Genomic DNA, 144,179 nt, shown 5'->3' with positions numbered 1-144,179 from the left:
GGTCATATTTTATAACACCTTTTTCTTCTTCTTCTATAAAAGGATGCTTTCGATTTGCTCACCAAATCTATTCATTCCAAAAAAATAATTCCATCTCTTATAGTGCATCTTTCATTCATTCCCTAAACTCTCCAGCACTCCATCCTCCCTCCAGCGTCCTCAAACGTATTTTTGACTCGAATGTCTCAAGAAACTCATTTTGCAATAAATGTTCGTTTCCCATTAATCGTACATTTTTCAAAATCCCATCACCCCAAAATCCCATTTCCCATCACCCCTCCCCTCTAAATCTACCCCCTTGCCCCTCCCCTCCAAATAATCCCCATCACCCATCTCTTTCAAATCTTCCCCTTGCCCCTCCCCTTCAAATCTTCCCAATCAGCAGGACCAGCAGGACCCAGGGGAGTCTGTCGACCCAGCCGCCGTCGCGGAGGCTGGCCCGGAGCGCGGCCTTCATTGAGCGATGAAAGCGCTCGCACAGGCCATTGGCCTGGGGGTGGTAGGCCGTGGTGCGGTGTAGTTTCACCCCGAGCCCTTGCGCCACCGCGGCCCAGAGCTCCGAGGTGAACTGGGGGCTGCGGTCGGACGACATGTCCGATTTTTTTATCCTTGTGAAAATAAAATAATCAAGCTTTAATATTTGTTTATTAACGATATGAATTAATGTCGTAATAACATTCAGTTAGAAACCTGGTGTTGGGCTAGCGGCTAGGGTGCCAGCTTAGGATCCTAGGATCCTGGGTTCGTAATCCCGGTCGATCGCTGAATTAACGCCAGGGGGGTTGACTCAGCCTGTCATCCTTCCGAGGTCGGCTAATTGAGTACCAGTTCACTGGTAATTCCCTGTTTGTCGTAAAAAGGCGACAAAAAGGGTTGGCGGCAGGAAGGGCATCCGGCCGTAAAACATTGCTTCAAAAAAGGGGACCAACAAAAAAAAAAACCAACAACCACGGTGCCCGAAAAAGGCCAACCCCCGCTTTGTGGGGAAAAATGGCCTCTAAAGGTGGTTTTTTGGGGGGGTTTTTTTTACATTCAGTGCAATTAGTTAAGGACTTATATTTGTAGTGACTGCAACCATTTAAGTTTTCAGAACTCTCATAAGATCACACTAAGTCGGCAATTCTCTGTATTCATTTATGTCTGAACTTTATACGAGGGGCAGTCAATAAATAACCTGAAAATATTTTTCACAACTTGTTTATTGCATGTACGTGTGTAACAACTGTTATTTTTCAACATAATCTCCATTTTCGTTCAATGCATTTTTTCCAGTGCTTTACTAAGGCCTGGATTCCTCCAGAAAAATATTTGGGCTGCTTGTGTAGCCATTCTTGCACCGCCTCTTGGACCTCTTCGTCGGATCGGAAAGTGGTTGGTTCCACCAAGCGCCTCTTTAAGTGGCCCAAAGATGTGGTAATCCGAAGGGGCGAGGTCTGGCGAGTAGGGTTGATCAGGAAGACACTCAAAATGCAGGTCCTTGATGTTTGCAGCTGTAGCGTGGGCAGTATGGGGCCGAGCATTGTCATGCTGCAGCAAAACACCAGTAGTGAGAAGTCCACGACGTTTTGATCCGATTGCTGGTTTCAGATGATTTTTAAGGAGGTCGCAGTATGATGTACTGGTGACTGCGGTCCCTCTGGGCATGTAATGCTCTACAAGTGGACCTCATCTATCCCAGAAGAGCTCAGGCATCACTTTTCCAGCGGACGGCTGTGTGCGGAATTTTTTGGGCTTCGGTGAAGTTGAATGGCGCCACTCTTTGCTTTAGTGCGGGAGCCCAGAAACATTTGTTTCACATCTCGAGTACAAAAGGTTTGAGGCCTGGAATATATGCATCTATGATAGGAGACCCCAAAAAGGCAATTCTTAAGTTCTGCAATTCTGCACAGCAACCAGGGGGCGCCACCAAAGACCCCTAAATGTGACTCTTAATTCACAATTTGAGTACATCTTTCAAACTTGTCTTAAAATGTTCTCTATAGGAGTGGAAATCAGAATTCCCAATTCTTAAGTTTTCAATTTGTGTATTAGGTCGCTTAAGAACGACCTAATTCATGCTAATTAACACTAATTAGCATTTTTAATTCACAATTTGAGTACATCCATGAAACATATGGCAATGTATTCCTTAGGTCATCCTAAATCAAGATCAGTCATTCTTAAGTATCCATTTCATGTATTAACCCACTTAAGAACGCAAAATGTACTCATTGACCCCGTCCCTGGCAAGGTGAGTGTTAATTCACAATTTGAGTACATCTTTCAAATTGGTCCCAAACTGTTCAGTAGATCATCGTGAATCAAGAACAGCAATTCTTATGTGTCCATTTCATGCATCAACCCACTTAAGAATGCAGTCAGTATTGTAACGGAATTTGGGTTGTCACTGGCTGCTATCCCCCCTCCACTCCCTGGCTGGCCCTCCCTTATATGCAAGGGAGGGGCTGGAGTGCTGACCTGAGGGCAGGCCCCAAGTAGACACCCACACCAGTGCTGAGCATGCACACACCTGTCTGGCTGGCCGGATCGAGGGTGTTCAGTTTTGGTTAAGGAAGGAGTTTTGGCCTCCCAGCCAATGGGGAGGCTTCTTCCCTAACTTGAGCCAATTACACCCTAAACAGGAAGTGCCTCTCTACAGAAATGACTGTCCTGCAGTGAATAACTGGGACCAATATATAACATTGTTTGGGGAATAATAACCAGTGACTTAAAGGGAAATATTAACACATTATCAATCCAGGTTTGTGACACTATCTTGAGGGACGAACTTTCTGGGACACCCTGTAGAGGGAGTCGTCGGTTTATCATAGGACCTAATCATGGGGAATCTCCTGCTCTTTCCCTCCATAGATTCTCTGAATCGGCTGCAGAATGTCTGATGTTGCCTACAATGCCTAAATCACTGCTTAGGTAAGTCAACAAATAGGGTTAGGGTTTGGGGTTAGGTGGCAAAACCCCGGCAGAGGTTGTAGAAGGTGACGACTCCTTGGATGGACATAAATGTGGGGGCATTGCTATGGTGAACATCACTGGCGGCTTTAACAGGTGGCATTTGGGATGAGATGGCGGTAAAGCCAGCACAAAGAAGGCCCAACGATATCAGCAAAGCGCTAACGTCCAGGTCATTCAAACGGGAACTTCCTGATTTTCTTGCAAGAGAATGGCAGGATCAAGCATACGCTCATATACTTGGGACCTGTGATGTCTTCCTAGATGTTCCGTCAGGCCAGTGCTTCCATTTCCACGTAAGCGAAGGAGAGGTCAAGCGAGATACCGTAGACATGCTCAGTAACAACCATGAAGAAGCGGATACCAAGATCTGCATGCATGCAAAGGCAGCAGACACCTCGAATGGAAATGTAGTAATACGCGCCTCAGACACGGACATAGCTGTTATTCTGCTCTATCATTGTGAGAAATTCAGCAGCCACATCTGGATGGATGTCGGTACTACATCCAAGCGTAATCGGAGGCTCATTGACCTAACAGCGATATCCAAGTCACTGGGACCACAACTGTGCAGTTCCCTCCCTGCCTTCACCGGCTCGGATTACACCGCAGCATTTGTAAGAAAGGGCAAGGTTCAGCCCTTTAATAAGCTGGAAAAGATGCCCGATGTACAGCAAGCTTTCAAAGCTTTGTCAACAGATGGACTGCCAAGCGAGAAATGCAAGGACACACTCTTGAAATTCACTGCTATAATGTATGGAGCCAAAGAGAAGTCGAAGGAAACGTTAAACGCCTACAGGTTCAAGACCTTTGAAAGAATTTACACGCCCAAGTTAAGAGGAAAGAACCCACTTGAAAAGCTGAAGGGAGCTGATGCCAGTAGTATTCCTCCATGCGAAAGAGAGGTTGCTGCCCACATAAAGCGTGTATCGCTTGTTTCAAGAATGTGGGCCAATGCTGACCAGCCAATCATCCAGCAACACCCATCAGAGGATGACGGATGGGAACTAGTGGGAGATCAATATAAACCCATCTGGTTTGAGGGAGACCAACTTCCGGAGTCGCTCGTTCCAGATGATGAAGAATTAGCTGATGCTGACGATGATGAGGTCCTAGCGCAGTCATCTTCTGATGAAGAGGACGTTGAAGGAGATGGTGATGATGGTGATGTGTAGGTTTACAATCGACCAAACCTGTTCATACGATTATATTCAGTACGGTACATATCCAAAGCATCCTGACAGGGAATTTGTAATGTTTTTGAAATTTTAAGCAAAATAATGTTAGGAATGTTGGATAAAACAACATATATACAATCATGTTGATGTTTGAGATAAATTCAATAATTTTTCGTTGATATAGTTAGTTGAGTTTTTACATACATTAAAATTTGTTTTTAGTTCAGGGTAATTAGCTTAAACATGTTAAATAGTTTATAAGCGATAGTCAGAGATAAAACAGCAATATCGCTAATAGAGTAAAAGTTAGACATTAGGTATTAATTTTTATAAAATTAACATTAAAAATTGTTTTTTGTTCCGAGATTTGAGATTTAATTGTTGATGGGCGGTAGAACCAGGACGCCAATTTACTACATGACTTACTATGATCTGATTTTGAAGCATAATTCATGCATACTAAGTACATTTTTGTGTAGTTTATAAAAAAATAAAACATTGTGTTTGTATACAATCTATGTTTCTCCTTTTTGTCAGTGTGCATTCTTAAGTGGGTTAATACATGAAATGGATACTTAAGAATGACTGATCTTGATTTAGGATGACCTAAGGAATACATTGCCATATGTTTCATGGATGTACTCAAATTGTGAATTAAAAATGCTAATTAGCGTTAATTAGCATTAATTAGGTCGTTCTTAAGCGACCTAATACACAAATTGAAAACTTAAGAATTGGGAATTCTGATTTCCACTCCTATAGAGAACATTTTAAGACAAGTTTGAAAGATGTACTCAAATTGTGAATTAAGAGTCACATTTAGGGGTCTTTGGTGGCGCCCCCTGGTTGCTGTGCAGAATTGCAGAACTTAAGAATTGCCTTTTTGGGGTCTCCTATCATAGATGCATATATTCCAGGCCTCAAACCTTTTGTACTCGAGATGTGAAACAAATGTTTCTGGGCTCCCGCACTACTTGCCCTCTTCGTTTCTGGAGGAAAGTAGTGGACCCAGATTTAATCCCCAGTCACCGCGCTGTAAGAAAGCGTTGCCTTCTGTTTCGTAACGTCGCAGAAGTTCTTCCAATGCGTCCCCTTGCCGTACTTTCAGTTCGGGTGTGAGTTGTCTCGGCACCCACCTTGCAGACACTTTGTGGAACCCCAGCACGTTGTGAATGATATGGTTTGCTGAACCATGGCGAATGTTCAATTCGGAGACTGATATGAAATCATCGAAAGAAGTTTCGAAAGAAGCCCAGCAGGACCCAGGGGAGTCTGTCGACCCAGCCGCCGTCGCGGAGGCTGGCCCGGAGCGCGGCCTTCATTGAGCGATGAAAGCGCTCGCACAGGCCATTGGCCTGGGGGTGGTAGGCCGTGGTGCGGTGTAGTTTCACCCCGAGCCCTTGCGCCACCGTGGCCCAGAGCTCCGAGGTGAACTGGGGGCTGCGGTCGGACGACATGTCCGAGGGGGCACAAAACCGGGCAACCCAAGTGGCGATGAAGGCTTGCGCCACATCAGCCGCAGACGTCGCCGCCAATGGGACGGCCTCCGGCCACCGTGTGGTGCGGTCCACCATGGTGAGGAGGTGGGTGAACCCCCGCGAGGGGGGCAGAGGTCCCACCAAGTCGACGTGCACGTGGTCGAACCGACGCTCGGGCACCGCAAACGGGGCCAACGGGGCCTGGGTGTGGCGGTGGACCTTTGCGCGCTGGCACGCGAGGCACGTCCTGGCCCAGTCGCAGACGTCCTTCAGGAGGCCATGCCAGACGAACATCACCGCGACGAGCTTCTGGGATGCCTTCATGTCCGGGTGGGACAGGCCGTGGATGGCGTCGAAAACTGGGCGCCACCAGCCAGCGGGCACGATGGGGCGAGGCCGGCCGAGGGAGACGTCGCGTAGGAGGGCCGCGCCCGCGGCGTCGAATGGCACCTCGGTGATGGGGAGGCCCGTGACGGCGGTCCGCAAGGCCTGGATGCCAGGGTCGGCGGTCTGGTCCTCCGCCATCCGGGTATAGTCGACCCCGAGGTGGACCGCGTGCACGACGGACCGGGAAAGGCAATCCGCCACCGGGTTGTCTTTACCCGCCACGTGACGGATGTCCGTCGTGTACTCTGACACGGCAGAGAGGTGACGCTGCTGCCGTGCCGACCATGGCTCGGCGACCTTGGCCATCACGAACACAAGGGGCTTGTGGTCGACGAAAGCCGTGAACAGGCGGCCCTCCAGCAGATAGCGGAAGTGTCGGACCGCCAGGTGGAGCCCGAGCAGCTCGCGGTCGAAGGTGCTATAGCGGCGTTCGTGCGGGCGAAGCTGCCGGCTAAAAAACGCCAGCGGTTGCCAAGCACCACGCACCCATTGCTCGTGCACCGCGCCCACCGCGTAGTCCGACGCGTCGGTGGTGAGGGCGATCGGTGCATCGGGCGCCGGGTGCGCCAGCATGGTGGCGTCGGCCAGGGCCAGCTTTGCGCCCGCAAACGCCGCGGCCATCGGCTCTGACCAGGCGATGTCACCTTTGCCCGGCTTGCCCTGGAGGGCCTCGTGCAAGCGGCGGAGGAGCTGGGCGACGTGGGGCACGAAGCGGTGGTAAAAATTTACCATGCCCAGGAACTCCTGGAGCCCCTTGATCGTGCGGGGCCGCGGGAAATCCCTGACCGCCTCCACCTTGGCCGGTAAAGGGACGGCCCCGTGCCTGGTGATGCGGTGCCCCAAGAAGTCGATGGTGGCGACGCCGAAACGGCACTTGGCGGGGTTGATGATTAGGCCATGCTGGCCCAGGCGTTCGAAAAGTGTGCGGAGGTGGAGCAGGTGTTCCTCCCGGGACGCGCTCACGACTAGGATGTCGTCCAGGTAGACAAAGAGGAAAGGTAAGTCGCGCAAGACGCTGTCCATAAGCCGTTGGAACGCCTGGGCCGCATTCTTCAACCCGAAAGGCATTCTCAGGAACTCGAAGAGGCCGAAAGGGGTGATGAGGGCCGTCTTCGGGACATCGTCCGGTTGGACGGGGACCTGGTGGTAGCCCCGGATGAGGTCCACCTTGGAAAACACGGTCGTGTTTGCCAACCGGGCGGAAAAGTCCTGGATATGCGGGACCGGGTAGCGGTCAGGGGTGGTGGCATCATTGAGCCGGTGGTAGTCCCCGCACGGCCGCCATCCTCCGCCGGGCTTCGGCACAATGTGCAGAGGAGAAGCCCAAGCGCTGTTGGAGCGCCGCACGATCCCCAGCCGCTCCAGCGTGGCGAACTCCGCTTTCGCCATGGCGAGCTTCGTGGGTTCGAGTCGGCGTGCCCGGGCATAGACCGGCGGCCCGACCGTGGGTATATGGTGCTCCACCCCGTGTTTAACGGCCACCGCTGAGAAGGTGGGTCGCGTGAGGGCCGGGAAACTGGCTAGGAGGCGGGTAAAGTCGTCCGCTGCCGGAAGCGTGCAAACTAAACTCGCCGGGACGGAACCTTCCAGCAAGCCGCTTGGTGAGCCGCTCAGTGAGCCGCTCAGCGAACATGCGAGCGAGCTTAAGGTTTCGGCCTGGACGAGCCGTCTGCGCTTCACGTCGACCAACAGCCCATTCGCACATAGGAAGTCCGCGCCCAACCGGGCCATTGGCACGCTGGCGGTCACAAACGACCATTGAAAGCGCTGCCCTCCGAACCGCAGTGAGAGGCAACGCTTCCCGAATGTGCGGATGGGTGTACCGTTGGCGGCAAGCAAAGCGGGGCCCCGGCCCGCGGTTTGCTTGTCGGACGCGGAGGTGGGGAGGATGCTTACCTGCGCTCCTGTGTCGCAAAGGAAACGGCACCCGGACAAGGTGTCCGTGATGAAAAGGAGGCTGCCGGAATGGCCGACGCTCATGGCCGCAAGTGAGCGCCGGTCGTTTCCCGACCCGTCAAAAGAGCACGGCGGGCGACACGTTTTAGCCTGGCGGCCGAACCTGGCATGGTAGCAGTGTGAAGAATCAGCTCTTCGTTTGCAAAAGAAGTCCACAAATAGCCTGAAAAATGACGCAGTTTATTAAAAACCAACTTATACAGATCCGGAGGAGGCCAAGACATCTATAGCAAGAGCCAGTCTCATGCCACGTCAAGCCTTCCTGAAAACACATTGATTCCCAGTCCATTTATATAGGGACACGTTTTATCAGGAAATCTCCGAGGGAACAAACAACACTGGGAGAGGTTCCTCCCACCGTTATCATTCGGGGGAGTCAGCCCGTCCTTATCATTTGGACCAAATGTTTCTCTGGGCTCCGAGAAAACAGAAATGTAACTCACAATGAGGAGAGTGTATGCTTAGCCAAACAAACCCATATATTTTATGGGTTTGTGTACATGAGTAATCCAAAGCATGTTTATACAGAGTCATGCGTTGCTGAGATTAAAACAAAATATATATGGTTAACGATCATGTCATTCTACTAGCATTACGCAAAAACAAGCGCATGTGGGCGTGGTTTTATGACCAGCCTCGAAAAAGGCACACGTATACAATTTGTTCAGCATGACCTCATTTTAAGCCTTTCCTCATCCAAAACTAAAACGAAGCAAAAACCCTTTATTTACTTTATGAAAATAGCATTTTTAGACAACATTTAAATCATAACACATTAGCACCCAACGTCTATAACTGAACTTTAGGCAATAACAAATCTACTACTTGACATTCCTTCCTCTTGTCTCGTCGAGACAAAGTATCTTAAGAGACAACGTGCCACATCGGGCTTTATTGAAAAATAATTGCGTAATGCGGGTATTAAAAAAAATAATTGTATAATGCGGGTATCTCCCAAGGGCATATCGTGCGCCCAAAGCGCCTCGCCCGTGCATTTGGCGAACGTGTCGTGTGGTGCGTGCTCGGAGCCTGAGGGCTCAAAACATGAAAGTTCATTAACGTTTCGGATCCACAACGAAGACGTCTGGTCCAGATGAGGTTCTGCTCCGCCAGAGGGTGCATCACTTCCCCTGCGGAACTGGCTCCCCCCACCCTTTGCAGACGCAGTCCTTGCAGATCTTCGAAGTTAATCAACGGTCATGCCCATGAGGTCCCTCACGTGTTGCTGTTCTGGGGAATACAAAATGTCGTCAGTATCTTGTGTCTCAATTTCCTGGTCAGGGTACAGAGCGTAAAAATCCGAATCACTTGAAGCATTTGAACTTAAAACATTTGGAGAAAAGAGAGGAACTTCCTTTATGTCAAAGTCTCCCATGAGCGCCTGGTCGGCTTGCGGGTCTAGGATATCCACGTCGGGTCCCTCGACCGCCAGACCCAGTGTCGCAATCAGATCCATAGTTGGGTCAGAAGGGGGCGTGCAGCTGTCAGCTTGTAATACATAAGCAGCGTTAGCCAGTACACGCAAGGGGTTTATAGCACAAGTATCACAGTCATCACATACACCGTTACAGGCAGCAGCCAGTTCCCACATGGGATCCACACAAGTATCACAGTCATTACATACACCGTTACAGGCAGCAGCCAGTTCCCACATGGGATCCACACAAGTATCACAGTTGCCACAAAATTCAATGCAATTTTCTGGAGCGCCGGTCGCAACTGCCTTGTTGAAGGACCCGTTCAGGTCGACGGCCTCTGTGGTCAGAGCCATAGTTGTTGTCGGCGGCTTCTTCACTTTCCATCCTGTAAAATACTTTCTCATACAGAGGAGGACTAGAGATTTCATTAGTGCCCCCCAAATTACTACCCCGATTATCACAGCCATTGCGGTCAATAACCACTTCACTATGGTGCCCGTCCATCCCTGGAACCAGTCAGTGGGCCAGCTAAATGTATAAGAATTTTCGCGCGCGATCCGATCGATCGTCAGGGCGTGGCTAGTTTCCCTTAGTCTCACTTCTGCATCACCATTGTACGCATGTGAATCACCGTATCCAATAGTATGTCATGAGCCGTAGCGGTGTCGTTTGCCACCTTTTCTAGGGCCAAAGCCAATTTGTCTATCCGGAAACTATCCATGACTGTGCCCGCTCCTGGGAAGAAGAAACCAAACACCTTTTCCCATAGACTCCCGTGTAGTTTAGTGGTTCCATCTTCGTTCATGACTGACCTCTTATAACGCCTGTCCAAGGACTTTGGGTCTAGCTCATCCAGTATCTCAACGTCAGGAAGGACTGAACCCAGATAACATGTGCCCCCCCAATTATTTGGTAAATAGGGGTAAGCCTTGTCGCCGCATATAAACATTGTCCCATGGGGTGGGACCAGGTGGGTGGATAAGCACTGGAGTCCCTTTACCACCCCATTAATCCTACTAACCCCCCTAGAGAATGTTATAGCCGTTATGTTGTGGTTGCGTTTATCTTGCAGTACTATTCGTAATGTAATCCCCGAGCTCCCTTGTCCCAGCTTCCCGGGGAGAGTGTAGGCGCATTCTGATTCTCCCATACGCAAGTGGCCGGAACCCTGGAGGCAGACCCTCCCTTTCTGTGGTTTGACCCAGACGGGGGCAGGCCTCTCGGCCACATGGGCAATCATTGACGGGCGATAATTAAATTGTCGATTGCAACTCTTGCCGTTGTCAACCCCTTCTCTTTCCAGCGTGGTGACTAAACATGGGGAATCGATAGGTTGTGAGCAGAGGTCATTGAGGGACAGAGGTAGCACTATCATGTGTATTCCTGTGGTGCCTGCTTGGGGAAAGTGCATGCACGACCAGCAGTGTGTCCTATTTTGAATTGTTGCCACCTCCCTGGCCACTTTCCAATATGTGTTTTCACCCTTCTTTTTGGGGCCTTATCCTGGGGTTGCGGCGTGAGTATGTATTCGTTGCATCGTATGTAGTTCTTTTCGCCACCGGCCGCGCCAGGGGTCCAGACGCTGCACCGGACCTGCATGGTCATGTCTTTCCCTAGGCGCGTGCGTGTTTGTAGCTTAAAATCAGGGGTTCCCCATTGGTATCCTGGTTGGGCCAAGGTCTTAATGCTAGCTTGCCCGTTTTCCCGGAACTCTCGTTGCTTTTGTAGTACCATGCCAACGCGTCCAGGCCCTGCCGACAGTGCTAGCCAATTTATGTTCACCCAATTTGTGTGCAGGGCTTTCTGTTCGAAACATGGTAGTGATACTCTTTGTCCCCATGTTACGGTGAGGTGTCGGGTTTCGTTTTCGCATCTATTGGAATCGGAGTTTCCCCTAGCTGCTGTCGCTATCAATAGTATTGTACCTATGATTAGGCCCATCCTTACTGTGTTCTGGGGGTGTGGTGTCTGGTGCTTGTATGGCCAACTTACAGTGCGTGGCGTGGATCCACGAAGTCTTGCCCTCGCAAAAGACTGCCGTTGGTGTAGTCAGCAACACCTGGACTGGTCCCTTCCACCTTGGTTCCAAGGCGTTCTTGCAGGTGAAGTGCTCCACGAACACCTGGTCTTTTTCCTCTGGTGGAACACCTGGTCCACAAGTCTCCTGGGAGCGCCTGGTCTACAGGTCTCCAATTTCCTAATCCACTTTTTTCAAGTGGATCCAATTTTATCCAATATTCAATTTTTTTAAATTCAATCCCATTTAATCCAGTCCAATTCAAATTAAATTCAATCCTTCTCTCAGCATCCCATTACCTGTTTCCAACATCAATAAAAATAAAATTATAAAATTAATAAAAAATCAATCATCTCAACTCTCAAATCGAATCAAAAAATAAAAATAAACGAAAATTACTTCAGCGAGAGTTTCAACTAGAATTACCACAAACCAACCACCATTAACCTCCATTAACACAAACAAACCACCATTAACCTCCATTAACCTCCCCCTATTATTTATTTATTTTCACGAATAAACAAATAATAGAAATAACCTGGTCTACTTCCAATTTCAATTCTGGTCAGTTCTGGTGTCTGGTCACACACAATGTTTTCCTCACCCACTGTGATTCGCTCACAATAGATTCTCACTGTTATGTCTGAAATTAAGCTACCCTACTGGGTATTCGTGAAGGGGGTCCATCTTTCCCAACCCCTTCCTTCACACCAGCCACTTCACGTTGTCCACCATACTCACTGAATTGTCATCAATTCTGAAATTCGTCTCATGAAAACCCATTCAAGAGTCCGGTGTGACAGACAGACAAACACATAGACACGCCGAAGACCCCAGGGTACCCATCAAACTAGCTTGTCCCCAGATCAACAACACAGCGAAACATGTGATTTTACTAAAATAATCACTTACTCATAACTAGCTGGATAACTAGCATAACTAGCTCAACACCTGGAACTCATAACTAATACTCATACCACTAATTACTCATAATAACTCATAATTACTTCTGTAATTACTCATGCCAATACTTACTCAAAATAATGTAATATCCCAATCTTCACCCCTTATGCAAATCGAAGCACCCCGGACAACCCACAACCAATATCAACCACTGTAGCCGCCTTCCCCTCCAGGCAGCCACACACAGCCACATACATCTCCATCCACGTCACACAAGACAACAGCCAACCAGTGTGTCCACCACACAGAAACCTTTGGCAAAGCAACAACCGAACTCCCAGACAACCAACAACAAAACCCAATCCATCTCCATGGCTCATCAAGCAGTTCCAACTTAATCCAGCTTCACATACCGATTTCCCCAAAACTCGTGAAACTTCACCCCCGTTCTGGAAAAACCCTGGACTAAACCCTGACACCCTAAATAACTTCAGACCCATCTCCAATCTACCCTTTCTGTCAAAAGTTTTGGAACGTGCTGTGGCCACTCAACTCAAACATCACCACTCTGCCAATAACCTGTATGAAACATCCCAATCCGGATTCTGCTCCAGCCACAGTACTGAAACTGTTCTCCTCAAAATCACCAGCGACCTTTTCTCTCCTCTGATGCCGGCAACCTCAACATTTTCATCCTCCTCACCTCAACGCCTCCTTTGACATCATCAATCACACCATCCTCCTCACCCTGTTTAGACCAGCTTGTGCCTATTAAACCCAAATCAGTTCACTCCCAAGCTTCACATGGACCACCTACTACTCTCAAATTATCCACTCTGGCTCCGGAATCCCAAAAGCACTCTTCTCTACAATAAACAAACTAAATAAACAAATAAATAAACGTGAACAAACTCCTCAGCGCCCTGGATACCGCCACCTGTCATTCAGAGTAGACAACAGCATCTCCTTTCTGGCTTTCAGCATCTCCTTTCTCCTTTCTGGCATCCAAATGAAATTCTGGCTTCAAATCAACTTCCTCGAACTTAACTATGATAAATCTAAATTAATCTTCGTTTGCCCACAACCACTCATAACTTTGCCCATAACTTTTGCCCCCAACATCGATGGTCGTTTGAACACAAATTGAACAAAATTAATCGAACAAAACACTTCCATTAACTCGACATTCTTTTCACAGCACAAAGTTCACTTGAACATCTTTTTCCTGGATACTCCCTCTTATCCAACTTTCAATAAACTGGAAAATGCTTCGCCATGGAATAGTCCACCACTCATGTAAATAATCATAAGAGTTCTGCGAAACATCTCCATCTTTAAAACTTAGCCAACCAAATTTAAACCACATGTTTTCCCCCCAAAAAACAAGTCACATTCTTTGTATATTGCCAACATTGTTCATCGTTTAAGTATCATCCAGAACTAAATTTTTTATAAACCATCAACTTGTAGATGCATTTATTTATATCCCATTAACCCAAGAACTCTCAATTGCTTGGTTATATTTTAGTAATGTCATATATCCATATTTCTTTTCCAAATTGTTCCTGATATACACATTAATCCCATCTGTCTTTGTTTCCAGATCAACTCAAATCAGGAAATCAACACAAATCCTTATTACCTCCAATCAATTCAAAATTAAATCAACAATTCAAAACCAGATCGGATCAGCGATCAGAAATCACTTTTCCAATCAACACATTCCAAGCAACAATTCATTCAAAGACCAAGCTTAAAAACACAACTCTCATCTTACTGTGACAAATAAGCAACCAACCTACTTCACACTAAACAAATAACTTTTCATCACCCCTTTCTTCTCCACCGCCTCTTACACTTAAACAGATCATAATTACTCACTCATACACTGTTGCCCATCACCCAGTTGCCCCAGACCCAAACACAGGTTTGAAATCCCAGTAGGTTGTTCTTCAATCCCAACCATCATGTGATCCCAACATCTCTCCATTTATTTCGTTCCTCATGGGGTTGGTGTTTTATGGCCTTTACCTCTTACCCAATCACACTGCACATTATTCCCCGTCCTTGATGGATAATTTTACATCCAGATGGGCACAGCATCCCATTTTTGGCGACCCAGCCCTAAAACAAGCCCCTGGACTCCTTGCAGGCTGGACCAAAACCCCCGGACCTGCCTCCATTTAACGTGACTCAAATCCATCTCAAATCCCCACAGCTCGATCGAACACGTCACTGTACTCGACCCGGTTAAATTAAATTCCAAGCGTACTGTACCTGACTGACGCTTCCACAACAACAAAAAACTCGATATTCTCTGTCCACTAATTATGTACATGATTTTGGTTTTACCCACAATATAATGTCCCGATATTCTCCAGATTTAAGTCCTATATATCCTGTCGTTAAAGCAACACCCTGTAGACTGACTCCGCCTGTCGTTCTTCCAAGGTTAGTGAATTACCTCTGACCTTTCCCTTGCATATCTCGAACAAAGGTCAACTAAACTTTAAAAGGTCAAACTTCGAATTGGGGTAACCAGCGTTTTATTTTTCCGCAAATAATACAAGTCCGGCGTCATTCCCTGCAAGAACCACATCCAGACAGACAAATGACCCTTATTGAGGCTCTACATCGCAAAATGCTAGCTCCTACGAATCCAACAACCGTCACAATCCGTCCAGGGACTTCCGTACGTGCTCTACAATGCAGCACCTCTCTACCTGGTGCACCTTTCGCACATCCTTCCTCGTTCGCACAACGCTTCATCAACACACCTCCTCGCGCCCACACCTTGGCACAAGCCACACCACATACCGACAGTTGAAACCTCAACCGTCCTCCTTCCTCGGATCAGCGTTCTGTTGAAAACGTGACATTTCTGCTCAAATTATTGAATTTCCAAATACTCTCCCTGCAGCGCCCGTGAGGCAGCTTGTCCCACATTATCTGCCTCCAGACCCATATGCGTTTTAATAACTTAACCTTATCAGCATCGTTCGCCAGCATACCCTTTGTCCGGCGCATCGATCATCCCAAATGCTTCGATGCATCTTCCAGCCGCCACTCCGCACTGTACCTTACTGTATGAACAAGACTTCCTGTTGGAACTTGGCTCCGGAAATTAATTACTCTGTCTTGAAATCGTTTATTTTAGCCATCTTAAATAAATCCATCCATCTATCCATCTTATAAATCCATCTTAAATAAAAATCCATCTTATAAGTAACGTATTCGTCCTGTGACATTGCCTGGCATATATGTCGCAGCCGGCCACTATTCCGACATGGCTCATGACTCATGTCTAATTCTGACAAGAAGATGAAGGATGAAGGACATGACATGAAGAAGAAGATTCTGACAAGATACTGACATGTGAACGTCCGACATCCAGCAAAGTCGAAATGACCCACAATGCATTTGGGCACACATCCTCCTCTGAGAGTGGGCGAGTTATCGCCGGCACTCTGAGCAGATAATTAAACGAACATTGCCAGGATTCTCGGATAGACGTTTAATTTCACAACACACATGACAAAAATCCGATTTAAATTCAGAGATCGCCGATCGACCTGGCACAACCATCTCAACGCGACGACGCCACGCCGCCCCCCGTCCTGGCGCGCACCCTCGTGCCTCCACACGAATCCCAACACTCCCTGCACGCCGCTCTATTCGCGTTCGCGGCGGGGTTTACCTCGCGTTGGGACATGCAGTCGGCTGTCATAACAAAGTGCTGTCATAACAAATCTACGACCTGACATGTAGTGAGCTGTCAGAACATTGAGCTGTCAGAACTCATCCCTAGCTCGTGAACATCGCAAAAAAACAGGATCTCCGACGCTCCACCTCTCTGACCCAAAATGCACTATATGACACCAATTCCAAAGGTGAGCTGCCTCAGCGATACATCCCACACATACAATCCACAATATCTGCCATTGAATGAACTCTTCAATTCAAGTAAAACACACATATTGATTCGAATTCTGCAACCATCTCCAAGAAACCGCTTCATATCAACAGTAGATCGACAAGGGCACTCCGGGTGCTTTCCTGACCCGATTTATATCAATTCGCTTCCCAAACAACTCCCAAACAGATGAAAATCCGGACTCAGTTCAGGACCTCGCCTGTTCTCTCGGATAGACGTTAAAATGGACATTCCCGGCCTGAATTTCCCCCAAGTCGAGCAGATCGCTTACAAAGTTTCACACCGAAACCCTCTGCTTTGCACATGACACACAGACAAACACATTGGCCAGACACACACGTCAATTAACATCCCAATATACATTCATTCCTCATTCATATACGAGTGAGTCTCCCATTCTTCGCGCGAAACTCAGATCGACTCAAATCATGCCTTCCTCCAGCCACTCCCAAACAATCTTTGCTCATTCATGTTACGTCTCTCATTCAAGGAAAAGGATTGTTGGGGCTGGTTGGACGGGGGGTGGGTTGAGGTGAAAAAAAAAAAAAAGGGAAGGCAGGGCGGGGTGTTGGGGTGTTGCCTAGAGCCCTGGGACTGAGCTCAGGTCTTGGGGGGGTGGGGGTTCTTGGTCTGGTATCTGGTCCAGCGGCATCACTCGCTGATTTACTTGTTTAACTACCTCCTTAATTGTTTTGTCCTGAACTTTGCTTCCTGAACTTGCTTCCTTTGGCTCTGAAGCTTCAAATTCCTACAATGCAGCTCCTGCTTCAATTTTCAATATTTTAAAACCTAACCTGTCCTTCTCACCCTGTGGCCACCTGGCCCATTTCCTGTGAGCTTATTTATTTTCTCTTGTCCACCAGATCCTGGCCTACTTTATCTGGACCTCTTGTCTAGAACTTAGTCTAGAGCTTCCTGGCTTGACCTCGTAGTTGTCACTACCTTCTTGTCAAACCTACCTGGTACCTACGCATTTCACCCTTCCTGGCCATGTCCCTTTGGCCGTCTATGTTCCTATGGCTTTCTATCTAAGTTTAGCCACAGCCCTTCGTTCCCTGGCATGCAATGGCATACCCCATCTTGTCTCTGGGCTGTTCCTTCCTGGAAAAATCTTGGCCACCTGGTTTCAACCTATATGGCTGTCCGACCTCATTTTCCCCTCCTGGTGCTAACTGTAACTTTAAGCTTACTGTTAAGTCCTTACTGGTTTATCCTTACTTGTTTATCCTGGCTTTAACAAAGCTACGTCATTCTGAGGCCTAAATGAGCCTTTACTTACAATTTCTGTTCGAGTGCAGACAGCGGGGAAGACAAGGAGACTGAACCCGCGCGAGGGAGGAAGGTACGAATTTGGAATAATAGCCCTCTGATATAAAACAACTCCCACCTTTAATCAAATCAGCGTGCCGGCGCCGGCCTCAGGTCAGCCTTCCTCCTGTCCCTCGGGCTCCGTTTCCCGTCCTCCGCGTCTGTTGACACCCCACTCCTGGTACCATCTGTGAAGAATCAGCTCTTCGTTTGCAAAAGAAGTCCACAAATAGCCTGAAAAATGACGCAGTTTATTAAAAACCAACTTATACAGATCCGGAGGAGGCCAAGACATCTATAGCAAGAGCCAGTCTCATGCCACGTCAAGCCTTCCTGAAAACACATTGATTCCCAGTCCATTTATATAGGGACACGTTTTATCAGGAAATCTCCGAGGGAACAAACAACACTGGGAGAGGTTCCTCCCACCGTTATCATTCGGGGGAGTCAGCCCGTCCTTATCATTTGGACCAAATGTTTCTCTGGGCTCCGAGAAAACAGAAATGTAACTCACAATGAGGAGAGTGTATGCTTAGCCAAACAAACCCATATATTTTATGGGTTTGTGTACATGAGTAATCCAAAGCATGTTTATACAGAGTCATGCGTTGCTGAGATTAAAACAAAATATATATGGTTAACGATCATGTCATTCTACTAGCATTACGCAAAAACAAGCGCATGTGGGCGTGGTTTTATGACCAGCCTCGAAAAAGGCACACGTATACAATTTGTTCAGCATGACCTCATTTTAAGCCTTTCCTCATCCAAAACTAAAACGAAGCAAAAACCCTTTATTTACTTTATGAAAATAGCATTTTTAGACAACATTTAAATCATAACACATTAGCACCCAACGTCTATAACTGAACTTTAGGCAATAACAAATCTACTACTTGACAGCAGCACCAGGTTTGCGGCGGTAACGGCCGCGGCGGCCATGCCGGCGGCGGTGGTGGTGGCGGCGGCGGTAGTGGACGGGGCGTAGCAGCGGCCACGAGGGAAACCGGGGGCGCTGGAGCCTCCGCACCGGGATCCACTACGGCAGCACCGTACACCGACCGCGTGTCGCAGGCCGCGAAATACTTGTCGGCCGACAAAGGAACCCCAGGGCGCGGGGTTCCTTTATTTTGGAACCGGCCAGCGTGAGGCGTACCTGTGCAGGTAGCTGGCGTAGGAAAAGTGCCCGGAATAAGAAATCCAGGGGCTGGTCTCCAAGCAGGGACAGCATGGCATCCATCCGGACGGATGGTCGTGTGTCGCCGAGGGCGGGAAGGTCCAGGAGGCGGTCGGCCCGTTCGATCTCCGTGAGCCCGAACGTGGCGATGAGGAGACGTTTGAGCGCCTCGTACTTGTTGTCGCCCGGCGGGCACCAAAGGATGGACACGACTCGGGCGGCAGTGCCGGGCCCGAGGGCGGCGACCACGTGGTAGTACCGGGTCTCGTCCGCCGTTCTGCCTCGGAGTTGGAATTGAGCTACGGCTTGCAAAAACCAAACGTCGGCTTGCGCTTCCCAAAACTCCGGGAGTTTGACTGCGACGGCGTTGGTAGCCATGGCGCGTTCGGTGGTCAGCAACGGCTGAACCAATCGGGGTCACCAGTGTGGTGCTGTGCACACACGACTTGATTGCCAGAGAGGTCGGCCACAACGCGTTGGTATAACAAAGTCTTTATTCAAAGCTCGTACTTCAGCATTGGGCGGGCTCGTGCTTAGAGCCCGCATATATGTCCCGAGGCCACGCCTAGTCCCCGGGCGTGGCCGATCGGTCGAAAGGCGGGGCATGTGTTTTCGTTCCCCGCCTGGACGCTCGCGCCACCCACTGGTGCGCGGAATTATTGCCCCTTGTGCCCGCCACAGTGTATAATCAGCATAGGCCTGCAGGCCTAAAGCGTTAGGCCCACCAGAAAATCAAGATGGCGGCCATATCATGTCTTCTTGGTGCTTTGGTGGGTGGAATCAAGCGACCGATGTGGGTGTGGTTCAGCAACTGTCCGACCAATGGGAGCACATTTCAAAAATCGACCCCCAACAAGAACAACAACAATAACCATGCGGAGCTCTTGTAGAAAACATGATTTACTTTGTTTGGTCTTTTTTGATTACAGAAATATATGTCAGACATTAATGCCACACCCTGTATCAGGGTTTCGTTAAGTTGGAGAAACTTTATTATCCAGAGGTAAAAAGCCTATACAAATGTATATATCGCCGGAGCCAACGTAACACTTCGATAAATGGAGGTTTTTATTAAGGGAGAGCTCGTTAGGTGGAGGTTTTACTGTGCATATATACAGTTGAAATGTCTGTCAGCCGTGTAAAAGATGCAATAACTGCTTTGAAGTACACGGATGATCCAAACTTCATTAGAAAGGTCTTGGATAGGAGTGTGACATGGGCATATTATCGAGGTTTTATATTCCATGCAGTTTGAGCTTGTGGTAAAATATAATCTGTAGATTGTTTTAGTAATAGTTGCTTCGTAGCAGGAGGCTTATTTCCAAAGCTGCTACAAACTTTTTGTAATTGAAGGAATCTGCATTTAAACAGATGTTCTCCTCGTACAGCCAGACAGCTTAAACCTACACGCTAACCAACAATGAAATAAATCAAAACCGATTTGTGTTGACCTGCTGTCATTTGAATCTGTGCCTCATTCAGGAGTCTGGGAATTGAGGTTGAAATCCAGCGACTGAAGTTGATTCGTCTATTTTCTACTAATGTTGTTGTAAATTTATGCAAAATCGAACGATGCCCTGAATATCATCGGATTTATGTGCAACCTCCACTATGAGCTTTAGATTTATGCAAATAAATAAACAAGAAGACATCATGCGGAGCACGATACTTGCAAAATCCGCCCCCACCCCCAAGAAAAAAAAAATCCATTGATACAGCAAATTGCCCGTTTCATCAATATTAAAATTGACAATCTTGATCAAAGACAAAAAGACAAAAGACAATCAAATGACAATCTTACTCCCTCCTCCGGTATGATAGACCTGAGCCTCGGCCTGGTGGTGGGGTGGCTATCTTTGTCAAAAACTCTCTTCCTCACTCTCCTTGCACTGCTCTCTTTCCTCCTCACCCGCAGGAGTACCTCTGGTTACGGCTTCCTCTCCGCTCCCACCTTTTGTTCATATGTGTTCTGTACCGTCCCCCAAACAGTGATGACTCCATCTACATTTCAATGTCTGACAACATGGACCAACTTCTATCCACTCATCCCAACTCTCTCTTCCTCATATGTGGTGACTTCAACTGTCATCATGCCACCTGGTTGGGTGTGGGTTCCTCTCTCACCAGTCATGGCACCTCAGCAAAGGACTTCTGTGACTCACTGGGATTGACACAATCTGTCAATTTCTCAACCCGGATCTCAGCCAATGGAGTATCTTCTCTTCTAGACTTGGTTATGACAAACTTCCCTGCTAATGTCTGCTGCTCTTCTTCTGCTCCAATCGGTTCTTCTGATCATGTGCTTGTCAAAGTGGACATCTCTCTGGCCATTCTCAGAGAGCCTCCTCAGCGTCGACGAGTCTGGCATTTCACTCAGGCCGACTGGGACGGTCTTCAAGCAGCCATCAATCGTCTGGATTGGTCTCCCATCTCCACTGCCTCTGACATCAATTCTTCCTGGGAATTCTTCCAAAGCAAACTGATCTCTCTCATGCACAGATTTATCCCATCTCGCCTTCAATTGTCTTACCCTTCCTCCCGTCCATGGTACACTGAATCTTGTGGTGAGGCAGTTGCCCTGAAACAACTTGCCTTTCCCTCTTGGAAGGCTAATCCAACTGAAGGAAATCTCAGTTCCTTCCACCAAGCTCGGAACAAGTGTGTGTCTACCCTCAGGAGTGCCAGGAAGCACTATCTCTCCTCACTCAAGAATGAACTCTCAAACCTGTCTCCTTCCTCCAAATCCTGGTGGCGTCTGGTCAAATCCGTTTCTGGTGTTTGTTCCAGCCTCCATCCCCTCCCTTACCTCAAATGGCCACACAGTTGACATCGCACGTGACAAAGCCGAATGCCTCAACTCTGTGTTCGCCTCAAAATCCTTAGTCCCAACCCCATCTCTCTCTGTTCCCACCTTTCCCAGTCGAACCCAACTGCTCCTGGACTCTGTGTCCTTCTCTCCTGACAAGGTGGAGGAGTTTTTGTCAAACCTCGACTCTGATTCTGCAACTGGACCAGACGGCATCAGCCCACGGGTCCTAAAATCCTGCTCTGCCGCTCTATCTCACCCTCTCTCTGTTCTTTTCACCCTATCTTTTGCTCAAGGTCATCTGCCAGCATCCTGAAAATCAGCTAACATTACCGCTTTACACAAAAAAGGTGCAAAAACAGATCCTTGCAACTACAGACCAATCAGCCTGCTCCCAATTATCAGCAAAGTCATGGAATCCATCATTGCTTCGGATATGAAATCTTTCCTCTTCTCCAATGGCTTGATCTCTGATCATCAATTTGGTTTCAGACCAGGTCACTCTACTCTGGACATGCTGCTTCTGCTGTCTCAACAATGGATGGAGGTCCTCAATGCCAAACAGGAAATCAGAGCTGTCTCCCTTGACATATCACGGGCCTTTGATACGGTCTGGCACCCAGCTCTGCTCACCAAACTCTCCTCCTATGGTATCCATGGAAATCTCCATGCATGGCTTGCGGACTTCCTCTCTGGTCGTAGTCAACGTGTGGCCCTGAATGGATTTCTCTCATCTCCCCTTCCTGTTCAGGCTGGAGTTCCCCAAGGAAGTGTGCTGGGCCCTGTGCTTTTTCTGGTCTTTATCAACGATCTCTCTGACTCTCTGGAAAATCCTCTCTATCTCTTTGCTGATGACTCCACTCTCTGCCGCTCAATTCCTCTTCCCTCAGATCGGCAGTCTGCAGCCTCCTCACTCTCTGAAGACCTGGACAAAATCACAGACTGGTCAAACAAGTGGAACATGTCTTTCAATCCTGACAAATCTCACTCTCTTACTATGTCTCTCCGAAAAGATCGACTGGACAACCCTCCCATCTACTTTTTCAACAATCCTCTCCAAGAAGTTCTGTCACTCAAGCTTTTGGGTCTCACTATCTGCCATGATCTTTCTTGGGAAAACCACATTTCCAAGCTGGCCTCCAAAGCCAGTCGCCGACTGGGCATCCTCCGTCGTGCGAAGTCCTTCCTCGGCACACCTGAGCTCCTCACCACATACAAGGCTTTCATCCGCAGCTCAATGGAATACTGTTCTCCCCTATGGGCTGGTGCTCCTGCCTCACACCTGGCTCGGCTTCACGCTGTTGAATCCAAAGCTTTCAAAATCATTGGAATCTCCCGCGATGAAGCTATCTCTGAGGGCCTTTCACTCACTCACCGCAGGCAGGTAGGTGGCCTTTCTGTCTTCTACCGACTCCTCTCCGGCCTTGCTCCCCCAGCTCTCTCTGTGCTCTGTCCCCCAAATATTCCTACAGGTCGCACAAGATCTGCCAGCAACCCTCTGATGGTTAAACTGCCGAAATCTCGGCTCTCTGCTCACCTTCACTCTTTCATTCCTCTTTTCTCCCGCCTGTGGAACAAAGTCCCACACTCCCTTCAATCCCTCTCCTCCCTCCAGGTCTTTAAAACAGCTGTTCACCACCATCTCTTATCTTCCCCCATCCATAACCTTGATCTTTTCTACCCCCACTAATTCACCCCAGATCCACCTTGTTTGAAATTCCAACTTCTTTCCTGGAAATCCTGGCAGTGTCCATATGTTTATACCTCTCCCACCCCCCCCCCTTCACATGCCTCCCCCCCTTCACATGCCTCCCCCCCCAAAGCCCTCTCCCTCCCACAGATCTCTCGATGTCTCCATGTCTCTCGGTCCCTGCTCTCAAATGTTGTGTTTGTGTCCTTCCCCCTCTCTCCCCATCTTGTCTACCGCTCCCGATGTTATTTGTTTTATGTGTCTGTTTGTCTTTCTGTGTGATTAATGTTCGCTCTTTCACGAGCCCCGATCTTGTATACAAAAAAAAAGAAAAAAAAAAGCTCGGGTCAAGAGGAAGAAAAGTGACGATTTTTCAGATGAAAAATTATGATTTTGGAAGGTTGACCTTGAGTTGACCTTTGACCTTAAAAATAGTTTGTTTCCCTATTTAGTGACTCAATGTGCAAATGCTGTTCAATTTTCAAGTCAATCAAATGAAAATTGGTGATTTTAGAAATTTGGCCTATGTTGACCTTTTGGTCTATGTTGACCTATGTTGGCCTATGCTAACCTCAAAAATACTTGGTGGTTGAATTCAGTGACCAGATATGCAAGTTCTCTTCAAATTTCAAGTCAATCGGATGAAAATTGAGGATTTTAGAAATTTGGCCGATGTTGACATTTTGGCCTACGTTGACCTCAAATATACTTGGTGGGTTAATTCAGTGACCAGATGTGCAAGTCCTCTTCAAATTTCAAGTCAATCGGATGAAAATTGAGGATTTTAGAAAGTTTGGCCTATGTTGACCTTTTGGCCTATGATGACCTCAAATATACTTGGTGGTTGAATTCAGTGACCAGATATGCAAGTCCTCTTCAAATTTCAAGTCAATCGGATGAAAATTGAGGATTTTAGAAATTTGGCAAAGTTGGTGACCTTTGGCCTATGTTGACCTTTTGACCTTTTGACCCCAAAAACAATAGGCTTCTCAATTGGGATGACCTATACAACTTGGTGAAGTTTCGTGACGATCGGTTTCGAATTGTGACCTGTAGGCCGGTGACAAACAGACAGACAGAACCACAAACGCAACCGACCAATATACTTGAAAAATCTTCGATTCTGCAAGTAATAATGACGTTTAAAAGGATCATTCATTTCAATATGAACACTTTATTCAACATTTAAAAATAACCAAATCTGATGTAAACAACCTCCATGGAAGAATGCCAAAAATTAGGATGAACTAGTCCGACAAAACAATTTTTAAAATGACATATGATAGCATTAAACATGAATAATCCAATTCTTTGATCGGCAATTCTCTGATGAATAAATGCATTTTCTTTATATAAAAGATCGAGGCTCATGGAGGGGTGAGGTCACAAAGGGTAAAATGGCAATAAACTGGGTCAGTGGAACCACGGTTGGATACAACAAAATGCAAGTGTGATATTACACTGCAATATTAAATACATAATAAAGAATGATAAACTAATCATGTCTAATACACAAATTAATGCAAAATGAAAGTTTTCAAAAACCGACAAAATCTATATTGAGCATATTTACAAGAAATGTAAACGTTCACAGGGCCATTGCATGGTTACTCTTCAAAAAGCTAACCAACATTTTATTTGCTATTTAACTCTCTTAAGCCAGCCAATCACTGAGGCAACTTCGCCATGTGAATCTCAGAAGATTTTTTTGTGCCAACTCACCAAACAGATGTTCATCGCAAAATGAGCATATAACTGGCCTGACTCGCATGCACTTGTGTCAGGTAAGTTAAAAACACCTTGACATCTTTGGTTATCATGACAAAGAGATAGATGTTAAGTCAACATTTCGGAAAATCGAGAGTAGAGCAAGTTCTACTCGGCAACAATTTTGAGAGTTTGAAGAAACACGTTTTCAAGGATTAATTGAATCCCACGTATGCTGCATTATGAGATAAACCTGAGGTGACTCTTGGGTGATGCACCAACGGAACAGGTGATTTCTCCCTTGGATTCACCTAAGCACATTGTTCACTTTAAAACCTGTGTCAAGTTAATTCCGAATGATCTTCTAAAAACATTTTTGTCCATTTTATCTTGCTTTCTATAGAATACAAATAACATGCACGTGCACACTCTGGAGAAAAGAAAATTCATACCAATTCAAGAATGCAGGACTTTGAAAAGAACCCTTCAGTGTGGAGAAATGAAGATGTCATTTTCACAAAACTGCCGATCCACAGTTTTGGACAAACATTCCAGGAAGCACTCGAGCGATACTGGTGATTCCTTGAGAAAAGAAAAAAAAAACAATTGTAAGAAATCACTTTCTTTCTCCCCACCGCGAACCCACTACCCCTCACCTATAGTATGTGATAAAGTGATGCAGTAGGTAGAAAATTTTATCTCCCACAGCTTTTCCCCACTACATTTAATCAGAGGTGTGTGGTGTGTGGTGTCTGATTGTGCATTCTTACTGCAATCAAATAGGTGAACAAACTTGAGTGAAGTGTGTCCTTGCGGTACTGTGCAGTGTATTAATGCATGTGCCACGAATAGAAGAAATGTATCCAAATAAAAACCTACCTGCACATACAGTGCATGAGCCAGGAATGGAATCTTTCTGAGAGTTCGACCACTTAATCCTTGGCTTTTGCTGCAGGTTTCACATGGAAATGGGGTAAGAATGGGAATGGGAATGGGGAAGGGAAGAAGGAAATTTATACTTTGTGTCATTAATAAATTCACAAGATTTACAATATTAAAACAGAAGCATTGTAAGAAAAGTTTTCTTAACACACACTCCTTTTAAAACTTGTAGGTAGTAGGTTGTAGACAGCAACCACCCAGGGTAGTACTACCGTTCAGACTTAAGAGCATTAAAGTGGTGCCAGAACCATCTTACACTCTCCGTGTCAGGATTGCTGGTCTTACTTTCTGTCTCACTCAAATTACAGCTACCGGGCTAGCTTCAATCTCTTTTTCTTACAAACAAACATCATGCACTTTTCATCACACAATTTTTTGCTCTTTTATTTAAGGCCTGGCCTCGATGAGGACTATAAAATAAAGTCCGTAACTGGAGCCTTCAACATAAAAAAAAATACTCAACCCAAAGAATATGCAGACGTTTTGCTCCGTATACTGTAGTAAACGTAAATGCAGTGGTTCAGTGAGGGCAATCAAACTTTTGGACAAAAGTACTTTCCATTTTGGAAAGGTTGGAGAGGGGTAGTAGAGGAGATAATAAAACTTTCAACCATTTTTAGCTCACCTGGACTTTAGTCCAGTGGTATTATACAATTGAGCAGTGTCCATAGGTCAGTGAGTGAGTGAGTCCATTCACACTTCAGTCATTATTGCTTGAACAAAACACAGGATTTTGATGAGACTTTGCCACAAGCTTCATATCTGATGCCGAAAGAAGGTGTATTGACCGCATCAAAAACTGCGCTCATTAAGGGGATCTCCAGGGGGTGGGGGCTTGACTTCCCCCTTCCCAATATAGGTATTTGCTCTCTTCTCCAAAATTACACACACAATTTCAACGAAACTTGATCACAACCTTCATCGCCCGTGATGTACCATAGTTTGTTCACGGCATTAAAACTATCAGGGTCTGAGGGGGTCCCAGTGACTGTTGTTCCTGATCCAGATGAGCTTCAGGATCCGTGGTTCTATTTTGTATTATGGTTTGAATTAGGAACTTGTGGACAAAGGTGTGATTAACCACTATTGTAGGCCTTGTGGTTCCGGTAACAGTACAACTAGTTGGGAGAAGCGATACAAAATTGTCAAGATAATAGGTTGTTACAACTGCCTAATGAATCAACAGCCACAATGTTAGGTAATGGCTCTCTTGGGTTACAATTTGGCATTACGTGATATTAATGTGAATGGCTCAGGTATGCAGACTTGTTAGATTAGCAGATTTTCTTGCAGACAATGACTACTAAATGGATTTCGATAAGAATTTCATGAGGATTGGAATGGAAGAGCTTCCACAAGAGGAAGTGGGTGTTAATGACGTGAAGCTGCATGTGTTGGAGATTCCCAGCTGTCACAGTACTGCCTAGCTCCAAGTTGACCAAGAGGGAACAATGAGCAAAAGGCACATTAGTGCATTAGTGCACAAACCTAATGGTCTTGTGGAATCATAAAAGCCAAAGGTGGTGGGATCACACCTAAGTGAGTGTGCAAATTTGGGAGACAACAGAACGATTGCTCAATGTGAGTATAAAGCCATAAACCTAGAGGTTGGAGAGGTTGTAAAGATAGTTGTGCGAAGAGGGAATAGATGTGAGTGAAAATAGCACTTTGCCTTTTCCACGAGTGGTACGTATGCATGGTCCAAGACTAGTTCATTGTATTTGAATTAGCCCCTACCAAGGCAGTGTGTTTTTATTGAGTCAAAAACATGAGCACTACAGTACAGGAACAGGGAAGCTGCTCCAGGGAATCAAGGCTGAGTGAGGTGCAAGGGTGTGGTGATTGGCAAGAACAGATTGTTAAAATAAGTAATCAGCTATTTTCTTTATGCAATTACAACATTGAATTTTAAATGTTAGGCTATATGGAGAGGACTCCAGAGCGGTTATCTTTGACCCATGAGCTGAGGTAAGAATGTCTTTGCTTCCAAGTATCCCCTTCTTAGGTCACCATGTACACACAAGCATCATCTCCAACACAAGCATCAATAACGATTGAGAAACTGGATCAAGTAGAGATTGCATGCCTTGTTAACAGCATGTTTCTGAAGTGACAATTTCAAACAAGCCAAAAGCTTCCCTGAGAAACTGCTTTCGGCACTGATGAAATAGGGATGACGAAACACTTCATCGGGGCAGCAAAGCTTGAAGGAAGGGCAGTGTTATGCATGAGTTTTAGTCATGCAACAATGCAACAACAACAGGCATTTTAAGGCCATTTTCCCTGCGAGAGCGGGGGTTAGCCTTGCGGGCTTCATGACAATGTTCTCCATTTTGCCCTATTTTCTGCATCTCCCCTTGTTAACCCCCTTGCCCGCATTTCTTCTTTCACCACCTTTAGCCAAGTCTTTCTCGGTCTTCCCCGTCCTCTACTTCCTTCTACCGGTGTGTACTGTCATGTCATGCAACAATGACCAACATTAATGCTTTCTGTATTGCCAAAAGTGTAAACCATTCATTTTTGTGTCCTTTCTTGGAGGTGTGGCTGTTTGTTATTGGTGACATAAAAAGGTTAAGGTGTTGGAAAGCAGTGTGAGCTGTGAAGGTGGGGTATGTCCAACAACCCGACCCGCCAATGGGTATTTGTTTTGTGCTGGTGCTTCCCAGGCTTCGTATACTTTTGAACTGGATCATCACTCCCTGACACTCTGCAACTCTCGAAAATCTTCTGAGGGAAGGTTCTCCCAACCTAGGGATGCACTAATGGTAGTTTGGTGGCTGCCCTTGAGGCACATTTCAACAATGCTGTCACGGCCAATTGGGACGGGGCAGGGCATATCGAAGTTGCATTCACACCCACACCAAATCGGTCATTGGCAAGAGGTGGGAGTAGAGCCAGATCGTCACAAATAGGGCATGCATCTGAGAGATCAGCATTTCGACCAAAGAGCGAAGTTGTTACTCACCCTGGCGTTGAAGTCACCAAGTCTAATCTTTGACTGTAATGGCATAGCTACTAAAGCGGTATCCAAGTCGGAATATAAGGTTTCTTTCACTTCATATTCTAAATCCAAGGATATTTAGCCACTTATGGTAGCCACCATAGAAACCATTTCACTGTTTATGGGACCAGGAACCACATGCCACACCAGCTACTGCCGAATGGATCTTGACCAACAAAATGCCTGCCCATGGTTTATCAACAAATCTGGAGTGGTAGCCAGGACAATAACAAAAGAAGCCCAAACACTCCTCCCTTTAATGCATCCACTCTTGTAGTTTTGATACTTTTTATACAGTCGTGGCCAAAAATATTGGCACCCTTAGACCTTTTTCAAATAATGCACTATTTCTTCCAGAAAATTAATGAAATTAAAAAATCTTTTAGTAGCCACATATGTATTTCTTTGGTTTGCAGTGGAACAAAACAAAAAAAGCTGAACAAATTACAATATCTTAGTTCATTCCGCACAGAAATCCTAAAATGGCCCGGACAATATTATTGGCACCTTTTAGAAGTTGTTAGAAATAATTAGATTTCAAGAAGGTGATTCTCCTTTACTTTGGAATTGAACTCACCTGTGGTGAGTTGCAAGTGCCTGCAATATAAAAATCACTCATTCAACCAGTTTGAATCAAGAAAAGGAGTCATTCTGCTGTTTTGTGTCATTGTGTGTACCACAATGAGCATGGTGAAAAGAAAGAAAACCAGATAATTGTCTGAGGAGGTCAGACAAGATTGTAGCCAAGCATGGACAATCTCAAGGCTACAAGTCCATCTCCAGAGACCTTGATGTTCCTGTGTCCACCATACGCAATGTTATCAAGAAGTTTAAGGCCTATGGCATTGCAGCCAAACTCCCTGGACGTGGCCACAAGAGAAAACTTGAGTGAAGATTGCAGCGAAGGATTGTTCGAATAGTGGAGAAAGCACCTCGATCAACTACCAAACAGATTCAAGCTGACCTTCAGACACAAAGTACGACAGTGAAAGGGGGTTATATGGTAGGAGACCCAAGAGGACCCCACTACCGAGAGAGAGACATAAAGCCTGACTGGAGTTTTCCAAAACACACCTGAACAAGCCAAAATTCTTCTGGGAGAATGTCCTGTGGACAGATGAGACCAAATTAGAGCTTTTTGTTAAAGCACATCATCTCTATGTTTACAGAAAACAAAATGAAGCCTTCAAAGAAAATGAAGATTCTGAAGATTCTGAAGAGGAATGAAGATTCTGAAGCCTGATTCTGCAACTGGACCAGATGGCATCAGCCCACGGGTCCTAAAATCCTGCTCTGCCGCTCTTTCACACCCTCTCTCTGTTCTCTTCGCCTTCTCTTTTGCTCAAGGTCATCTGCCATCAGCCAACATGACTGTTTTACACAAAAAGGTGCAAAAACAGATCCTTGCAACTACAGACCAATCAGCCTGCTCCCAATTATCAGCCTCAACTGGTTCAGAGCTGGGTTACTGACTCACATTCACAATTTCCTCTATTGATTTATGAAGCATACACCCACATCTCTCCCCAAAAGGTGCATCACACCATCACCCTCTCTTCTTTCCCAACCCGCCACCCTCTCCCATTTTCATGTTGGGACCAACATAAGCCCGCAGGCTTACGTCATGTGAGCGAGGGATCGCCAACTAGCCCCACCTTCTTTATCTCCATGCCTATCACTCTTACATACATGTCTAATTTCCTGGAGTGAATTCCCTTTGTAGTTTCATAATAAGTTGACTGTCTAAGGAGATTGTGTATGAAAGGGTAAGACTTTATTTTGTGACACTGCATTACTTGTGTATATGTGTATGTGCTTATTTGTTAACATGACCATTAGTTTCCAACCTGCCCGATTGTCTCTTTCTCTATTGGTTAGACATTTGTGTGTAAATTGTGGATGGGAGTTTTGCCCCGCAGTTTCACTCCGGTCTTAGACAAGCCGACGTCCCACTTAGTTCAGCTCAGCCGTTCTGGATTTATAGGTGTAGGTCATCAAGAGCACGGTTCCCTATTTGGGGGGATTAATTTGCCAGGAAGGCAACGCGGGATTTGGACGCGAGGACACTACCTAAATTAATCCATCTCAGACGGCATCTGTGGTTGCCTAGCAACCCGTCGTGACACGCAATTATCCACGGCTTGTCGGCTTCAGGGTCAAAGATAAGGAAGCGGGTTCAAGAAGTCACTCTTGACCCAGCAGGCAAAACCGTTATAATATATACATCTCAAAAATATTTTGTTAAAATACACGCCGTTGAATGGAGATATCCAAGACCATGCTATCGATGCGGTGAATTTCTATTACATCAATGTTTCTGAGGAAAAAGTTGTGGTTAGGCCTACTATGGAAATTTTTGTCAGGAAATTTTTGAAAGCTTATTTTATAACAACATTGTATATGAAATTCAAATATCAAAAAAACTAATGTCTCTCAATGTTTAGCCTAAATCTACATGTAGATAAATGCTCACAGTAGAAAATACATTTTAAAAAGTACTCGAGTCAAAACTCAATTATTCTACCCATCAATATTGTTCCCTGTTATACAGCCTGACAAATGAAGGGTCATGAGCTCAAACCCAATCAAGTAATTGTCAGGTACAACCTATTATCGACATGCAAGATGGCAGTGATGGTACAATGAGCCCACAGATGCTTTCAGTCGAGACAGCTGTGCCAAAAGAAGCAAAAAGATCAAAGGCTCACCTGGCAATGTCTCTCAACTGCAGGCTCAGATCCGAAACTTTGCTTTTCACAAAGTTCATTCGCCCCAGTTGACGCAAATTTAGGAGCTGCTGCCGGGGATGGATTATATGGCACTGTGTGTGGTAGTAGAGTAGGAGAGCATGACAATTCCATTATAAAATATCCTGCATTAGTAAATAAATGCATGAACAAAAGTTTACTTTGCCAAATAGACAAGATGGTAATTCCAGTTTTTGTACCTAAAAATTACTTTTGTAAAATACTCAAAGCAAGTAACATTTCCCTGAAAGCAACACATTTTGCAATTGTAAAATTACATTACTCTGCATCAGCTTAGGACCCAATGGCATCAGTGCGCATGTTCTCAAATTCTGTTCTGCTAATCTTGCTCCTCTTCAGCCTGTCCGACTCCTTTGGCCACCCTTCTATTGGTTTCAAAGTCAGGTAACATCATTCCTTTGAGTCAGATAACATAGTTACGTTTGTAGGGGGTGGGTAGATATTACTTAAGTACAGTTAGAAATTTATAGGTTATTATGGTCTGTGTTCGGGTAGTTAGCAATCTCAATGTAACAAGAAGGGAAATGTTAGCTGAAGGATTATCCTGGCTAAATGTGCACAGCATCTTGAGTCCAGGCTTGGTCTTCAGATGCATAAGTAACCTCTGTGTTGCACTGGAACTCCGTCTTCATTTTTGCAGGTTGCTCCACATTTTGCTACAAAGAACCATTAGTGTAGGTCGTTGTGTTATTTAGTGAACGGTTCATATAGAATCTGGAAACTTGTGATTTTTTACTTTCTATGATCACACTGAACACAAAACAACCTGTTTCCAATTTTTTAATTTATGTCCAGTGGCAAAATTCAAGATGGCCGCCAGCATATACCGAAAAAGCAATAAATCGTTATATTTGAACCAACGTATTCAATATATGCACAATGATAAGCTTATTATGGACATGCTTTTGATTACAATATACTTGTATCTACATATGGTTGTATGAAATAGACTGTCTTCAATGTTTTCATTCATATCCATTGACAACATCCAAGATGGCGTCCACAAAATTTCGAAAAAATACGATATTTTTATATCTGAACCATTTATTTATGTACATGTATAATGATAAGCTAAGGACATTTTTGTGATTACAATATATTCTTTTCTACCAAGTATGTTACTTCTTTAAGAAGTTTTCAATGTTTTCATTAATGTCGTAGAATAAGTCCAAGATGGTGGCCACCATATACAGAAAAATCAAACCATTTATCAACATACTTGTGTTATGGAAATTTACCTAGGCATGTTATGTATCTAACAATCATGGGGAAAACAAAATGGTGTTCATACACATATCAAATTGGATGCTCAATTATACATGTATCCGGATGCTAGTTATCTGCCATGTTATTCGTCATCACTGTCACTGTCATCATCATCATCACTCTCTGTCTCCTCATTTGCAACATTAGTGCATGATCCAGGTGATACATGTGTGCGATGTAGTCGGGAATGTTCTGTGCATAGTCATGCCTGTTATATGCGAAAAAGTAGATGCACATCTTTTCCAATGAGGCAAGGTACAAGAGCCAGTTATGGTCGCGGGTACCTCGCATGAAGTGGAGTAGGTTGTTGACCTGTCTCATATACATACGAGCCCACTTGTACATCGGGTACTTCTCGTTCTCGTGGTCGAATGCTTCTAGCGTTTCCACCAGCTTCAGATCGGATGCCAAGTTCACCAATTCACGATGAGCTTGAGCTATATCCAGACCATTTTGACATGCTGTTCTCACATCTTCTATTGCAGACGTCAGTTTGTTGAGTAGCACTGGATGTTGCTCGCAGAATGCCTCGATCCACAAATCAAATAGAACTTGCAGAGTGATCTGGTGAGCATCCAAGGCTCTGTTGTGGTGCTTTCCATTCAGTATCTGTACTACAGTTACGCTACTGTACAGGCCGGCTTCAATCCATGCTTCATCTAGACCGCTGCTCTCAAGAGTCGCTCCAAGACACCGTAAGGCACAGAGAACTACATGGAAAGGACCGGGACTTGGGATTATGTTGGCTTGGAACTGTAGATCCAGGAAGCTCAGTTTTCTAACTCTTTTATACAAGTCCATATCTAGCCACACAAGTATTGGCTCATTGTCCTGATTGTCTCAGGCCATCAGTTTGTTGAGATTAGAGAGCTGAGTCAGGGCTGTGGTAAGGGTCGTCCACTCATGGGCTGGTGCATTTATGAGGGGCAGTGCATGCACTTTGTCCAGTTTGATAGATTCAGTGTTGGATGCTGACGTACGCAGAAGTGAATTATATGCTGTCCAGACAGGGACAGGTTGGTGTCGCACATGAATCACTTCACCATCTCGAGAGCTAGAGCTGTCGTGTGGTTCAGCTAGCTCAATAACTGAATTGGCATGATTGCGATGGTAATGGCGTACCAACAGCCATGATAGGTCATCAAATGCAGGTCCTCTGAGCTGTTCCTCATTCATCCCCAGTTTGAAGTTCGGATAAGAAGGACTCGTGGAAGGTTTAGGAGTACCTGTTATGTTGCTCGGAATCAGTGGGACGACAGTCATGGGGACATCCTTCAACGATCTTGCCGATTTGTTGTGTGTGGGGGTTGCATACTCTGTGACCACCTCCACGGTTTCATCCATGCTGGGTTCCCGTTGATACACAGCCATTGCCGTTGCATGGAAAGAATTCCTGCCATCAGAGGTATCAACCTTGGCATCAACGTTGTCAATTGAGAATCGCAATCTTCGTTTTTTGTGAAGCCCTGGTGGTAAATAGTTTCCATCGTTCTTCTCCATGTTCATCTGTACCCCTTCCGAAATTTGAGCGACATACTGCTTTACGCGTCGGTATGGAACTCCCAAACCGGCTTGTGAAACTAGATTTGACAGTTTCTGGCTTCGCCATTTGTGGTCACAATACAGTGAGATGCCGAGTGTGATAGGAGTTTCACTTGTCGATCGAAACGCAGCCACTGGTGATTTTGGGTCATACAGGAGTTGCCGATTAGATTTGTGGGCTTGTACTATTTGCTGAGAGACGATTGACGCAGATCTATTAAACTCTTGTGCACGAGCTTCAGTTTTAACTGTAGTTGTACCTTTCATGATCCAAAGCACCATGCTGTGGAGCTCCTGTGGCACTACGCAATGCTCACTATTTTCGAGTGTTCCGGTGAAAACCCACGGGTCTTTCTTTGTTTCCTGGATCAATTTACGTAGGACTCTGCTTGCTTCAAATAACTTCTTCATGTCATCGTATGTGTTGTTCTTGACAGCTTCATCAACTGCAGCATTTTGTGCAGCTTTGGAATGTATCAGTGTAGGCTTCTTCGGTAATGGTGTGAACTGAACGAGATTAACATTTTCCTCGATATTTTGTCGTAGCCACCTCCGCTCGGACTTGGCGTTAGAAAACTTTGAGACATACTGGATGTTGTATTGTTCCATCTTCAATAAGTATAGCTTTTCTGTTTCGTCCATTGGAATAAATTCTCCCTCGTTGATGCGATCTTGTATTTCGGCAAAGAATTCAATTTCAGCAGTGATGTGGTGTACTGTCGGCCCACTGGCATCTGTGTTGCAGCGGTCAGCTGTCTTAGGGCATGATCCACTGTCTGCAGCATTTCCCTGCTTTAGAAACTGCCACTGTTCGGTGATGCACTTCTTGTGGTAGACAATATCACGTGACAGCGCATCATTGTCAGATAGGACAGTGGCATAGTTAACCTTCCATTCTTGGTTGTTGGAGTGGTGTACTATGTCCTTTATCTGCTTTCCAATATTTGCTGATTGACATTTGTGCAAGGGACCTTGTATTTTACCTTGACAGAAGAAACATTCTGTTTTGTCATATGCAGTTAACTGTGATCGGGTGTACTTTTTTGACACTGGCTCTTCGTCCGTAGCACTAAGTGTTGATGAAGCAGTTGGTCTCCCCACGGTTCGGCTACTAAGGAGAGTAACATCGGATGTTGCACACGCTCGGTTGTAGCGCTTTTCATCACGTATTATATGTTCTTTATTTGTGCTCATAGCATAGCACGTTCTGTGCCACACAACATGTTTGTCACATAAATCTTGTGCTGTCAATTGTCCAATTTTTTCGTTGAGTGCAATAAAGTCAGTGTTTCCAAACTGCGCTCTCAAACGAACCGCTGTTAGAAATTTGTCATACGTTGATTGCTTTTGGGACTGTGGGGGTTCCTTTAATTGTTCTTCTTTTGAAGTTTGACATTTGATGCACGGCTTGAAATTTAGTTCGGTACATGCCCTTTTCTCCAGAGGTTCCGCTTCGGATGCCATTATTTACCTGCAAGTAGAAAAGAAAATACATGTTTAGAAATGGACACTTCATAACCTGGTCAACTCTGATTTCATGGCAGATTGCACCCATGCATCCATTCCTGTGGTTACATTATTATGGCTCATGCCATGCAGTCTTCCATAGAACGATCAGGACAGATTAATTTTGCTGAAAAACAAATATACATAATCATTATTATAACCCAAATATTTGTGTACCGTTCATTGGGTATTTATATGGGTGTGCCATGCCATATGGCGCCAATTATACCTCATATTGGATGATTATTCACTTTATGCTTTGTGTTATTGATGATATAAGTACTTCAATGAATTCAGTGACCAAAAAAACCTATAAAACGATATACTGGACAACTATATCCATTACAAATGTCCAAAATAGTTGGCGATTAAGCGATTATCGTGTTAAATGGCCGCCATCTTGGATTTAGTGCGTATCCATGCTGGAAAAAATTGGAAACAGGTGGTTTTGAGTCCTATGTGATCTAAAGAAGTCAATAAGTACCAGTTTCAAGATTCTATATGAAAGTTTCACTCCCCTGTTAATTGCAACATAACCGCATACACTACACATACCACCCATTGTGCTGTACAACGGTCACAATAGTAGTTAACTGGTACCTGTAAATGGGCAGAGCAGAGAGTATATTCAAACTCTTTTGTTCATTACCAATGCCCCTGATTTGCACTGTTGTTGACTGTCAGAGTTGTGCTGTTCGGGATAAGAAGCATTTGATTTTTACATTTCCCATTATCATTCGGCAACAGTGATTGAGGGCACAAGAACTGAATGAGAAACAGAGGCAATTCTGGTTTGCCATTATCACCCCTGAATAATTGGTGGGGAAAAAAGATTGTATTAGTGTTTGCAGAGATCACTTCTAAGGGTATATGTTTCATAGTTTACAGCATCACCTGTTCAAAGCAAGACAAATGTGCAATATAGCAACCAAATAACGAGGTCGGGAAGTTTAAATATCTTTGTCAAATATTGTTGAAAGTTTACACTAATAATTCAATCGTTCATGTCACTCAATGTAATCCCCAAAATGATGCCATTCTCTTCTCTTACTGCTACTTTTATGTTTTATGGCTCAAATGAATAACACCTTATTGTGCAGTTGTTGTTGTGTTGTTGTTGTTGTGCAGTCGATCAAAAGAGGAGATTAGCCAAACTCTTTCATTACTGGCTGACCAGGTCCAACATCCGTTTGGAGCTGGTTTGGGCAGGAATTTCGAATATGGCCATGGTGCTGGCAATGCCCCACATTTTTACAAAATACACAGTGGGATGCTAGCACCAGTCCATGAGCTAATGATAGCAGACAGGAAACCTAGCTTACCATCTATCAAAGGGACAGCATGTTGCCTGCGATTCTGCAAAGCACTAATTTTATAGTTTATAGTCAGGCCAAGAATCAAACTTGGAGGAGACAGCTCACGGTGTGCCACCTCTACACCAACCCATCAGTATCCAAAATGACCACTCAACTGTTAGGAACTACTAACCCATGTGCCACACAAGCACTTGCTGTGAAGGTCATGACCACCAAGAAGCACCTTCCATGCATCCAACCTGCTATTAACATTTATTATGCAGTTTCTAAATTGTAGCCTTGAAAGAAGAAAAAGTCAAAAGTGCAACTTCCAACTCATTTTCAGTCTATGAAATATACTACATGCAGTGTCAGCTTCTGCATGAAGGCAACTTTTAGGCTTCAGAAGTCTCTGTGGCAATGTCAGCCTCCAGTACAACACCACCCCAACCACCATTTTTGGAAGGGTGACACCGACACAAGACCATCCTAGATGCAGCGCTAATCACAATCTGCTGATAATAAAGTGATTATAAAATAAAAATAATTACATGACAGTAAACTTTTAGTAAAACAGCATATGGCAGGCTAATTACTTTCATCAAAGTAATTTAAGACAAGAAATAGGCACAATATAGAAGCAACTACGACTTTGTTCTTGCTAAATCAAATCAACATGACGACAACACAGTTTACGAGGTCTAACTTACTCATACATTCACAGCATAAGCGGCTTCTCTCTGAAGAACAGAGATGTTAAAGACACTGTGATGAGGGGCACATAAGCTATGCTTTACGTCTCAAAATCCAATAATCCAGTACACAATGATGTATCACATTCAACCACAGAGAAATCTGTTGTAAGCATCCAGTCGATTTCAAATATAAACCACTTCATTGTTTATGGCACCAGCAACCACTTGCCAAATGCATATTGACGAACAGAATGTGTCAACCAGTGGTCAATAAAACAGATCTGGAGTGGGAGCCAGGAAAATAACAAAAGAACCCTAAACCCCCTCCTTTTAATGCATCCAATCTTGTAGTTTCAATACTATTTACAAATGTTGAAAAGACAAGGTTTCAGATCCAAAATGGTCACAATATCCAGTGTCAAATGATGGACACAGCCTTTGCTCCCCTCGCTCTTCTTAATAGTCAGGATCTTCCTTTGTCAATCATGGCAATCTTTTCATGGTAGTGGCCTGAAAAGGTATTCACCCCTACCAATAATGCCACATTTAGATGAATTACAAATTATATAGAAACAATTTTTCCAAATGAACTTTTTGTTATTCACAACTGAAGAGATCAAACTTCACATTGTTATACTTGAAGGAGGTTGCATGTAAGGAATCCCTGGAAAATACATTTACAAATCAAAATTCACTGGTTTCAAAAGTATTCAGCCCCTTAGGTCAGTATTTGATGGGTGGAAGCACCTTTTACAGCAATGACTGCTACGAGTCTTTTTGGGTAGGTCTCTACCAGCTTTGTACAGTGAGACGGTGAAATCTTTGGCCATTCTTCATGTGAAAATTGCTCTAGTTTTGCCAAGTTTGATGGGGACTGTCGATGGACTGCAATCTTCAAGTCTCACCATAAATGTTCAATTGGGATCAAGTGAGGACTTTGAGTGTCAGGAGGAATGTGACCAAAAACCATCTGGCCACTCTGCCATAAAGCCCAGATCGGTGGAGTGTTGCAGTGATGGTTGTCCTTCTGGAAGTTTCTCTCTTCTCCACACAGGATCTCTGGAGCTCAGCCAGAGTGACCATCGGGTTCTTGGTCACCTCTCTTACCAAGGCCCTTCTCCCCCGATTGCTCAGTTTGGCCGGGCGGCCAGCTCGAGGAAGAGTCCTGGTTGTTCCAAACTTCTTGCATTTAAGAATTATGGAGGCCACTGTGCTCTTGGGAACCTTCAATGCAGCAGAATTTTTTTTTGTTGGCTTCCCCAGATCTGTGCCTCGACACAATCCTGTCTCTGAGCTCTGCAGGCAGTTCCTTCGACATCATGGCTTGGTTTTTGCTCTGATATGCATCGTCAGCTGTGAGACCTTATATAGACAGGTGTGTGCCTTTCCAAATCATGTCCAATCAATTGAATTTACCACAGGTGGACTCCAATCAAGGTGTAGAAACATCTCAAAGATGATCAAGAGAAATGGGAGGCACCTGAGCAAAATTTCAAGTGTCATAGCAAAGGGTATGAATACTTATGTCAATGTGATATTTCAGTTTTTTCTTTTTAATAAATCTGCAAAACTTTCTAAAATCCTGTTTTCTCTTTGTCATTATGGGGTATTGAGTGCAGATTGATGAGGGAAAAAATGAATTTAAACGATTTCAGCATAAGGCTGCAACATAACAAAATGTGAAAAAAGTGAAGGGGTCTGAATACTTTCTGAATGCACTAAGTCAGTCGCATCAGTAGGGCTTGGATAAATGATTAATTTATAAGTATTTTTCAAATTAATATTTTTTGTGATATTATATTTCTGTCATTCAGCCTGTGCCTTTGTGTAATAATTTGATAAATCAATATCCAACTCTTGGGATACTCCAAAGATAGAACCATCTTTTCCAACAAAAGACATTTACATTAGATTAAAAATGACATCATAAAAATACTGGGTTGTTGAGTTGAAATAATACATATAAACATAATTGACCACAACATTTTCAACTCTTGGACTTGAAATGTTTGATAAACACCATTCTGTAAGAATTTCATTACTGCAACCATAATGATAAAAATAAAATTTGCCTTGACTATTATGAATATAACCCCAATGAGAACAGTTCTGATTATTATCTTCTAAATTCACAATAACATTCTTTGTATTTTTAGACAACTTTGTTTATTCATCTCTCATACAAATAACCACATAATGAGTTTTTAGTTTTTTACAATATTTGGCAAGTTCCATATTTAGCCCATCCCCTGCACAGCAGGAGAAAGGGTTTTGTAATCACTTCTGTGTGTGTGTCTGTCTGTGTTTCTGTCTATCTATGAGTCTGTTTGTGTGTCTGTCTGGGCCGTAACTTTTTTACCATTTGAGCTATTGTCTTTTTGAATTTTCACCAAAGCTCTATTCTGATAATACGATTATCATAATATGATAAGGCAAATTAATAATGGTGTCAAAAGGTTAAAGGTCAGCGTCACATAAAATCATCAATTTTCATCCAATTGACCTGAATTTTAAATTTTCCATTTGAGTTTGGTCATCAAATTTTCAACAAAGCTTTATTATGAGAATATGGACAAGGCAATTTAATAATTTAGTCAAAAAGTCAAAAGGTCAAAGGTCAGCGTCACATAAAATCGTCAATTTTTATCCGATCGACCTGAAATTTTAAGAATTTGCATATTGGGTCACTGAATTGGTTCACCAATCAAAAGCTAGAGCTGATTGTTTTTTTTTTTAGATCAAAAGTTCAAAGTTCAAGGTTGTGTAAAACTGCCAATTTTCACCCACGAATGAGAGGTCCACTCAAAGGCATACTCTTCTGCGAGTTGTCCTCGATCCATATGCCGAGAGCCTTCTCCATCCTTTCTATGTGGACATCCCGGACATGGGTGACCACCTTCGTACATGATGCAGTGCTCGCTGCAACACTTTCACGAATCGCCTTCTCGTTCTTCCGTATGTAGCGAACGGTGGATTCGTTGACAGCATAATGCCTGCCCAAAGAGGCTGCACTCTCTCTCCTCTCAAAAGCTGGTCAAGCAGCTCCAATTTGTTGCTCAGGGTCATAACTTTTTTCTGCCTCTCGGTAGTCAATGCATCTCCGGCACTGGTCTTGCGCTTGGGAGCCATGATTGAACAATGAGCATAGTGAAGCAAAAACGCAGGTCAAAGCAATGGGACGAGAAGAATGATTGAGATGCAGGACACAGTTGGTATATGTACGAATGCAGGCATTGTGGGTATCTGTGGGACGGGTGAGTAGTCTGCACATTGTTTGTGGGGGATGTTATCGGATGATACCATATTGAGCATTCGCCAATTAATACAATAATAGATTTAATGAAGCGTTTTCATTCAATAACTCGTGGGGATGACTTGATTACGCAGCTGGTGGGACATCCCCCGAAGTGTTTTCATCGTGTAACATCTCGGATGATGCTGTACCGCTAATTACAATAATAGATTTAATGAAGCGTTTTCATTCTATAACTCGTGGGGTTGACTTGTTTACGCAGCTGGTGGAATATCCCACGAAGCTCTCGCTTATAGTGCGGCTAAAATTTGCGGCTGCGAAAGCTATGAAAACGCAAAGCACACGGCCGTGAATGTCGACGCAGGTCATGTGGTAGATACGACGTAGTGTTTTCATACCGTGCAGTAACTCACGGGGGATGACGTGTTACGCAGCTGGTGGGACATCCTGCGAAGCTTGCTTATAATGCGGCTAAAATATGCGGCGGTGAAAGCCATGAAAATGCGAAGCACATGGCCGCGAATGTAGAAGCAGGTCATGCTTGAGGCACATAGAAAATGTTTTTTTTCCCGTATGTCCAGCTGCTTTGTGCGTGGCTGGTGAAAGTTGGGTGTTCCAACTGTGTCAAGCTTGCAATTCGTGAAAAAAAAAAAAATTGTGCCCACGAAAGACCGCAAATTCACGGGATACATGGTGAAAACCACAAATTTGTAGGGCACATGGCCGCGAATAGAGAAGCAGGTCGGAATTTATCACCCACGAATATGCGGAACCCGCGAATAGCGGAACCGCAAGTAGCGGGGTCCGACTGTAGATGAAAGCTACCACATTTAATGATAAAAAATATTATGGCTAACTTTCAAACCTCACCCTCTGAGGATTTGTGGGCTGTTCCAAATCAACTTCTCCTTCAGCCCCTGGCAAGTCATGGAAATACAACAACGATCCCTCCCCATCACCATACAATGAGTGATCCACCACTGGCGTTGATTGGCTCAGTTGTCGGCACAGTATTGTGAAAGTTGACTAGTTCTTCAGCAAGTAGACAAGATATTTGCAATGTTGTTCGTTGCCTTTACGTTTATTTGGAGTACGTTTAAGTTGCAGTGGCTTTATATCTACGAAATTCCAATTATTCCATGGGAATCGTTCAGGATTTTAGTGCTTCCAAGACACAGTTTTCTTTCCATTTCCATAAGTGTCTAGCACAACAAAGTGATGGGTACACACCCTCGAGTTGGCGGTAGACCGCCAGTCATCGGGCCATCACACTCTCCTTATACACTGCAGCCATTGGCTGGTATTAGCAGGAAATGGTGGGAATGCGATGACTCTCGTCCACAGATATTTCTCATCTTTCCTATACTTCCGTGAGTCCCATTTGCAAACAGGGGCACACCAATTATGGTGAACCATTTTGGAATTGCCGTCAGTTTGACGATTTTGTTTGAATTCTGCCAACTGTGTTTAAAAATATTATTTGATTTCACCCTAGCAACGGCAGGCTCAAAGTGCCACAATTCGCGGGAGTGAGTGAAGTGAGTCAATGAAAGTGAATGCATCGTTTGCATTCCCGAGACATTTTGAAAGTGTCATATTCCCTCGAGTGGATGGAAAATGAGAACACCCTCCTCCAAAATCTAAGTTCGCACAAAATGAGTGCAATCTGCATGTGGCACATTTATAATGTGAATGTTGCTACTGCTGGTTTACAACTTTTATGATAATTGCTGGAAAGCAGATAACTCCAAGGAGGAAAATTAGAGATATGGGACAAATCATTCACATGTTCAAGAGAGAGCAACAAAAAAAAATTAAATTACGTTTCTCTTAAATCCATGAATCATTGTACAACCCCATATATTATTAAGCTTCATGCACGCATCAAGCGGTAATTTCTCCCCCTCTATGCCAAAATGTACAACTTCTTAATGAGCCTTGGAAATGGGAGGAAAAAGAAAACAAACTTTCAAAGCCTTGTTTTCCAAGCAATGCCAATAAAAGGAACGTCCATTGATATTCAAAACTGCATTACAATGTAGTTTTGTAATTTAAAGAGAAATCTCTCTAATTTATCCTGAATAATTGCAATTCAATCTCCATTATAAATTGATCCCCTTACCTTCCCTACATTTATCATGTGCAAAATACCTTCATGAGCTCCTCCAAGCCTGATAAATATATCTTGAAGATAGCAGCAGCAGATGGTGGGCCAATGTACTGCTTGATATCAGCACGGTCAACAAATGCCATGTCAATCTTTCCTGTTAGATTGGATGTCGTCAGGATGATGACATTAGGATACCTATAAGAAAAAGGAATATTAATCTGCATGACACACTTTATTCATGATCTTTTTCCCAATTGGCATACATTTGTTACAATGCAGCATTAACAATAACATTTTCAAATAATCTATAACTATAAAAATAGGGACTTTCTAACCTTTGGTGATCACAAATGAAACAATAAAGAGCAATCAGAGATTGCAGACCCTCGCCAGGATTTGTTTTGTATGGTGTATTTTGTGTGGCAAATACTCAGAAGGACGAAATGAAACGTTGTTGATTACAAATGAAAGGTCTAAATGGTCTAGTTGTAAAGGTGTAAAGGTCAAATGTCTGAAAAGTTGTAAAGCTCAAATGGTCTGAAGGTCTAAATATCTGAAAAGGTCTTTCGAGTATAGAAGCATCATAGGAGTCTGGAATGATCTTAAGGGTCTGGTAGGGTATTAGAGGTTTAAGGGGATCTGAAAGGGTCTTAGGGGATCTGAAAGGGTCTTAGGGGATCTGGCAGGGTCTTAGGGGATCTGACAGGGTCTAACAGGGTCTAACAGGGTCTGGCAGGGTCTTAGGGGCCTAAAGGTTCGTAAGGATCTAAAGGTTCGTATGGGTCTAAAGGTAATAACCCTTTGAGTACAGGATATTTTTTTTGATAAAAATACCCCCGGTGCGGGATTCATTTGGCATTACGGGAATGCAACCACGTACTGACGATCTATTTATAGGTATAGTCAATGACATGTAGTAACGTCAACCGGACACAAAACTTTTTCGCGGGTTGCGGCACTGCACGTCATCCGTACTCAAAGAGTTAAGGAGTGTTATGGGTCTAAACTGTATACAGGTATTTCAGGGTGTAACAGGTCTTAAGGGTCTAAAGGTCTTCAGGATCCTAAAGGATCTTTAGGGTCTTAAAGGGTGTTGGTGTTCTCAGGGTCTTAGGGATCTCAAAGGGTCCTGGGCATCTCAAAGGGTCCTGGGCATCTCAAAGGGTCCTGGGCATCTCAAAGGGTCCTGGGCATCTCAAAGGGTCCTGGGCATCTCAAAGGGTCCTGGGCATCTCAAAGGGTCCTGGGCATCTCAAAGGGACCTGGGCATCTCAAAGGGTCCTGGGCATCTCAAAGGGTCCTGGGCATCTCAAAGGGTCCTGGGCATCTCAAAGGGTCCTGGGCATCTCAAAGGGGCCTGGGCATCTCAAAGGGGGCTGGGCATCTCAAAGGGTCCTGGGCATCTCAAAGGGTCCTGGGCATCTCAAAGGGTCCTGGGCATCTCAAAGGGTCCTGGGCATCTCAAAGGGTCCTGGGCATCTCAAAGGGTCCTGGGCATCTCAAAGGGTCCTGGGCATCTCAAAGGGTCCTGGGCATCTCAAAGGGTCCTGGGCATCTCAAAGGGTCCTGGGCATCTCAAAGGGTCCTGGGCATCTCAAAGGGTCCTGGGCATCTCAAAGGGTACTGGGCATCTCAAAGGGTACTGGGCATCTCAAAGGGTACTGGGCATCTCAAAGGGTACTGGGCATCTCAAAGGGTACTGGGCATCTCAAAGGGTACTGGGCATCTCAAAGGGTACTGGGCATCTCAAAGGATCCTGGGGATCTCAAATGGTCCTGGGGATCTCAAAGGGTCCTGGGAAACGCAAAGGGTCTTGGGGTTCTCAATGGGTCTTGGGGTTCTCAAAGAGCAAACCCTGGGGGGAGGCGGGGGGGTTTATCAAAGGGTCTGGGGGGGGGGGGGTTCGAAAAATTTGTCTGGGGGGCGGGGGGTGGGGGGGTAGGTTATCAAAGAGTCTGGGGGTTCTCGAGGGATTTTATGGTGTTAGGGTTGTAAAGTGTCTAAACTTAAGTGTCTTTGGTTTCTAAAGGATCTAATGTAATTAATACGCATAGTCACGTTCTGTGCAGACAAACAGACAGACCCAAATGCAGTATCATCTCCTCTGGCAAGAGTAACTAGCACAGCACTCAATAGAGCACATACCTCCACAAGGCTGAACAGTTTATGCTTTCTATCTCACCGATAGGCCGGATATGCATCTGTACCTGAACCACAATCTAATCGGTTTGTTCTTGTAACCTACAGAACTCGTCCACCAAGTTCCGCCCGAATCCGTCCACAACGTTTTGTGATATCGTGCTACATATATTTTTGACCCCGTCTCTCAATTATAAAGAATCACTTAAAATATCTATCTATAATTCCAGTAATCTCTGTGTGTATGTTTGTTTGTATGTTTGTATGTTTGTATGTTTGTATGTTTGTCTGTGACCGCTGTTTCTCGACAACTACCGGTCCGATATACTTGAAACTTGCCAGGTATATTGCTGGGGACCCGAGGATGTGCCTTTTCAAGGTTTTAAATTAATCGCAGAAGTAGTTACCGAGCTATGTCCAAAAAACGATTCAACCAATCAGAGAGCAGCGAGCTATCACGTGTGCCGAACGTGGCGAACAGACTCTGCCTCGGATGGCACATTTGAGAGCGTATTCATTTATTTCCCGTCGGCAAACTATGTTGGCGCTATGTTGGCGTTAAACTATGTTTTAAAACTAATTAAAACTAATTTGCGATTCTTTCGCTTTGCGATGCGATTTGCGATTGCGTTAAACTCGCTCGGGCGTTAAACTATGTTTTAAAACTAATTAAAACTAATTTGCGATTCTTTCGCTTTCCTGCGCCTTTGTGCACGCGATGGCGATTTCTTTACCAAACTCCGCAAGCCGTTCGCTTTGGACCAAACCATTTCATGTAAATAGAGGGGGGGGGGGGGGATTGTCACCGCACTCGCAAGCCGTTCGCTTTGGACCAAACCATTTCATGTAAATAGAGGGGGGGGGGATTGTCACCGTACTCGCAAGCCGTTCGCTTTGGACCAAACCATTTCATGTAAATAGAGGGGGGGGGATATAATTTTAGATATAGATATAGTACGGGCATGCCCTAGTATATATAGTGTCAGCATCCGGATCTTCACCAAAATTCAATCAATTACTCCTCGTCATACACCCAACCTGTCCACCAAGTTTTGACCGAATCTGTCCATAAGCTTTTGAGATATCCTGCCCACAGGCAAACAGACAGACATGAAAACATAACCTGCGTCCACCATCGGTGGCAGAGGTAATAAGGATAATGAATACAATGGCAGGGATAGGGACGTGGTGAAGACATGAAAAGGTGACCATAAAAATAGCAAAGTTAGCAAAAAGCTAGATATTAATCAATGATTCAACCACATTTAATGAAATCCAGGGTGAGTAGAGAATAAGTAAATAAAAACAGGACAAGTACAGCTACATTCAAAATACACTGCCCCTATGTCAAATAAATAAATAACATTCTCCAGTGTGTAACATTGACAGGGCGCCTTAGGCGCCCGACGATGCCGCCGTGCAGCACATGGAGACGGAATTGGGAGGGAGTGGTGTACAATAATTATTGATTGTGTCATTAAAAATAAATAAATAGTAATCGTAAAATAATTAATATCTTAATAAATTGGCTAATAGCATACCAAAACCGCCACCGTTTCATCTGAATCGGTAACGTTATTTAAATTTATTTAATAATTAACTGTAAAATTTAAAAATTAATCGATTTATTGATTAATCAATAAATCAGAAATACCCTGTATAGCCAAATCACTTGGTCACTGTCGTATCCAAATATCAGCTTCTTAGCTCAAAAGGTGCCTAAGATATTGCCCAGATGAGAAAGAAAAGAAAGAATAAGTACAGTACTTCCTTCATAAATCGATAATAATTAAGTAATTAACCAATTGCATAATTAATCAAAAAATAAATATATCGTTTTTGCCAAAGCACTTGTTCACTATTGTGCCCAAATATCAGCTTCCTAGCTCAAAGGATAGCTGAGATATTGCCCCAAACAAACAAACAAGGAAGAAAGAAAACAAACAAACAAACTAGAACGCTACTCAGTAGGGCGCATACTCCCGCCGTGGGTCAAGTTGGAATAGTACGATTTCACAAAAGTTTGAGGGAGTAGTTCAGTGACAACACAAGACAAGACAACACAAGACAGACACTGCACAGATATATATTTAGAATATATAGAAGATAATGTTAAAAAAAACAAGGCAATTTCACTTACATTTTCAGATTCAGCATTCAATTCTATATAAGTGAGTGTACTTTGAGGCATGTGTGACTTCAAATAAAATTGGAAGCCAGGAAAAACGTTCGTTTCATTCCTGAGGGATACAACATGTAAAACTGGCCCAAACGTCAAAACAAAACTCGCTCATTTTAAGTCGTACAAGCTAATGCGACCACTCATTCTTCTGGGAAGAATCCCGTGCACATGCTGGTCACACTTACAAGTCACCTAAGTCTTTATAAGTTCATCAAATACTGACACCGCGATTGACATTCGCTGAGGTAAATGTTGATATCTTCTGAGGTAATTTTTAAAAAAAGAAAAAATAAAGTTTTAAAGCATGCATTATACGTATCAAACGATACATTTTATGAAACGGGGAAACTGAATACACACTTTGGTGGTTTTAAAATGACAGAATATGTCTTTATTAGAAGAAGAAAAAAAAAGAACCTTGAAGACGACACTGCTAACAAAATACACCGCTCTAACGCATAACCACGAGTTTAAACTACATTTACAACAAATATGAAAACTATTTTCATATCACAATGTTAAATATAGAATATATAGAAGATAATGTTAAAAAAAAATGAGCCCTATCTTCCAATGGTAAAAAATCCTACAAAAAATTCCTGGATCCGGAATAATATCCTGAGCTTCACGAAAAACTAATCAATTCTTCCTTATCCCAAGGGCAATCATCCCACCAACTTTCATCCAAATCCGTTCAGAACTTTTCCAGATATCTTGTTCACAAACACACAAACACACACGATCGAATGCATTACTCCCTGGTGGGAGTAACAAAGAGTGAAAACTGAGTACTCCCTTTCGGCACGTGTCATCGCTGGGCCCCCTTCAGCGCCCGGTGATTATGAAATGCTGCGCCTGGAGATGGAAAAGGAAAGGAGCTGTGTACAACAAGTAGAGCTACATTCAAAGTACACCGCCAACATGCCAAATAAATAAATAACATATCCTCCAGTAAGCGACATTGCCGAGGCGCCTTCGGCGATGCCGCTTTGCAGCACAGTGAGATGGAATTGGGAGGGAGTGGTGTACAATAACTGACTGTTTAATTGGTTAATTGTGTAATTAAAATAAAAAAAGAATAATAGTAAGATAATAAAATAAAATAATTTCTTAATCAATTGGCTAATCGGATACCCAAACCACCACTTTTTCATCCGAATCTGTAACTTTTTGAAAACAACATGCATTTTAAGGCCAATTTCCCTGCTAGAGCGGGGGTTAGCCTTACGGTCCCCATGACAATCTTCTCCATTTTGCCTTATTTTCTGCATCTCTCCTTGTTAACCGTAAAGTTTGTAAAAGGGTAAAAGTACTCGTAAAAGTCTCGTAAAAAGGCGACAAAAAGGGTTGGCGGCAGGAAGGGCATCCGGCCGTAAAACATTGCTTCAAAAAGGGGACAAAAAAACAACAACAACCACGGTCCCCGAAAAAGGCCAACCCCCGCTTGCGGGGAAAAATGGCCTCTAAAGGTTTTTTTTTTGTTTTTTTCTCCTTGTTAACCCCCTTGCCCGCATTTCTTCTTCCACCAGCTTTAGCCAAGTCTTTCTCGGTCTTCCCCATCCTCTACTTCCTTCTACATTCATTTCCATCACTCTTCTCAACCAGTCACTTTCATCCTTCCTCAACACATGACCAAACCATCTCAACCTGTTTCTCTTCACAGCATCCATCACAGGCTCTATTCCCATCATCTTTCGCAATTCATAATTTGTCTTCCTCTCTCTCAGCGATACTCCACACATCCACCGAACCATTCGCATTTCCACCTTTTCCAGCCTTCGTGGCTGCTCTACGTTCATTACCCATGTCTCGCTCCCATAAATCATAACACTTCTCACACATGCAGCATACACCTTTCCCTTCAGCTTCAACGACACTCCCCTCCTCATCAGCACGCCACACAGTTCCCGAAACATCTTCCATGCACATCTCACTCGAGCAACCATTGCCGAGTCTGATCCACCTTCTCCATTCAGCATGTCTCCGAGGTAGCAAAATGTTTTCACACCTTCCAGCTTCACTCTGTCTCCAAGATCCAACTCAACATTTCCTCCATCTGCAGCTCCCCCTGTGCACACCTTACATTTGAATGTAGCTGCCACACTGGTTAATGACCCTCTCAGACCACTACATTTTTAATGAACCCACTCAGCGCACATTGTTCATTGAATGGAGTTCACTCCGACACCCTTCTTGCACACAGCACATGGCCACTTCCCAGTTCTTTCCACGTCACCACATCCTTTACCACTTGCCATCACCTTCGTCTTTCCGATATTCACCTTCAGACCTTTTGTCTCCATACATTCCTTCCACTTGTTCATCTTCTCCTTCAGTCCATACATACTTTCCGCAATCAACACCAGATCATCTGCATACAACAACTCCCACGGTAAACCCTCCTTTACATTCTGAGCCAGCCCCTCCATCACAGCTACAAATAGTAGTGGACTTAGTACCGACCCCTGATGCACTCCCACCTTCACCTCAAATTCACCACTGTTCCCGTCCTTCTCCATGTACTTCTCCTGCAACTGCCTCACAATAAAGAGCACGTCTGTCGTTCCTCTTCCTGGCATAAATCCAAACTGCATTTCGTCGATCTTCACCTTCTTCCTTATCCTCCTCTCCAACACCCTTTCAAATACCTTCATTCCATGCTCCAATAACTTTATCGCTCAGTACGAGTCACACTCCAGAGGGTCACCTTTCCCCTTGTATAGAGGGACGAGGGTACTCGGTTCCCAATCCACTGGAATGCGGCCTTCTTTCACCACCAGCTTACAGATCTGTCATTCTCTTCACACCCCCAACTTCCTGCTGCCTTCAACATATCTCCCACAACTCCCATCAGCCTTCCCGCTTTTCTACTCTTCATTGCTTTTATCGCTTCCTCAACTTCCTTCTCAGTTATCTTCTCTGCCGGTCCTAAAACTGGGTTACTCTCTATGTTGCCATCCCATACATTCTCTGTATTCAACAGCATTTCCATATATCTCTTCCATCTTCCTTTAATTCCATCTCGGTCCACAACTATTTGTCTCACTTCATCCTTCAAGCAACTCACCCCCATCACATCACACCTCTCTTTCGCTATCTCCTTTGCAATCCTGAATACCGCTCTCTGACCCTCTACCGAATCCAAGCGTTCTCCGAACCTTTTCCTACATGCCTCCTGCGCCTTTGCTACCTCTTTCTTTGCAGCCTTCTTGGCTGCCTTATAACTTTCATGCTCTGCTTTTTCTGCTCCCATGCCCTTCGCCTTCTGCCACTCCTTGAACTTCTTCTCGTCAATCCTCTATCCAACTTCATCATCCCACCACCATGTTTCCGAGTGCCTCGGTGGTCCTTTTGTCCATCCACATACCTCACCAACGGCTCCCAACAGACTATCTTTCATTGACATCCAACCACTTTCAAGCTCAACCACATATCCTCTACCCTACTCAGCCTCTCTTTTAATGCCTCCCTTACTGTCACTTCTTTCAACCTCCACACCTTCATTCTCGGTTGGTACTTCACCCGCCGAGGTCTCCTCGCACCTTTCACGCTTATGTCGCAGACAACCAAGTTGTGCTGTGAAACAGCCTCCTCCCCCGGGATCAGGATCACCTTTGTGTGCCGGAGGTGCTCCCTATCTCGCCTACGCACCATCAGGTAGTCAACAGTTGTCGTCGACCCACCTGACATGTATGTAACGAGCTTATTATCCCCTTTCTGGAACGGAGTATTACAAATCAACAAATCAGCTCCATCAGCAAACTCCAAAATCCTTTCACCTTCTCCATTTCTCACACCATATCCGTAACCCCCATGAACTCCCTCAAAACCGTCCATACTCCTTCCCACATGTCCATTTCGGTCTCCTCCTACCACACAACTTCCTCATCTTTCACGTTTTCCATCAGCTTCTCTATCGCACACCAGAACTTGCCCTTCTCTTCATCGCTCCGACCAACCTGCGGAGCATATCCCGAGATGACGTTCACCAAGAGCTTTCCAATCATCATTTTCACCATCATCAACCTATCACTCACTCTCGTCATACTCACCACACTGTCCACAAACTCCTCAGAAAACAGGACACCAACACCATTCACGCCCTTTGGGCACCCTTGCCACACAAACTTGTATTTCTGTCCCTGCCTACCCTTCACCATTCTCACACCACTTCCCTTCCATCTCGTCTCTTGCACACAACATATGTTCACTCTTCTTCTGACCAATACATCCACCACTTCTCCTGATCTCCCTGTCAATGTCCCTCCATTCCATGTCCCAAACCTCAGAAACCGATCTCCACTTCGGGCTGTACCATGCCCATTTGTAGTTGTAATTGTCATGGTTCTCTTTTTGAGGCAATGTTTTTATGGCCGGATGCCCTTCCTGACGCCAACCCTCTTAGTCGCCTCTTATGACACGCAGGGATACGGTGTACCTATTCTAAACCAGGGTACACACCGGGACACCATTAATCAATCTTTTTGAAAAGTAGGTAATTAATCAAAAAATTAAATAATCAATTATTTAAATGATTTATCAATAAATCAAAAATACCCTTTATAGACAAATCACTTGGTCGCTGTTGTTTCCAAATATCAGCCTCCTAGCTCAAAAGGTGCCTGAAATATTGCCCAGACTAGAAAGAAAATAAATACTTGATTGATTTATTGTGTAATTAAAATAAGTAAATAATAATCATAAAATAATTAATTACTTAATAAATTGGCTAATAGCAAAGCTGAGCACCAAGCCGGTAATCCGTTAATTAACGAAGTTAACTTTTTCGTTAACGATTTAACTTTTAAGTTAACTTTGAAAATCATTATCGGACGAAGTAACTTCCATTACATTAAACTTCCGTTAACTCAAGTCCGCTAACCCAAAAATTTCATGGTCTTCCCGGCTTGTGAGAGGGATCGGCTTGTGGGAGGGATCTAAGCACGGGCAGCGTCTCCGATCCGCGCCGGGACTCCGTTTATTTTTCTGGGTCCCTCGGGACAACCAACAACAACAACCATGTAGTTGCTTCTCAATTGCAGGTGCAGGGACTTCAAACATACATTACAGTTTGATTCGGAACGATCGGCTTGGCGAGCGATATCAATCTGAATGGTAATGAACGCGCCTCTGTACTGTGCTGTGCTATAGTGTGCTGTGCTGTGCTATAGTGTGCTGTGCTGTGCTAGTGTGCTGTAATGTGCTGCTCTGTACTGTGCTGTGCTATAGTGTGGTATGTGGGTCCCGCAATTTTTTTTTAATCGGGCCCCATAACATGTAAGGCCGGCCCATGTTCTAAAGCCCTTAAAAAGACCCAAAAAGGGCTTATTTTATAGTTTTGGCACTTTTTTAGGTGGTTTTAGAGCAAAAAACTGGTTTTGTTTTTTTGGTATAGTAAAAATTAACGTTAACGGTTTATCGATAACTTTCGTTACATTTTAAAGGAATTAACTGATTAACGGTTAACTTTTTGATTAACTGTGCCCACCTTTGGCTAATAGCATACCTGAACCACCACTGTTTCATCTGAATCTGCAACTTCTTAAAATTAAGTAATTAATTAAGAAATTTAATAATTAATTGATTAATTAATTATTAATCAATAAATCAAAAACACCCTTTACAACCAAACCACTTGGTCACTATTGTGTCCAAATATCAGCTTCCTAGTTCAAAAGGTTCCTGAGATATTGCCCAGATGAGAAAGAAAATAAATAATTACTGAATAAATCGATTAATAATTAAGTACAGCAATTAATCAAAAAATAAAATATATAATTTTTGCCAAAGCACTTGTTCACTATTCTGCCCATATTTCAGCTTCATAGCTTAAAGGATAGCTGAGATATCGCCCGGACGGACAAACAAGGAAGAAAGAAAGAAAACAAGAAAGAAAGAAAACAAACAGACGGCGTGAAAATTGAGTACTCCCTTTCGCCGAGCGTCATTGCCGGGCAATGCCTGGGCCCCTTTGAAGCCCTCCAATGACGTCGTGCAGCGTCTGGAGATGGAATAGGGAGCGAGGGGCGGACTAAAATAGGAGCAGATATGACAAAATATTCAGCAGTTAAGGAGATCCCATCTCATGTAACTAGCTCATTATGTTGTTCTCCTCATTTTCCCTTTATAAGGGGGGAGGTGCATCAGTACCAAGCTCCTGTCCTGCCTTGACCACAATACTCAGCCACTCCGCTCTGTCTTCCGCCAACTCTCTCTCCTCTCCAACCAACCCCACCTTTCTGATATCCCTTTTCACACAATCCTCCCATCTCAACCGTGGTCTACCTCTGTTCCTCCTTCCTTGTTCCCTCAACCTATCCACTCTTTGTGCCATTCTCTCTTCCCCCATCCGCAACAAATGTCCAGGCAATCTCAGCCGGCATTTCTCATTTAACCCAGATGATTGCAATTTTAATCAATGCTTATTTTATATTTTTAATCAACACAAGCAATTATAGGGCAGAACAAATGCTGGAAAACCAGCAGGGTCACCATGACTAAGCAGGGCCTAGTCATGGTAACTACATGGGACTGGCGAGTGGCGTAGCAGAGGTTTTTGATTCAACCCATCACAACTGAAGGAAAAAAGTCATTTTTTGTAAAAAAAAAAATTGGTAGCAGATAAACAGAAAGTGGGGGTTGTGGAGTCCAGAATTGGTAAACACAGTTCAACAATAGGAAAAATGCGTTTTATTCACATCAATGAGTAGCCATGAAAGGAAAACGGGGACGAATCATAATTTTAACCAGACTTTGCCATGATTTGCACTCGAATATACTGCCCCCTTTGAAGAGCACTTTTAGCAACTAGGCGGCTTCTGGCTTGCGGAGACGCTCCAACCCCCAGCTAACACCTGCCTCCACTTAACAACCAAGGGGCCATGGCCTCATTACCACCATAGGGAGTCATCTGGCTTTACATATTTTATCAAAGTGGAACCTGCACTCCATGGAAGGTAACAAGAGCACGTCTGATATTAATAAGGAGGTTTCAAAGCTTACAAAACATTTCCTGTGACAATGTTAGTTGCTACATTTCAGTCAAAACTGTGGGGTTGAAGGAACTGCGCTCCAACGCGAGTCGAAAGAATTGACGCGACCAAAGACGGAATTCGTCCGAGTTGCTTTATTGAAACAAAACAGCTCAGGTATTTTCCCAAGCCCGTTTTTCGGGCAACAATATATATACACATTTATGTCGGGAAGTTTGCCCGGCAAAAGCTATACCGGGCATGCCCGGGTATCAAGGGCGAGCCTTGGAAAGGCGAGTCTGGACCTGCCCGGGCGTGTTTGGCTGCGGCCTGGCAAGTCGAGGCTGGGCGTGCCCGGGCGCTCTGGGCGAGCACTGGAAAGGCGATAGCGGGCATGCCCGGACGCTCTGGGCGAGCCCTGGAAAGGCGATAGCGGGCATGCCCGGACGCTCTGGGCGAGCCCTGGAAAGGCGATAGCGGGCATGCCCGGACGCTCTGGGTGAGCCCTGGAAAGGCGATAGCGGGCATGCCCGGACGCTCTGGGCGAGCCCTGGAAAGGTGAGAGCGGGCATGCCCGGGAAAGACGAGACCGGGCGTGCCCGGGAGGTTCGGGCGTGCCCGGGAACAGTGAGTCCGGGCATGCCCGGGAGAGGCGCGTCTGGCCGTGTTCTGGCCGGTGCAAGGCGATTATGTACATCCAGCGGTAACCGCTACACACGCCCCTCCAGAATCGACCTGCACCGGCAGGGTCAATTTAAGGGGGGTCTGGATGACCCGGCCGAAGCGACCCCTGGAGGGTCGTGGGGAGGGGTCTGACGTGGTGGTGGGTGGTCGAGCGGGGGGAACTGTGGACGGGGGGCGGGCTCGCCACGGAGGAAGGGCCAACCGTGGTGGTCGGTCGACGTCCATGTGCGCCGGTTTGAGGCGGTCCACAGAAATCCGGTCCGGCTGGCCGCCGAAGTCGACGATGAAAGACTTGTCGCCCCATCGCAGGACCCGGAAGGGCCCGTCGTACGGCGGCCGGAGTGGCCCCCGGTGCGCGTCATGACGCACAAAGACGTACTCCGCTGTGCGAAGCGCCGGGGGGACGTAGGACTGGGGGCCACCGTGGCGGGACGTCGGCACGGGGGCAAATCGTCGGGCAGCCTCCTGGAGGTCCGAGCGCTGGCGAGCGGCGGACCAGGGACTGGTAGCGTCAGGCACGAATTCGCCCGGGACGCGGAGTGGCTGGCCGTAGACGAGCTCGGCGGCGGACGCCTGGAGGTCTTCCTTGGGGGCCGTGCGAAGGCCCAAAAGGACCCACGGCAGCCGGTCGGCCCAACCGTCGTCCTGAAGGCCGGCCATGAGTGCGGCCTTCATGGAGCGGTGAAACCGCTCGCACAACCCATTGGCTTGGGGGTGGTAGGCCGTGGTGCGGTGCAGCGTGACCCCCAACGAACAGGCGACCGCGCCCCAAAGCTCAGACGTGAACTGTGGGCCACGGTCGGACGAGATGTCCGCTGGTGCGCCGAAGCGCGCGACCCAGGTGGCGATGAATGCCTGCGCCACGTCGGCGGTGGTGGTGGAGGTGAGGGGCACGGCCTCCGGCCACCTGGTGGTCCTGTCCACCATGGTGAGCAGGTGGGTGAACCCCTGCGAGGGGGGCAGGGGACCCACCAGGTCCACGTGGACGTGGTCGAAACGCCGTTCAGGCACGGCGAAAGGTGCCAGCGGGGCCTGGGTGTGGCGGTGGACCTTGGCTCGCTGGCAGGCCGTGCAGGCGTTGGCCCAGTCGCGGATGTTTCGTCGAAGGCCGTGCCAGACGAAACGCGCCGACACCAGCTTCTGAGAAGCTTTCCGGCCCGGGTGAGAAAGGCCGTGGATGGAGGCGAAGATGCGGCGCTGCCAGGAAACGGGCACGATGGGGCGAGGCTGGCCCTGGGAGACGTCGCAGAGCAGGACGGTGCCCGCGAAGGGGATGTCGGCCAGGCGGAGGCCCGTGTCCGCCACGCGGAGTGCCTGCACCGAGGCGTCGGTGGTCTGGTCGGCCGCCATGAGCGTGAAGTCCACGCCGAGGTGGACCGCGTTCACGCTGGCCCGCGAAAGGCAGTCGGCCACGGCGTTGTCTTTGCCGGCGACGTGCTGGATGTCCGTGGTGAACTCCGACACGGCGGAGAGGTGGCGCTGCTGGCGGGCCGACCACGGCTCCGTGACCTTAGCCATTGCGTAGACCAACGGCTTGTGGTCGACGAAAGCCGTGAACGGGCGGCCCTCCAGGAGGTGTCGGAAATGGCGAACGGCCAGGAATAGCCCGAGCAGCTCGCGGTTGAACGTGCTGTAGTTTAACTCGTTCGGCCGGAGTTGCCGGCTGAAAAAAGCGAGTGGCTGCCAAACCCCGTCCACCCATTGCTCATGGACGGCGCCCACCGCGTAGTTGGAGGCGTCCGTAGTGAGGGCGATGGGCGCGTTGAGCACCGGGTGAGCCAGCAGCGTTGCGTCGGCGAGGGCCCGTTTGGCACTGGCGAAGGCCGCGTCCATGGCCGCGGACCAAACAATGTCATGCTTGGCCGGCTTGCCCCGGAGGGCCTCGTAAAGGGGCCGCATGAGCTGAGCAGCGCGGGGCACGAATCGGTGATAAAAATTCACCATGCCGAGGAACTCTTGGAGGGCCTTGATGGAACGGGGACGCGGGAACGTGGTGATGGCCTCGACCTTGGTCGGCAGCGGCACGGCCCCGGTCTTGGTGATGCGGTGGCCCAAAAAGTCAACGGTCGTCGCGCCGAAGTGGCATTTGACCGGGTTGACAATTAAGCCGTGCTCGCTGAGGCGACCGAACAGTGTTCGGAGGTGGAGGAGGTGCTCGGCGCGGGACGTGCTGGCGACGAGGATGTCGTCCAGATAGACGAAAAGAAACGGCAGGTCGCGCAGTACGCCGTCCATCAAGCGCTGGAACGCCTGGGCCGCGTTCTTGAGGCCAAACGGCATCCGCAAAAATTCGAACAGGCCGAACGGCGTGATGACGGCCGTCTTCGGGACGTCGGCCGCCCGGACAGGTACCTGGTGGTAGCCCCGTATCAGGTCAATTTTCGAAAAGATGACCCGTCCCGCCAAACGGGCGGAAAAGTCCTGAATATGCGGGATCGGGTACCTGTCGGGGGTGGTAGCGTCATTGAGACGGCGGTAGTCTCCACACGGGCGCCATCCACCCCCCGGCTTTGGCACGATGTGCAGTGGCGAGGCCCACGCGCTATCGGAGCGCCGCACAATGCCGAGGTGCTCCAACGCGTCGAATTCGGCCTTTGCCACGGCGAGCTTGGCTGGGTCGAGGCGGTGGGCCCTGGCGTAGACCGGCGGGCCCGTAGTGGGTATGTGGTGCTCGATCCCGTGCCGCACCGCGACGGCCGAAAACGTCGGCCGCGTGAGGGCCGGGAATTCCACGAGCAGGCGAGCGAACTCGTTCGTTGCCGGGAGGGCGCATGCCAGTTCGGTCGGCGCGGAGCTGCTCATTGTGCACGCCAGGCAGCTGAAGGTCTCGGCGTGGACAAGGCGACGTCGTTTGACGTTGACCAGCAGCCCGTGGGCGCAGAGGAAGTCGGCGCCCAGCAAAGAAACGGGGACGCTGGCGGTAACAAAAGTCCATTGAAAGCGCTGGCTGCCGAAGCAGAGGGTGACGACGCGTGGGCCGAAAGTGCGTATGGCCGAGCCATTAGCAGCGACCAAAGAGGGGCCGCAAACTGCGTCCAGCCTGTCCTGCTCGGAGGCAGGTATGACGCTCAGTTGGGCGCCGGTGTCGCACAGGAAACGCCGTCCAGACGCTTTGTCCCGAATAAACAGCAAGTTGCCCGAGTGGCCGGCGCTCATGGCTGGGAATGAACGCCGGCCCGGCCGTTTCCCGACCTGCCGAAAGTGCACGGGGGCCGGCACGTCCGAGCCTTGTGTCCGAACCTGGCGTGGTAATAACACCACGCCCGGTCAGGTGGAGGCCCCGGCCGTCGTGTCGGAAGCGGGCGGTGCGGCGTGGCGGCCGCCAGTTGCACCGGCAGTTCGGCCTCCAACCGCGCAGGGCGCTCGGGCGTCGTGGGCGTCGCCTCGGACGGCGGCGGGCTCCAGGTAACCGCGCCGATGTGCTGGCCCGCCAAGGAGATATTATCGGCTTCCCTGGCGAGGGCGCGGGAATCCGTGATCAACGTGCCAGCCAGGGCGAGGCGTACCGGGTTAGGCAGCTGACGGAGGAACAGCTCCCGGAACAGGAATGCCGGAGAGTGCTCGCCGAGCAACAAGAGCATATAGTCCATGCGCTCGGACGGGCGCGTGTCGCCGAGCTCGGGCAGGTCAAGCAGGCGCCGTGCGCGTGCTGCCGGTGAGAGGGCGAAAGCGCCGAGGAGGAGCGTCTTCAGCGCGTCGTATTTGTCAGCAGCCGGCGGGTGCTGGAGGAGGCTCAAGGCGCGGGCCGCGGTGGCGGAACCGAGCGCCGCCACAACATGGTGGAAGCGGGTGTCGTCCGCGGTGATGCCTCGCAGGGCGAACTGGAAGTCCGCCTGGGCGAACCAAACAGCCGCGTGAGCCTCCCAGAAGGTAGGCAGTTTAAGCGTCACTGCCGTATCCATGTCGGTAGGTCACCAATGAAGGAACTGCGTTCCAACGCGAGTCGAAAGAATTGACGCGACCAAAGACGGAATTCGTCCGAGTTGCTTTATTGAAACAAAACAGCTCAGGTATTCTCCCAAGCCCGTTTTTCGGGCAACAATATATATACACATTTATGTCGGGAAGTTTGCCCGGCAAAAGCTATACCGGGCATGCCCGGGTATCAAGGGCGAGCCTTGGAAAGGCGAGTCTGGACCTGCCCGGGCGTGTTTGGCTGCGGCCTGGCAAGTCGAGGCTGGGCGTGCCCGGGCGCTCTGGGCGAGCCCTGGAAAGGCGAGAGCGGGCATGCCCGGGAAAGACGAGACCGGGCGTGCCCGGGAGATTCGGGCGTGCCCGGGAACAGTGAGTCCGGGCATGCCCGGGAGAGGCGCGTCTGGCCGTGTTCTGGCCGGTGCAAGGCGATTATGTACATCCAGCGGTAACCGCTACAGGGTAAAGGAATAAGAACCACCTTTAGAGGCCATTTTTCCCCACAGAGCAGAGGTTGGCCTTTTTTGGGCACCGTGGTCCCCTTTTTGAAACAATGTTTTATGGCCGGATGCCCTTCCTGCCGCCAACCCTGTTAGTCACCTCTTGCGACACACAGGGAATTACCAGTGAACTGGTCCTCAATTTGCCGACCTCGGAAGGATGACAGGCTGAGTCAACCCCCTTGGTGTTAATTCAGCGATCCACCGGGATTCGAACCCAGGATCCTAGGATCCCAAGCCGGCACCCTAACCGCTAAGCCAACACCAGGTAAAGGAATGCAGAATAGAAAATATTTTTTTAACACCCAGAGAAAGTTCATGCTCATTTGCACCACAAACCTCTGGTTCTGTTTTCTACACAAGTCCAGATGGTTTCCTCAGTTACATGAACATTTTTTCAAAAGAAAGAAACACTGGACCTTTTCAAAAGCAAGAAACATCGTTTCTATTTGTTTTTGTCTAACCACTGTCGTTTGTTCCCGATGCTGTTGATTGTACTGGGAATCCCCTCATGGCTTCTTAGCCATATACACTTGGTCCTGTTGATCAATTTCGAGATTGTGTTTGGCTCAGCTAGATCACATGCACGTGAGTCTTACAACTGATGCATTATCTTCTTCTCCTCACACTTTCCCTCCATCATACATATCCCTTTTCTTCTCAAAAAGTCAAACATTACAATGAATTATTATAGATGGAAAACTAGAACGTAGAATTTGATGTGAAAGCGTCAATGGATTTGCCTTCACCCACATTAGTTGTCAACCTACTGTTGTGTTTGAACTCAATTAAAGGTCACATGAAAAACAAAACGTCCCTGAAGAGAGGGAGGGAGAAATGGGGAGAAAAGGGAGAGAGAGGGAGAAAAGGGAGAGAGAGAGGGAGGGAGAGGGAGAGAGAGGGGGAGAGGGAGAGAGAGGGAGAGAGAGGGAGAGAGAGGGAGAGAGAGGGAGAGAGAGGGAGAGAGAGGGAGAGAGAGGGAGGGAGAGGGAGAGAGAGGGAGAGAGAGGGAGAGAGAGGGAGAGAGAGGGAGAGAGAGGGAGAGAGAGGGAGAGAGAGAGGGAGAGAGAGAGAGAGGGAGGGAGAGAGAGGGAGGGAGAGAGAGGGAGAGGGAGGGAGAGGGAGGGAGAGGGAGAGAGAGGGAGAGAGAGGGAGGGAGAGGGAGAGAGAGGGAGAGAGAGGGAGGGAGAGGGAGGGAGAGGGAGGGAGAGGGAGGGAGAGGGAGAGAGAGGGAGAGAGAGGGAGAGAGAGAGAGAGGGGGAGAGAGAGGGAGAGAGAGGGAGAGGGAGAGAGAGGGAGAGAGAGGGAGGGAGAGGGAGAGAGAGGGAGAGAGAGGGAGAGAGAGGGAGGGAGAGGGAGGGAGAGAGAGGGAGAGAGAGAGAGAGGGGGAGAGAGAGGGAGAGAGAGAGGGAGAGAGAGGGAGGGAGAGGGAGAGAGAGGGAGAGAGAGGGAGAGAGAGGGAGGGAGAGGGAGGGAGAGGGAGAGAGAGGGAGGGAGAGGGAGAGAGAGGGAGAGAGAGGGAGAGAGACTTTTTGACTTTTGACGTCCTTTTATTCCAAAAATATAAAGTGCATGGATGTACAGTGTTTAAAATCAACAAAGGCAAAAACAAGAGAAAACGATGAAGCGAGGAAACAATACAGATATATGCGTTGATCAGTTCAACTTTTACGGAAAACAAGTGCAATCTTCTGCAGCACTATTATGAATTGTAGAAATTATGAACAATCATGAGAAAAATAATACCAACTCGTTTTGGCGGACTTCACAGACACTTTTCAAACACCATTTTTCCACAAATCCATCAATTTCGCCCATGCTCTTGGAAAACTCAAACTCATGTTTTAGCCTTGCAGCACACAGTGCGTTGAAAAACGTCATGACCTTGCACTGATGAATGGGCTTACCATTCCGCTTCTCCTTTCTGGACAGGTAAGTGGCAAGCTTTGCTGTTGCTACAAAAAAGCACAACAGTTCATAGTCCTGGTTGTGTTGCCGTCTCTTTTTGAGCCCAAAAATAAAGGATCGAAAAGTAAATCTGAAATTCATTTTGAACGACACAAAGTCTAACCATTCAAATAAAGGAAAAAGTCTTTCACAGCCAATGAAAAAATGAAAAACATCCTCATTTACAGAACAAAAGGGGCAACATGCAGATATTGGGGCAAAATTCCATACATATGTATTACATGGGATGATCCCGTGGGCAAGGCGCCACTGAAGATCACCTGTTCTTTTGTTGATCAGCTTGCTATACATTGATTCCCATACAGGTTCATTGGGGGGCCCGGCAGGGAGTAGCCTCTTCCATCGTGCTACTCCATTTAGCGGAGGAATACCAAGAACTTGAGATAACCACCACCTATACAGGCTCTTGCTGCTCTCAGCATGTAATACACTTGTCCCTGTGCTTACAGGTGGAAGTTCGTTGGGAAAGCAGGCAAAAATCAGTTTCGGAAACGGGGACTCGTTGGGGTGTCCAAAAGTATTCCAAGTCCAAAGTTTCTGTAGCTGATGACGTTTTTGAACAACTTTCCTCAAAATCGTTCCAATTGTCCTCTTGGACCGAATCGCCGTCAAGGTTGAAATTTCCTCCACATTCCTCCACCCGACACCGGAGTTTGGCCGAAGGTGCCATACTTTGTTTATGCCTGCCTCAATAAAGCGTTGGCACAAATGACGACTCTTGAGAACATCAGGGAAGAGAGGATTGAAGAACAGGGGTTCAACCTCAAACATCCCTGGGGAGTAGGTGTCTGCTTTACGGCTCACGGAAAGTCTTTCCCAGGCACTGAGAAGGCTCTGGTAAAATATGGGGAGCGTTGATGTATTCACGTACTTGAGGTGAGTCAGGAATACTTCGAGACCATAGCCGAGTCTACCCGCCTGCTGTAAAATATGGCAAGCCAAGGCATGGTTTGGCAGGTTTTCACCAAATAGGAGGCGTTGAATGGAGCACAGGCGAAAAGCCATGAGACGGGATCTCACGTGAACAAGGCTCTGACCACCTTCCGATGAAGTAAGGCATATTACACTTGGCCGCAGCCAATGATGGCCTCCCCAAAAAAAGTCCACAAGTTTGGCCTGTATCCTGTCCAGCAACACTTCTGGTGGTTGCAGGCAAATAAAGCGATGCCACAACATTGCAGCAACCAAGTTGTTTGCCACTAAGACTCGGCCCTTAAATGAGAGGTGCGGTAGGGCTCTTTTCCACAGGTTCAGCCTCCTGTCTATTTCTCCGGTCACACCTTCCCAATTCCTTTTCTCAAATTGTGTAGAGCCCAGGGACACACCAAGGTAATCAACACCATCTGTTTTCCACTCCAAGTTTCCTGGAAGAGCAGGCAGATGTGTTGAGACAGGTAGGCAGCTATTAAGGTATGGCACCCAAAGAGCTTTGCTTTTCGTCCAATTAACCTTCAGAGATGAAGCCATGAAAAAGGTTCTTAAGGACTTTACAAGAGCAACAATGTCTTGGTGGTTTTTTATAATGACGCAAACATCGTCTGCATAGGCCGATATAGTCATTGGTGGGCTTCCAGGAAAACAGGTCAGGCCAGAGATATTCTTTCTCAGTGTGCAAAGAAATGGCTCCATTGCTAGCGCAAAAAGCAAACCTGAGACTGGGCAACCCTGCCGTACCCCCCTCTGAACCTTTATGGGGGGAACCAGTTCATTGTTCACCTTAATTACACTGGAGATGTCAGTGTACAATAAAGTTATAAAGGCCCTGAAAATTACCCCAAACCCACATGCTTCAAGAACATGGCACAAGAAAACATGGTCAATGCTGTCAAAGGCTTTTTCAAAGTCTAGAAAACATATTCCAAAATCATTTTGGTCATGGCGAGCATACATTAAATCCCGCACGAAAAAAATGTTGTCGTAAATCGAACGACTGGGGATGCAGAATGTCTGATCAGGTAAAACCAGATCACCAATGACTTTTTTTAAGCGATTTGCCATTGTTTTCGAAAACAGTTTATAGTCGGTGGTACACATTATTGAAACCGGTCTCCAATTCTCCATCCGCCGGAGGTCTCCTGACTTTGGGAGAAGACTCACCACTGCTCTCCTTAGGCTTAGTGGCATTACACCTTTTCGCAAGGATTCTTGGATTACAATCAATAGTTCTGGGCCCAAGATGTCCCAAAATTCCATGTAAAGCTCAGCTGGCAGGCCATCAATTCCAGGAGCCTTTCCAGATTCCATTCCAACCAGGGCACGCTGTAATTCATCAAGACTTAAGGGCACATCCAGCTCCAGGCGTTGCGTCTCAGTTAGGGTTGGGAGATGGGAGGTAAAACATTTTATTTTATCCTCATTTATATCTTTTTTAGCAAATAGTTCAGAATAATACTTTCTAATAGTGATTTTTACCCCATCAGAACTTGTAATTTCATTCCCACTGGGGTCCTTAACTGATGAAATAAGCTGGGGAGGCTTCGTTTCAGCTTCTAAGTGGAAGAAGGCTTTGCTAGGACTATCCGATACTTTGATGCTTTTTACTCTCAGTCTAACTAGCAGTCCTGCAGCCTTCTCCTGTAATAGTTCCCGGAGTTGGGTCCTTTTTTCAAGGAGCAATTTATAATTTGCCTCATTTTCCTGCTCTGCCATTTTGTTTTGCAGTTTTAGAATTTCGGTTTCCAACCGTGCCAATGTGATTTGATTTTCATGGGTGATGTGGGAATTAAACTGTTGACAAAACAGTCGTATATGAGTTTTCATATTATCCCACCAAAGGTTAGTGGAAGCAAAGAGGGGCTTTTTTCCAACTATTGCTATCCATAGGATGCGAAAGGCTTCCTTAAACAGGGTACCATCCAAAAGGCTTGTATTGAATTTCCAATAGGCGCTCCTCCGTTTGAATTGTGGGAAAGATAGGCCCACCGTGACCATGTGGTGGTCAGAGAAGATGGAAGGGGTAATAGTTGAGGAGGTTGCAATATTCCTTAATCGTGGGGTGATGTACCAGCGGTCAAGCCTCGCTAAGGATACTTGGCCATTGGAGCATCGACACCATGTAAACTGCCGGTCATTTGGGTGCATCAATCGCCATACATCCAAAAAAACCCCACCTGAAAGGAACTGGGAGAGGTCACCGTGGGACTCAGGATGTGGTTCCGGTGAATTTCTGTCTATTTTGGGCTCTAGCGTACAATTGAAATCTCCCCCCATGCATATGCACTGATTTGGGTCAAACAAATTTAAATGGTTTATCACTTCAGTAAAGAAGGCTTTACGGTCAGTACTCTCGCTTGGTGCATATACATTAAAAATAATAAGCTTCAGGCTATTGATCACCAATTCCAGGGAGGCAAAACGTCCCCGAATCACCTCCTGAAAGAGGCAAGATTCAGGTACAAGTCCTGGTTTTAGCAAAAACCCCACTCCAGCAGATACAGATGACATATTACTGAAGAAACATTTACCTTTGAACATGCTGCTCCAGTCATGTTCAACCTTCTCAATAATATGAGTTTCTTGCAGTAATATTACATCGACTTGTTTCCTTTTGAATAAACTATTCACTTGGATCTGGCGGATGTGACTGGCCCCACCGCCATTTATATTGAGTGTTGCAAGATTAAGCGTCTTCATCACTCATTAGTAAATTTTGCCTGACACTGTGAGTACTCACTCTTTGCCTTTGTTATGATTTTCTTTAGTCGATGAAACTGCGATTTTGTTAGGTTTAGTTCCTCAGATTTTTTTATGACTAGTTTTGCAGCCTGAATAAAGGGAGCCAAATCAGGGAAATGATCCCCAATGATGACATTTCGCTGTCTATATGTTTCATTGAGGAATGAGAGAACAATATGGGGAGGGGTTGGGGGTTGATCTGGCATTACTTGTGATAATGCTGTTACCTCCACCTCCTCTTCCGATTCTGATAAATCAGAAAGTGGTCCAATGGGGTCTGGGTCAATACCGTTTTCTTCTCCTGCTATGCAACCTAGCCTTCCCTTGTCTGGGGGTCCACGCAGTGCTGTGTTTGGGAAACATCAGCACATTGATTACTGATTTCCTCAATTGGCATGAAATTATTATTCCCACATTCCTGTGGATTTATGTTTTCGTCCTTTTCTGCTATATTGGCAGATTTATTGTGGATGTCAGCCTGTTCGGCGACATTCGCTTGGATCAATGATGAGCCATTCACGGTATCATGGCCTGAATTATTTACATCATTAACGTCGTCTGTGTGAGTAATGGAAGCGCGTTGTTTTAGCGGCTGAACCCTGATGCTCTTTTCTGGGTTTTCCTCTTTATTTATTTGGTCCGCGCTTTGCAGAGAGATTCCAGGTGCATCCTGAAGAGTTTTTTCACTAACAGCCTGAAAATCGAGCACGACCTTTTTACCTGCTCCAGATGAGTCACTATCATCCGGAGCCCTTCGTTTACTCGTCCCCACCTTGCTATCAGTGTCCATTTCAACATTTTGCTGAGGAAGAATAAATGCGTTCACGCTTGGAACACTGGATTCACCCTCATTAGGAATTTTAGGCGGTGGCAATGCGATAGCCTCCCCCCCACTGGGAGTATTGATTAGTGGAGCAGCGTTTACCTCCCTCCCCCTGGGCGCATTCATTAGCAGAGCAACCTCCTCCTTACAAACTATGGCAGTGTGACCTGTCTTGCCACACCTGACACACGAGGCTTTGGGACAAGAACGTTTTAAATGTCCATACGCTCCACACTGAAAGCATGTTAACGTGGTGGACGATGCGTATAGCTGGAAAATTGCCTCTTCAAAATTAATTTGGAAAGTGATATTGAGGCCCGTGTCGTCCCCACGGTCTGGAAGGACCATATATACTTGTCTGCGGAAGCTCATTACGTGCTTAACACGTTCATTCCGACACCCAAGAGGGATTGTTGAAATCCTCGATACCATTTTACCGTACCGTGATAGTACGGTCATTAACTTGTCATCTATCTATAATTCCAGTAATCTCTGTATGTGTGTTTGTTTGTTTGTCTGTGACCGCTGTTTCTCGACAACCACGGGTCCGATATACTTGAAACTTGCCAGGTATATTGCTGGGGACCCGAGGATGTGCCTTTTCAAGGTTTTAAATTAATCGCAGAAGTAGTTACCGAGCTATGTCCAAAAAACGATTCAACCAATCAGAGAGCAGCGAGCTATCACGTGTGCCGAACGTGGCGAACAGACTCTGCCTCGGATGGCACATTTGAGAGCGTATTCATTTATTTCCCGTCGGCAAACTATGTTGGCGCTATGTTGGCGTTAAACTATGTTTTAAAACTAATTAAAACTAATTTGCGATTCTTTCGCTTTGCGATGCGATTTGCGATTGCGTTAAACTCGCTCGGGCGTTAAACTATGTTTTAAAACTAATTAAAACTAATTTGCGATTCTTTCGCTTTCCTGCGCCTTTGTGCACGCGATGGCGATTTCTTTACCAAACTCCGCAAGCCGTTCGCTTTGGACCAAACCATTTCATGTAAATAGAGGGGGGGGGGGGGGGATTGTCACCGCACTCGCAAGCCGTTCGCTTTGGACCAAACCATTTCATGTAAATAGAGGGGGGGGGGATTGTCACCGTACTCGCAAGCCGTTCGCTTTGGACCAAACCATTTCATGTAAATAGAGGGGGGGGGATATAATTTTAGATATAGATATAGTACGGGCATGCCCTAGTATATATAGTGTCAGCATCCGGATCTTCACCAAAATTCAATCAATTACTCCTCGTCATACACCCAACCTGTCCACCAAGTTTTGACCGAATCTGTCCATAAGCTTTTGAGATATCCTGCCCACAGGCAAACAGACAGACATGAAAACATAACCTGCGTCCACCATCGGTGGCAGAGGTAATAAGGATAATGAATACAATGGCAGGGATAGGGACGTGGTGAAGACATGAAAAGGTGACCATAAAAATAGCAAAGTTAGCAAAAAGCTAGATATTAATCAATGATTCAACCACATTTAATGAAATCCAGGGTGAGTAGAGAATAAGTAAATAAAAACAGGACAAGTACAGCTACATTCAAAATACACTGCCCCTATGTCAAATAAATAAATAACATTCTCCAGTGTGTAACATTGACAGGGCGCCTTAGGCGCCCGACGATGCCGCCGTGCAGCACATGGAGACGGAATTGGGAGGGAGTGGTGTACAATAATTATTGATTGTGTCATTAAAAATAAATAAATAGTAATCGTAAAATAATTAATATCTTAATAAATTGGCTAATAGCATACCAAAACCGCCACCGTTTCATCTGAATCGGTAACGTTATTTAAATTTATTTAATAATTAACTGTAAAATTTAAAAATTAATCGATTTATTGATTAATCAATAAATCAGAAATACCCTGTATAGCCAAATCACTTGGTCACTGTCGTATCCAAATATCAGCTTCTTAGCTCAAAAGGTGCCTAAGATATTGCCCAGATGAGAAAGAAAAGAAAGAATAAGTACAGTACTTCCTTCATAAATCGATAATAATTAAGTAATTAACCAATTGCATAATTAATCAAAAAATAAATATATCGTTTTTGCCAAAGCACTTGTTCACTATTGTGCCCAAATATCAGCTTCCTAGCTCAAAGGATAGCTGAGATATTGCCCCAAACAAACAAACAAGGAAGAAAGAAAACAAACAAACAAACTAGAACGCTACTCAGTAGGGCGCATACTCCCGCCGTGGGTCAAGTTGGAATAGTACGATTTCACAAAAGTTTGAGGGAGTAGTTCAGTGACAACACAAGACAAGACAACACAAGACAGACACTGCACAGATATATATTTAGAATATATAGAAGATAATGTTAAAAAAAACAAGGCAATTTCACTTACATTTTCAGATTCAGCATTCAATTCTATATAAGTGAGTGTACTTTGAGGCATGTGTGACTTCAAATAAAATTGGAAGCCAGGAAAAACGTTCGTTTCATTCCTGAGGGATACAACATGTAAAACTGGCCCAAACGTCAAAACAAAACTCGCTCATTTTAAGTCGTACAAGCTAATGCGACCACTCATTCTTCTGGGAAGAATCCCGTGCACATGCTGGTCACACTTACAAGTCACCTAAGTCTTTATAAGTTCATCAAATACTGACACCGCGATTGACATTCGCTGAGGTAAATGTTGATATCTTCTGAGGTAATTTTTAAAAAAAGAAAAAATAAAGTTTTAAAGCATGCATTATACGTATCAAACGATACATTTTATGAAACGGGGAAACTGAATACACACTTTGGTGGTTTTAAAATGACAGAATATGTCTTTATTAGAAGAAGAAAAAAAAAGAACCTTGAAGACGACACTGCTAACAAAATACACCGCTCTAACGCATAACCACGAGTTTAAACTACATTTACAACAAATATGAAAACTATTTTCATATCACAATGTTAAATATAGAATATATAGAAGATAATGTTAAAAAAAAATGAGCCCTATCTTCCAATGGTAAAAAATCCTACAAAAAATTCCTGGATCCGGAATAATATCCTGAGCTTCACGAAAAACTAATCAATTCTTCCTTATCCCAAGGGCAATCATCCCACCAACTTTCATCCAAATCCGTTCAGAACTTTTCCAGATATCTTGTTCACAAACACACAAACACACACGATCGAATGCATTACTCCCTGGTGGGAGTAACAAAGAGTGAAAACTGAGTACTCCCTTTCGGCACGTGTCATCGCTGGGCCCCCTTCAGCGCCCGGTGATTATGAAATGCTGCGCCTGGAGATGGAAAAGGAAAGGAGCTGTGTACAACAAGTAGAGCTACATTCAAAGTACACCGCCAACATGCCAAATAAATAAATAACATATCCTCCAGTAAGCGACATTGCCGAGGCGCCTTCGGCGATGCCGCTTTGCAGCACAGTGAGATGGAATTGGGAGGGAGTGGTGTACAATAACTGACTGTTTAATTGGTTAATTGTGTAATTAAAATAAAAAAAGAATAATAGTAAGATAATAAAATAAAATAATTTCTTAATCAATTGGCTAATCGGATACCCAAACCACCACTTTTTCATCCGAATCTGTAACTTTTTGAAAACAACATGCATTTTAAGGCCAATTTCCCTGCTAGAGCGGGGGTTAGCCTTACGGTCCCCATGACAATCTTCTCCATTTTGCCTTATTTTCTGCATCTCTCCTTGTTAACCGTAAAGTTTGTAAAAGGGTAAAAGTACTCGTAAAAGTCTCGTAAAAAGGCGACAAAAAGGGTTGGCGGCAGGAAGGGCATCCGGCCGTAAAACATTGCTTCAAAAAGGGGACAAAAAAACAACAACAACCACGGTCCCCGAAAAAGGCCAACCCCCGCTTGCGGGGAAAAATGGCCTCTAAAGGTTTTTTTTTTGTTTTTTTCTCCTTGTTAACCCCCTTGCCCGCATTTCTTCTTCCACCAGCTTTAGCCAAGTCTTTCTCGGTCTTCCCCATCCTCTACTTCCTTCTACATTCATTTCCATCACTCTTCTCAACCAGTCACTTTCATCCTTCCTCAACACATGACCAAACCATCTCAACCTGTTTCTCTTCACAGCATCCATCACAGGCTCTATTCCCATCATCTTTCGCAATTCATAATTTGTCTTCCTCTCTCTCAGCGATACTCCACACATCCACCGAACCATTCGCATTTCCACCTTTTCCAGCCTTCGTGGCTGCTCTACGTTCATTACCCATGTCTCGCTCCCATAAATCATAACACTTCTCACACATGCAGCATACACCTTTCCCTTCAGCTTCAACGACACTCCCCTCCTCATCAGCACGCCACACAGTTCCCGAAACATCTTCCATGCACATCTCACTCGAGCAACCATTGCCGAGTCTGATCCACCTTCTCCATTCAGCATGTCTCCGAGGTAGCAAAATGTTTTCACACCTTCCAGCTTCACTCTGTCTCCAAGATCCAACTCAACATTTCCTCCATCTGCAGCTCCCCCTGTGCACACCTTACATTTGAATGTAGCTGCCACACTGGTTAATGACCCTCTCAGACCACTACATTTTTAATGAACCCACTCAGCGCACATTGTTCATTGAATGGAGTTCACTCCGACACCCTTCTTGCACACAGCACATGGCCACTTCCCAGTTCTTTCCACGTCACCACATCCTTTACCACTTGCCATCACCTTCGTCTTTCCGATATTCACCTTCAGACCTTTTGTCTCCATACATTCCTTCCACTTGTTCATCTTCTCCTTCAGTCCATACATACTTTCCGCAATCAACACCAGATCATCTGCATACAACAACTCCCACGGTAAACCCTCCTTTACATTCTGAGCCAGCCCCTCCATCACAGCTACAAATAGTAGTGGACTTAGTACCGACCCCTGATGCACTCCCACCTTCACCTCAAATTCACCACTGTTCCCGTCCTTCTCCATGTACTTCTCCTGCAACTGCCTCACAATAAAGAGCACGTCTGTCGTTCCTCTTCCTGGCATAAATCCAAACTGCATTTCGTCGATCTTCACCTTCTTCCTTATCCTCCTCTCCAACACCCTTTCAAATACCTTCATTCCATGCTCCAATAACTTTATCGCTCAGTACGAGTCACACTCCAGAGGGTCACCTTTCCCCTTGTATAGAGGGACGAGGGTACTCGGTTCCCAATCCACTGGAATGCGGCCTTCTTTCACCACCAGCTTACAGATCTGTCATTCTCTTCACACCCCCAACTTCCTGCTGCCTTCAACATATCTCCCACAACTCCCATCAGCCTTCCCGCTTTTCTACTCTTCATTGCTTTTATCGCTTCCTCAACTTCCTTCTCAGTTATCTTCTCTGCCGGTCCTAAAACTGGGTTACTCTCTATGTTGCCATCCCATACATTCTCTGTATTCAACAGCATTTCCATATATCTCTTCCATCTTCCTTTAATTCCATCTCGGTCCACAACTATTTGTCTCACTTCATCCTTCAAGCAACTCACCCCCATCACATCACACCTCTCTTTCGCTATCTCCTTTGCAATCCTGAATACCGCTCTCTGACCCTCTACCGAATCCAAGCGTTCTCCGAACCTTTTCCTACATGCCTCCTGCGCCTTTGCTACCTCTTTCTTTGCAGCCTTCTTGGCTGCCTTATAACTTTCATGCTCTGCTTTTTCTGCTCCCATGCCCTTCGCCTTCTGCCACTCCTTGAACTTCTTCTCGTCAATCCTCTATCCAACTTCATCATCCCACCACCATGTTTCCGAGTGCCTCGGTGGTCCTTTTGTCCATCCACATACCTCACCAACGGCTCCCAACAGACTATCTTTCATTGACATCCAACCACTTTCAAGCTCAACCACATATCCTCTACCCTACTCAGCCTCTCTTTTAATGCCTCCCTTACTGTCACTTCTTTCAACCTCCACACCTTCATTCTCGGTTGGTACTTCACCCGCCGAGGTCTCCTCGCACCTTTCACGCTTATGTCGCAGACAACCAAGTTGTGCTGTGAAACAGCCTCCTCCCCCGGGATCAGGATCACCTTTGTGTGCCGGAGGTGCTCCCTATCTCGCCTACGCACCATCAGGTAGTCAACAGTTGTCGTCGACCCACCTGACATGTATGTAACGAGCTTATTATCCCCTTTCTGGAACGGAGTATTACAAATCAACAAATCAGCTCCATCAGCAAACTCCAAAATCCTTTCACCTTCTCCATTTCTCACACCATATCCGTAACCCCCATGAACTCCCTCAAAACCGTCCATACTCCTTCCCACATGTCCATTTCGGTCTCCTCCTACCACACAACTTCCTCATCTTTCACGTTTTCCATCAGCTTCTCTATCGCACACCAGAACTTGCCCTTCTCTTCATCGCTCCGACCAACCTGCGGAGCATATCCCGAGATGACGTTCACCAAGAGCTTTCCAATCATCATTTTCACCATCATCAACCTATCACTCACTCTCGTCATACTCACCACACTGTCCACAAACTCCTCAGAAAACAGGACACCAACACCATTCACGCCCTTTGGGCACCCTTGCCACACAAACTTGTATTTCTGTCCCTGCCTACCCTTCACCATTCTCACACCACTTCCCTTCCATCTCGTCTCTTGCACACAACATATGTTCACTCTTCTTCTGACCAATACATCCACCACTTCTCCTGATCTCCCTGTCAATGTCCCTCCATTCCATGTCCCAAACCTCAGAAACCGATCTCCACTTCGGGCTGTACCATGCCCATTTGTAGTTGTAATTGTCATGGTTCTCTTTTTGAGGCAATGTTTTTATGGCCGGATGCCCTTCCTGACGCCAACCCTCTTAGTCGCCTCTTATGACACGCAGGGATACGGTGTACCTATTCTAAACCAGGGTACACACCGGGACACCATTAATCAATCTTTTTGAAAAGTAGGTAATTAATCAAAAAATTAAATAATCAATTATTTAAATGATTTATCAATAAATCAAAAATACCCTTTATAGACAAATCACTTGGTCGCTGTTGTTTCCAAATATCAGCCTCCTAGCTCAAAAGGTGCCTGAAATATTGCCCAGACTAGAAAGAAAATAAATACTTGATTGATTTATTGTGTAATTAAAATAAGTAAATAATAATCATAAAATAATTAATTACTTAATAAATTGGCTAATAGCAAAGCTGAGCACCAAGCCGGTAATCCGTTAATTAACGAAGTTAACTTTTTCGTTAACGATTTAACTTTTAAGTTAACTTTGAAAATCATTATCGGACGAAGTAACTTCCATTACATTAAACTTCCGTTAACTCAAGTCCGCTAACCCAAAAATTTCATGGTCTTCCCGGCTTGTGAGAGGGATCGGCTTGTGGGAGGGATCTAAGCACGGGCAGCGTCTCCGATCCGCGCCGGGACTCCGTTTATTTTTCTGGGTCCCTCGGGACAACCAACAACAACAACCATGTAGTTGCTTCTCAATTGCAGGTGCAGGGACTTCAAACATACATTACAGTTTGATTCGGAACGATCGGCTTGGCGAGCGATATCAATCTGAATGGTAATGAACGCGCCTCTGTACTGTGCTGTGCTATAGTGTGCTGTGCTGTGCTATAGTGTGCTGTGCTGTGCTAGTGTGCTGTAATGTGCTGCTCTGTACTGTGCTGTGCTATAGTGTGGTATGTGGGTCCCGCAATTTTTTTTTAATCGGGCCCCATAACATGTAAGGCCGGCCCATGTTCTAAAGCCCTTAAAAAGACCCAAAAAGGGCTTATTTTATAGTTTTGGCACTTTTTTAGGTGGTTTTAGAGCAAAAAACTGGTTTTGTTTTTTTGGTATAGTAAAAATTAACGTTAACGGTTTATCGATAACTTTCGTTACATTTTAAAGGAATTAACTGATTAACGGTTAACTTTTTGATTAACTGTGCCCACCTTTGGCTAATAGCATACCTGAACCACCACTGTTTCATCTGAATCTGCAACTTCTTAAAATTAAGTAATTAATTAAGAAATTTAATAATTAATTGATTAATTAATTATTAATCAATAAATCAAAAACACCCTTTACAACCAAACCACTTGGTCACTATTGTGTCCAAATATCAGCTTCCTAGTTCAAAAGGTTCCTGAGATATTGCCCAGATGAGAAAGAAAATAAATAATTACTGAATAAATCGATTAATAATTAAGTACAGCAATTAATCAAAAAATAAAATATATAATTTTTGCCAAAGCACTTGTTCACTATTCTGCCCATATTTCAGCTTCATAGCTTAAAGGATAGCTGAGATATCGCCCGGACGGACAAACAAGGAAGAAAGAAAGAAAACAAGAAAGAAAGAAAACAAACAGACGGCGTGAAAATTGAGTACTCCCTTTCGCCGAGCGTCATTGCCGGGCAATGCCTGGGCCCCTTTGAAGCCCTCCAATGACGTCGTGCAGCGTCTGGAGATGGAATAGGGAGCGAGGGGCGGACTAAAATAGGAGCAGATATGACAAAATATTCAGCAGTTAAGGAGATCCCATCTCATGTAACTAGCTCATTATGTTGTTCTCCTCATTTTCCCTTTATAAGGGGGGAGGTGCATCAGTACCAAGCTCCTGTCCTGCCTTGACCACAATACTCAGCCACTCCGCTCTGTCTTCCGCCAACTCTCTCTCCTCTCCAACCAACCCCACCTTTCTGATATCCCTTTTCACACAATCCTCCCATCTCAACCGTGGTCTACCTCTGTTCCTCCTTCCTTGTTCCCTCAACCTATCCACTCTTTGTGCCATTCTCTCTTCCCCCATCCGCAACAAATGTCCAGGCAATCTCAGCCGGCATTTCTCATTTAACCCAGATGATTGCAATTTTAATCAATGCTTATTTTATATTTTTAATCAACACAAGCAATTATAGGGCAGAACAAATGCTGGAAAACCAGCAGGGTCACCATGACTAAGCAGGGCCTAGTCATGGTAACTACATGGGACTGGCGAGTGGCGTAGCAGAGGTTTTTGATTCAACCCATCACAACTGAAGGAAAAAAGTCATTTTTTGTAAAAAAAAAAATTGGTAGCAGATAAACAGAAAGTGGGGGTTGTGGAGTCCAGAATTGGTAAACACAGTTCAACAATAGGAAAAATGCGTTTTATTCACATCAATGAGTAGCCATGAAAGGAAAACGGGGACGAATCATAATTTTAACCAGACTTTGCCATGATTTGCACTCGAATATACTGCCCCCTTTGAAGAGCACTTTTAGCAACTAGGCGGCTTCTGGCTTGCGGAGACGCTCCAACCCCCAGCTAACACCTGCCTCCACTTAACAACCAAGGGGCCATGGCCTCATTACCACCATAGGGAGTCATCTGGCTTTACATATTTTATCAAAGTGGAACCTGCACTCCATGGAAGGTAACAAGAGCACGTCTGATATTAATAAGGAGGTTTCAAAGCTTACAAAACATTTCCTGTGACAATGTTAGTTGCTACATTTCAGTCAAAACTGTGGGGTTGAAGGAACTGCGCTCCAACGCGAGTCGAAAGAATTGACGCGACCAAAGACGGAATTCGTCCGAGTTGCTTTATTGAAACAAAACAGCTCAGGTATTTTCCCAAGCCCGTTTTTCGGGCAACAATATATATACACATTTATGTCGGGAAGTTTGCCCGGCAAAAGCTATACCGGGCATGCCCGGGTATCAAGGGCGAGCCTTGGAAAGGCGAGTCTGGACCTGCCCGGGCGTGTTTGGCTGCGGCCTGGCAAGTCGAGGCTGGGCGTGCCCGGGCGCTCTGGGCGAGCACTGGAAAGGCGATAGCGGGCATGCCCGGACGCTCTGGGCGAGCCCTGGAAAGGCGATAGCGGGCATGCCCGGACGCTCTGGGCGAGCCCTGGAAAGGCGATAGCGGGCATGCCCGGACGCTCTGGGTGAGCCCTGGAAAGGCGATAGCGGGCATGCCCGGACGCTCTGGGCGAGCCCTGGAAAGGTGAGAGCGGGCATGCCCGGGAAAGACGAGACCGGGCGTGCCCGGGAGGTTCGGGCGTGCCCGGGAACAGTGAGTCCGGGCATGCCCGGGAGAGGCGCGTCTGGCCGTGTTCTGGCCGGTGCAAGGCGATTATGTACATCCAGCGGTAACCGCTACACACGCCCCTCCAGAATCGACCTGCACCGGCAGGGTCAATTTAAGGGGGGTCTGGATGACCCGGCCGAAGCGACCCCTGGAGGGTCGTGGGGAGGGGTCTGACGTGGTGGTGGGTGGTCGAGCGGGGGGAACTGTGGACGGGGGGCGGGCTCGCCACGGAGGAAGGGCCAACCGTGGTGGTCGGTCGACGTCCATGTGCGCCGGTTTGAGGCGGTCCACAGAAATCCGGTCCGGCTGGCCGCCGAAGTCGACGATGAAAGACTTGTCGCCCCATCGCAGGACCCGGAAGGGCCCGTCGTACGGCGGCCGGAGTGGCCCCCGGTGCGCGTCATGACGCACAAAGACGTACTCCGCTGTGCGAAGCGCCGGGGGGACGTAGGACTGGGGGCCACCGTGGCGGGACGTCGGCACGGGGGCAAATCGTCGGGCAGCCTCCTGGAGGTCCGAGCGCTGGCGAGCGGCGGACCAGGGACTGGTAGCGTCAGGCACGAATTCGCCCGGGACGCGGAGTGGCTGGCCGTAGACGAGCTCGGCGGCGGACGCCTGGAGGTCTTCCTTGGGGGCCGTGCGAAGGCCCAAAAGGACCCACGGCAGCCGGTCGGCCCAACCGTCGTCCTGAAGGCCGGCCATGAGTGCGGCCTTCATGGAGCGGTGAAACCGCTCGCACAACCCATTGGCTTGGGGGTGGTAGGCCGTGGTGCGGTGCAGCGTGACCCCCAACGAACAGGCGACCGCGCCCCAAAGCTCAGACGTGAACTGTGGGCCACGGTCGGACGAGATGTCCGCTGGTGCGCCGAAGCGCGCGACCCAGGTGGCGATGAATGCCTGCGCCACGTCGGCGGTGGTGGTGGAGGTGAGGGGCACGGCCTCCGGCCACCTGGTGGTCCTGTCCACCATGGTGAGCAGGTGGGTGAACCCCTGCGAGGGGGGCAGGGGACCCACCAGGTCCACGTGGACGTGGTCGAAACGCCGTTCAGGCACGGCGAAAGGTGCCAGCGGGGCCTGGGTGTGGCGGTGGACCTTGGCTCGCTGGCAGGCCGTGCAGGCGTTGGCCCAGTCGCGGATGTTTCGTCGAAGGCCGTGCCAGACGAAACGCGCCGACACCAGCTTCTGAGAAGCTTTCCGGCCCGGGTGAGAAAGGCCGTGGATGGAGGCGAAGATGCGGCGCTGCCAGGAAACGGGCACGATGGGGCGAGGCTGGCCCTGGGAGACGTCGCAGAGCAGGACGGTGCCCGCGAAGGGGATGTCGGCCAGGCGGAGGCCCGTGTCCGCCACGCGGAGTGCCTGCACCGAGGCGTCGGTGGTCTGGTCGGCCGCCATGAGCGTGAAGTCCACGCCGAGGTGGACCGCGTTCACGCTGGCCCGCGAAAGGCAGTCGGCCACGGCGTTGTCTTTGCCGGCGACGTGCTGGATGTCCGTGGTGAACTCCGACACGGCGGAGAGGTGGCGCTGCTGGCGGGCCGACCACGGCTCCGTGACCTTAGCCATTGCGTAGACCAACGGCTTGTGGTCGACGAAAGCCGTGAACGGGCGGCCCTCCAGGAGGTGTCGGAAATGGCGAACGGCCAGGAATAGCCCGAGCAGCTCGCGGTTGAACGTGCTGTAGTTTAACTCGTTCGGCCGGAGTTGCCGGCTGAAAAAAGCGAGTGGCTGCCAAACCCCGTCCACCCATTGCTCATGGACGGCGCCCACCGCGTAGTTGGAGGCGTCCGTAGTGAGGGCGATGGGCGCGTTGAGCACCGGGTGAGCCAGCAGCGTTGCGTCGGCGAGGGCCCGTTTGGCACTGGCGAAGGCCGCGTCCATGGCCGCGGACCAAACAATGTCATGCTTGGCCGGCTTGCCCCGGAGGGCCTCGTAAAGGGGCCGCATGAGCTGAGCAGCGCGGGGCACGAATCGGTGATAAAAATTCACCATGCCGAGGAACTCTTGGAGGGCCTTGATGGAACGGGGACGCGGGAACGTGGTGATGGCCTCGACCTTGGTCGGCAGCGGCACGGCCCCGGTCTTGGTGATGCGGTGGCCCAAAAAGTCAACGGTCGTCGCGCCGAAGTGGCATTTGACCGGGTTGACAATTAAGCCGTGCTCGCTGAGGCGACCGAACAGTGTTCGGAGGTGGAGGAGGTGCTCGGCGCGGGACGTGCTGGCGACGAGGATGTCGTCCAGATAGACGAAAAGAAACGGCAGGTCGCGCAGTACGCCGTCCATCAAGCGCTGGAACGCCTGGGCCGCGTTCTTGAGGCCAAACGGCATCCGCAAAAATTCGAACAGGCCGAACGGCGTGATGACGGCCGTCTTCGGGACGTCGGCCGCCCGGACAGGTACCTGGTGGTAGCCCCGTATCAGGTCAATTTTCGAAAAGATGACCCGTCCCGCCAAACGGGCGGAAAAGTCCTGAATATGCGGGATCGGGTACCTGTCGGGGGTGGTAGCGTCATTGAGACGGCGGTAGTCTCCACACGGGCGCCATCCACCCCCCGGCTTTGGCACGATGTGCAGTGGCGAGGCCCACGCGCTATCGGAGCGCCGCACAATGCCGAGGTGCTCCAACGCGTCGAATTCGGCCTTTGCCACGGCGAGCTTGGCTGGGTCGAGGCGGTGGGCCCTGGCGTAGACCGGCGGGCCCGTAGTGGGTATGTGGTGCTCGATCCCGTGCCGCACCGCGACGGCCGAAAACGTCGGCCGCGTGAGGGCCGGGAATTCCACGAGCAGGCGAGCGAACTCGTTCGTTGCCGGGAGGGCGCATGCCAGTTCGGTCGGCGCGGAGCTGCTCATTGTGCACGCCAGGCAGCTGAAGGTCTCGGCGTGGACAAGGCGACGTCGTTTGACGTTGACCAGCAGCCCGTGGGCGCAGAGGAAGTCGGCGCCCAGCAAAGAAACGGGGACGCTGGCGGTAACAAAAGTCCATTGAAAGCGCTGGCTGCCGAAGCAGAGGGTGACGACGCGTGGGCCGAAAGTGCGTATGGCCGAGCCATTAGCAGCGACCAAAGAGGGGCCGCAAACTGCGTCCAGCCTGTCCTGCTCGGAGGCAGGTATGACGCTCAGTTGGGCGCCGGTGTCGCACAGGAAACGCCGTCCAGACGCTTTGTCCCGAATAAACAGCAAGTTGCCCGAGTGGCCGGCGCTCATGGCTGGGAATGAACGCCGGCCCGGCCGTTTCCCGACCTGCCGAAAGTGCACGGGGGCCGGCACGTCCGAGCCTTGTGTCCGAACCTGGCGTGGTAATAACACCACGCCCGGTCAGGTGGAGGCCCCGGCCGTCGTGTCGGAAGCGGGCGGTGCGGCGTGGCGGCCGCCAGTTGCACCGGCAGTTCGGCCTCCAACCGCGCAGGGCGCTCGGGCGTCGTGGGCGTCGCCTCGGACGGCGGCGGGCTCCAGGTAACCGCGCCGATGTGCTGGCCCGCCAAGGAGATATTATCGGCTTCCCTGGCGAGGGCGCGGGAATCCGTGATCAACGTGCCAGCCAGGGCGAGGCGTACCGGGTTAGGCAGCTGACGGAGGAACAGCTCCCGGAACAGGAATGCCGGAGAGTGCTCGCCGAGCAACAAGAGCATATAGTCCATGCGCTCGGACGGGCGCGTGTCGCCGAGCTCGGGCAGGTCAAGCAGGCGCCGTGCGCGTGCTGCCGGTGAGAGGGCGAAAGCGCCGAGGAGGAGCGTCTTCAGCGCGTCGTATTTGTCAGCAGCCGGCGGGTGCTGGAGGAGGCTCAAGGCGCGGGCCGCGGTGGCGGAACCGAGCGCCGCCACAACATGGTGGAAGCGGGTGTCGTCCGCGGTGATGCCTCGCAGGGCGAACTGGAAGTCCGCCTGGGCGAACCAAACAGCCGCGTGAGCCTCCCAGAAGGTAGGCAGTTTAAGCGTCACTGCCGTATCCATGTCGGTAGGTCACCAATGAAGGAACTGCGTTCCAACGCGAGTCGAAAGAATTGACGCGACCAAAGACGGAATTCGTCCGAGTTGCTTTATTGAAACAAAACAGCTCAGGTATTCTCCCAAGCCCGTTTTTCGGGCAACAATATATATACACATTTATGTCGGGAAGTTTGCCCGGCAAAAGCTATACCGGGCATGCCCGGGTATCAAGGGCGAGCCTTGGAAAGGCGAGTCTGGACCTGCCCGGGCGTGTTTGGCTGCGGCCTGGCAAGTCGAGGCTGGGCGTGCCCGGGCGCTCTGGGCGAGCCCTGGAAAGGCGAGAGCGGGCATGCCCGGGAAAGACGAGACCGGGCGTGCCCGGGAGATTCGGGCGTGCCCGGGAACAGTGAGTCCGGGCATGCCCGGGAGAGGCGCGTCTGGCCGTGTTCTGGCCGGTGCAAGGCGATTATGTACATCCAGCGGTAACCGCTACAGGGTAAAGGAATAAGAACCACCTTTAGAGGCCATTTTTCCCCACAGAGCAGAGGTTGGCCTTTTTTGGGCACCGTGGTCCCCTTTTTGAAACAATGTTTTATGGCCGGATGCCCTTCCTGCCGCCAACCCTGTTAGTCACCTCTTGCGACACACAGGGAATTACCAGTGAACTGGTCCTCAATTTGCCGACCTCGGAAGGATGACAGGCTGAGTCAACCCCCTTGGTGTTAATTCAGCGATCCACCGGGATTCGAACCCAGGATCCTAGGATCCCAAGCCGGCACCCTAACCGCTAAGCCAACACCAGGTAAAGGAATGCAGAATAGAAAATATTTTTTTAACACCCAGAGAAAGTTCATGCTCATTTGCACCACAAACCTCTGGTTCTGTTTTCTACACAAGTCCAGATGGTTTCCTCAGTTACATGAACATTTTTTCAAAAGAAAGAAACACTGGACCTTTTCAAAAGCAAGAAACATCGTTTCTATTTGTTTTTGTCTAACCACTGTCGTTTGTTCCCGATGCTGTTGATTGTACTGGGAATCCCCTCATGGCTTCTTAGCCATATACACTTGGTCCTGTTGATCAATTTCGAGATTGTGTTTGGCTCAGCTAGATCACATGCACGTGAGTCTTACAACTGATGCATTATCTTCTTCTCCTCACACTTTCCCTCCATCATACATATCCCTTTTCTTCTCAAAAAGTCAAACATTACAATGAATTATTATAGATGGAAAACTAGAACGTAGAATTTGATGTGAAAGCGTCAATGGATTTGCCTTCACCCACATTAGTTGTCAACCTACTGTTGTGTTTGAACTCAATTAAAGGTCACATGAAAAACAAAACGTCCCTGAAGAGAGGGAGGGAGAAATGGGGAGAAAAGGGAGAGAGAGGGAGAAAAGGGAGAGAGAGAGGGAGGGAGAGGGAGAGAGAGGGGGAGAGGGAGAGAGAGGGAGAGAGAGGGAGAGAGAGGGAGAGAGAGGGAGAGAGAGGGAGAGAGAGGGAGAGAGAGGGAGAGAGAGGGAGGGAGAGGGAGAGAGAGGGAGAGAGAGGGAGAGAGAGGGAGAGAGAGGGAGAGAGAGGGAGAGAGAGGGAGAGAGAGAGGGAGAGAGAGAGAGAGGGAGGGAGAGAGAGGGAGGGAGAGAGAGGGAGAGGGAGGGAGAGGGAGGGAGAGGGAGAGAGAGGGAGAGAGAGGGAGGGAGAGGGAGAGAGAGGGAGAGAGAGGGAGGGAGAGGGAGGGAGAGGGAGGGAGAGGGAGGGAGAGGGAGAGAGAGGGAGAGAGAGGGAGAGAGAGAGAGAGGGGGAGAGAGAGGGAGAGAGAGGGAGAGGGAGAGAGAGGGAGAGAGAGGGAGGGAGAGGGAGAGAGAGGGAGAGAGAGGGAGAGAGAGGGAGGGAGAGGGAGGGAGAGAGAGGGAGAGAGAGAGAGAGGGGGAGAGAGAGGGAGAGAGAGAGGGAGAGAGAGGGAGGGAGAGGGAGAGAGAGGGAGAGAGAGGGAGAGAGAGGGAGGGAGAGGGAGGGAGAGGGAGAGAGAGGGAGGGAGAGGGAGAGAGAGGGAGAGAGAGGGAGAGAGACTTTTTGACTTTTGACGTCCTTTTATTCCAAAAATATAAAGTGCATGGATGTACAGTGTTTAAAATCAACAAAGGCAAAAACAAGAGAAAACGATGAAGCGAGGAAACAATACAGATATATGCGTTGATCAGTTCAACTTTTACGGAAAACAAGTGCAATCTTCTGCAGCACTATTATGAATTGTAGAAATTATGAACAATCATGAGAAAAATAATACCAACTCGTTTTGGCGGACTTCACAGACACTTTTCAAACACCATTTTTCCACAAATCCATCAATTTCGCCCATGCTCTTGGAAAACTCAAACTCATGTTTTAGCCTTGCAGCACACAGTGCGTTGAAAAACGTCATGACCTTGCACTGATGAATGGGCTTACCATTCCGCTTCTCCTTTCTGGACAGGTAAGTGGCAAGCTTTGCTGTTGCTACAAAAAAGCACAACAGTTCATAGTCCTGGTTGTGTTGCCGTCTCTTTTTGAGCCCAAAAATAAAGGATCGAAAAGTAAATCTGAAATTCATTTTGAACGACACAAAGTCTAACCATTCAAATAAAGGAAAAAGTCTTTCACAGCCAATGAAAAAATGAAAAACATCCTCATTTACAGAACAAAAGGGGCAACATGCAGATATTGGGGCAAAATTCCATACATATGTATTACATGGGATGATCCCGTGGGCAAGGCGCCACTGAAGATCACCTGTTCTTTTGTTGATCAGCTTGCTATACATTGATTCCCATACAGGTTCATTGGGGGGCCCGGCAGGGAGTAGCCTCTTCCATCGTGCTACTCCATTTAGCGGAGGAATACCAAGAACTTGAGATAACCACCACCTATACAGGCTCTTGCTGCTCTCAGCATGTAATACACTTGTCCCTGTGCTTACAGGTGGAAGTTCGTTGGGAAAGCAGGCAAAAATCAGTTTCGGAAACGGGGACTCGTTGGGGTGTCCAAAAGTATTCCAAGTCCAAAGTTTCTGTAGCTGATGACGTTTTTGAACAACTTTCCTCAAAATCGTTCCAATTGTCCTCTTGGACCGAATCGCCGTCAAGGTTGAAATTTCCTCCACATTCCTCCACCCGACACCGGAGTTTGGCCGAAGGTGCCATACTTTGTTTATGCCTGCCTCAATAAAGCGTTGGCACAAATGACGACTCTTGAGAACATCAGGGAAGAGAGGATTGAAGAACAGGGGTTCAACCTCAAACATCCCTGGGGAGTAGGTGTCTGCTTTACGGCTCACGGAAAGTCTTTCCCAGGCACTGAGAAGGCTCTGGTAAAATATGGGGAGCGTTGATGTATTCACGTACTTGAGGTGAGTCAGGAATACTTCGAGACCATAGCCGAGTCTACCCGCCTGCTGTAAAATATGGCAAGCCAAGGCATGGTTTGGCAGGTTTTCACCAAATAGGAGGCGTTGAATGGAGCACAGGCGAAAAGCCATGAGACGGGATCTCACGTGAACAAGGCTCTGACCACCTTCCGATGAAGTAAGGCATATTACACTTGGCCGCAGCCAATGATGGCCTCCCCAAAAAAAGTCCACAAGTTTGGCCTGTATCCTGTCCAGCAACACTTCTGGTGGTTGCAGGCAAATAAAGCGATGCCACAACATTGCAGCAACCAAGTTGTTTGCCACTAAGACTCGGCCCTTAAATGAGAGGTGCGGTAGGGCTCTTTTCCACAGGTTCAGCCTCCTGTCTATTTCTCCGGTCACACCTTCCCAATTCCTTTTCTCAAATTGTGTAGAGCCCAGGGACACACCAAGGTAAACAACACCATCTGTTTTCCACTCCAAGTTTCCTGGAAGAGCAGGCAGATGTGTTGAGACAGGTAGGCAGCTATTAAGGTATGGCACCCAAAGAGCTTTGCTTTTCGTCCAATTAACCTTCAGAGATGAAGCCATGAAAAAGGTTCTTAAGGACTTTACAAGAGCAACAATGTCTTGGTGGTTTTTTATAATGACGCAAACATCGTCTGCATAGGCCGATATAGTCATTGGTGGGCTTCCAGGAAAACAGGTCAGGCCAGAGATATTCTTTCTCAGTGTGCAAAGAAATGGCTCCATTGCTAGCGCAAAAAGCAAACCTGAGACTGGGCAACCCTGCCGTACCCCCCTCTGAACCTTTATGGGGGGAACCAGTTCATTGTTCACCTTAATTACACTGGAGATGTCAGTGTACAATAAAGTTATAAAGGCCCTGAAAATTACCCCAAACCCACATGCTTCAAGAACATGGCACAAGAAAACATGGTCAATGCTGTCAAAGGCTTTTTCAAAGTCTAGAAAACATATTCCAAAATCATTTTGGTCATGGCGAGCATACATTAAATCCCGCACGAAAAAAATGTTGTCGTAAATCGAACGACTGGGGATGCAGAATGTCTGATCAGGTAAAACCAGATCACCAATGACTTTTTTTAAGCGATTTGCCATTGTTTTCGAAAACAGTTTATAGTCGGTGGTACACATTATTGAAACCGGTCTCCAATTCTCCATCCGCCGGAGGTCTCCTGACTTTGGGAGAAGACTCACCACTGCTCTCCTTAGGCTTAGTGGCATTACACCTTTTCGCAAGGATTCTTGGATTACAATCAATAGTTCTGGGCCCAAGATGTCCCAAAATTCCATGTAAAGCTCAGCTGGCAGGCCATCAATTCCAGGAGCCTTTCCAGATTCCATTCCAACCAGGGCACGCTGTAATTCATCAAGACTTAAGGGCACATCCAGCTCCAGGCGTTGCGTCTCAGTTAGGGTTGGGAGATGGGAGGTAAAACATTTTATTTTATCCTCATTTATATCTTTTTTAGCAAATAGTTCAGAATAATACTTTCTAATAGTGATTTTTACCCCATCAGAACTTGTAATTTCATTCCCACTGGGGTCCTTAACTGATGAAATAAGCTGGGGAGGCTTCGTTTCAGCTTCTAAGTGGAAGAAGGCTTTGCTAGGACTATCCGATACTTTGATGCTTTTTACTCTCAGTCTAACTAGCAGTCCTGCAGCCTTCTCCTGTAATAGTTCCCGGAGTTGGGTCCTTTTTTCAAGGAGCAATTTATAATTTGCCTCATTTTCCTGCTCTGCCATTTTGTTTTGCAGTTTTAGAATTTCGGTTTCCAACCGTGCCAATGTGATTTGATTTTCATGGGTGATGTGGGAATTAAACTGTTGACAAAACAGTCGTATATGAGTTTTCATATTATCCCACCAAAGGTTAGTGGAAGCAAAGAGGGGCTTTTTTCCAACTATTGCTATCCATAGGATGCGAAAGGCTTCCTTAAACAGGGTACCATCCAAAAGGCTTGTATTGAATTTCCAATAGGCGCTCCTCCGTTTGAATTGTGGGAAAGATAGGCCCACCGTGACCATGTGGTGGTCAGAGAAGATGGAAGGGGTAATAGTTGAGGAGGTTGCAATATTCCTTAATCGTGGGGTGATGTACCAGCGGTCAAGCCTCGCTAAGGATACTTGGCCATTGGAGCATCGACACCATGTAAACTGCCGGTCATTTGGGTGCATCAATCGCCATACATCCAAAAAAACCCCACCTGAAAGGAACTGGGAGAGGTCACCGTGGGACTCAGGATGTGGTTCCGGTGAATTTCTGTCTATTTTGGGCTCTAGCGTACAATTGAAATCTCCCCCCATGCATATGCACTGATTTGGGTCAAACAAATTTAAATGGTTTATCACTTCAGTAAAGAAGGCTTTACGGTCAGTACTCTCGCTTGGTGCATATACATTAAAAATAATAAGCTTCAGGCTATTGATCACCAATTCCAGGGAGGCAAAACGTCCCCGAATCACCTCCTGAAAGAGGCAAGATTCAGGTACAAGTCCTGGTTTTAGCAAAAACCCCACTCCAGCAGATACAGATGACATATTACTGAAGAAACATTTACCTTTGAACATGCTGCTCCAGTCATGTTCAACCTTCTCAATAATATGAGTTTCTTGCAGTAATATTACATCGACTTGTTTCCTTTTGAATAAACTATTCACTTGGATCTGGCGGATGTGACTGGCCCCACCGCCATTTATATTGAGTGTTGCAAGATTAAGCGTCTTCATCACTCATTAGTAAATTTTGCCTGACACTGTGAGTACTCACTCTTTGCCTTTGTTATGATTTTCTTTAGTCGATGAAACTGCGATTTTGTTAGGTTTAGTTCCTCAGATTTTTTTATGACTAGTTTTGCAGCCTGAATAAAGGGAGCCAAATCAGGGAAATGATCCCCAATGATGACATTTCGCTGTCTATATGTTTCATTGAGGAATGAGAGAACAATATGGGGAGGGGTTGGGGGTTGATCTGGCATTACTTGTGATAATGCTGTTACCTCCACCTCCTCTTCCGATTCTGATAAATCAGAAAGTGGTCCAATGGGGTCTGGGTCAATACCGTTTTCTTCTCCTGCTATGCAACCTAGCCTTCCCTTGTCTGGGGGTCCACGCAGTGCTGTGTTTGGGAAACATCAGCACATTGATTACTGATTTCCTCAATTGGCATGAAATTATTATTCCCACATTCCTGTGGATTTATGTTTTCGTCCTTTTCTGCTATATTGGCAGATTTATTGTGGATGTCAGCCTGTTCGGCGACATTCGCTTGGATCAATGATGAGCCATTCACGGTATCATGGCCTGAATTATTTACATCATTAACGTCGTCTGTGTGAGTAATGGAAGCGCGTTGTTTTAGCGGCTGAACCCTGATGCTCTTTTCTGGGTTTTCCTCTTTATTTATTTGGTCCGCGCTTTGCAGAGAGATTCCAGGTGCATCCTGAAGAGTTTTTTCACTAACAGCCTGAAAATCGAGCACGACCTTTTTACCTGCTCCAGATGAGTCACTATCATCCGGAGCCCTTCGTTTACTCGTCCCCACCTTGCTATCAGTGTCCATTTCAACATTTTGCTGAGGAAGAATAAATGCGTTCACGCTTGGAACACTGGATTCACCCTCATTAGGAATTTTAGGCGGTGGCAATGCGATAGCCTCCCCCCCACTGGGAGTATTGATTAGTGGAGCAGCGTTTACCTCCCTCCCCCTGGGCGCATTCATTAGCAGAGCAACCTCCTCCTTACAAACTATGGCAGTGTGACCTGTCTTGCCACACCTGACACACGAGGCTTTGGGACAAGAACGTTTTAAATGTCCATACGCTCCACACTGAAAGCATGTTAACGTGGTGGACGATGCGTATAGCTGGAAAATTGCCTCTTCAAAATTAATTTGGAAAGTGATATTGAGGCCCGTGTCGTCCCCACGGTCTGGAAGGACCATATATACTTGTCTGCGGAAGCTCATTACGTGCTTAACACGTTCATTCCGACACCCAAGAGGGATTGTTGAAATCCTCGATACCATTTTACCGTACCGTGATAGTACGGTCATTAACTTGTCATCTATCTATAATTCCAGTAATCTCTGTATGTGTGTTTGTTTGTTTGTCTGTGACCGCTGTTTCTCGACAACCACGGGTCCGATATACTTGAAACTTGCCAGGTATATTGCTGGGGACCCGAGGATGTGCCTTTTCAAGGTTTTAAATTAATCGCAGAAGTAGTTACCGAGCTATGTCCAAAAAACGATTCAACCAATCAGAGAGCAGCGAGCTATCACGTGTGCCGAACGTGGCGAACAGACTCTGCCTCGGATGGCACATTTGAGAGCGTATTCATTTATTTCCCGTCGGCAAACTATGTTGGCGCTATGTTGGCGTTAAACTATGTTTTAAAACTAATTAAAACTAATTTGCGATTCTTTCGCTTTGCGATGCGATTTGCGATTGCGTTAAACTCGCTCGGGCGTTAAACTATGTTTTAAAACTAATTAAAACTAATTTGCGATTCTTTCGCTTTCCTGCGCATTTGTGCACGCTATGGCGATTTCTTTACCAAACTCCGCAAGCCGTTAGCTTTGGACCAAACCATTTCATGTAAATAGAGGGGGGGGGGGGGGGGGGATTGTCACCGTACTCGCAAGCACGGAGGTATATAATAAACTGGAGAGCCAATGACGGCTGTCGGCTGAAGCTAGCGGAAGTTGCTTGGCGGCCATATTGGGAAGCCGATTGTGTCTGCGTCCGTGTTTGATCTCACAATCAGCTGATCTCACAATTTCTGATTCATTTTGGATGCTTACCGACTGTAAGGAGTCTTATTTGTGAACGCGCTGTTTCAAAATGCCACAGTGTGTTGCATTTGACTGCACAAATACCTCAGGGAAGGCCTCCACATGCACATTTCACAAGTAAGTGACAAACCGCGATCGCGGGTGTTCTGCTTTTTCAGTTTTTGGCGTGGTCACGGTGGTGGGGCTAGGTAATTAAGTTTCAATGTAGTTTCAATGAAGTTTGAACACTGTGTTTGAATTTGATGATGTTAGACCACGCGCAGGGTGTGCAATACGACACAGATCTCAAATATAACTGTATTGTGTATTCACTAGGGCTATGTGAGTATGTCAGACTGATGTCTGATTGACTCATTCATTGATTCAGATTGAAGTATCGAGATTGACTCGTCAGCTCGTGATCATTGTCAAGTGATTTAATTTGTGATGAGCTTCACTTAATTGTCCAGTCTACTACTGTCAGGGTTTCCATGCCCTCCTGTGTCACTCGTGAGCAGAAAGAGCAAATGGGGGTTACTTGTGGAAGGTACGAAAGTCCGACACATGGCAAACATTAGCAGATGAAGTTGTATTTAACTATACATATGAAACTCAAAATATTATTTTGATATGGAGTCGTTTTGACTCGGATGTTTTGACTGCCCTCTGAGGTTTTGACCCGCAACCACATTTTGTGACCACAATGTATTTTGTTTCAAGGTTTCCAAAGGATAAGGACTTGTGCTCTCGATGGACATCTGCCCTGAGAAGGGAGTCCTTCTACCCCACCCCAGGCACCACAGTTCTGTGCAGTGATCACTTCAATGAGAGTGACTTCGACAGGACTGGTCAAACCGTCCGACTGAAGCCGAAGTCCGTCCCCAGCTGTTTCAACTTCCCAGCACATTTAAAGAAGGTAAACTATGCTATGTTGGTATTCCACCTATGTTATGATAGTAACCCATCACATGCCATGTCTGCTGCTTCATATGCAGCTCCTAAGACATAGTTTTATGGAGAACAACTCAGTTGCTTTTTAAAAGATTTAGAGCTGAGCCGAATCCCATTTTGTACACTTTCTTGGCATTTCCCCCCCCCGAAGCTTTGTTGTAATAATATTTAACAAAATGTTTAGTCTTTGAAACAATGTTACAATACGTTCAACGCAGTCACATCTATTTCTAATTAGAACCCCAATCTAATGAACGAAGCTTCTAAGCATTCGGCTCAGCCCTAAAAACAACTTAATGAGTATTAATGGTTCACCTTTTCTTTTCTTTCCAAATAGGTTACAGCTTTGAGGAAAGCGCCAGTGGCCAGGTCTGTCATCCAAGAAGATACACCAGAACCTCAAGCCACTACTCAAGTTCCTGAACCTGAGGTGGGACCCTCATTTCAGACCACAGATCACTCCTACTCCGTCACAAGTCCACTGGTATTGAAGCACAAGCTCGATGAAGCAGTCCACAAGCTGGACAACTTTCGAAAAAAATTAAAAGTGAGTCAGCAACACAACAGAAGGTTAGCCAGAAAAGTGGAGTCCCTGAATACCATCGTGGAAGACCTGAGGGAGAATGGGATGGTCACCGACAATTGTATTGAAATGCTCAACACAACATTCTCTGGTGTGTCAAAAGCTATTGTGAGCAGAATGCTGAAGAACAAAGGCAGCGGCAAACGCTCGAGAGATGAATACGATCCAGTCATCAAAGCTTTCGCACTCACTCTTCAATTTTATTCTGCTAAAGGATACGACTATGTTCGAGAGACATTCGACTTGGCACTGCCAAGTCCATCCACAATCCGGAAATGGTACAGCGCAATTGATGGTTCACCTGGTTTTAGTGCAGTTGTATTCCAAGCACTAGAGAGCCGGTTTAAAGCAGAGAAGGAGACTGGCAAGAGAACACTGTGTAGCCTGATGTTAGACGAGATGGCCATCATGAAGGCAATTGACTTTTTAGGGGACAAGGTATTGGGGTACGTCGACATCGGAAACGGAGTCCAAGATGACAGTGCTCCCCAGGCCAGCAACGCACTGGTTTTCATGCTGGTTGCACTGAATGACAGTTGGAAAGTGCCTGTAGCATACTTTATGATAAATGGATTGTCGGGGAAGGAACAGGCGAATTTGGTGACACAATGTCTACTAAAATTGCATGATATCGGTGCAGAGGTGGTTTCCTTAACTTGCGATGGACCGTCCGCTCATTTGACAATGTTACGTGAGCTAGGTGCCGACATCACGCCGCAGAATGTGAAACCAACATTTCCCCACCCAGCAAATCCCGAAAAGAAAATTTGTGTTGTACTCGATGCATGTCACATGCTTAAACTTGCAAGAAACTGTCTTGGATCCATGAAAATGATGGAGGATGGCAACAAAAAAGTCATCGCGTGGAAATACATCCAGGCACTCTTTGATCTGCAGAAGAGGGAAGGCTTGCGTCTGGGAAATAAGCTCTCCCGGAAACACATCGAGTGGAAGAGCAATGTCATGAAGGTGGACACAGCTGCTCAGACATTGAGCACTAGTGTGGCAGATGCAATTCGGTTTTGCAGGGACACTTTGCAACTATCAGAATTTCAGGGCAGTGAGGCTACCTGCCAATACATTGAAACATTGGACAAACTGTTTGACATTCTAAATTCTCGCAATCCATTGGCACGAAACTACAAGGCACCACTCATGACATCACGAGAAGGACTTTTCCTGCCATTCCTGGATACTGCCTACAGTTACTTGTCCAACATCAAAAACATGAATGGTCAAGTTATGACCAATACGCGTTTGAAAACCCCCTTCATTGGTTTCATGATCTGCATAGAGAGTGTCAAAATTTTGTATTTCACATATGTCAAACCTGCCTCATCTCCCCTGCGATACCTGCTCACGTACAAAATGAGCCAAGACCACATTGAACTTTTCTTTGGAGCGGTCCGCATTGCATGTGGAAGTGGGAATAACCCAACGGCCCGGCAGTTTGTTGCCGCATATAAGCGCCTCTTGATGCGACATGACATCAAGTCTGCAAGTGGGAACTGTTCTGCACAGGACTCAACCAGAATCCTGAATGCGGCTTCCTTCAAGTGCGTTGCAAAGCAGGCTGTGCCTGACGAGAGTCACGACATGTTGGTGGCCAGACGATACGACCTGGAGTTGAGATCGCCGGCAAAAGAGGACCACGACTATGCGGATATTCCAAATTTTGAGCAACTTTCCATCTTTACAGAGTCATGTGTTGGCTATATTGCCGGCTATGTGGTGAGGATGGTGAGGAAGACTCTGAAGTGTAGCCAATGTCTTTCTGCATTGACCAGTAACAACGAAGAATGGCAAACCACACCAATGTACAGCCTGATTGTTACCAAGAACAGGGGTGGCCTCATAGTTCCCTCGCACAGTGTTGTTCGTGTCTGTGAGGCGACTGAACGCTGTGTCAAGAGGCTCCTGGCTGTAAGCAATGGCAAAATGCCTCGTGAAAGTGGGATAAGAGTGGCAATTTCCACTTCTGTCCTTTCTGAGGTCGGTCGGTCTACATTTGCTTCCTTGGATCGGCACATGTTTGACTGTGAGGCAGACAGCAACCATGTGTTTGCTTTAATACATTCTGTATCACAATCATACAGCAAGATACGTTTCCATCATGTTGTGAGAACACTCGATGATGACATGAAGGAAGAGCGCATCAGGAAAAAATATTGCAAACTGGTCCTGTTTGCTCACCAGTGAGGCAACACCAGAGCAAGCTGAAATATAAGAGCGACCTCATCTCTACATGGTGTGGGTGTGTTTTGTGGGTTAACTGTGAATTGTGTGGGTTAACTACATGACAGCGTTTCATGTCATTTATGTGACTGACTCACTGTTGATGTGTTGCTGACCCATGTCAGTGTAGAATAAACTCTGGTTATCATTATATCTGCGTGGTTTCTAACATCTCGGTAATAGAAACATACACATCTTAGTTACAATATAATGACTGAATTAAGTAACATCATATAACATGACAACAAATCAGATCTTTATATTGAGGAATATTATAGAACAAGCCAAAGAATGGCAAACGACGATGTACCTCAATTTTATAGATTTCTAGAAAGCTTTCGACTCCTTGCCCAGAGAAAGTCTGGGTCATAATGAAGAAATACAGCATACCTGGAAAATTAGTGAACCTTGTAAAAGCCCTTTACCAAGACTTTCAATGTGCGGTCGTCGACCAAGGTGAAACAACAGAATGGTTCAAGGTGAAGACAGGAGTTAAACAGGGGTGTAACATGTCAGGATTCTTATTCCTACTAGTGGGTGATTGGGTCATGAGAAGAACGATAAAGAACACCGAGCGGTAATTTTGGGCACTTTTTTTTCAAACAAGCTCTAAACCATTGGATTCCCCAGGAAAAATGCGTCTAGAACCAACTTCAAACTTAATGAACACCATTTCCTTAAAGAACGGGATTCTGAGCCCGAATATCAGTTCAAATATTAGTATTCTATATTAATTAAATAGTCGGCGGTCCTAAAATTCGCTCCAGCTGCATCATCAGTGCGCCACGCCTTTGCTTTGACAGGCTTACGATCGGCTTCCCAATATGGCCGCCAGACTATTTCCGGTGGCTTCACGGCGGCTAATGCTGCGAGGTGGCCAATTGGCTCTCCATATTATATACCTCCGTGCTCGCAAGCCGTTCGCTTTGGACCAAACCATTTCATGTAAATAGAGGGGGGGGATTGTCACCGTACTCGCAAGCCGTTCGCTTTGGACCAAACCATTTCATGTAAATAGAGGGGGGGGGGGGGGATTGTCACCGTACTCGCAAGCCGTTCGCTTTGGCTTTGCGAATGGACCAAACCATTGCATGTAAATAGAGGGGGGGGATATACTTTTAGATATATATATAGTACGGGCATGCCCTAGTTTGGGATAAATGGAGGTACGTTGGAAATAACCACTCTCGTCGCGGGAGTTAATAGCGGCGATGCCATCATAAAGTGACCGCTTTCCGTGGTTATTCCCGCGCTTACCACGTCATGGACGAGTTCCTCGTCCGAAACGAACACCACCACTTTCTGGTTCATACGCGAAGCTGCACGTATATTTTCATCTCCAACAATGCTCCCCACAGCGAGGATGATGTCCTCGACAGGGACTCCATCCGGAGGCACGCACACAAACGCGTGCTTCCTGGTTAAGCCTTCAAAGTCATCGCGACGAGAGCGTGCATTCGCCATTCCGGCGAAAATACCCCCCCCCCCCCCCTCTCCCCGCTTGTCCGAGCCGGACAAGAGGGTATCAAACCTAAAAAAACGAACTAAAGTAAAAAATAAACGTGCATTATAAGCACAGAAATGGCTTACAACGCGCCGTCAACGGCAGTAGGCCGCGCCCAGAATGGGCCCGCTCTCAATCCTCTCTCTCTCGAAGGAAAAGGTGTAGAACAGATGAGAACAAATGCTAAAGCACACAGGGTGGAAAAGGAGAGGGAGGGGGGGCAGGGGAGGGCAGGAGAGGGGGGAAAACTCACGACGAACTCACCAAAACACAGAGCAGTTGCTCACAGCCGCCATGACGCTACACCCAACGCTCCGACGGCCGATAGGTGGCGACAAAGAGAGAGGGAGAGGGAGAGAGAGAGCGAGAGAGGGAGGGAGAGGGAGAGAGAGAGAGAGAGAGAGAGGGGGAGAAAGGGGGAGAGAGAGGGAGAGAGAGAGAGGGAGAGAGAGGGAGAGAGAGGGAGGGAGAGGGAGAGAGAGGGAGAGAGAGGGAGAGAGAGGGAGAGAGAGGGAGAGAGAGGGAGGGAGAGGGAGAGAGAGGGAGAGAGAGAGGGGGAGAGAGGGGGAGAGAGGGGGAGGGGGAGAGAGGGGGAGAGAGAGGGAGAGAGAGGGAGGGAGAGGGAGAGAGAGGGAGAGAGAGAGGGAGAGAGAGGGAGAGAGAGGGAGGGAGAGGGAGAGAGAGGGAGAGAGAGGGAGAGAGAGGGAGAGAGAGGGAGGGAGAGGGAGGGAGAGAGAGGGAGAGAGAGGGAGAGAGAGGGAGAGAGAGAGAGAGGGAGGGAGAGAGAGAGAGAGGGAGGGAGAGAGAGGGAGAGAGAGGGAGAGAGAGGGAGGGAGAGGGAGAGAGAGGGAGAGAGAGGGAGAGAGAGGGAGAGAGAGGGAGAGAGAGGGAGAGAGAGAGAGAGAGGGAGAGAGAGGGAGAGAGAGGGAGAGAGAGGGAGAGAGAGAGAGAGAGGGAGAGAGAGGGAGGGAGAGGGAGAGAGAGGGAGAGAGAGGGAGAGAGAGGGAGAGGGAGAGGGAGAGAGAGAGGGAGGGAGAGGGAGAGAGAGGGAGAGAGAGGGAGAGAGAGGGAGAGAGAGGGAGAGAGAGAGAGAGGGGGAGAGAGAGGGAGGGAGAGGGAGAGAGAGGGAGAGAGAGGGAGGGAGAGGGAGGGAGAGGGAGAGAGAGGGAGAGAGAGGGAGAGAGAGGGAGAGAGAGGGAGAGAGAGAGAGGGAGAGAGAGGGAGAGAGAGGGAGAGAGAGGGAGAGTGAGAGAGAGGGAGGGAGAGAGAGGGAGGGAGAGAGAGGGAGAGAGAGGGAGAGAGAGGGAGAGAGAGGGAGAGAGAGGGAGAGAGAGAGAGGGAGAGAGAGGGAGAGAGAGAGACTGATGTAGAAGAGAGGAGAGACAACATCAGATGCTAATTCAACTGCAAATTACGAAAAGCCCCATGATTACTTACTCCACTTGAAAATGCAGAAGAATTGGATGTCAGTGTTGGAAGTGTGGAAACAATTTATTCATTCATTCCAACTCGAAATTCAATCAAGTTAAGTGCAAGGTGGATGCAAAGGACCACGCATTGGATCAAAAGGAAACTTGTGTGATTTTTGGGAACAAAGTTCCAAAATTTGGAAAGTTGCTAATCATCCATATACCTGTCACCTGGTGACTTACATATCTTTACACAAAAGAACATCTGGGTGCCATCAAGTTTACGAATGATAAAGATATCAAGCACGTGTGTTTAAATGGCTGCAGAATGATCCCAAAGATATCGATGCAGATTATCTCCAGATTTTACCACATCGATGGGACAAGTGCAGACATGTCACAGGTGAGTTGGGGTTAAGAGAGAAGGGTTCAGCCAAGAAACTTCATTGCAGGAGGCCATTAGGCCCATCAAAGCATGCGCTATTATTACCAACCTATAGTTGCTCGTCCATGCTCTATCCTTTTAAAATGTTTCGCGTCAGGCTTTTAAAAGTAGCACGTACCATTTTGAAAGTCTATGCTGTGACTCGGCCGGGGGTTTGAACCGCCGATCTCCCAGACCCAAAGCAGATGATCTAACCATTATACCACCGAGTCTGGATAGACCTTGAGAAACAGGTGAAATTCCATCAACGTTTTGATTGTATGTACGTTTTGATTTTGGAGAGTAAAAGGTCCAGTCCAGAACTACTCTTGTATAAAGCTGTGCATCTGTGCATCTATGTCAATAAAAATTTCCAACTTTAAAATCAATCTGGACTTTCGCTGTAGGATTTTATTTTGATCACCAACTCGGATTCATAAATTTACTGGAGAATATCAAGGTTTTACAGGTTAAAAGTGTAATTTCAAATACAAAGGCACCTTTCTTCCAATTAATGAAAGTACGTATTGAATAATTTGAACGATGAAAGAAATAAAGTCAACTAAAAGAAATGCTTCCAAGTTCCAATACATTTTTTAAATGACAAGTCAGGCATTCTCAATCCTATTTGAATACATTGGAAACTGAAGGGTTTCAAAAAGTGAAAAATAAACGAGACAATTAGATGTCATGACATCAACCGATATGCCTCCGTCAACACTAAGTCTTTGCTAACTCTAACTTTGACCTAAAATCTAAAGACCATTTGAACTCAATATCTAATCTGTACATATGTATCATGAACATATGTATCATGGTACATGTACTACATGTACCATTGACCTCTCGATGTTAAAATATAATCAGTTCATCTTTGCATCATAATACTGCATATACGTATATCAAGTTTGGTCAAAATCCCATAACTGGTTCACAAGTTAGCACGGCAACAGAATTTTTACCTAACGGGACCTCTGTAATCCCTGTAATCAAATCAGTTTATCTTTAAATCATTATACATACTTGTACCAAGTTTGACTTTGATCCCTTCAGCCGTTCTTAAGTTATTGTAGCAACGAAAACCTATTACGGACACATGGACGGACAGATAGCCGGACAGACAACCAAAAAACATTATGCCTCCGGTGGCTTCATCAGCGGAGGCAAAAAAATCAGCCCAGCTTGATTACTTTGTTGTATATTTTTTACAATACATGATGCGCAAAATAATATGATGTATTCGTATTCTCCCCAAAGGCAGGTCAAGTACTGTCAAAGCAGTTTCTTGGTAGGGGCTAAACTGGGTGGTTTGCTCATGCCTTCCCAGCAGTATTTACAGGAGGGATCTGTAATTTGTTGACGATGCTGATAGATAGCTCACCTATTCTTTACAAAGGAGGTAGTGGGATCTTTAACGTCCACCAACTAATGCCGGCAGACGGGATGCCCGTTAAACATCCATCCAAGGGACGGCACCTTGATGAATCGCCCTTCTTGACTAACACCATGATGACAGTTTGTAAGTGGTTCAGGATTCAAACACAAGAAACACAAGTTCAGCATTCAAGCTTAAAGGCGAGTATGCATACCGACAGACCATCCTGTCAGTCCCTAATATGATGTGTATTGCAGGAATTTTGAAAGATTCACCAGAATCTATTGAAAGATTTTTTTTAAACCACATGTACATACAGTTGTGGCCAAAAATATTGGCACCCTTGCACTTTTTAGCTGCGACGAGCAGCTCTATGAGAGGACCGCGTTGTTGTTCTTGTTGTTGGGGTGCCTTTTTGAATAGCGCATGCGCATACACTCGGACGTGCATTGGTATGAGGTAAGAACATCGCGGACTAAAATCGCGATTTGTTTGAAGAAACCAGAATAAATTTAGCTGAAAGACAAAAAGATGCTTGTGCATGCGTATAATTTAATGACTGGTCGAATTTGGTAGCGCATATTGCAACGGATATCCTCATGATTCTAGACGTCGCAGCTGATGACCACACTGTGGTCATTTTTCTCTTGTTTCAAATAATGCACCATTTCTTCAAATAATGCACTGGAATATTGTTGAAATTAAAAAATCTTTTGGTATCCACATATGTATTTCTTTGGTTTGCAGTGGAACAAAACAAAAAAAGCTGAACAAATTGCTATATCTTAGCTTATTCCACACAGAAATCCTAAAATGGCCTGGACAATATTATTGGCACCTTTTAGAAGTTGTTAGAAATAATTAGATTTCAAGCAGGTGATTCTCCTTTACATTAGAATTGAACTCACCTGTGGTGAGTTGCAGGTGCCTGCAATATAAAAATCACTCATTCAACCAGTTTGAAATTGGCGTCAGGAAGGGCATCCAGCCACAAAAACAATGCCTCAAACAGGGAACCATGACTGTCATGGGACCCGCAAGGCTAACCCCCGCTCTAGCGGAGAAAATGGCCTTAAAACGATCATTCAACCAGTTTGAATAGAGAAAAGGAGTCATTCTGCTTTTTTATGTCACTGTGTGTACCGCAATGAGCATGGAGAAATGAAAGAAAACCAGAGAATTGTCTGAGGAGGTCAGACACAAGATTGTAGCCAAGCATTGACGATCTCAAATCTCAATGATGTTCCTGTGTCCACCGTACGCAATGTTATCAGGAAGTTTAAGGCTCATGGCACTGTAGCCAACCTCCCTGGACATGGCTGCAAAAGAAAACTTGATCAAAGATTGCAGCGAAGGATTGTTCGAATGGTGGAGAAAGCACCTCGATCAACTGCCAAACAGATTCAAGCTGACCTTCAGACACAAGGTACGACAATTTCAACTCGCACCATCCATCGCCAACTCAATATATGGTAGGAGACCCAGGAGGACCCCACTGCTGAGAGAGAGAGACATAAAGCCCGACTGTAGTTTTCAACAAATAGCACCGCAAAGCGGGCGTAACCCCTCAGCCCATGCATGGTGGAAACCAATTTCAAGATGGCTGCCGTGGCGGCCACATTGAAAATCGCAGCGTGCCCATTTTCGAAAGGAACCTTCCTCAACTCAACCCCAACACACACGGCAAAAATGGATTTAATCGGACAAGCCGTTCTGCTCGAAATTGACGGAAACCAATTTCAAGATGGCTGCCGTGGCGGCCATATTGAAAATCGCAGCGTGCCCATGAACCTTCCTCTACTCAACCCCAACAAACACTGCAAAAATGGACTTAATTGGACAAGCCGTTATGCTCGAAATTGACGGAAACCAATTTCAAAATGGCTGCCCTGGCGGCCATATTGAAAATCGCAGCGCGCCCATTTTTGAAAGGCACCTTCCTCTACTCAACCCCAACACACACTGCAAACATGGATTTAATCGGACAAGCCGTTCTACTCGAAAATGACTGAAACCAATTTCAAGATGGCTACCGTGGCGGCCATATTGAAAATCGCAGAGTGCCCATTTTCGAAAGGAACTTTCCTCTAACCAACCCCAACACACACTGCAAAAATGGATTTAATCGGACAAGCCGTTCTGCTCGAAATTGACGGAAACCAAAAGTTGACGGACGCCCGGACGCCCGCCCGGACGACGCCTGTGACGACGCCCGTGACGACAATACCCCTCAGCCCAAATTGGGCTGAGGGGTGAAAACACATCTGAACAAGCCAAAATCCTTCTGGGACAATGTCCTGTGCACAGATGAAACCAAATTAGAGCTTTTTTGTAAAGCACATCATCTCTATGTTTACAGAAAACAAAATGATGCCTTCAAAGAAAAGAACACCTTCACTACAGTCAAACATGCAGGAGGTTCAGTGATGTTTTGGGGTTGCTGTGCTGCCTCTGGCACTGGGTGCCTTGAATGTGTGCATGGCATCATTAATTCAGGAGATTACCAAGGCATTTTGGAGCGCAATGTTCAACCCAGTGTCAGAAAGCTGGGTCTCAGACAAAGGTCATGGGTCTTGCAGCAGGACAATGACACCAAACACACTTCAAAAACACCCAGGAATGGTTCAAGACAAAACGCTGGACTGTTCTGAAGTAGCCAGCAATGAGTCCAGATCGAAATCCCATTGAACACTTGTGGGGAGATCTGAAAACAGCAATTGGGACAAGGCACCCTTCAAATCTGGGAGAACTGGAGCAGTTTGCACAAGAAGAGTGGGCCAAACTGCCAGTAGAGAGGTGTAGGAAGCTCATTCATGGCGAAAGGAAGCGCTTGAATGCAGTTGATTTGTCCAAAGGCTGTGCTACCAAATATTAAGTCTTGGGTGTCAATAAATTTGTCAATGCCATTTCTTTTTATTTTCTGATGTGAAAGGATATATTAAGTTCTGAATCAAAAACAAAGGTTCTGCAATATTAACAGTGAAATAAAGAATTGTGGAGACCAAATACTTTTGTCAATTTCAACTAGTCTTATTTTTTGAGAATATTGTGAGTTTTGTGAAAAAAAAGTGCAAGGGTGCCAATATTTTTGGCCACGACTATATGTTGTATACATGTAGGCCTTAAAATTTACACCATACATGTCATACTCTTGTACATCATGTATTCAACTGGGAAGAAACTTAATCTTCTTGATAGCGAGAGACCATGCTGACTGATGATAAAATATTCTCACCGTTTGATTTGGTCTATTTGTGTGAGCAGGGTGTTCACCACACGGATTGCATCAGAAGGTTCTGTGCCAGCAAGCGATGACGAACGAGAAGCTGTAAGACTTTCTACCTGCATTGAAGGGAAAAAGTCAAAATAATGTAGTTAAGAAAAATAAAATAAAAGTCTCGCTTCGAGCTGGTAATTTTTTTAATAAACCATTACATGATGCATCATAACCTGACCTCATCGATCAACACACAAATGAGGGATTCTTTGTCATCAATCAGATCCTGGATCTTCTGAAACATCTTCATAACCAGCTTCCCACTCTGCATGCAGACAGCGATTTTTATTATCTACTAGCAAAGGTACCCGGCATTGCCATACATATTGCTTCGTGACAGGAATATTAAGAGAGGGGAGGGGGAGAAAGAGGGGGAGCAGAGAAGGAGTGGAGGGGGAGAGAGAGTGGTGGGGAGGGGGAGGAAGGCAATGGTGGGAGAGAGGGGAAGGGGAGGTGAGAATGGAGAGGGAAGGGAAGAAGGGAGGAGAAAACGGAGGGTGAGGAGAAGGGAAAGGGGGAGGGGGGAGGAGACAGGAGTAGAGGAGAGAGAGGGGAGGGGAAGAGAGAGGGGAGGGGAAGAGAGAGGGGAGGGAGAGGGGTGGCGGAGAGACAGAGGGGTGGGGGAGAGACAGAGGGGTGGGGGGAGAGACAGAGGGGTGGGGGAGAGACAGAGGGGTGGGGGAGAGACAGAGGGGTGGGGGAGAGACAGAGGGGTGGGGGAGAGACAGAGGGGTGGGGGACAGACAGAGGGGTGGGGGAGAGACAGACGGGTGGGGGAGAGACAGACGGGTGGGGGAGAGACAGACGGGTGGGGGAGAGACAGACGGGTGGGGGAGAGACAGAGGGGTGGGGGAGAGACAGAGGGGTGGGGGAGAGACAGAGGCGTGGGGGAGAGACAGAGGGGTGGGGGAGAGACAGAGGGGTGGGGGAGAGACAGAGGGGTGGGGGAGAGACAGAGGGGTGGGGGAGAGACAGAGGGGTGGGGGAGAGACAGAGGGGTGGGGGAGAGACAGAGGGGTGGGGGAGAGACAGAGGGGTGGGGGAGAGACAGAGGGGTGGGGGAGAGACAGAGGGGTGGGGGAGAGACAGAGGGGTGGGGGAGAGACAGAGGGGTGGGGGAGAGACAGAGGGGTGGGGGAGAGACAGAGGGGTGGGGGAGAGACAGAGGGGTGGGGGAGAGACAGAGGGGTGGGGAAGAGACAGAGGGGTGGGGGAGAGACAGAGGGGTGGGGGGAGAGACAGAGGGGTGGGGGAGAGACAGAGGGGTGGGGGAGAGACAGAGGGGTGGGGGAGAGACAGAGGGGTGGGGGAGAGACAGAGGGGTGGGGGAGAGACAGAGGGGTGGGGGAGAGACAGAGGGGTGGGGGAGAGAGAGAGGGGTGGGGGAGAGACAGAGTGGTGTGGAAAAGACAGAAGGGTTGGGGGAGACAGATGAGTGGGGGGGGGGGGGGAGAAACCGAGAGGAGTGGGGCAAAGAGAGGGGGGAGAAAAAAAAGAGAGAAAGGTGAAGGGAGGAGTTATCAAAAAGAGTGGCATGTTACACTTAATGATCACATACACAAAACAAAGTAGCGGCGGCGCTACTGCAGAAGGCGCTATTGCGGAAGCCTCATTGTCGATCCTGCTGGTTAATTATTTTCATTGCACTCAATTACCACTGAATAATTATTTTCATTGCACTCAATTATCACTGATTATTTTCATTGGACTCAATAAATTACACTTTTGGGCACATTCCTTCATCTTTTCTTCACTCAATATAATTGATTGTTGGAACAGCAGAATGCTTTGGACTTTACTGACTTTAATGCTTTGGCAATATGGAGAAGGAGGAAGGACAGCCTTGCTGAAAGCTTAGTAAAAGATATACACTTAATTAAAAGAATTGCTAATGTCTTAATTTTTTTTTTGGAGATTTCACTCTACATTTTGATACTTATTTGATGTATGGGCTCAGATCTTCTGTTACGGATTCGTCACTTCCGTTGTTGTGGTTTTCATCCACTGTAAACATTTTTGATTCCATGTACTGTTATTGTTGTATCCCGGTGTGTACCGCGGTTTAGAATAGGTACACTGTATCCCTGCGCATCGTAAGAGGCAATTCAGGGTTGGCGTCAGGAAGGGCATCCGGCCATAAAAACATTGCCTCAAACAGGGAACCATTATTGTCATGAGGCCCGCAAGGTTAACCCCTGCTCTAGCGGGGAAAATGGCTTTAAAACGATCATTCATATTCATTTTGTACTATTATTGTTGTCGTTTAAGGGAAATAGAGATTACTATTTTCAAAAGGTAAAAAAGTTAATGTTTTAAATGAAACCAGAACCGGACGACGACGACGAAGAGGAAGAGGAGGAAGAGAAGGTGGAGCGAGGGAGTTCGACAAGAAAGCCAAGCTGCTTTGAGGTCTGGAGCAAACGTTGACGAACGAGGGTCACGAGTGAACTTTGGGTTTCCTGGGAAAGGGATTCCTGCGACAGAGTTGTTATCGCTTTGACAGCTAAACCTGCGTGACAGGTTTTGCGGTTGATTCCGAAGAGAATCATCGGTGTGCCGTTACGCCTCGAGAACTGGCCGTCAGCCATTTTTACCTCGCGCAGGATTTGCGCTTCGCTCAAGGTTTTTCACTTCACTTCAACCATTTTCACCGCATTCAGACGTTAATCTGGTGTGTGTGTGTGTAACGTGGCTTTTGAGTGGGAAATCTGCGGTTCGCCGATTGGGAGCCGTGGAACGTCCATACCCAAGGGTGTGATTTCCCGGTCGCCTTGAGGGCGCCTTCGCGCAGCTTTGGCAGCGTGACTGTGACTGTCATCCGAACGGGATTCTGGTCTCGATTGGACATCGTTCTGACGATCACTGGAGCGGATAGACTTTGGCTTGATGCCGGAATAGAGACATTGGGGAATGTTCTTCATTTCGCTCACTTGGAGCACAGTGAGTTATATTGTACGAACCTGATGATACCATCATAGGAAATATATATTGGTTGTACAATTGATTACTATTGTTGATGTACTGTTATTCTTGTGTGATCTTAATACAATACTTGTTTGTTGGTAATAATTGGTGTGGTTTCACCATTGATCTTTGACATACAGAATAACACATCTTTCTGCCGTGACACCTCTCGGGGCTCGGAGGTACACCGTGACCGGGGTTTGGGGAGTAGCACGTAACGCTTCACATCTCAATCCAGATTTCAATTATATAGTTTAATTAGTCCATGAGAGTAGATCGTGTTTGCAAGTCAAGGCACGTTTGACTAGGCCGAAACAAAAGGCAGCTTGAGAACCCAGCGATGTGACATAGGGCTACCCAAGATGGTGCACCGACATTTTAGTAAGGCTTTTTTTTTTTTTTAAAGTGATGAGCATCCACTAAATCATCTTCAAAATGGTGTTTAAACACACCCAAACACCAAGTTTCCTGCACTCCTTAGGAGTTCGATAAGCATGCATGCAAAGTTTTGGCCCGCTAGGTTTCATAGTTTTGGAGTTATGGCACGCAAATACATTCTCTTTTATTAATATAGATTTTTAGACAGACCTGCACAAATGAGTTGGCATTCATTTTATTTTGTTGATTTTTACTTATCAAAAAGCAAGAAATTTGGAAATTATCCAAGGATTTCATTCCAAAAACCTACCTCTGAAAACCACTTTGAAAAAAGACTGTGACTGTTTATCTCAATGAGTTGGCCAAACTTGTATCTAGGGGTGTTGGAAGTGAGGGAGAAAAACAACAAACATCATTAGCATCCTTTTAAATTTTGTGATTTCATTATATTTGAGAAACATAGAACCCTAATAAGTACAGACACATTCAAAGTACACCGCCCCCATGCCAAATAAATAAATAACATCCTCTAGCACTTAGAGACTGCATTGGGAGGGAGGGGTGTACAATAATTGATTGATTATTTGCATAATTAAAATCAATAAAACATAATCAAAAAACATTTCCTTAATTAATTGGCTCATAGCATACCTAAACCACTTGTGCTTCATCCGAAGCTGTAACTTTTTGAAAAATTAAATAACTCATTAATCGGGAAAAAAAAAAAATTGATTAATCAACAAATAATTAATCGATTAATTGATGAAGAAATAAATAAAAAATATCCTTTATAGTCGCATCACTTGGTCACTGTCGTGTCCAAATATCAGCTTCCGAGCTCAAAAGGTGCCTGAGATATTGCCCAGATACAACAACAACAACATGCATTTTAAGGCCATTTTCCCTGCTAGAGCGGGGGTTAGCCTTGCGGTCCCCATGACAATCTTCTCCATTTTGCCCTATTTTCTGCATCTCTCCTTGTTAACCCCTTTGCTCGCATTTCTTCTTCCACCATCTTTAGCCAAGTCTTTCTCGGTCTTCCCCGTCCTCTACTTCCTTCTACATTAATTTCCATCACTCTTCCTAACCAGTCACTTTCATCCTTCCTCAACACATGACCAAACCATCTCAACCTGTTCCTCTTCACAGCATCAATCACAGGCAATATTCCCATCATCTTTCGCAATTCATCATTTGTCTTCCTCTCTCTCAACGATACTCCGCACATCCATCAAACCATTCGCATTTCCACCCTTTCCAGCCTTCGTTGCTGCTCTACGTTCATTACCCATGTCTCGCTCCCATAAATCATAACACTTCTCACACATGCAGCATACACCTTTCCCTTCAGCTTCAGCGACACTCTCCTCCTCATCAGCACGCCACTCAGTTCCCGAAACTTCTTCCATGCACATCTCACTCGAGCATCCGTTGCCGAGTCTGATCCACCTTCTCCATTCAGCATGTCTCCGAGGTAGCAAAATGTTTTCACACCTTCCAGCTTCACGCCGTCTCCAAGATCCAACTCAACATTTCCTCCATCTGCAGCTCCCTCTGTGCACACCTTACATTTGAATGTAGCTGCCACACTGGTAAATTACCCTCTCAGACCACCAAATTTTTGATGAACCCACTCAGCGCACATTGTACATTGAATGGAGTTCACTCTGACACCCTTCCTGCACACAGCACACGACCACTTCCCAGTTCTTTCCACCTCACCACATGCTTTACCACTTGCCATCACCTTCGTCTTTCCGATATTCACTTTCAGACCTTTTGTCTCCATACATTCCTTCCACTTGTTCATCTTTTCCTTCAGTCCATCCATACTTTCCGCAATCAACACCAGATCATCTGCATACAACAACTCCCACGGTAAACCCTCCTTTACGTTCTGAGCCAGCACCTCCATCACAGCTACAAATAGTAGTGGACTTAGTACCGACCCCTGATGCACTCCCACCTTCACCTCAAACTCACCACTGTTCCCGTCCTTCGTCCTTACAGCTGTGCACGCTCTTTTGTACATTGCCATCACTACTCTGATCAACCATTCCTCCACTCCTAACTTCCTCAATGCCCATAATAATAATAATAATTCATTTATTTTGTATAGCGCTTTTCCAGAAGCCCAAAGGCGCTTTGACAGAGTGGAAAACATAATGCATAACAATACATGAAAACAATACTTCCATTATACTTCCGGGCAAAAAGACAAGAATCAATAGGGAAATATTTAAAGCAAAAGGAGGGAGAAGGAGAAGAGATAGTCAGGGGTTAAATGCTGTGGGTTGAATGTTGAATGCAGCGTTGAACAGGTGGGTCTTTAGTGATGTTTTGAATGTGGTGAGTGAGGAGGAGTCTCTGATGGTGTGAGGTAGTGAGTTCCAGAGGGTGGGAGCAGCGATGGAGAAGGCCCTGTCCCCCCAGGATCTGAATTTGGTCCGGATGGAGGGGGTCAGGAGGTTGGTACCAGCAGAGCGGAGGTTGCGGGTGGGAGTGTGTCTGGAGAGGAGGTCAGCCAGGTAGGATGGGGCCAGGTTATGGAGGGCTTTGTATGTCAAGAGGAGGATTTTGTACTGGATTCTCTGGGGGATGGGGAGCCAGTGAAGCTTGTAAAGGACGGGGGTGATGTGGTCACGGGTCCGGGAATGAGTGAGTAGACGGGCAGCGGAGTTCTGAATGTATTGGAGTTTATTGGTGATTTTTGAGGGTGAACCATAGAGGAGGCTATTGCAGTAGTCCAGACGGGAGGTGATGAAGGCGTGGATGAGGGTTTCTGCAGCCGTGGAGGAGAGGGATGAGCGGAGACGGGCAATGTTTTTCAGGTGAAAGAAGGCTGACTTTGTGATCTGTTTAGTGTATTTGTCGAAGGAAAGGGTTTGATCAAAGATGACGCCAAGATTCCGGATGTGAGGGGAGGTGGATACTGGGATACCGTCGATGTTGAGGGCAAAGTTATGGGTGGATTTTGTGAGCGTTTTTGGGCCAATGATGATTATTTCAGATTTATCACAGTTAAGCTTGAGGAAGTTGATTTGAAGCCAGGATTTTATTTCAGTGATGCAGTTTGTCAGGATAGAGTGGGTGTCGGTGGAGACGGACTTGGTGGAGATGAAAAGCTGGATGTCATCGGCGAAGCAGTGGAATTGGAGACCATGACGGCGGATTAAGTGACCGAGCGGGGACAGGTAAAGGATGAAGAGGAGGGGGCCAAGAACTGAACCTTGGGGGACACCTTGGGGGAGGGGAGCAGTGGGGGATTTGCAGTTATTGATGGAGATGAACTGGCATCTGTCAGAGAGGTATGATTTAATCCAAGAGAGGGCAGTGCCGGTGACGTTAAAGGTGGATTCAAGTCGGGTGAGGAGGATAGTGTGATCGATGGTGTCAAAGGCAGCGCTGAGGTCGAGGAGGACGAGAATGTTGAGGTTGCCAGCGTCAGAGGAGAGGAGAAGGTCGTTGGTGATTTTGAGGAGAGCAGTTTCAGTACTGTGGTTGGAGCGGAATCCGGATTGGAATGTTTCATACAGGTTATTGGCAGAGAGATGATGTTTGAGTTGAGTGGCTACAGCGCGTTCCAAAACTTTTGACAGAAAGGGTAGGTTGGAGATGGGTCTGAAGTTGTTTAGGGTGTCAGGGTTTAGACCAGGTTTTTTTAGAATGGGGGTAACAGCAGCAATTTTGAGGGAAGGTGGGACGATGCCTGTAGACAGGGAGGAGTTTATTGTTGCAATGATAAGTGGAGAGAGAGCAGGGAGGGAGGCTTTGACAAAGCTGGAGGGGATGGGGTCAAGAGTGCAGGTGGCAGTTTTCATTCCTATGAGGAGTTCAGAGAGGTCAGTAGGAGAGATTGGGGAGAACCGAGACAGGGGGTGGCAGGACAAGGGGGGGCAGGTGGTTGGAGGGGGAGCGGGTGCGGCGGTGGTCAAGCTGTTGTAGATGTTGTCAATTTTGCGTTGGAAGAAAGAGAGGAAGGAGATGCAGTTGTCTACTGTGAATGACTGGGTGGTGGTGTTCAGGGGGCGGAGGAGTTTGTTTATTGTCGAGAAGAGTGCTTTTGGGTTTCCGGAGCCAGAGTGGATAATTTGAGAGTAGTAGGCAGAGCGGGCGCGGGAGAGGGCATCTTTGTAGTGTTGTATGTGGTCCTTGTAGGCTTGGGAGTGAACTGTGAGACCCGTTTTATTGCGGAGTCTTTCAAGTTGGCGAGCACGAGTTTTCATCAGGTGGAGTTCAGGGGTAAACCAGGGAGCAGAATGGGTGAAAGAAACCGTTTTGGTTTTTACAGGCGCAAGCTGGTCAAGGCAGGAGGAGAGAGTGTGGTTGTAGTAGTCAGTGAGGTCGGAAGGGGTGTGGAGGTCAATGAAGGGAGAAGTGGACATTTTTTCAGAGAGGGTGGATGAGAATGAGGTAGGTGAAAGAGCGTTTAGCTTACGGAAGTTGATTGTGCGATAATGCCTTGGTGTTGGGGCGGGGATGTTGATGGTCAGAGTGATGGCTAAGTGGTCAGAGAGGGTGAGGTCGGAGCCATAGAGATGGTGCAAATTTAATCCAGTGGAGCAGACAAGGTCCAAAATGTGACCACGGATATGGGTAGGAAAGTCGACATGTTGAGTGAGGTTAAAGCAGGTGAGTAAATCAGTGAAGTCAGTGGTTATTGTGGAGTCAGTGGAGTCCATGTGGATATTGAAATCACCAAGGAGGAGGATTGAGGGGGAGAGGGAACATAGCTGGGTCAGAAAGTAGGAGAAGTCAGACAGGAATGATGGGTGTGGTTTGGGAGGGCGGTAGACGACAGCCATGACTGACTGCGTGCGACCAGAGAGTTTTAAAGCCAGGTGTTCAAATGATGGAGCAGATGAGATGGAGATGAGGTTGGTCTTGATGTCTTGACGGTGGATAACGGCAATTCCACCACCTCGGCCCTCCGAGCGTGGTTTATTGACGTAGGAATATCCATTGGGTGTGGTGAGGTTGAGTGTGTAGTAGTCCAGAGGTTGTTGCCAGGTTTCGGTGAGACAGAGAAAGTCCAGTTTGTTATCCAGGATGTATTCGTTCAGGATGAGGCATTTATTGTTGAGGGACCGGGTGTTGAACAGGGTGAGCTTGATGTTGTTTTGAACAGCAGGGATGAATTCAGGTGATTTAGCCAGGGTTCGTAGGCAGGAGGTGCGATCGTGTGGGTTGCTGTGACCAGGTGCGCTGGGACGAAGAGTGAGAGTGCGCTGAGCCGACCAGAGGACGGGGATGGAGTGACCTGATTGCAAATAAACAAACTTGCGACCGGAGCCACGGTGAATGTACCTGGGTCGTCGGAGGAGTCCATTTGATTTGATGGCAGAGATGCATGATGGGGTGGAGCGGGTATTGAGCAGAAGAAGCCTTGCGGCGGAGTACTTCAGAGCCATGCCAGGCAGGAGCGAAGGGACGAGTACGAGGCCAAGGTCGAGGAGGCAAAGCGGCAAACGCAGCGGCAAACGCAGCGGCAAATACTTTGTCAATGTCAATACTTTGCGTGGAACCCGATCGAATGCTTTCTCCAGATCAACAAACCCAAGAAACAACTTCTTCCTCTTCTCCATGTACTTCTCCTGCAACTGCCTCACAATGAAAAGCGCGTCTGTCGTTCCTCTTCCTGGCATAAATCCAAACTGCATTTCGTCGATCTTCACTTTCTTCCTTATCCTCCTCTCCAACACCCTTTCCAATACCTTCATTCCATGCTCCAATAACTTTATCGCTCGGTATGAGCCACACTCCAGAGGGTCACCTTTCCCCTTGTATAGAGGGACGAGGGTACTCAGTTCCCAATCCACTGGAATGCGGCCTTCTTTCACCACCAGATTACAGATCTCTGTCATTCTCTTCACACCCCAACTTCCTGCTGCCTTCAACATATCTCCCACAACTCCCGTCGGCCCTCCCGCTTTTCCACTCTTCATTGCTTTTATCGCTTCCTCAACTTCCTTCTCAGTTATCTTCTCTGCCGGTCCTAAAACTGGGTTACTCTCTATGTTGCCATCCCATTCATTCTCTGTATTCAACAGCATTTCCATATATCTTTTCCATCTTCCTTTAATTCCATCTGGGTCGACAACGATTTGTCCCACTTCATCCTTCAAGCAACTCACCTCCATCACATCACACCTCTCTTTCGCTATGTGCTTTGCAATCCTGAATACTGCTTTCTGACCCTCTTCCGAATCCAAGCGTTCTCCGAACATTTTCCTACATGCCTCCTGCGCCTTTGCTACCTCTTTCTTTGCAGCCTTCCTGGCTGCCTTATAACTTTCATGCTCTGCCGTTTCTGATCCCGTACCCTTCGCCTTCTGCCACTCCTTGAACTTCTTCCTCTTCTCGTCAATCCTCTTTCCAACTTCATCATCCCACCACCATGTTTCCGAGTGCCTCGGTGGTCCTTTTGTAAATCCGCATCCGCATACATCACCAACGGCTCCCAACAGACTAGCTTTCATTGACATCCAACCACTTTCAAGCTCAACCACATCATTCTCTACCCTACTCAGCCTCTCTTTTAATGCCTCCCTTACTGTCACCTCTTTCAACCTCCACACCTTCATTCTCGGTTGGTACTTCACCCGCCGAGCTCTCCTCGCACCTTTCACCCTTATGTCGCAGACAACCAAGTGGTGCTGTGAAACAGCCTCCTCCCCCGGGATCACCTTTGTGTCCCGGAGGTGCCCCCTATCTCGCCTATGCACCATCAGGTCGTCAACGGTTGTCGTCGACCCACCTGAGGTGTATGTAACAAGCTTATTATCCTCTTTCTGGAACTGAGTATTACAAATCAACAATTCAGCTCCATCAGCAAACTCCAAAATCCTTTCACCTTCTCCATTTCTCACACCATATCCGTAACCCCCATGAACTCCCTCAAAACCATCCATACTCCTTCCCACATGTCCATTCAGGTCTCCTCCCACCACAACAACTTCCTCGTCTTTCACGTTTTCCATCAGCTTCTCTATCGCACACCAGAACTTGTCCTTCTCTTCATCGCTTCGACCAACCTGCGGAGCATATCCCGAGATGACGTTCACCAAGAGCTTTCCAATCATCATTTTCACCATCATCAACCTATCACTCACTCTAGTCACACTCACCACACTGTCTACAAACTCCTCAGAAAACAGGACACCAACACCATTCACGCCCTCCGGGCACCCTTGCCACATAAACTTGTATTTCTGTCCCTGCCTACCCTTCACCATTCTCACACCACTTCCCTTCCATCTCGTCTCTTGCACACAACATATGTCCACTCTTCTTCTGACCAATACTTCCACCACTTCTCCTGATCTCCCTGTCATTGTCCCTACATTCCATGTCCCAAACCTCAGAAACCGATGTCCACTTCGGGCTGCACCCTGCCCATATGTAGTTGTAATTGTCATGGTTCTCTTTTTGAGGCAATGTTTTTATGCCCGGATGCCCTTCCTGACGCCAACCCTCTTAGTCGTCTCTTACGACACGCAGGGATACGGTGTACCTATTCTGACCAGGGTACACACTGGGAAACGTTTAAAACATGGAAATTCTGGGGGGGAGGGGGGGGCGGCTTCAGCATCACGGCTGCGGTTTAAACATTTTCCAACAATATCCAAACAGAACCATGAAAACCATGAAAAACAATCTGGGAAAAGTCTCCAAGTGAGAACGTGGATTTGAGAAAGAAGAAGCAGAGGCGGAAGAAAAACGAGATACAGGGGGCGGGGCACAAGTCGAGACGAGGAGGAGAGCGAACAAGCACGTGTCCGGGAGGAGAGAAAGAATCAATATAGAATTCTTTGTCTATCCGTTTGTCCTGTTTTTAAAAACGCCGGCCAAAGGGTAAGATGCCTGCGAGAGGCAGGGGGAGAAAAGAAAATCAAAGAAACAAGCAAATACCATGAAGGAAAGAACTTACACTCACAAAACACCAACGGGGGAAAGGGAGCCCGGAAAGACTCGGCCGCGCACGACGCGCGAATAAGAAACGACCAATCACACACAAATCCGCAACAACCACAAAACCAAAACTAAACAGAAACACACAACAACACACACACAACAAAACAACCAGCGGAAACCCGACAAAGACACGAATGGGAAAGCACTCAAACTTCGATGCCATGGAGAGCTCGAAGCAAGCCTCGTCGCCCGAGGGACCGGAAGTCTTTCCCCAGATAACAAAGAAAATAAATAAATTATTAATAATGAAAATAAACAAATAACAGTGAAAACATAATTAAATAATTGATCACTTGGCTAATAGAATACCTAAACCACCACCGTTTCATCCGAATCTGTAGCTTTAAAAAAACTAAGTCATTAATCGAATAATTAAATATTTATCGATTCATTGATTAATCAATAAATCAAAAATATCCTTTATAGCCGCATCACTTGGTCACTGTCGTGTCCAAATATCAGCTTCCTCGCTCAAAAGGTGCCTGAGATATTACCCAGACGAGAAAGAAAATATTAAATGATAATGAAAATAAATAAAACTCAAATAATTATCAATACAGAGAATAAATGGGATGGCAACACAGAGAGTAACCCAGTTTTAGGACCGGCAGAGAAGATAACTGAGAAGGAAGTTGAGGAAGCGATAAAAGCAATGAAGAGTAGAAAAGCGGGAGGGCCGACGGGAGTTGTGGGAGATATGTTGAAGGCAGCAGGAAGTTGGGGTGTGAAGAGAATGACAGAGATCTGTAATCTGGTGGTGAAAGAAGGCCGCATTCCAGTGGCTTGGGAACTGAGTACCCTCGTCCCTCTATACAAGAGGAAAGGTGACCCTCTGGAGTGTGGCTCGTACCGAGCGATAAAGTTATTGGAACATGGAATGAATGTATTGGAAAGGGTGTTGGAGAGGAGGATAAGGAAGAAAGTGAATATCGACGAAATGCAGTTTGGATTTATGCCAGGAAGAGGAACGACAGACGCGCTTTTTATTGTGAGGCAGTTGCAGGAGAAGTACATGGAGAAGAGGAAGAAGTTGTTTCTTGGGTTTGTTGATCTGGAGAAAGCATTCAATAGGGTTCCACGCAAAGTATTGACATGGGCATTGAGGAAGTTAGGAGTGGAGGAATGGTTGATCAGAGTAGTGATGGCAATGTACAAAAGAGCGCACACCGCTGTAAGGATGAAGGACGGGAACAGTGGTGAGTTTGAGATGAAGGTGGGAGTGCATCAGGGGTCGGTACTAAGTCCACTACTATTTGTAGCTGTGATGGAGGTGCTGGCTCAGAACGTAAAGGAGGGTTTACCGTGGGAGTTGTTGTTTGCAGATGATCTGGTGTTGATTGCGGAAAGTATGGATGGACTAAAGGAAAAGATGAACAAGTGGAAGGAATGTATGGAGACAAAAGGTCTGAAGGTGAATATCGGAAAGACGAAGGTGATGGCAAGTGGTAAAGCATGTGGTGAGGTGGAAAGAACTGGAAAGTGGCCCTGTGCTGTGTGCAGGAAGGGTGTCGGAGTGAACTCCATTCAATGTACAATGTGCGCTGAGTGGGTTCATCAAAAATGTAGTGGTCTGAGAGGGTCATTAACCAGGGTGCAAGCTACATTCAAATGTAAGGTGTGCACAGAGGGAGCTGCAGATGGAGGAAATGTTGGGTTGGATCTTGGAGACGGCGTGAAGCTGGAAGGTGTGAAAACATTTTGCCACCTCGGAGACATGCTGAATGGAGAAGGTGGATCAGAATCGGCAACGGTTGCCAGAGTGAGATGTGCATGGAAGAAGTTTCGGGAACTGAGTGGCGTGCTGATGAGGAGGGGAATGTCGTTGAAGCTGAAGGGAAAGGTGTATGCTGCATGTGTGAGAAGTGTTATGATTTATGGGAGGGAGACATGGGTAATGAACGTAGAGCAGCAACAAAGGTTGGAAAGGGTGGAAATGCGAATGGTTCGATGGATGTGAGGCATATCGTTGAGAGAGAGGAAGACAAATGATGAATTGCGAAAGATGATGGGAATAGAGCCTGTGATTGATGCTGTGAAGAGGAACAGGTTGAGATGGTTTTGTCATGTGTTGAGGGAGGATGAAAGTGACTGGTTGAGAAGAGTGATGGAAATGAATGTAGAAAGGACTTCAGCAAAGGACTTCTGCGATTCACTGGGACTGACACAATCTGTCAATTTCCCGACCCGGATCTCAGTCAACGGAGCATCTTCTCTTCTGGATTTGGTTATGACAAACTTCCCTGAAAATGTCTGCTGCTCTTCTTCTGCTCCAATCGGCTCATCTGATCATGTGCTTGTCAAAGTGGACATCTCTCTGACCATTCTCAGAGAGCCTCCTCAGCGTCGACGAGTCTGGCATTTCACTCAGGCCAACTGGCACGGTCTTCAAGCAGCCATCAATCATCTGGACTGGTCTCCCATCTCTACCGCCTCTGACATCAACTCATCCTGGGAATTCTTTCAAAGTAAATTGCTCTCTCTCATGCACAGATTTATACCATCTCGTCTTCAGTTGTCATACCCTTCCTCCCGTCCATGGTACACGGAATCTTGTGGTGAGGCTGTTGCCCTGAAACAACTTGCTTTCGTCTCCTGGAAAGCAAATCCAACGGAAGGAAATCTCATTTCCTTTCACAAAGCCCGAAACAAGTGTGTGTCCACCCTCAGGAGAGCCAGGAAACAATATCTCACCATTCTCAAGACCGAACTCTCTTATCTGTCTCCCTCTTCCAAATCCTGGTGGCGTCTGGTCAAATCTGTTTCTGGTGTTTGTTCCCCCTCCATCCCCTCCCTCACCTCAAACGGCTTAACGGCTGACTCCGCACGTGAAAAAGCTGAATGCCTCAACTCTGTGTTTGCCTCTAAATCTTGTGTCCCAAACCCATCCCTCTCTGTACCCACCATACCCAGTCGTACCCAGCTGCTCCTGGACTCTGTGTCCTTTCCTCCTGACAAGGTGGAAAAGTTTCTGTCAACCCTCGACTCTGATTCTGCAACTGGACCCGACGGCATCAGCCCACGGGTCCTAAAATCCTGCTCTGCTGCTCTATCTCACCCTCTCTCTGTTCTCTTCACCCTCTCTTTTGCTCAAGGTCAACTGCCATCTGCTTGGAAATCAGCCAACATCACCGCTTTGCACAAAAAAGGTGCAAAAACAGATCCTAGCAACTACAGACCAATCAGCCTTCTCCCAATTATCAGCAAAGTCATGGAATCCATCATTGCTTCGGATATGAAATCTTTCCTCTTCTCCAATGGCTTGATCTCTGATCATCAATTTGGTTTCAGACCAGGTCACTCTACTCTGGACATGCTGCTTCTGCTGTCTCAACAATGGATGGAGGTCCTCAATGCCAAACAGGAAATTAGAGCTGTCTCCCTCGACATATCACGTGCCTTCGACACGGTCTGGCACCCCGCTCTGCTCACCAAACTCTCCTCCTTTGGTATCCATGGAAATCTCCACGCATGGCTGGCGGACTTCCTCTCTAGTCGTCGTCAACGTGTGGCCCTGAATGAGTTTCTCTCATCTCCTCTTCCTGTTCAGGCTGGAGTTCCCCAAGGCAGTGTTCTGGGCCCCGTGCTTTTTCTGGTCTTCATCAATGATCTCTCTGACTCTCTCGAAAATCCTCTCTATCTCTTTGCTGATGACTCCACTCTCTGCCGCTCCATTCCTCTTCCCTCAGATCGGCAGTCTGCTGCCTCCTCACTCTCTGAAGACCTGGACAAAATCACAGACTGGTCAAACAAGTGGAACATGTCTTTCAATCCTGACAAATCTCACACTCTTACTATGTCTCTCCGAAAAGATCGACTGGACAACCCTCCCATCTACTTTCTCAACAATCCTCTCCAAGAAGTTCTGTCGCTCAAGATTTTGGGTCTCACTATCTGCCATGATCTTTCTTGGGAAAACCACATTTCCAAGCTGGCCTCCAAAGCCAGTCGCCGACTGGGCATCCTCCGTCGTGCGAAGTCCTTCCTCGGCACACCTGAGCTCCTCACCACATACAAGGCTTTCATCCGCAGCTCAATGGAATACTGTTCTCCCCTATGGGCCGGTGCTCCTGCCTCACACCTAGCTCGGCTTCACGCTGTTGAAACAAAAGCTTTCAGAATTATTGGAATCTCCCGCGATGAAGCTATCTCTGAGGGCCTTTCACTCACTCACCGCAGGCAGGTAGGTGGTCTTTCTGTCTTCTACCGACTCCTCTCCGGCCTTGCACCCCCAGCTCTCTCTGTGCTCTGTCCCCCAAATATTCCTACAGGTCGCACAAGATCTGCCACCAACCCTCTGATGGTTAAACTGCCGAAATCTCGGCTCTCTGCTCACCTTCACTCTTTCATTCCTCTTTTCTCCCGCCTCTGGAACAAACTCCCTCACTCCCTTCAATCCCACTCCTCCCTCCAGGTCTTTAAAACAGCTGTTCACCACCATCTCTTATCTTCCCCCATCCAAAACCTTGATCTTTTCTACCCCCGCTAATTCACCCCAGATCCACCTTGTTTGAAATTCCAACTTCTTTCCTGGAAGTCCTGGCAGTGTCCATATGTTTTATACCTCTCCCACCGCCCCCTTTCCATGCCCCAAAGCCCTCGCCCTCTCTCAGATCTCTCGATGTCTCCATGTCTCTCGGTCCCTGCTCTCAAATGTTGTGTTTGTGTCCTTCCCCCTCTCTCCCCATCTTGTCTACCGCTCCCGATGTTATATGTTTTATGTGTCGGTTTGTCTTTCTGTGTGATTAATGCTCGCTCCTTCACGAGCCTCGATCTTGTATACAAAAAAATAAAAAATAATAATAATAAAAAAAGGTACCTCAGATATTGCCCAGAAGATAAAGGAAAAAAAAATAAGCACTTAATTAATCGATAATAATTAAGGAAACAATCAATTAATTGACTAATCAAAGAACAAAAAATAGCCTTTTTGCCAAAGCACTGACTCACTATTGTGCCTAAATTTCAGCTTCCTAGCTCAAAGAATGGCTGAGATATCGCCCGGACAAACAAACAAACAAATAAGAAAACAAGAAAACAAACAAGTACACATACATTCAAAGTACACCGCCCCCATGCCAAATAATTAAATATCCTACAGTGCGGCATTGCCGGTGCGCCTCTGGCACCCGGCAATACCGCAGTGCAGCTCATAGAGGCTGCATTGGGAGGGAGAGGTGTACGCTAATTGATTGATTAATTGTATGATTAAAATCAATAAAAGATTATCAGAAAATATTTTCTTAATCAATTGGCTAATAGCATAACTAAACGACAAGTGCTTCATCCGAAGATGTATCTTTTATAAATTTAATTAAACAAGTCATCAATGAAAAATTAAATAATTACTTGATTAATCAATAAATAATTAATCAATTAATCAATAAATAATTAATCGATTAAATGATTAATCAATAAATCAAAAATATCCTTGATAGCCACATCACTTGGTCACTGTCATGTCCAAATATTAGCTTCCCAGCTCAAAAGGTGCCTGAGATATTGGCCAAATGAGAAAGAAAATAAATAAATGATTAATAATGAAAATAAATAAATAATAATCATTAAAAAATTAAATGATTAATCAATTCGGTCACAGAACACATAAACCACCACCATTTCATCAGAATCTGTAACTGAAAATATTTAATTTTTTTCGTAATTAATCAAATAATTAAATAATTAATCGATCAATTGATCAATTGATTAATCAATAAATCAAAAATATCCTTGATAGCCACATCACTTGGTCACTCATGTCCAAATATTAGCTTCCGAGCTCAAAAGGTGCCTGAGATATTGGCCAAATGAGAAAGAAAATAAATCAATGATTAATAATGAAAATAAATAAATAATAATCATAAAAAAATTAAATTATTAATCAATTCGGTCAGAGAACACATAAACCACCACCATTTCATCAGAATCTGTAACTTTAAAAAAAAAAAATTTTTAGTCATGAATCGAATAATTAAATAATTAATCCATTAATCCATTAATTGATTAATTGATTAATTAATAAATCAAAAATAGCATTTGCAGCCAAATCACCTGGTCATTGACATGTCCAAATATCAGCTTCCGAACTCAAAAGGTGCATGAGTTAATGGTCAGAAGAGAAATGAAATTTAATTAATTAAATAAGTACTTAATTAATCGCTAATAATTAAATAACTCCTTAATTAATTGATTATTCAAAAAACAAAAACTACCGGTTTTTGACAAAGGACTTGCTCACTACTGTGCCGAAATTTCAGCTTCCTAGCTCAAAGGATGGCTGAGATATCGCCCGGACAAACAAACAAACAAACAAACAAAGAGTGAAAACTGAGTACTCCCTTTCAGCGTGCGTCATTGCCGAGCCCTCTTCGGTGCCCAGCAATGACGATTTGCAATGCCTGGAGATGGCATAGGAAAGGTGCGGTGTACAATACAAAATTCTAGATAAGAGCAAAATTAAATGCCAGAAAAATAAAAATAACACTTCTATGTAAATATATTTTATTTGCAGATATATTAACTGCAAACACGTTCATAAAACATTTTTTTGCTCATAAAATGTCACTGCATGAAGAATGTTTTTTGAAAACAAAGTCAAGGCCAAAGGAAGAAGTGAGGAGACAGACGGTAAAATGGCAATAAACTGATGGGGGAGGAGGCACAACAGGATGAAAAATAAGAATAAGAGGTGGACAAGAGAGAGTGAGAGTGAGAGTGAGGTGAGAGTGAGAGTGTGAGAGTGAGAGTGAGAGTGAGAGTGAGAGTGAGAGTGTGAGAGTGAGAGAGAGAAAGAAGAGAGGAAACAGAAATTTGCAAGAAGAAGTTGGGTTAGGTAGGGTTAGGTTCGGGGGTAGATAAGGTTGGATTGGGTGGGATTAAGGGGATACTATTACAGATACGAACAAGATTACAGATACGAATGGGGGATGACATGGGGTGGTGGTGCACCGCTTGCTTGAATTCCTGGAGGGAAGAGTGCAAATGAACCGCCTTTGTAAGGCAGTTCAACAAATGGGGGAAAAGAGGAACAAAAGAGTGGAGACGAGCGGTATGACTGGATTTGAGGAGTTTCACCAGCAGGGGGTTACTGGAAGAACGCTGCATACCTGGTGTATTGGTGGGGGAAGGTTTAGAGGGCTGAAACGGCAAAGGGAGTGAGACCGGGGAAGAGGTGTTAAAAACAACAACAACAACAAAAACAAGTACAGATACATTCAAAGTACACCGCCCCGGTGCCAAATAATTAAATATTCGACAGCGCGGCATTGCTGGGGCGCCTCTGGCGCCCGGCAATACCGCAGTGGAGCTCATAGAGGCTGCATTGGGAGGGAGAGGTGTGCACTAATTGATTGATTAATTGTATAATTAAAATCAATAAAAGATTATCACAAAATATTTTCTTAATCAATTGGCTAATAGCATAATAAAACCACTCGTGCTTCATCCAAAGATGTAACTTTTAGAAATTTAATTAAATAAGTCATTAATAAAAAATAATTAATTAATTGATTACTCAATAAATAATTAATCGATTAATCAATGAATAATTAAGCGATTAAATGATTAATCAATAAATCAAAAATATCCTTGATTGCCACATCACTTGGTCACTGTCATGTCCAAATATTAGCTTCCCAGCTCAAAAGGTGCCTGAGATATTGGCCAAATGAGAAAGAAAATAAATAAATGATTAATAATGAAAATAAATAAATAATAATCATTAAAAAATTCAATTATTAATCAATTCGGTCACAGAACACATAAACCACCACCATTTCATCAGAATCTGTAACTGATTTTTTTTTAGTAATTAATCGAATAATTAAATAATTAATCGATTCATTGATTAATTGATGAATCAATAAATCAAAAATATCCTTGATAGCCACATCACTTGGTCACTCATGTCCAAATATTAGCTTTCGAGCTCAAAAGGTGCCTGAGATATTGGCCAAATGAGAAAGAAAATAAATAAATGATTAATAATGAAAATAAATAAATAATAATCATAAAAAAATTAAATTATTAATCAATTCGGTCAGAGAACACACAAACCACCATCATTTCATCAGAATCTGTAACTTAAAAAAAAATTTTTTTTTTTTGTCATTAATCGAATAATTAAATAATTAATCGATTAATTGATTAATTAATAAATCAAAAATAGCCTTTGCAGCCAAATCACTTGGTCATTGGCATGTCCATTTTTCAGTTTCCTAACTCAAAAGGTGCCTGAGTTAATGGTACGAAGAGAAAGGAAATTTAATTAATTAAATAAGTACTTAATTAATCGCTAATAATTAAATAACTCCTCAATTAATTGATTAATCAAAAAACAAAAAATACCGTTTTTGACAAAGGACTTGCTCACTACTGTGCCGAAATTTCAGCTTCCTAGCTCAAAGGATGGCTGAGATATCGCCCGGACAAACAAACAAGAAAGCAAGAAAACAAGCAAGGAAACAACCAAGAAAACAAACAAGTGCACATACATTCAAAGTACACCGCCCGATGCCAAATAATTAAATATGCTGCAGCGCGGCATTGCCGGGGCGCCTCCGGCGCCCGGCAATACCGCAATGCAGCTCATTGAGGCTGCATTGGGAGGGAGAGGTGTACACTAATTGATTGATTAATTGTATAATTAAAATCAATAAAAGATAATCACAAAATATTTTCATAATCAATTGGCTAATCGCATAACTAAACCAGTAGTGCTTCATCCGAAGATGTATCTTTTAGAAATTTAATTAAATAAGTCATTTATAAAAAATTAAATAATTAATTGATTACTCAATAAATAATTAATCGATTAATCAATAAATACTTAATAGATGAAATGATTAATCAATAAATCAAAAATATCCTTGATAGCCACATCACTTGGTCACTCATGTCCAAATATTAGCTTCCCAGCTCAAAAGGTGCCTGAGATATTGGCCAAATGAGAAAGAAAATAAACAAATGATTAATAATGAAAATAAATAAATAATAATCATAAAAAAATTAAATTATTAATCAATTTGGTCAGAGAACACATAAACTACCACGATTTCATCAGAATCTGTAACTTTAAAAAAAAATTTTTTTTGTCATTAATCGAATAATTCAATAATTAATCGATTAATTCATTAATTAATAAATCAAAAATATCCTTTGCAGCCAAATCACCTGGTCATTGGCATGTCCAAATATCAGCTTCCTAACTCAAAAGGTGCCTGAGTTAATAATGGTCAGAAGAGAAATGAAATTTAATTAATTAAATAAGTACTTAATTAAACGCTAATAATTAAATAACTCCTCAATTAATTGATTATTCAAAAAACAAAAAATACCGTATTTGACAAAGGACTTGTTCACTACTGTGCCGAAATTTCAGCTTCCTAGCTCAAAGGATGGCTGAGATATCGCCCGGAAAACCAAGAAAGAAAACAAACAAGAAAGCAAGAAACCAGAGTGAAAACTGAGTACTCTCTTTCAGCGTGCATCACTGCCGAGCCCCCTTCGGTGCCCGGCAATGACGATTTGCAATGCCTGGAGGTGGCATAGGAAAGGAGCGGTGTACAACAAGTACAGATACATTCAAAGTACACCGCCCCATGCCAAATAATTAAATATGCTGCAGCACGGCATTGCCGGGGTGCCTCCGGCGCCCGGCAATACCGCAGTGCAGCTCATTGAGGCTGCATTGGGAGGGAGAGGTGTACACTAATTGATTGATTAATTGTATAATTAAAATCAATAAAAGATTATCACAAAATATTTTCATAATCAATTGGCTAATCGCATAACTAAACCAATAGTGCTTCATCCGAAGATGTATCTTTTAGAAATTTAATTAAATAAGTCATTTATAAAAAATTAAATAATTAATTGATTACTCAATAAATAATTAATCGATTAATCAATAAATAATTAATAGATGAAATGATTAATCAATAAATCAAAAATATCCTTGATAGCCACATCACTTGGTCACTCATGTCCAAATATTAGCTTCCCAGCTCAAAAGATGCCTGAGATATTGGCCAAATGAGAAAGAAAATAAATAAATGATAAATAATGAAAATAAATAAATAATAATCATAAAAAAATTAAATTATTAATCAATTTGGTCAGAGAACACATAAACTACCACTATTTCATCAGAATCTGTAACTTTAAAAAAACAAATTTTTTGGTCATTAATCGAATAATTAAATAATTAATCGATTAATTGATTAATTAATAAATCAAAAATATCCTTTGCAGCCAAATCACCTGGTCATTGGCATGTCCAAATATCAGCTTCCTAACTCAAAAGGTGCCTGAGTTAATGGTCAAAAGAGAAAGGAAATTTGATTAATTAAATAAGTACTTAATTAAGATTTAAATTAAGAATTAAATAAGATTAAATAAGTACTTAATTAATCCCTAATAATTAAATAACTCCTCAATTTATTGATTAATCAAAAAAAAAAAAAACGTTTTTGACAAAGGACTTGCTCACTATTGTGCCGAAATTTCAGCTTCCTAGCTCAAAGGATGGCTGAGATATCGCCCGGACAAACAAACAAGAAAACAAGAAAACAAACAAGAAAACAAGAAAACAAACAAACAACCAGAGTGAAAACTGAGTACTCTCTTTCAGCGTGCGTCACTGCCAAGCCCCCTTCGGTGCCCGGCAATGACGATTTGCAATGCCTGGAGATGGCATAGGAAAGGAGCGGTGTACAACAGAGAGGACATTGACTTGTCTGCAATGTGAGAGGAACAGGCTTTGTGCTTTGGTCTCATTGTGAGAGATGCCAATAATGTTGACACCTTTAGATTTGACATAATGCAGGAGAGAGAGAGAGAGAGAGAGAGAAAGAGACAGAGAGAAATACAGAGATGTGAGGCTGGAGCTCTCTCATACGACAGACCAGTATCCAATTAAGCTACAGAAAATGCCATGTATGCTGGCCACCAGGTTTTAGAGGGGGGACACAAATTGGAAAGTTCAATCTTGAGGTTGAACAGATGTTGTTTTCTCGCTCTCTCCTTGGAGTGGACACACACTTGTTGAGGGCTTTGTGGAATGATCTGAGATTGCTTTCAGTCAGGTTTTTTTTCCAGGAAGAGAATGCAAGTTCTTTCAGAGCAACTGCCTCACCACAAGATTCAATGTGCCATGGGTGGGTAGAAGAGCAGGATAACTGAAGACAAGATGGGATGGATCTGTGCATAAGGGAGAGGTTTCCGTGGAATAATTACCGGGTTGAGTTAATATCAAGGGCAGTAAATATTGGAGACCAGTCCTGAAGTGAGATTGCAGCTTGCAGTTTCTGCTAATCTTATTGTGTGAGCTGCCAAATGTGCCGGCACTAAGGTGCCTCACTGAGAATAGCCAGAGAGATGTTGACCATCACAAGCTTATGATCAGATGAACCAATTGTAGCAGAGGGATAGCAGGAGACATTTGCAGGGATGTTTGTAAACACAAAGTCCAGAAAGGAGGATTTGCCTTTGGGAGAAATCCAGGTCAGAAGATTCACAAATTGAGTCAGTCCCAACACTGTTTGAGGTGGGGTCCTTTGCTGAAGTGCCATTGCTGGTGAGAGGGCCATGAGACCACCATGGACCAACACCCAGGCAATTTCCATGGTGGGAATTGAAACCACCACATATGAGAAAGAGAGTTGGGATGAGTGGTTAAAAGTTGGTCCATGTTGTCTGAGAGATGTAGATCGAGTTGTTATTGTTTGGAGGATGGTACAAGGCACAGACAAACAAGAAGTGGAAGCGGAGAGGAAGTCACATCAAAGGTACTCCTGGGGTTTGGAGGTGTAAGATTAGTACACGGACTCTGCCACCAGAACGGAGTTCAGGCCTATCAAATTTGAGGAGATAACCGCCGGGAGACTCACGTAGTCAGAGAGAGAAGGAAGGTTTGAGGAGGCAGGATGAGGGGAAGCTTTGAGGAGGTGGGATGAGGTGGAAGTTTTGAGGAGGCAGGAAGAGGGGGAAGCCTTAAGAGGACAGGACAAGGGGGGAGCATGATGAGGGAAAGTTTTGATGGGGATAGGGTGAGAGGAACCTTTGTGAGGCAGTGTCAGGGAGAAGCCTTGAGGAGCAGGGTGAGGGGCAGAGTGAGGGCAGGGTGAGGGGCAGAGTGAGGGCCAGAGTAAGGGCAGGGTGAGGGGTAGCTTTGAGAGAAAGCTTTGAAGGGAAGGGTGTGGAGGAAGCTTTGTGAGGCAGGGTGAGGAGGAAGCTTTGATGTGATGGAGTAGGGGGAAGCTTTGATGGGCTGGGTTGAGGAGGAAGCTTTGAGGTGGTGCGGTGTGAGGGAAGCTTTGAGGAGGTGGGATGTGGAGGGAAGCGTTGAGGTTGGTGGAGTGCATGGGAAGCTTTAAGGGTTGGAGTGAGGGGGAAATACAGAAAGACGAGCCATGAAACTTTGAGGGGTGGGGTAACGGAGGATGCAGAAAGAAGGGAAATTAAGTGGAGGGATGCTGAAGTGCGGAACACATAGAACGGGTGTAATTGGAAAGACGGGGGCTTGTAGATGTGGGGGAGGGTACTGACAAGGAGGGGTTTTCCACCGTAAAATTCCGTAAAAGGGTTCGACACCATAACGTCTGCAAACTGGACTTCTCAAGATTCCCAAATTGGACATATGGAGACAAAGATAATTGGGTGGGTGAAAGGAATTTTGTTGAAGCAACGGATAAATGTGGTGCTGTAGGTACGGAAGGAAGGTTGATGGACCAAGCGCTTTGGTGAGAGGCAGGTTTTGAAAATATTCCTCGTGAAGATGTCCTCGGGGAATGAGACATCTTCACCCTCTCTAACCATTAAATTTAAACAGCACTGTCCCCCACCCCCAGTGGTAGCACGATAAACAACAACACTCCAAACATTAATAGAGTGCATGCAGAAAATGATCCTTAATCCTAACCATAAATGGAACACTACTAAAACCTTAACTATATCTCTGACTCACCCACCCTCTTAAAGAGCAAAAGGCTATTTTGCAAACATTACATGGTCCCTCACCTTCCCGATAGACGGATGCTGAGTTTCTGTGCCAGTGCTTTGCATAAGGATGTCTTTCCAGTGCCAGGTGGACCTAAAAAAACCCCCAACCCCCCCAAAAAAACAAGACCACAACAGAAAATGAATGTTTTATTTATTATCAGATATCAAAGTACGGTATCTATATTATAAAAGGAGCTGTGTCTGTATTTTTTTTTGTCATGCTATAACGTGAGAACAGCAACACATTTCAATGACACCAACGACAGTAGATTCAGGAACTCCCAGGAAAGTTTGTGATGCAAAAAAATATAACAAATAAGGTTTGTGTATAGACACATGTGGCAAAACTGCAAAACGCCAACTTACAACCCCCTTCTCTTTCTCTTTTCTTCCCCCCCCCCCCACTCCCCCCACTCCCCACTTCCCCCCCCCCACTCCCCACTTCCCCCATCTCTCTCTCCAACCCCTCTTTCTCCCCCAATCTCCCTGTCCCTCCCCCTCCTTCTCTGTACCACCCCCCTCCCCCTTTTAATACCACCGTCAATGTAGCCACAGGTGGTATTTGCTAGTATTACTAAAAAGAGAAGCGTCTCAGTGTGGGTGTGTTGTTGGTTGATATCTGCATATGCGGGTTTCAGAAGTTGAAATGGTGCCTTTTCAGGTCTCAAAGTATTAGTATTAGTGTCAGTCTGTTTGTCCGTCCGTCGTCGTCTGCCGCCATCCATCATCATCTGCACATGCGGGTCCCAAGACTGTATGGAGCCTTCCCTGGTCTTGAAGTACTCATCCTCACCCCAGCAAGGAACCACGACTCATGGACCAAGCCTTATCCTCGTTTGTGCTCCGTTTCCCCTCCGTGTCCGGAGGTTCAGTCGTGTGTATGTTCATGTGTGTGTCCATCATTCTTTATTCTGAAGGGTTCCTGCTGTCGTAGAATAATAAAAATTGTACTGTTGGAAAGCTAATAATCCATTTACTAGGTTGGAAAGCTAATAATAGTTTTACTTGAAACAAACATTCATGCCCATTTAATCATAAAAATGCCTGTTTTAACAAGGTGTTTCCATGCCAATTCCCAATGACCGCAGCTTTACTCGTGCCACAGTTCACCGTTCCAATTCCATAACCACGCACTAAACCACGCTTCAATAGTGAAAAATAGTGTTTATTAAAGAAGAGGGTCAGAAGGACAAATAAGCAATGTTACAATGAGGGAGACTTCCTTTCCAAACTATAACCCTGATGCCCATGAATAATCCCATCAGCTGACGCGATACCTTTAAGGCCCACACACTCACAAATGGGAGACAGATAGAGGAAGACAAGACTGAAAGAACGTTTATTATGTTATCTTACATTTATTAATGTACGTTTCGTTTATTAATGAAATATCTATCCTTTCTTACTCTTGTTAGATCATATGACTGTCCTTGCAACTATATGAACATGCATATAGCGGAACAGACCAGATTTTATACTTACCATGAAGCAGCACGACTCTGTTCCATGAAATGACGTTTGAATCCACATTCATATCCGAGAAGAGGATTGTTGTGGTTATGTACTGCAGAAGCTTTCATGCGTATGAGAGCGAGGGAAACAAATAATGGAGAGCGAGTGAAGGGGGAGAGGGAGAGAGAGAGGGAGAACATCATTATTCTCACTTTTCTCAAAGAAGAGAGGGATCGGCAAACTCATGGAAACAGTCAGCAAATGAATTGTATTCATGCTGGCTATACAAACATTGGGGTCCAATCTGCCAAAACCAAACTCACATTAGATTTGATTTCATTATCATACACCAAGTTTTCCCACAGGCCCTGGAATTCAGCTGAAACAGAAAACAATTGTCAGGAAGCAAAGGAGACCGTTTTGAACTACTGTATTGTAATTGTATTTCAGCAATCAGCAATGTGCATTTTTTTAAACCACTTCGATTATTTTCTGCAAAATATGATGTGTATCAGCCAGTGGTGTGTTAAAATACTGTTGAACAAAATCTAGATACAATTGTTTGATGCAATTCAAATAACACATGATCAGAAAAACTTATCTCTTTCAACAAAAAAACAAGAATGGCACTCGGTAGAGAGCATACCTTGGCCAGGCGGAACAGTTTACGTTTTGTATCCCACTGATAGGCCCGATCTGAATTCGGACCTGAATCCAAATGTAATCGGCTTAATCTCGTCATATATCCAACATATCCAGCAAATTGTCACAATCTGTCCATACATTTTTGAAATATCATGCTATATATCGTTTTGGCCTCATATATCAATGGTAAGGCATCAATTTTGAATGAATTTTTTTTTTTCGTATCCACATCCCGATCTTCATGAAAATCGAATCAATTGGTCCCTGTCACACACCCAACCTGTTCACTAAATTGGGTCCAATCCATTCATAACTTTTTGAGATATCCTGTTCACAAATAGACAGACATCTTCGGTGGCGGAGGTAACAAGTTGCATTTTAACAAATTCAATTTTGTTGAAAAAAAATTTAATCAGGAGTTTCAAAAATGCTCTGGAATTGTCAAAATAGTTGGAACCGTTGAATGTCTAAACAACAATACTCGTTACCAACACCTGCGCATGAGCTACCTAATGCAATTAGCAAGCTAAATAAATGCATTGGAGACCTGCAGGAAGTAGCCAATGTGATGCTGCGGAAAGAGCTTCGTTGTCCTGTTCAAGCTCCTCTGTGGCAGGTCCATCCTCCCAAAGCTGGAAAATGTGCAGCTGAAGCTGTGAATTCAACAAGTCCACTGCCTGCATGCAAACACATAGCAAGGCCAGAAAATTCACCTTTTCATAAAGGTTCATGGAATGGCTAGATTATCCGATGGACCACAAGGACACGGTACAAAGAGCAACCCTTTTGAAAAAAAATAAGCTATCAATGACACAAATCAAAGCATTGGGAAACAGCGTGGTTAAGTGAAGCATACTGAGCATGGGGAAGGGGAGTGGGGTGCAGTCTGTTGACAGAGGCATTGGGAGTGTGTCAGGGTCAAAATGGGGTGGGGGTGAGTGTTGTAGGGGGAGGAATGGGTGTCGGGTTCTGAGGGAGGCGTGTGTGTCAGGGTTTGAGGATGGGGTAGGGTCGTAGCAGAGCAAGGTGGGGTGGGTGTCATGGTCAGGCTCAGAGTGGGGAGGGGGGGGGCGAGAGGGGTGATATTGTCAGGGTTACCCGAGTCAGAGATGGGTGGGTTTTGGGGTCAGGATCTGATAAAGAAGGCAGAGATAAGGTGAACAAATTGAGGATGGCCAAGGAGGGCAGAGATACGAGGATAAAAAACAATTATTTCTCTCCAACCCCCTCTCTCAGACTAAGAAAACTCCATGTCCCCCCACCCACTCCCCGAACCACTAACCAACATCCCCACCTTTCGACCACACCACCTACCATGGACCCACCCCGCCGCAGCTCCAAATCCAGTGATCACGACCACACCCCACCACCCCTCAACCACAACCCACCCCTCTAACTACAGCAACCAAACGCCACCCTCACCCCTTCTGATCACACCGCTGCCACACTCCCCCACCCCTGCCCATGACCAAGCCACCCCGTTTCCAGCAACACCCTTCCCACCACTCTCCTCTTTTCCTGCAAACCAACCCCCTCCAACGACAGTGACCCAGTCCCACCTCAGGGCTCCAACTCCAGACCACCCATACCATCTGAATCTGGGGTCTCCAAAACCCCACGGCCCTTTCAGGCAACTCCAACAACTCCAAAACCTCACCCAACCCCCCCCCCCCCCCCTCATCCTCAGATGACTTCCAACACCCAACATCCCATCCACTCACCGATTCAGGTGACCCCAAAACATACCCCCCAATTCTGATTCAGGTGACCCTGACACATATCACACCCACCCCCCTCCCGCCCTCACCTACTCAGAGGCCAACCATGACACCCACCCCACCTTGCTCTGCTACCACCCCACCCCTTCCTCAAACCCCAACACCCATTCCTCCCCCCCCCCCCTTGTCCTACAGCCTCCAACCTCAACTGCAATCCAACCCCACTCTGACGCCGACATCCACCCCTCATATCCCGATACACCCACCTCAGACTCCAACACCAGCTGGATCTTACCCCCTCTGGCCCCAGGCCCTTCCGACCTCACACCACCACCCTCCTATTCGATACCGACCCAACCCCCCCCCCCCCCCCCGACCCAGTCGCCCACCTGATCTAGGCATCGACCCCCTTCCAACTGTCACTCACACCAATCCCAAGTAAAACCCATCCACCACCTTCGACCCTGACACCTACACACCTACATTATTAAATTAAAGTCTGCAAAACAGACCTTGCTGTCAACCAAATGCATCTCTGTGTCCACGACAGCAACAGAGTTCACGTGCTTCTGCAAAAACTCGTTGTCAAATTTAGACCATGTATAGTCTCTATAAATGACTGGGTGTCGTTGTAGTAGATTCATCACGTGCATCTTCACATCCTCAGCACGTGCCGCACTAGTAACACATAGTATTGGAGGAAAGACAGACATGTCACTCACACTACACAATCCCAAATGCATGTGATTTTTCTGTCTACATTGTCCATCCATTAGACCAGAATAATTCCATACCCTTCATAGATAGATGTACTTACTTAGGTGTCGGAGGCTGCGCTTTTTACCCAGCAAGTTTTCATATTAGACTTCATGAAAGTGTAAGTGCTGCTTCATCAGGATGAAGATTACTGCACTGTGGTTTGATGAAAAAAAATGTTTTTTTTTTGTTTTTTTTTACAAGGTCACATTAAACCATGCAGAAGTGGTCCAGTGTACAATTTACTTGGAAGCCCCATCAAAATATAGATGACAATAATCCATAACCTCCCCTTTCCCAATCGGCCATCTCTGACACCTCATTTAATTTTAATTGTGCTGAGTCCCGAAGGTCAATTTGTCCAATACGAAGCCTTTTCCAAATCAGCCAAGATGTTCCAGGAATTGCCAGAGTGAGAATATCACCTTAGAGCACAACAAAAAGCTTTGTGGTTCTTTATAATTCTGTTTCATGGAAATGTCCTTAATATGTCCATATCTATATCTTCTATATATATAAAAGAAAGTTTTTGTTTGTTTGTTTGTTTGTCTGCACGCGCTAATCTCCTGAACGGTTGAAGATATGAGGAAACCTCTGAAACAAAAAATGTCGGGATGGGCCCCGGGAAGGTTATAGGCTAGGTGGCGAAGCAGGTCGAGGCCGCCTCGGCCGGGCTGGGCCCATTTCGCAATTAAAAGCCGAGCTGAATTATAGAAGTCAATCTTCTACGGCCGCGAGTATAAAACCACCTTTAGAGGCCATTTTTCCCCGCAAAGCGGGGGTTGGCCTTTTTCGGGAACCGTGGTTGTTGTTGTTTTTTGGTCCCCTTTTTGAAGCAATCTTTTACGGCCGGATGCCCTTCCTGCCGCCAACCCTTTTTGCCGCCTTTTACGACAAACAGGGAATTACCAGTGAACTGGTACTCAATGAGCCGACCTCGAAAGGATGACTGGCTGAATCAACCCCCCTGGCGTTAATTCAGCGATTCAGCGCTACGGCCGCGAGTGAAAGCTGAATTATAGTAGTAAGACCTACGTACAGAAGATTAAATTCATTCAAAAAGAACCCGGGCAACGCCGGGTGCATTCAACTAGTAAACAATAAAAATAGGGGCAATAACCCTGTGCGCTCACCTGGTGGAATAAAGCAGCACACTACACCAAATAAAGGTATTTTAAACAGTATCACGTTGTAAAATAATTAGTAAAATAAGTATTGTATAAATATTGTAAATATTTACAATAAGTATTGTAAATAAATAAAATAAGTATTAAATATAAAATAAATAAGTATTGTAAAATAATTTCAACGGTTGCTAGGAGACAAGGAGCATATAGAATCATACTACCATAATCATAATACTTTAAACAAAAAAAAATACCTAATTTTATGGGCAACCTCTCCACACTACCCTCCATAGACCCCCTTAGACGCCGATTTTTCTAATGCCGTGAACAAACTTTGGTACATCACTGGTTCCGGGAATCTGCTCTGTCCCCCTCGCTGCTTTTATCAGGTTTGGGATTTTAGCATTTTATCAGGACTTTTGCATCCAAACCACAAACCAAGTTTAAAACCAATGACTTTGCCAAAATACAGGTCATAGTGGGTTAATACACTTATTTTTGCATCTTTATGAATAAGGTCAAATGTGATCTCCAAAAAGCATAATTTCAGAGTATCCCAACAATGAATAATGGTCAAGAAAGAAAAGCAAAATACAAGGAGGCAAAGTAATTCCACTCTCATGCAGAATATAATTTTTTTGTGATCCAAACACATTACTACTTTCATCTCAAAGCAACAAACAGTTCAAATGCCTGGATCAAGATACCAACCTTGTTCTTTTCTGACAGACCTCCACTTGAATAGTGGCAGCAAACTCACTGCCGAATAACATGGGTAAGTGTTCCTTTGATTCTGGAGCTGTTGTGTCCATCTCCTATCCTGAAATCATTTTAGTAAGCAAACGGGTGCAGCATTGGATCAAGTTAATCATTCATTTGCATAAAAAAGTATGCGAATAGTACACTAATATAAAACTCATATCAATTGTTTATTACTCTTGCCAATTTTTATGCACAGATTTTTACAAAGCCTGATCGATTACGAGATTTAGTTCAAAACCATTAAGGGGCAATCGATTCATTATGTGTATAACAGGATGGTGCTGAGGCAGCTAACTTAGATTTGAGCCATCTTGCCTGGGTTCCATTCCCGACCCAACTATAAAACCGTCAGATTGGTGCGTCACAGGAATTGTGTTGTGTCACGAGTCATCACTCAGCCATCTGCCAGTGTGCCTTTTGAACATGACATAAAACTTTTAAGTAAGTCTCTGTCTCTCTGTCTCTGTCTCTCTCTCATCTTTTACACTACAAGAAAAAAAGAAAAAGAAAAGAAGGATGGGAGATCAACCAAGATTGCTGTCGTTAAACACGTGCTTCATTGAACGGTGACGCATGAGGTAAATGCTCAAATTTTCTTCAAATTAAAGTTTGACCACTCAATAATATTTAAATTGTGTATTTTTTTTTTCATCAACCACTGTCACAACGGGAACCCAACGGGTTCACGGGTCGTCTAGTGTATTTATATAATTTTTTATGTGTAGCTTAAATTGCTTCCCCATGACGAAAAATCACCGCACGCCACTGCAAACGACGTCTCAAACCAATAGTCAAACAACATGTTCCACTCCGTATACTTTATTCATTTTTTGGTCTTTTTTCAGCACAAACTCTTATCGTGTAGCAACTTGTTGTAACCTGTATACACCATTGTATACTTTTTACATATTTTTATATTTTTTCTCATATTAGCTCATATTTTTCTCTTTCTGTTTTGCAGATTAACCCTTCATCATGTCAAAAAGAAGGAAATGGAATGATGACCATGTGCGCTTTGGTTTCACTTGCAGAATGGGAAATGATGGCTTGCAAAAACCCCAGTGCACTCTTTGTAGCGTTGTGTTTTCCAACTCAAATCTGAAACCATCCAAGCTTCAAGAGCACTGCAAGAACAAGCATGGCGGAGCTGATGTTGAAGGACATGATGTTGGGTCATTGAAAATCAAAAGAGCTCGTTTTGATTCTGTAGGAACTCTTCCAAAGTTGGGTTTCGTTTCTGTTGAAAAACCACTACTTCTTGCTTCATACCAAGTGGCATATGCAGTGGCCAAATCCAAAAAGCCCCATACAATTGCAGAACATCTCATCAAGCCATGTGCACTGGAAATGGCAACAACTATCCTGGGCAAAGAAGCAAGAAAAAAATTTGAACAGGTGCCCCTATCAAATAATGTCATTCACAACCGAATCAGTGATTTGAGTGAAGATATTTTGGACCAAGTCATCTCAGATATCAGAGCTAGTCCTCTTAAAATCTCTATTCAGTTGGATGAGTCAACTGATGTCTCCAGTTGTTGTCAACTCATCACATTAGTGAGGTATGTCAATGGTGGTGCTGTGAAGGACGATTTCCTCGTTTTGTGAAGATTTGAAAACAAGCACAACTGCAAAGGATGTGATGCAGCTGGTGAAAGACTTCTTTGCCAAACATGATTTAGATATCAAAGTCATTGGTTCTGTGTGCACTGACGGGGCACCTGCAATGCTTGGAAATAAATCTGGCTTTTCTGCATTGATGAAAAAGGAGATTCCAGACTTGCAAGTCACCCATTGTTTTCTTCATCGGCATGCTTTGGCATCAAAAACATTGCCTCCAAATTTGAAGAAAGTCCTTGATACTTGTGTGAAGATCATCAACTGGATCAGGGGGCGATCTTTGAACCATCGCATCTTCAAATCATTTTGTGAAGATCTGGGAAGTGAGCATTCAGTTTTGCTTTTCCACACAGAAGTCCGTTGGTTGTCACGAGGACAAGCTTTAACCCGCTTCTTTGAACTGCGGGAAGAAATCAAAGTTTTTCTGGAAGAGCGTGAATGTGATCTGGTTGGGGCATTGGAATCACAGCAATTCGCCCAAATGCTGGCTTACTTAGCTGACATTTTCACTCGGATGAATGACCTGAGTGTTTCACTTCAAGGAAAAGGGATAAACATATTGCAGACTTGTGAAAAGTTGAATGCCTTCAAAGAAAAGTTACGTCTTTGGCGTCAAAGGATGGAAAGAGGCAATCTCTCAAATTTTTCTTCACTTGAAGAGATGGTTGATGATGCTGGATCCATAACTCCTCCTGTGCGTGAAGAAATTGTGGCTCATTTGGAAATGCTGTCAGAATCATTTGATGGATATTTTGCTGCTGGAGACCTGAAGATTTCAGAAGAATGGATCATGAATCCATATTCCTACAATATGGAGAAAATGTCAAATGATGAAGAATTGAAGGAAGATCTTATTGATTTGTGGACAAATCGAGCTCTTGAAATGCAATTTGAAAGCAAGACTTTGGAGGAGTTTTGGTGTGCAGCACTGGATATGTTCCCAAGACTTGGTGGAAAAGCGCACTGTGTCCTCATTCCATTTGCAACGACATACTTGTGTGAATCTGGATTCAGTTCTTTTGTCAATCAAGACAAAATATAGGAATCGCCTGAATCCACAGGCAGACCTGCGGATCGCAGTCAGCAAGAAAGTTCCACGTTTTGACAAAATCATGAAAGAGAAGCAGGAACAAAGAAGTCATTGAATTTTATGTTCACAATTGGGATTGATTTCACTGTTTCATTTTTTTCTGAATAAATTAGAATCTAATTGCTCAATTTATATTTGCATTTCATGCACTGAGTTAAAATCTTATTTTTTAGTTCAATTTGTTCACCCACAGTATTGTATGTGGTTCAATTTGTGGTTCAAAAATATAGAAGTCATTGAATTTTATGTCCACCATTGGGATTGATTTTAGTTTCTTTTTTGTGAAAAAAAAGGTGGTTTTTTTTTTTTTTTTTTTTTCTGAATAAATTAGAATCTAATTGCTCAATATATATTTACATTTCATGCACCGAGTTAAAATCTTATTTTTTAGTTCAATTTGTTCACCCACAGTATTGTATGTGGTTCAATTTGTGGTTCAAAAATTTGACTTCTTCATCTTCAAATGTGATATTACTTTTGTAGGGGATGCGAACATTAATCAATCTATTTCGTAGAGGTGTGGGGCATAGAAAAGGTTGGGAACCACTGCTTAGTTGGAAGACGTTAAAGATATCTCGTGGCGCTTTTCGACAGAGTAGGCTAGTTATTGTCGAAACCAGGAACAAATACATTCCTGCCCTAACCTACAAGTGCAGTCTACAAGGGGCACTGCATCAGCAACACAACGAATGCCCTGAAAGAATGGAGAACCTGCAAGCCAAATTCATAACTGAATCCCAGTCCAACATTCACATGAACGAATTTTTTAAAATAAAATATGCATGGATTGGGCGGGGTGGAGGTGTTAATTAAGGAAATTAAAATTGAGAAAAAAAAGGGCAGTGCATACATAGAAAAGAAAATAAGGGAATATGGGAGAAAGAGGATGAGAAGTGAAGAGAAAGGATGTTGAGAAGAGATTTTTTGTTTTTTTTGTATACAAGATGGAGGCTCGTGAAAGAGCGAACATTAATCACACAAAAAGTCAAACCGACACACAAAACACAAAATAAGGGGAGCGGTAGACAAGATGGGGAGAGAGGGGGAAGGACACAAACACAACATTTGAGAGCAAGGACATCGAGAGAACTGTGGGAGGGATAGGGCTTGGGGGGAGGTGGGAGAGGGATAAAACATATGGACACTGCAAGGACTTCCAGGAAAGAAGTTGGAATTTCAAAAAAGTGTATCTGGGGTGAAAATTAGCGGGGGTAGAAAAGATCAAGGTTTTGGATGGGGGAAGATAAGAGATGGTGGTGAACAGCTGTTTTAAAGATCTGGAGGGAGGATTGGGATTGAAGGGAGTGAGGGAGTTTGTTCCAGAGGTGGGAGAAAAGGGGAATGAAAGAGTGAAGGTGAGCAGAGAGCCTAGATTTTGGCAGTTTAACCATAAGAGGGTTGCTGGCAGATCTTGTGCGACCTGTAGGAATATTTGGGGGACAGAGCACAGACAGAGCTGGGGGAGCAAGGCCGGAGAGGAGTCGGTAGAAGACAGAAAGACCACCAACCTGCCTGCGGTGAGTGAGTGAAAGGCCCTCGGAGTTAGCTTCATCGCAGGAGATTCCAATGATTCTGAAAGCTTTGGTTTCAACAGCATGAAGCCGAGCTAGGTGTGAGGCAGGAGCACCGGCCCAGAGGGGGGAACAGTATTCCATTGAGCTGAGGATGAAAGCCTTGCATGTGGTGAGGAGCTCAGGTGTGCCAAGGAAGGACTTCGCACGACGGAGGATGCGCAATCGGCGACTGGCTTTGGAGGCCAGCTTGGAAATGCGGTTTTCCCAAGAAAGATCATGGCAGATAGTGAGACCCAAAAGCTTGAGCGACAGAACTTCTTGGAGAGGATTGTTGAGAAAGTGGATGGGAGGGTTTTCCAGTCGGTCTTTTCGGAGAGACATAGTAAGAGTGTGAGATTTGTCAGGATTGAAAGACATGTTCCACTTCTTTGACCAGACTGTGATTTTGTCCAGGTCTGCAGAGAGTGGGAAGGCTGCAGACTGCCGATCTGAGGGATGAGGAATGGAGCGGCAGAGAGTGGAGTCATCAGCAAAGAGATAGAGAGGATTTTCCAGAGAGTCGGAGAGAGCATTGATGAAGACCAGAAATAGCACAGAAAATACCAGAAATAGCACAGATCGAAACAAAGAAAGGAAAATGAGGCAGCATGTGTGTGACAAAAGAAAGGATGAGTGGTTTTTGTAAAAGTAAGTAAATAAATGGGGGAAATTTGTAGGAAAATTATATTAAATAGCAAACTGGCTACTCCACAGCATATGCTCCCTGAGTACCTCTGATTTCAGCAGTCTGATATTGACTTATAGTGCACCTCAAATGTTTATTTGTCACCGTCTCCTCTCCCTCCCACACATCACTCTTCAGCCGTGCTTATTCAAAAATTAATCTTTGTTGATCGCCCAATATTTATCCAACTATTTTTTAAAGATATTAACCGAGTTGCAGACACATTATATTCTGAAAGACCATTCCACACATCTACTAACTCCAAATCAAAATACAATGGCCTGCAAAAGTATTCACCCCCTCCAAAGTTTTCACATTTTGATGTCACCTGAGCTTATTTCATGATGCTTTCAAATCAAAGTTAACATCTTCATAAACTACTCCAAAGTTATAAAACTAAAACATTCAGATAAAATGAGAATAAGTTAGGATAATTTTGAGTACCGGAACAGTGGAACCCATCATTAAAAGGTGGAAGACGTATCCATACCACTCAGACTCTACGTAAATCAGGTCGCCCATACAAACTCAGCAGCCGGGCAAGCAGGAAACTGGTTCGGGATATCACCGTAAATCCAACAATGGCTTTGAAAGATCTGCAAAGCTCTATGTCCGAGATGGGGGTCAGTGCTCATCACTCAACAATATCCCGTTACCTTCTCAAAGCTGGCCTCTATGGACAGGTGGCAAGAAAGAAGCCATTACTGAAAAAGACGGATCTATAAGCTCATATGGAGTTCGTGAAAGAGAATCTTAATGATATTGCAGGCATGTGGTGAAGAGTTTTGTGGTCAGACGAGACAAAAAATGAACTTTTTGGTTTAAATTCAAAGCATTACATCTGGAGCTAGCCTAACACTGCACATCCCTTCTGTCAAGTGTGGTGGTGGCAGCATCATGTTATTGGGCTGTTTGTCATCAGTAGGGATTGGCAAGCTTGTCAGGATAGAAAGGACAATGGACGGAGCAAAGTACAGGAGAATCCTTGATGAAAACCTGCTCGAGTCGGCCATGAATCTGAAACTGGGTAAGGAGATTCACATTTCAGCAGGACAATGATCCAAAGCACAAAGCAAAAGCCACACTACAGTGGATGAAGAAGAAGAAAAAGATATCCTTGAGTGGTCCAGTCAAGGTCCTGAATTGAACCCAATTGAACATTTATGACAAGACTTGAAGTCTGCAGTCCATCGACAATTCCCATCTAACTTGGCAGAACGAGAACAATTTTCACGTAAAAAATTTCACCATCTCACTGTGCAAAGCTGGTAGAGTCTGAGCCAAAAAAACTTTTAGCAGTCATTACTGCAAAAGGTGATTCCACAAAGTACTAACCTAGGGGGCTGAATACTTTTGCAACCAGTGAAATTTGATACATACATGTTTTAATTATACATGTCTTTTACAAGTGCCAGCGAAGCACATCGTTTTGCCCTTTGCTGTTGTTGACATTTGCTGAAGTTGCTGACAGGGAACGTGGAGTTGGTACAGATACTCAAATGGCTAGGCCATAGTGTGTCATACTCTCAGGTTGAGGAAATTGACACAGGCCTGTGCATGCAGAAGCTGACAATGTCAGAAGGTGGTGTTGCAGTACGACAGAACATATATTCAGGAGTGTTCACAACACTAGCCTGGGGAAAATATTGATTGACTAGAAGAAACAGTCAGTGGTGAGGAGACGTCCCACAGGGTCAACGGAATTGCAATCCAGGCCAAAGCCACTGATCCCCAGCCAACGAGACCCATACCGCCTGTTGAGAAAACACAGAAGAGAAGTATCAGCACTGAACCAGTGATGCTGCCCATCTACAATGCTGGAGAGCGTGTCGGTCCACCATCAATTCAAACTGCAGAGGCTGACACTACAGCTGCCATACAACAATCAAAGGAGAAGAACCTTGTCTGGCTACTTTCTCGCATGTCGACCCCAGATGCTCAAGCAATTTATAGCTGGACTAGCTACAACATCCTCATCCACAATGAAATTGCAGTGGTCCAGGACAGTGTAGGCTACATGCCCACAATCAACGCTCCTGCACCACAGATCAGATGTCCACCATCAATGAAATGAGACCCTGGTGTTGGGCTAGCGGCTAGGGTGCCGGCTTAGGATCCTAGGATCCTGGGTTCGAATCCCGGTTGATCGCTGAATTAACACCAGGGGGGTTGACTCAGCCTGTCATCCTTCCGAGGTCGGCTAATTGAGTACCAGTTCACTGGTAATTCCCTGTTTGTCGTTAAAGGCGGCAAAGAGGGTTGGCGTCAGGAAGGGCATCCGGCCGTAAAACATTGCTTCAAAAAGGGGACAAAAAAAACAAAACAAAAAAAAACAACAACAACCACGGTGCCCGAAAAAGGCCAACCCCCGCTTTGCGGGGAAAAATGGCCTCTAATGGTGGTTATTTTTATATATATAATGAAGTGCTGAATCAATCACTCAGCATCATGCAGTCCCTTGAGCTCAACACTGGAGTGCGTTTTCGACCAAGTACTAGGCCAAAGCTGGAGAGATAGCATGGAAACACAAGGAGAAGTTCACAACACACAGATAAACATGAGGCGTGAGCAGAGAGGAAGTCGCAGCAAGATCTACTCCTGGGGATTGAGAGGTGTAAGACCAGTGCACAGAGAGTGTGAAATGGTGTTTTTGATGAACAGCACAACTCCGCCACCCAGACGGGGTGCAGGTGGATATGGACCTTGCCATGTAATGTAGCAAAAAAGTGCCAGTGTGCAGTGATACCATCCCTTTTAAGATAGGTGAGGTTGCAAAATAGGTATTTCTGCTTAAACTGGCTGGCAGCACCATCGGATAAATAATGTAACTTGTTGAAATTCACTTGTTCCTTGAGATTTTCAAGAATTATGTTTCAAAAAGTATACTTGTCATATCCAAGGTAATCTGTTAGCAGATTTAATGACTTTTTCTCAACAACAAACTTTTTTGTACCAAGCTACCGCTGTAAAACAGCACTTTGCTTGCTTGTCCAATGCTTGCTTGTTCCTTCAATGCATCATTTTCAACAAAGTCTACCTGAATCAGTATTTCATCATCAGCCAACGATGAGCCCTCCATCAAACTTTTGAAAAAAAAAAAAACCCTGCTACTTCCTTTACACAAATGAGTGGTTCAGGAATGAATCGGTTACATATTTCAGTTCATTGAAGCAGTCAAGAACAGTTCCTTCCACCTCCACTTTCTTAGCAACCCCTCTCATCACCCACTTATCCCAGACACATTTTTTCACCAGCAATTTCATCATTTGGAATCAAGGAATCAACTTTTAGGCAATGAGAGCATTTGCCAAGCATGCAGTCATCAGCCTGCTAGTCATAAAGTATCTGTTGGTCAGTCCGTTACCAAGCTTGTTAGTCCGTTACCATACCCTTGCTCCTCTGAGAAGAATAGAAACTGGATTATACTGCCATGTTAGGAGTATGCCTGCTGCAGACGCAGAGCATCATTCATAAAATTGTTTTGTCACAACTCGTCGTGTGGGAAAACATAATGCGTTTGATTGGTAACGGACTGATAAATGGCATACCTAGTTTTAAACGTTGACCTTGATTTCAAAAATGTACAAATCAGATTTTATTTGTATTATAATTTATTATTATTATTATGTGCACTAAATAAGGTCATTATCAACATCTGATACTTTGATGGATCTGCTTTGATAAAATATAGATTTTATTGCAAGAGAAGTCCTTCCTTCAAAATTAGCGTTTTTCTCGTTGAGTGGAATGGGTTAATTGAAGGATTTGTCTTTTCCACTCCTCATGTGCAGGTTTTAAGATTAAACCACATGAATTCATAAACTAGATTAGGACGAAGAATAAAAAGAATACCAGTTGATCGTCTCTGCCTACTTCCTTTTTTTGATGCCGCCTCCTTTTTTAATTGTGAAAATTAAAGATTTTTCCAGTATATTGGTTGGTCTTGTGCGTTATTTGTTTGCCTGTCTGTCTGTATGTCTGTATGTCAGTCGCCTACAGGTCACAATTTTCAACCGATCTTCAAACAGTAGAGTTTATCATAAGCAAGAAGCCTATTGTTTTGGGGACCAAAAGGTCAATAGGTCAACATAGGCCAAAGGTCACCAACTGTCAAATTTCTAAAATCCTCAATTTTCAACCGATTGACTTGAAATTTTAAGAGGATTTGCACATCTGGTCACTAAATTCATCCACCAAGTATTTTTGAGGTCAACAAAGGCCAAAAGGTCAACATAGGCCAAATTTCTAAAATCCTCAACATTCATCCAATTAACTTGAAATTTTAAGAGGATTTCCATATCTGGTCACTAAATTCATCCACCAAGTATTTTTGAGGTCAACAAAGGCCAAAAGGTCAATATAAGCCAGATTTCTAAAATCCTCAATTTTCATCAGATTGACTTGAAATTTTAAAAGGATTTGCAAATTGACACTGAATTTAATCACCAATTATTTTTGAGGTCATCATCGGCCAACAACTTATTTTAGGGATTTCGCAAGTATTGTGCTATGCACGACATATTTCTTGTTTATTAATTTGTCAAACATCCCCCAAAAATCCGTATATTGGTGTACGACTATTGCACCATTCTTTGAATCAATCATTTTCCCGATGTCGATACCGAGTTTTTATAGCTTCTACCGAGCCGCAGCGCCGAGAGCCGCAATGCCGCTTTTGGTTCACTGCCACTTTTTGTTTCCCTGTTTCCCTGCACACTTTCCCTGCACTGTTTCCCTGATACTAACCGCTAAGCCTGGTGTTGGTTTAGCTGTTAGTGTGCCGGCTTGGGATCCTAGGATCCTGGGTTCGAATCCCGATCGATCGCTGAAGTAACGCCAGGGGGGTTGACTCAGCCTGTCATCCTTCCGAGGTCGGCAAATTGAGTACCAGCTTGCTGGGATGAATGATCACGGTGTGTACCCCGATTAAGAATAGGTGCACGGTATCCCTGCGCATCGTAAGAGGCGACCACGGGTTGGCGTCAGGAAGGGCATCCGGCCATAAAAACATTGCCTCAAAACAGGGAACCATGATTGTCATGGGGCCCGCAAGGCTAACCCCCGCTGTAGCAGGGGAAATGGCCTTAAAAAACGATCATTCATATTAATTCATTCATAAGCGAGCAATACTGATCTGTGTACATCGCAGCCGCAGCAGAAAAAAATCAGTGAACGCTTCCGTTTAAAATGATGCAAAATACGACTGTACGAAATACGAAATACGAAAAATTGGTTTTAAAACCAGCAAATTGCACGAGTAATGTAGTTTTTTGTGTATTGCCATACAATTAGAACTGTGTCTTTTTGAATAAGCCTAGTGAATGTGTTGGTGACGTGTCGGGTATATGACCCACGTCATGATATTTGTTTGAGGGTAGAAAACTGATGTGTCGGGTACATGATTTGTGGCGTATTTTGGGAGGGTTGGGAGGAAGAGGTTAAAGAATGGCATGCCATGTACATGGCAGCCATTCTGAAAAAGAAAGAAATAAATAAATAAATAAATAAATAAATAAAAAGGGCCTCTCCCTCAATACAAAAACAAACAAAAAAAAAATCCAGTCATCTGGTATCTTATTTATTTGGTCTTATAATTGCTAAAGAATGACACCAAACAAGGCACTATTCATATAATTTTCATAAACACATAAAGAATTGCCCATTATGACCAAGCTGCGCTTCTTGCTACGCAAAAGGTTCCTGGTTCATCGCACTCATTGGTTCCCCCTTCGGCTTAGTTCGCAACACTACGTATCCGTGCTGAATTTGACAATACGTATATTAATTATCCTCCATGAGGTGCACAATCTCATAATCGCTCGTCCGATGAGGAACTCAAAACGTACAATGAGAATATAACTTTTAAAAAGTAAACGACTTATTATTTACAGATGCATATGAATGTCAAACTCACTCGATTTTTTAAAATAAATCTCGTCAGGAAAATCGACGCGCCGTATCAGATGTTTCCCACCGGAGAACAGGCCAACCAAAGCAACAAATTCAATTTTACCGCTCTCGAAGCAGGAAGTACCCGAATTCTCTTCATATTTTTGACGAGGTATGAAGTAAATTCAGACAACGAAATAGCATTCTGCATATGCGCAAGAGGTATATAATACAGTTCATATATCATAACTTACAAATAAGCGTAATGTGTTTTCTCTCAAGCTAAATGCCAGCTTATTAAACAACGATGTTGCACTTATACAGCGCCCCAAACTATTTTTGCTGCCATTCCACCTTTCCCACTTGGGGAAACAAAAATGAGGTATTTATAAATGCAATTTAAGTAAACAAAAAGGATAATCAGAAAAAAAGGAAAATCAGAAAAACACTTTCATACAAGTGGGGAATATAGATCAAAATTCACATTTTGTACATAAGAGCAAAACAAGCAGCATTAAAATATATTGTCAACTGCGGCCACTAGACTCTATACGAGGAGTAGTGCCCACTGAGCTTATACGAACTAGAGGAACTACCGGTACCGATCAACGAGATGGCGCTTGCTGATGGCGCCATGCGGCTGCCATATTGTGCGTCCCACCGACCGACAGTTCTATAGTAAACAACCTGGACAAACCATCACACATGAGCAGGTTTTTAAATAAACTGTGAGTTTGTGGCGGACACAATGCCAGCGGGTCATAATTCCACGCACCAGTGGGTGACGCGAGCGACCGGACGTGGAAGCAAGGCTCGGGCCACGCCCGAGCAAAGGAGTCATGAGGCTCAGGGTTGAACTGTAATACATGCCCCGCCTTTCGGCCGACCGGCCACGCCCGAGGGCAAAGCGTGGCCTCGGGATATATACGCGGGCTCGAAAGTCGAGCCCGCCCAGTGCTTACGTGCGAGCATAGAATAAAGTGTTTGGTTTTGTTCAACGCGTGGTGGCCTACCTTCTTGACAAATGAGTTGTGTGTGCATAGCACCACACTGGTGACCTCGACTGGTTCAGCCGTAGCTGACCCCTGAACGCGCCATGGCTATCAACGCTGTCGCCATCAAACTCCCGGAGTTCTGGGAAGCACAGGCCGACGTTTGGTTTGTGCAGGCCAAGGCCCAATTCCAGCTCCGGGGCATCACAGCGGACGACACCATGTACTTTCACGTGGTCGCCGCCCTCGGGCCCGGCACTGCCGCCCGCGTCGTGTCCTTCCTTCGGCACCCGCCGGGCGCCCACAAGTACGCGTCGCTCAAACGACTTCTCCTCACCACGTTCGGGCTCACGGAGGCCGACCGCGCCGACCGCCTCCTTGACCTTCCCGCCCTCGGCGACACACGACCGTCCATTCGGATGGACTATATGTTGTCCCTTCTTGGAGACAAACACCCGGATTTCCTTTTCCGAGCGCTTTTCCTCCGCCAGCTACCTGCGCAGGTGCGGCTCGTGCTGGCCGGTTCGGCCATAACGGAACCCCGCGCCCTGGACAGAGAGGCAGACAAATTTTTCGCGGCCTCCGACACGCGGCCGACGTATAGCGCTGCCGTAATGGATCCCGGTGCAGAGGCTTCAGCGCCCCCTGATCCCCTCGTGGCCGCTGCTACACCCCGTCCACCACCGCCGTCACGACCGATGTGGCAGCCACCACCAGGGCAAACCTGGTGCTATTATCATGCCAGGTTCGGCCGCAAGGCCAGGGCGTGCCGCCCGCCGTGCTCTTTCGACGGGTCGGAAACGAGCGGGCCGGCGCTCACTTGCGGCCATGAGCATCGGCCATTCCGGCAGCCTCCTTTTCATCACAGACACCTCGTCTGGTCGTCGATTTCTGTGCGACACTGGAGCGCAGGTAAGCGTCCTCCCTGCCTCCGCGTCCGACAAGCAAGCCACGGGCCGGGGCCCCGCCTTGCTCGCCGCCAACGGAACTCCCATCCACACATTCGGGAAGCGTTGTCGGGAACGAGATGAAGGGGCATTGAGGAATCAATATTGTAATGAGGTGAAGGGGGATTGAGGAATCAATATTGTGACGAGATGAAAGGGGATGGAGAAATCAATATTGTGACGAGGTGGGGGGGGGGGGGGGGGGGATTGAGGAATCAATATTGTGACGAGATGAAGGGGGATTGAGGAATCAATATTGTGATGAGGTGAAGGGGTATTGATGAATCAATATTGTGACGAGGTGAAGGGGGATTGAGGAATCAATATTGTGACGAGGTGAAGGGGTATTGAAAAATCAATATTGTAATGAGGTGAAGGGGGATTGAGGAATCAATATTGTGACGAGATGAAAGGGGATGGAGAAATCAATATTGTGACGAGGTGGGGGGGGGGGGGGGGGGGATTGAGGAATCAATATTGTGACGAGATGAAGGGGGATTGAGGAATCAATATTGTGATGAGGTGAAGGGGTATTGATGAATCAATATTGTGACGAGGTGAAGGGGGATTGAGGAATCAATATTGTGACGAGATGAAAGGGGA

The 144,179-nt window shown here is 45.8% G+C and overlaps 1 protein-coding gene and 1 pseudogene across 5 annotated transcripts; one reads left to right on the top strand and one right to left on the bottom strand.

Annotated features, from left to right (window-relative positions):
• Positions 1 to 24,355: 24,355 nt before the first annotated feature.
• Positions 24,356 to 141,794, bottom strand: LOC137422785 (pachytene checkpoint protein 2 homolog). Of its 5 annotated transcripts, XM_068109429.2 has the most exons (15): positions 141,663 to 141,792; positions 130,753 to 130,861; positions 128,671 to 128,836; positions 126,988 to 127,117; positions 126,119 to 126,174; positions 125,826 to 125,916; positions 124,362 to 124,434; positions 103,684 to 103,747; positions 100,210 to 100,296; positions 99,990 to 100,096; positions 43,328 to 43,481; positions 31,560 to 31,672; positions 25,788 to 25,857; positions 25,361 to 25,490; positions 24,356 to 25,219 (listed from the first exon to the last, which is right to left on the bottom strand). In XM_068109429.2, exons 2-14 carry the CDS (start codon positions 130,851 to 130,853, stop codon positions 25,395 to 25,397), a joined length of 1,308 nt encoding a protein of 435 aa, XP_067965530.2. In that variant the 5' UTR covers positions 130,854 to 130,861; positions 141,663 to 141,792; the 3' UTR covers positions 24,356 to 25,219; positions 25,361 to 25,394. The 5 variants fall into 5 exon arrangements, 4 of the variants coding, with proteins under 4 accessions (XP_067965530.2, XP_067965534.2, XP_078627029.1 ...); XM_068109433.2 differs by lacking the exons at positions 24,356 to 25,219; positions 25,361 to 25,490; positions 25,788 to 25,857 and adding an exon at positions 36,534 to 36,624 and having other exon boundaries at positions 31,599 to 31,672; positions 141,663 to 141,794; XM_068109432.2 differs by lacking the exons at positions 24,356 to 25,219; positions 25,361 to 25,490; positions 25,788 to 25,857; positions 31,560 to 31,672 and adding an exon at positions 35,623 to 35,898 and having other exon boundaries at positions 141,663 to 141,794.
• LOC137419556 (protein FAM200C-like) lies at positions 131,779 to 133,565 on the top strand (annotated as a pseudogene).
• Positions 141,795 to 144,179: the final 2,385 nt, after the last annotated feature.

This window comes from Myxine glutinosa, chromosome 1 (assembly GCF_964187855.1).
Source record: "Myxine glutinosa chromosome 1, kmMyxGlut1.1, whole genome shotgun sequence".
Lineage (NCBI taxonomy): Eukaryota > Metazoa > Chordata > Myxini > Myxiniformes > Myxinidae > Myxine > Myxine glutinosa.
This window is presented reverse-complemented; position numbering and strand designations above follow the sequence as displayed.

Bases quoted from the DNA above. Each gene is read 5' to 3' on its own strand.
- LOC137422785 (XM_078770903.1), bottom strand. From the start codon at position 35,891: ATGGCATCCGAAGCGGAACCTCTGGAGAAAAGGGCATGTACCGAACTA.